The sequence below is a fragment of the Phyllobates terribilis genome, unplaced genomic scaffold (genome assembly GCF_046119375.1).
Source record: "Phyllobates terribilis strain yellow unplaced genomic scaffold, ASM4611937v1 Scaffold_11__3_contigs__length_659146591, whole genome shotgun sequence".
Lineage (NCBI taxonomy): Eukaryota > Metazoa > Chordata > Amphibia > Anura > Dendrobatidae > Phyllobates > Phyllobates terribilis.
The window spans coordinates 423,954,305-424,098,483 of record NW_027362771.1 but is presented as its reverse complement, the minus strand read 5'-3'; the positions used below and the strand labels follow the sequence as shown (position 1 = coordinate 424,098,483).

Here is a 144,179-nt window from a genome sequence, read left to right as displayed (position 1 = left end):
CATTAGCAGGTTATTAGAAACTGAAATCAAGCAGTTTTCAACTCAAAACTTTATTCTAGGTGATGTTACATTTTCACATAGGACCCCTTGTTCGAAAGGAGCTTCTGAACTCTCTCGTCCATTGAATTTGTCAGGTTTTGGATGGTTTCTGCTTCAATTGTTTTGCATGAGGACAGAATACCCTCCCAGAGCTGTTGCTTAGATGTTAACTGCCTCCCGCCATCATAGACACTCCTTTTGATGATGCTCCAGAGGTTCTGAATGGGTTAGAGGTCAGGGGAGCATGGGGGTCACACCATAAGTTTGTCCCCTTTTATGCCCATATCAGCAAGAGATGCACATGTTTTATGTGCAGCATGAGATGGTACATTATCATGCAAAAAAATGATCTTGCTGTGAAATACACGGTTCTTCTTCTTGAACCATGGCAGGAAGTGCTGTTTGAGAAAATCCACATACATTATGGAATTCATCTTTAGCGCCTTCAGGGATCCTAAAGGGGCCGACAATCTCTCTCCCCATGATTCCAGCCCAAAACATTACTCCACCTCCTCCTTGTTGGCGCTGTAGCCGTGTTTGCGTGGGGTGTCCATCAACCAGCCATCCTCCACTCCATCCATCTGGACCATCGAGCGCTGCACGGCACTCATCCGTGAACAAAACTGTTTTGAAATCAGTCTTCATGTAATGTTTGGCCCACTGGAGCCATTTCTGCTTGTGTGAAGTGGATAGAGGAGGTCGACAGGATGGCGTATGCACAGCTGCAAACCTCTGAAGGACCCTGCATCTTGTTGTTCGGGGGACGTTGGAGGCACCAGCAGCTTCAAAAACTTGTCTGCTGCTATGACAAGGCTTTTTTGTCGCTGCTCTTTTAACCTGACGTAATTGCCTGTAGGAAAGAGTCCTCAATTTGCCCTTATCAGCACGCACACGTGTGTACTGTGAATCAGCTACATACTTCTTGATTGCCAAGACACTTCATCCTGATCATCGCACAATGTTGATTGTAGTCATGCCTTGACCTAAACACTCCACAATTTGTTGCTTCTCAGCAGCCGACACATCCTTTTTCTTTCCCATTTTGGCAGAAAATGTAGGCTGCTTAATAATTTGAGACAGCCTTCTTAAGTAGTCTTGCCTTTCATTGGACACACCTGCCAAACTAATTAGCACAGGTGTCTGCAATTGCTTACAGTGATATAAAGAGCCCTGACACACATCACCATCAATGAGTTTAACTGACAAACAAACAAATTCTTCCCTTATCACTCCTAAACACTTTTTGCATAATAATTTGGAACACCGTGTACATGTGCTTTTCCACAAAACACCAGTGGTTCACGTAGTGAATCTTACAGTTCTAACTTGCCAACCGTGGTCTGTATGGAGTTGTTCAATAAAGGGCCCAAAATTAAGATAACATAGATGGGAGAGGTCTCTATGAATAGGAATTCCTAAGTATTTGATACCCTGTGAGGGCCAGGCAAAGGGAAAGTTGGACTGGATGGAATCCTATATGGATTTGGGGAGGGAGACATCGAGGGCCTCAGACTTCGCTGCATTGATTTTAAAATTTGACCATGTAACAAAGTGATCTATTTCAGCCATAACAGCATGGATGGATATATGTGATTGAGTGATATATACTAGGACATCATCAGCAAATAGAGAGCACTTGTACTCGGTGCCTCCCACCTCAATCCACCTAATATTGGGGTTATGGCGAATTGATGAGAGCAGGTGCTCCGTCACTAGGATGTATAAGAGAGGGGACAGAGGACATCCCTGCCTTGTCCCATTGGTGATTGTGAAAGGTGATGAAAATGTTCTGATGCACCCCCTGGGCCTTGGGACACCCGGAGCCGGACCCTTTTTGGTGGATGCTGGTGGTTGTAGTCTTCGTGGCGGCTACCCGGTACCGTGGCTCAGGGTGGTCAAACCAGTGGCGGAACTATTAATGTGGTTTTGATGTTTAAATGTCCGACTACGCCACCCGTGGATTGCGGTCAGAGTGAACCGCCGCTGCAGGGCAGACCGCTGAGGATGGTGTTGTGGGTGCAGCAGAGTGTAGCATAACTCCCCACGGGAGGAGTATAGCCTCAGGGCAGTGTATGCGGAGGATGGGGGTGATGGTGCAGGGCAGCAGCAGTAACGACACGGAGTCAGTGATGCAGTCCAGGGCCTTTACTCACAGTTCTTATTATCCAGACCACGTCGGCAGGTAACGGCTGCCCACGTCGTACTGTGCTCACCAGGTGAGGGGCTCAGACAACTCCCAGATAACTTTGGAGTGCTTCACAGGACCCCCTTTGTGTGTCCTTTGTCTGGCCTTTCTTACCAACCCTTCTGTCCGGCTGCCTCGGGCCTCCTCTTGGTAAACTTGGCGCCAGTTTCCCTGACCCTATGTGGTGCCTTCCTAGCGGGTGTAGCGAGGGGCTGCGCCACATAAAATGTCACAGCCTCCGGTTTCTAGCTGAGGGTCGTTTCCTGCCTCCACTAGTTTCGGGGACCGGTCTCCCCCTTTGGCCTGACCCCTCCACGCAGGTGGATTTGGGCGTGCGGTGGTGACTCGCCCATCCGCACCCCTGGGATCCCTTCATTCCTCATTCCTGGAGCCTTCTCCGCTCCTCTTCCTTCCTTCTCCCTCTTCCAGGCCTGGGCCTCTGTTACTAGGCCCGCCTCCGGAGCAGAGCTCATGCAGAGCCCCTGCTCCCTGCCACTTCTGCTCAGACTTCTCTGCACTGAACTAAGATGGTGCCCACCTTTTATACTCCCTTCTCAATGCACCCAGGAACTGCTTCCTCCCTGCTCCTGCACTACAGGGTTCCCCTTCCTCAGTGTCCCCTCCCCCCACTCCAGCCAGGGACAGGGACTGTCGTGCCCATCTCAGAGGCATATTGGTCGCCCTGCCCCACGGCAATGTGGTGTAATGCATGCAGGTGTCGGGTCCTGATCCACACTCCATCCTTACCTGAGAGTGAGATATCACACCTCTGGGTGAGGTGCAATACCTCTGTAGCAACCGAGCCCTCAGGGTGCTACAGTTCCATTTATCTTCAGCCTAGGTGACGTATTGTGATACGGGGCCGTGATTTTGGCTATAAAAGGGTCCCCTAGACCCCTACCCCAAGCTTTTTAAGGTTATCATATATGGCGTGCCAGGAGACTCTATGGAATGCTTTCTCAGCATCCAACGAGAGTATCTAATTACAAATTTTTAACTGCATCTAGCCCAGGAAATACTTTGTGCCTAGTAGCAGTGTCTGCTAGTCAGCGGATTATCCCGGCTGTTAAGCAAGCTACACCACCTGTAGTTTGGACACTTAATTTTTTCAAAGGAAATGCTTTGGGACCACGGGATACTCAGTGAAGAGCATCAGGAGGCACCCCAAGGCATAGGGGCTGGGACTAGCAGTAGGATGCCTTGCGGTGGACAGCCGAGCTCGATCCTTATAAAAACTTTTTAACTGCAGCAGCTTTAGTGGACGCTACTGGAGCTGGAATTACGCGGCTGCTGGCATGAGACTTGCCCTCCAATAGATCCTTGTAAATGGATTTAAAGTGTATTCATTCAAATTAGAGAGACAATTTAAATTAAAAAGCTTAGAGCTGCCTCCACCACAGGGGGGCTCGCTCGACCCACCAGCGGACAGGCACCAGTATTGGGAGAGGGGGGCTGGCCGTCAGGGTTCACCGCGGCTCTGGCACAAACCCGGCGACACGGAGGTGGCACGGGCAGGAGCGGACTGAACGTGTCGGCTTCTCACTTTTTGGATTTTAGAAGGGCATGACATGCCTATATCTGTGTCTCCCCCTCCTTTTACTCCTCCACCTCTTTTCTTTTCGCATGACTATATGTACTTGTCACTTTTCCATGTGTTAGTTGTGTCTTCTGAGCAGTTTGTCAGCTTTTGGACACCTTTGAAGGTGTTTTCTATGTGTTTCTATGTGTTTTTGTTTGCCTGCCATTGGTTTTAACGGTGTTCGAAGGTGTTCGACGAACAGTTCGACAAACAGTTCGGCGAACACACGGGTGTTCGACGAACCGAACCGAACTCGAACACTACAGGGGTGGCTCAACACTAATGATGACCCTGAAGACGACAACCCTGAAGACCACCTAAAGAAGACCAAGAAGATGACCCTGAAGACGATGACCAAGAGGACAAAGAACAAGAAGACAACCACCAAGATGCAGAAGAACAAGAAGCTGCAGAACAAAAAGCAGAAGAACATTAAGCATAAGACTAAAAATCAGAGCAAAAGATATTATCTAAATTATAAGCAGAAGAAGACTAAGCAGTGTATGGGGGTGAGTCCGTTCCTCCTCGAGGTGCCCCTGGAAAATACCTGCTGCTGCAGGCCAAACTGAAAGCGGACAAATCCTGTTGTAAATCTTTTGTGACAGGCAGAACCGAAGGTGTAATCTTCAAAATTTTATAGATAACAACTACAGGAATGCCTTTCACAAATAAGAATATGATGAAGAAGAAGAATATGAAGAAGATGAAGAAGTATAATATGAAGAGGAATAATAGTTGAATAAGAAGAATATGAAGAATGGAAAAAAAAGAATAATAGGAAGAAGGTGAAGAAGAAGAAGATGAATAAGGTGAAGAAGAAGTTGATGAAAAAGATGCTGCTGCTGAGGATGATGAAGGAGAAAGTGTGTGAGAAGTAAAAAAGAAGGTGAAGAGCATGGAAGTAGTGAAACATAAATATCTGACCAAATATAAAAAAGCTTAACATAGTCAATATCTTTGTAACTCCAAACGTCTTAAAAAATATATTAATTCCTGCTATTCCATTTGATTGGGCTAAACCTCTATGCCTTTAATGTCTCCTCCACCTCCCCCAGTACATTCAACATTATTCTTAGTTGTTTTCCTTCATGTAGAATTAACCTACAAGGAAAGAAAGGGTTTATTTTCATTCCGATATTTGTGTCCCATTGACTTGCATTGGTTTCCGGTATCGGAATCGGCGATATCCGATATTTTTGGGGTATCAGTCTGATCCGATATTTCCCGATATCGGAAGGTATCACTCAATACTATTGATGACATGATCCTCATATGGGGTCTGTCGTCGGGGTCTCCCGCACCACCTGTTACAGAATTCTTAAATTATTTGGAGGATAAAAATTATAATTTGAAATTCACTATGGAGATTCACAAGGAGTCAACTCCGTTTTTGGATGTCGTATTGACCGGTTGTGTGAGTACAGGGAAAATTACCTCTAAACTTTACTGTAAACCCCTCAGCTGTAATTCTCTCTTGAGAGCTGAAAGTAGTCACCCAAAACATGTTATAAAAAATTTACCAGTGGGTGAGTTCATTAGAGCTAGACGCAATTGAAGTGAACAAGAGGGTTTTGAGGAGGAAACGAAAACCATGTCAGCGAGACTAAAATCTAGGGGATATGAAAAATGGATGATCGATAGGGCTGTATCTATAGCTACATCTAAAGATAAAGTTTGTTGACCCAATTAGAAAAACATAGTTCCAATAAGGCGAAATTGTCATTAACTTTCTCCACGCCATATAGTGATCATTTTTACAACATTAAACAAATTTTTCTCATGAATTTTCCCATATTATATCAGGATGACAAACTGTCTAATATGTTGGAAGCAGGTTGTAGGGTGGTTTCAAGGAAAGGTCAGGATCTACGCAATATGTTGTCACCCAGCGTATTTTTGGATAATAAAGTACAAAGTCCTACCTGGCTGAAATATGTCGGTATGTATAAATGTGGTGAAAATAGATGCTGTATGTGCAAATATGTCGCTATGGGTTCAAATTTCTCTGATCTACACACGGGTAGGAAATATAACATAGAGTCTTATATAAATTGTAACACCTCCCATGTAGTGTTGAGCGAACATGCTCGACACTGCTCGGTACTCGCCCGAGCATCACGCTACTCGGGATGTTCGGCGAGCACCGAGCATTTCCGGGTTACTCGGGCGGGAGCTCGGGTCTCCGCCCTGCATGTTTGGCGCTCTTTACAGAGCCAATGAACATGCAGGGATTGCCAGCCAGTCACTGTAATGCTGCAGCCATGTTGGTTGTGGGCATTACAGTGATTGGCTGGCCGCACAGCGTCACCTCGAGTATTTAAAACAGGGCGCCGCCATCTTGGACACAGTGGCTCCGGATTAGACAGTGTAGGGACAGCGCTGCTGATTTAGGGAGAGATATAAACTGCGAAATAGTTAGTGTAGGGTCTGTAAAGGCTGCCAGAACAAACAAACAGTCCTTTTTAGGACTAATATCCATCCCAGATACCAGGCAGGCAGGCTGTATAGGAGACACAGTGGTTATACCAGCAAACGCTGCATTACAGTCCTGTGTGCTCCTGTTGCTGAAATTGCTGGACTTAGCACCAGGTGTCGGGGGCCAGGAAAAATCCTTTTTTTTCATCTAAATCCTCCTTTTTTTTTCCTCCTTCACACTGTACAAATACCCGTCTTATTAACCTTTTGGTGTGCCCCCCCCCCCAAAAAAAAAGCTTGTCTCTGATTTTTCAGACACAAATATAACTGTTGAAAATAGTCTGGTGTAGCTAGAGAAACAGAAGTGTTGTTTGGCACTTCCACGGTTCAAACCTCTGTATTATCCATTTTGGGCCATTTGTATCGAAAAAAAAAAACAGTTTGAGTGTGTCTCTCACTGTTCAGCCGCAAATATCTCTATTTAAAAAAGTGTGGTATACCCCAGTAAACAATAACTGTGGTTTTGCCATCCCACGGTAAAAAATCTCTATTGTTCAGGTTTTGGTAGTTTTTTCCGTAAAGAAAAACAGTAGTGTCTCCTGACTGTTGTGACACAAAAATATATCTGTTGAAAATAGTCTTGTGTACGCACGACATCCCAGTGTGGTTTCGCAGTTCCACGGGTCAAATAGCTGTACTATCCAGTTTTGGGCCTTTGGTATCTAAAAAAAAATGCAGTTTGAGTGTGTCGCTCACTGTTCAGCCGCAAATATCTCTATTTAAAAAAGTGTGGTATACCCCAGTAAACAATAACTGTGGTTTTGCCATCCCACGGTAAAAAATCTCTATTATTCAGCTTTTGGTAGTTTTTTCCGTAAAGAAAAACAGTAGTGTCTCCTGACTGTTGTGACACAAAAATATATCTGTTGAAAATAGTCTTGTGTAGGCCCGACATCCCAGTGTGGTTTCGCAGTTCCACGGGTCAAATCGCTGTACTATCCAGTTTTGGGCCTTTGGTATCTAAAAAAATCAGTTTGAGTGTGTCGCTCACTGTTCAGCCGCAAATATCTCTATTTAAAAAAAGTGTGGTATACCCCAGTAAACAATAACTGTGGTTTTGCCATCCCACGCTAAAAAATCTCTATTATTCAGGTTTTGGTAGTTTTTTCCATAAAGAAAAACAGTAGTGTCTCCTGACTGTTGTGACACAAATATATATCTGTTGAAAATAGTCTTGTGTAGGCCCGACATCCCAGTGTGGTTTCGCAGTTCCACGGGTCAAATCGCTGTACTATCCAGTTTTGGGCCTTTGGTATCTAAAAAAAAAGCAGTTTGAGTGTGTCGCTCACTGTTCAGCCGCAAATATCTCTATTTAAAAAAGTGTGGTATACCCCAGTAAACAATAACTGTGGTTTTGCCATCCCACGGTAAAAAATCTCTATTATTCAGCTTCTGGTAGTTTTTTCCGTAAAGAAAAACTGTAGTGTCTCCTGACTGTTGTGACACAAAAATATATCTGTTGAAAATAGTCTTGTGTAGGCCCGACATCCCAGTGTGGTTTCGCAGTTCCACGGGTCAAATCGCTGTACTATCCAGTTTTGGGCCTTTGGTATCTAAAAAAAAAGCAGTTTGAGTGTGTCGCTCACTGTTCAGCCGCAAATATCTCTATTTAAAAAAGTGTGGTATACCCCAGTAAACAATAACTGTGGTTTTGCCATCCCACGGTAAAAAATCTCTATTATTCAGCTTTTGGTAGTTTTTTCCGTAAAGAAAAACTGTAGTGTCTCCTGACTGTTGTGACACAAAAAAATATATCTGTTGAAAATAGTCTTGTGTAGGCTCGACATCCCAGTGGGGTTTCGCAGTTCCACGGGTCAAATCGCTGTACTATCCAGTTTTGGGCCTTTGGTATCTAAAAAAAAAGCAGTTTGAGTGTGTCACTCACTGTTCAGCCGCAAATATCTCTATTTAAAAAAAGTGTGGTATACCCCAGTAAACAATAACTGTGGTTTTGCCATCCCACGGTAAAAAATCTCTATTATTCAGCTTTTGGTAGTTTTTTCCGTAAAGAAAAACAGTAGTGTCTCCTGACTGTTGTGACACAAAAATATATCTGTTGAAAATAGTCTTGTGTAGGCCCGACATCCCAGTGTGGTTTTGCAGTTCCACAGGTCAAATCGCTGTACTATCCAGTTTTGGGCCTTTGGTATCTAAAAAAAAAAAGCAGTTTGAGTGTGTCGCTCACTGTTCAGCTGCAAATATCTCTATTTAAAAAAGTGTGGTATACCCCAGTAAACAATAACTGTGGTTTTCCTCTTCCACGGTTATAATCTACTCTTTATTACCCTTTTTCCATTGATAATGCAAGTGTAAGCTATTTTACTTCATTTACAATGGGCAAGGAGCGTGGCAAGGGACATGGAAGTGGACGTTCTGGTGATGGTTCGTGCAGAGGACGGGGCCGTGGCCAAGGTGAAAATATGCCACAACCAACAGCCACATCTTCTCGCTCCCACTTCTTGACCGAATTACTAGGGAAGCACAGAACAACACTAGTATTGAGAACTGATCAGTGTGAACAGGTTATTAATTGGATAGCAGATAATACTTCCAGTTACCTGGGCACCACCACTTCCGGTCTGTCTGTCACACGGTCAACTCTTAGTAGCCGTGAGTCTCGACCGCATACTCCTCCTCACCCTGATGCTCCTTCCTCCCACCATGCCGAGTGTCGTCAGACAGCAAGTGATCCCACACTTGGACACTCTGAAGAGCTGTTCACTGGTCCATTTCCATATTTGGGCCCCTCGCCTGATACGCTTGAAGTGGTGGAAGAGGAGATCCCATGCTGCGATGGCCAAATATTTGAACAGCCACGGCCACAGGAAGTCGATGTTGGCAATCTGTCACAAGAGGTGGACGATGACGAGACACAATTGCCAGGAAGTGAGGAGGAGGATCGTGGTGCGCAAGACGAAGAGGAGGAGGTGGTGGATGATCTAGTAACTGACCCAACGTGGAAGGAGGACATGCAGAGTGAGGCCAGCAGCACACAGGAGGAGGGAGGCAGAGTACCCCAACAGGCAGGAAGAAGCAGTGTGGTGGCCGCAGACAGAAGGCAGGCAACCGTTCCCCGTAACACCAACACGAGGGACGTTGCCATTACAAGCGGTAAGTCTTCCAGAGTCTGGAATTTTTTTAAAGACTCTGCAGATAACCCCAAAAAGGCCATATGTTCCACCTGCCATGCCAGCATCAGCAGGGGTGACAAAACTACCAGCCTGACCACCACCAGCATGATCAGGCACATGGCAGCAAAGCACCCGACTTTGTGGGGCAAAACCCAGGGTCCACGACCAGTGTCAGCGGGTGTCACCACTGCTTCTTCCACTGTTGTGCGTGCAATAGAACCCCCTGTTGTGTGTGCAAGGCAATCCCCTTTTCATACTGCATGTAAAGATGCCCCCTCCTCTCAGTCTTCACTTGTTATGGCAGTTTCTCAAGAAACAGCATCAACGTCCACGTCCACGTCCCACCGCAGCGTTCAATTGTCCATATCCCAGACCTTTGAACGAAAGCGGAAATTCGCAGCTAAAGCCCCACAGGCCACAGTCCTAAATTCGCACATTTCACGACTGATTGCATTGGAAATGCTGTCTTTTAGGCTGGTGGAGACGGAATCCTTCCGCAATCTTATGGCGGTGGCCGTCCCTCGGTACTCTGTCCCCAGCCGACACTATTTTGCCCGGTGTGCCATCCCCGCACTACACAAGCACGTGTCCCAAAGCATCTGCCGTGCCCTCAACAACGCAGTTACTGGGAGAGTCCACCTGACAACGGACACGTGGACAAGTGCTTGTGGCCAGGGACGGTACATCTCTCTGACGGCACACTGGGTAAACATAGTGGAAGCCGGGACCCAGTCGGACCTTGGGACGGAACACATCCTCCCCACACCGAGGATTGCGGGCCCTATGTCAGTCAGAGTTGCCCCCACAGTGTACAGCTCCTGCGCATCCTCCTCCTCCTCCTCATGTTCAGCCTCCATCTCAGATATCACCACATCAGTTACAAGCTGGAAGCATTGCAGTACTGCCTCCGCCAAGCGGCAACAGGCTGTGCTGAAACTCATAAGCTTAGGTGATAAACCTCACACTGCTTGTGAGTTGTGGACAGCTGTGAAAGAGCAGGCAGATCTGTGGCTGAGACCGCTGAACCTACATCCCGGCATGGTCGTGTGTGACAATGGCCGTAACCTGGTGGCGGCTCTGAGGCGAGGTGAGATCACACATGTACCATGCCTGGCTCATGTGCTTAACCTCATGGTTCAGCGGTTTCTTAAATTGTACCCCGAGTTGCCAGATCTGCTCGTGAAAGTACGCCGCCTGTCAGCTCATTTTCGCAAGTCGGCTACAGCTTCCGCCGCCCTTGCTGTGTTGCAGCAGCGTTTGCAGCTTCCGGCACACCGACTGGTGTGTGATATCCCCACACGTTGGAACTCTACCCTCCACATGTTGCAAAGGATTTGTGAGCAGAAGAGAGCAGTTGTGGAGTACCAGCTGCAACAAGGCCGTCGATATTCAGGTCAGACTCCACACATAAGACCTCAGGAGTGGACCTGGATGTCTGACATATGTACCATCCTGACAAACTTTGAGGAGGCCACCAAGATGGTGACTGGCGATGACGCCATCATTAGTGTCAGCATCCCACTTGTCTGTCTTTTGCAACGCTCTCTGCAGAGAATTAAAGAGGAGGCATTGCAGCCAGAGTATGATGAGATGGATCAAGAAGCCGTAGCGGGCGATTACACACATCCCAGCCTCATCTCATCCCAACGTGCATTGGGGGACAATGAGGGAGAGGAGGAGGAGGAGGAGGAGGAGGAAGAACAGGAGCTGCTATCATGTGTTGTAGACGGTAGTACCTGTACAAGAGTCATACCGTCGGTTCAGCGTGGGTGGCCTGAGGACAGGGGGGAGGAGGAAGAGGAGGAGGAGGAGAGCATGGTCAGTCGTCATCTAGGTGAGGACACGGAAATCTTGCCCGTTACCAGTCTGGCACGCATGGCTGACTTTATGTTACGCTGCCTTAACCGTGACCCTCGCGTTGTCAAAATGTTGGGTGACAGTCATTACTGGTTGGTGACACTTGTAGACCCCCGCTACAAGGAGAACCTTCACTCTCTTATTCCTGAGGTGGAGAGGTCTACAAAAATGGGGCAATACCAGAAGGCCCTTGCTGCAGAACTCTTAAAAAAATTCCCATCTGAACACGCTAGCGGCAGAGGTCACAGTTCGTTGCCCAACCAAGGCGTACAGGCGAGAGAGATGCAACTCTAATCCAGCAGAGGCAGGGGAACACTGTCAAAGTTCTGGGACAGTTTTCTGACACCCGCCCAGCTTACAGGCCCTGAGGCGCGGGGTACTCTCACAAGGAGTGGCAAGTTTCAAAAGATGGTGAGGGAGTACCTTGCCGATCGTACCAGCGTCCTCCGTGATTCCTCTGTGCCTTTTAATTATTGGGTATCCAAGCTGGACACTTGGAATGAACTCGCTCTGTACGCTTTGGAGGTCCTGGCCTGCCCTGCCGCAAGCGTGTTATCGGAGCGTGTTTATAGTGCCGCTGGGGGAATTATAACTGATAAGCGCACTCGCCTGTCAACTGACAATGCTGACAAGCTGACCCTTATCAAAATGAACAAGGGCTGGATTGGGCCAGACTTCTCATCACCACCAAATGACAGCAGAGTAACATAAAGTCAAATCCACTGTGTTATTTCGGGAGGTGTATTCACATGCACCGCTTCACACCCACACATGGGTATACGCTTCCTCGTTTCGGCTGTTTAATCTTCTTCTCCTTATCCTCAGCCTCCACCACCACTATACCACCAGGGTGCCAGCATTGCAAGTTGCTCCGTCCTTATTTTTGGCAGCTTTTGCTTGCAAGGCATAAGCAAATACTATGGGACACCCACTCCCCAATAATAGGACTTATGTTTGTAATATGCTGTACTGCATGGCTCTTGTAAGGGGCATTGCAAGTTGCTCCATCCTAATTTTTGGCAGCTTTTGCTGGGAAAGCATAAGCAAATACTATGGGACACCCACTCCCCAATAATGGGACTTATGTTTGTAATATGCTGTACTGCATGGCTCTTGTAAGGGGCATTGCAAGTTGCTCCGTCCTAAATTTTGGCAGCTTTTGCTTGGAAAGAATAAGCAAATACTATGGGACACCCACTCCCCAATAATGGGACTTATGTTTGTAATATGCTGTACTGCATGGCTCTTGTAAGGGGCATTGCAAGTTGCTCCATCCTAATTTTTGGCAGCTTTTGCTGGGAAAGCATAAGCAAATACTATGGGACACCCACTCCCCAATAATGGGACTTATGTTTGTAATATGCTGTACTGCATGGCTCTTGTAAGGGGCATAGCAAGTTGTTGTGTGCTAATTTTTGGCAGCTTTTGCTGGGAAAGCATAAGCAAATACTATGGGACACCAACTCCCCAATAATGGGACTTATGTTTGTAATATGCTGTACTGCATGGCTCTTGTAAGGGGCATTGCAAGTTGCTCCATCCTAATTTTTGGCAGCTTTTGCTTGGAAAGCATAAGCAAATACTATGGGACACCCACTCCCCAATAATGGGACTTATGTTTGTAATATGCTGTACTGCATGGCTCTTGTAAGGGGCATTGCAAGTTGCTCCGTCCTAATTTTTGGCAGCTTTTGCTGGGAAAGCATAAGCAAATACTATGGGACACCCACTCCCCAATAATGGGACTTATGTTTGTAATATGATGTACTGCATGGCTCTTGTAAGGGGCATTGCAAGTTGCTCCGTCCTAATTTTTGGCAGCTTTTGCTGGGAAAGCATAAGCAAATACCATGGGACACCCACTCCCCAATAATGGGACAAATGTTTGTAATATGCTGTACTGCATGGCTCTTCTAAGGGGCATTGCAAGTTGCTCCGTCCTAATTTTTGGCAGCTTTTGCTGGGAAAGCATAAGCAAATACTATGGGACACCCACTCCCCAATAGTGGGACTTATGTTTGTAATATGCTGTACTGCATGGCTCTTGTAAGGGGCATTGCAAGTTGCTCCGTCCTAATTTTTGGCAGATTTTGCTTGGAAAGCATAAGCAAATACTATGGGACACCCACTCCCCAATAATGGGACTTATGTTTGTAATATGCTGTACTGCATGGCTCTTGTAAGGGGCATTGCAAGTTGCTCCGTCCTAATTTTTGGCAGCTTTTGCTTGGAAAGCATAAGCAAATTCTATGGGACACCCACTCCCCAATAATGGGACTTATGTTTGTAATATGCTGTACTGCATGGCTCTTGTAAGGGGCATTGCAAGTTGCTCCGTCCTAATTTTTGGCAGCTTTTGCTGGGAAAGCATAAGCAAATACTATGGGACACCCACTCCCCAATAATGGGACTTATGTTTGTAATATGCTGTACTGCATGGCTCTTGTAAGGGGCATTGCAAGTTGCTCCGTCCTAATTTTTGGCAGCTTTTGCTGGGAAAGCATAAGCAAATACTATGGGACACCCACTCCCCAATAATGGGACTTATGTTTGTAATATGCTGTACTGCATGGCTCTTGTAAGGGGCATTGCAAGTTGCTCCGTCCTAATTTTTGGCAGCTTTTGCTGGATAAGCATAAGCAAATACTATGGGACACCCACTCCCCAATAATGGGACTTATGTTTGTAATATGCTGTACTGCATGGCTCTTGTAAGGGGCATTGCAAGTTGCTCCGTCCTAATTTTTGGCAGCTTTTGCTTGGAAAGCATAAGCAAATACTATGGGACACCCACTCCCCAATAATGGGACTTATGTTTGTAATATGCTGTACTGCATGGCTCTTGTAAGGGGCATTGCAAGTTGCTCCGTCCTAATTTTTGGCAGCTTTTGCTGGGAAAGCATAAGCAAATTCTATGGGACACCCACTCCCCAATAATGGGACTTATGTTTGTAATATGCTGTACTGCATGGCTCTTGTAAGAGGCATTGCAAGTTGCTCCGTCCTAATTTTTGGCAGCTTTTGCTGGGAAAGCATAAGCAAATACTATGGGACACCCACTCCCCAATAGTGGGACTATGTTTGTAATATGCTGTACTGCATGGCTCTTGTAAGGGGCATTGCAAGTTGCTCCGTCCTAATTTTTGGCAGCTTTTGCTTGGAAAGCATAAGCAAATACTATGGGACACCCACTCCCCAATAATGGGACTTATGTTTGTAATATGCTGTACTGCATGGCTCTTGTAAGGGGCATTGCAAGTTGCTCCGTCCTAATTTTTGGCAGCTTTTGCTGGGAAAGCATAAGCAAATTCTATGGGACACCCACTCCCCAATAATGGGACTTATGTTTGTAATATGCTGTACTGCATGGCTCTTGTAAGGGGCATTGCAAGTTGCTCCGTCCTAATTTTTGGCAGCTTTTGCTGGGAAAGCATAAGCAAATACTATGGGACACCCTCTCCCCAATAGTGGAACTTATGTTTGTAATATGCTGTACTGCATGGCTCTTGTAAGGGGCATTGCAAGTTGCTCCGTTCAAATTTTTGGCAGCTTTTGCTTGGAAAGCATAAGCAAATACTATGGGACACCCACTCCCCAATAATGGGACTTATGTTTGTAATATGCTGTACTGCATGGCTCTTGTAAGGGGCATTGCAAGTTGCTCCGTCCTAATTTTTGGCAGCTTTTGCTGGGAAAGCATAAGCAAATACTATGGGACACCCACTCCCCAATAATATGACTTATGTTTGTACTATGCTGTACTGCATGGCTCTTGTAAGGGGCATTGCAAGTTGCTCCGTCCTAATTTTTGGCAGCTTTTGCTGGGAAAGCATAAGCAAATACTATGGGACACCCACTCCCCAATAATGGGACTTATGTTTGTAATATGCTGTACTGCATGGCTCTTGTAAGGGGCATTGCAAGTTGCTCCATCCTAATTTTTGGCAGCTTTTGCTGGGAAAGCATAAGCAAATACTATGGGACACCCACTCCCCAATAATGGGACTTATGTTTGTAATATGCTGTACTGCATGGCTCTTGTAAGGGGCATTGCAAGTTGCTCCGTCCTAATTTTTGGCAGCTTTTGCTGGATAAGCATAAGCAAATACTATGGGACACCCACTCCCCAATAATGGGACTTATGTTTGTAATATGCTGTACTGCATGGCTCTTGTAAGGGGCATTGCAAGTTGCTCCGTCCTAATTTTTGGCAGCTTTTGCTTGGAAAGCATAAGCAAATACTATGGGACACCCACTCCCCAATAATGGGACTTATGTTTGTAATATGCTGTACTGCATGGCTCTTGTAAGGGGCATTGCAAGTTGCTCCGTCCTAATTTGTGGCAGCTTTTGCTGGGAAAGCATAAGCAAATTCTATGGGACACCCACTCCCCAATAATGGGACTTATGTTTGTAATATGCTATACTGCATGGCTCTTGTAAGGGGCATTGCAAGTTGCTCCGTCCTAATTTTTGGCAGCTTTTGCTGGGAAAGCATAAGCAAATACTATGGGACACCCACTCCCCAATAGTGGGACTTATGTTTGTAATATGCTGTACTGCATGGCTCTTGTAAGGGGCATTGCAAGTTGCTCCGTCCTAATTTTTGGCAGCTTTTGCTGGATAAGCATAAGCAAATACTATGGGACACCCACTCCCCAATAATGGGACTTATGTTTGTAATATGCTGTACTGCATGGCTCTTGTAAGGGGCATTGCAAGTTGCTCCGTCCTAATTTTTGGCAGCTTTTGCTTGGAAAGCATAAGCAAATACTATGGGACACCCACTCCCCAATAATGGGACTTATGTTTGTAATATGCTGTACTGCATGGCTCTGGTAAGGGGCATTGCAAATTGCTCCGTCCTAATTTTTGGCAGCTTTTGCTGGGAAAGCATAAGCAAATACTATGGGACACCCACTCCCCAATAATGGGACTTATGTTTGTAATATGCTGTACTGCATGGCTCTTGTAAGGGGCATTGCAAGTTGATCCGTCCTAATTTTTGGCAGCTTTTGCTGGGAAAGCATAAGCAAATACTATGGGACACCCACTCCCCAATAATGGGACTTATGTTTGTAATATGCTGTACTGCATGGCTCTTGTAAGGGGCATTGCAAGTTGCTCCGTCCTAATTTTTGGCAGCTTTTGCTGGGAAAGCATAAGCAAATACTATGGGACACCCACTCCCCAATAATGGGACTTATGTTTGTAATATGATGTACTGCATGGCTCTTGTAAGGGGCATTGCAAGTTGCTCCGTCCTAATTTTTGGCAGCTTTTGCTGGGAAAGCATAAGCAAATACCATGGGACACCCACTCCCCAATAATGGGACAAATGTTTGTAATATGCTGTACTGCATGGCTCTTCTAAGGGGCATTGCAAGTTGCTCCGTCCTAATTTTTGGCAGCTTTTGCTGGGAAAGCATAAGCAAATACTATGGGACACCCACTCCCCAATAGTGGGACTTATGTTTGTAATATGCTGTACTGCATGGCTCTTGTAAGGGGCATTGCAAGTTGCTCCGTCCTAATTTTTGGCAGATTTTGCTTGGAAAGCATAAGCAAATACTATGGGACACCCACTCCCCAATAATGGGACTTATGTTTGTAATATGCTGTACTGCATGGCTCTTGTAAGGGGCATTGCAAGTTGCTCCGTCCTAATTTTTGGCAGCTTTTGCTTGGAAAGCATAAGCAAATTCTATGGGACACCCACTCCCCAATAATGGGACTTATGTTTGTAATATGCTGTACTGCATGGCTCTTGTAAGGGGCATTGCAAGTTGCTCCGTCCTAATTTTTGGCAGCTTTTGCTGGGAAAGCATAAGCAAATACTATGGGACACCCACTCCCCAATAGTGGGACTTATGTTTGTAATATGCTGTACTGCATGGCTCTTGTAAGGGGCATTGCAAGTTGCTCCGTTCTAATTTTTGGCAGCTTTTCCTTGGAAAGCATAAGCAAATACTATGGGACACCCACTCCCCAATAGTGGGACTTATGTTTGTAATATGCTGTACTGCATGGCTCTTGTAAGGGGCATTGCAAGTTGCTCCGTCCTAATTTTTGGCAGCTTTTGCTGGGAAAGCATAAGCAAATACTATGGGACACCCACTCCCCAATAATATGACTTATGTTTGTAATATGCTGTACTGCATGGCTCTTGTAAGGGGCATTGCAAGTTGCTCCGTCCTAATTTTTGGCAGCTTTTGCTGGGAAAGCATAAGCAAATACTATGCGACACCCACTCCCCAATAATGGGACTTATGTTTGTAATATGCTGTACTGCATGGCTCTTGTAAGGGGCATTGCAAGTTGCTCCGTCCTAATTTTTGGCAGCTTTTGCTGGGAAAGCATAAGCAAATACTATGGGACACCCACTCCCCAATAATGGGACGTATGTTTGTAATATGCTGTACTGCATGGCTCTTGTAAGGGGCATTGCAAGTTGCTCCGTCCTAATTTTTGGCAGCTTTTGCTGGATAAGCATAAGCAAATACTATGGGACACCCACTCCCCAATAATGGGACTTATGTTTGTAATATGCTGTACTGCATGGCTCTTGTAAGGGGCATTGCAAGTTGCTCCGTCCTAATTTTTGGCAGCTTTTGCTTGGAAAGCATAAGCAAATACTATGGGACACCCACTCCCCAATAATGGGACTTATGTTTGTAATATGCTGTACTGCATGGCTCTTGTAAGGGGCATTGCAAGTTGCTCCGTCCTAATTTTTGGCAGCTTTTGCTGGGAAAGCATAAGCAAATACTATGCGACACCCACTCCCCAATAATGGGACTTATGTTTGTAATATGCTGTACTGCATGGCTCTTGTAAGGGGCATTGCAAGTTGCTCCGTCCTAATTTTTGGCAGCTTTTGCTGGGAAAGCATAAGCAAATACTATGGGACACCCACTCCCCAATAATGGGACGTATGTTTGTAATATGCTGTACTGCATGGCTCTTGTAAGGGGCATTGCAAGTTGCTCCGTCCTAATTTTTGGCAGCTTTTGCTGGATAAGCATAAGCAAATACTATGGGACACCCACTCCCCAATAATGGGACTTATGTTTGTAATATGCTGTACTGCATGGCTCTTGTAAGGGGCATTGCAAGTTGCTCCGTCCTAATTTTTGGCAGCTTTTGCTTGGAAAGCATAAGCAAATACTATGGGACACCCACTCCCCAATAATGGGACTTATGTTTGTAATATGCTGTACTGCATGGCTCTTGTAAGGGGCATTGCAAGTTGCTCCGTCCTAATTTTTGGCAGCTTTTGCTGGGAAAGCATAAGCAAATTCTATGGGACACCCACTCCCCAATAATGGGACTTATGTTTGTAATATGCTGTACTGCATGGCTCTTGTAAGGGGCATTGCAAGTTGCTCCGTCCTAATTTTTGGCAGCTTTTGCTGGGAAAGCATAAGCAAATACTATGGGACACCCACTCCCCAATAGTGGGACTATGTTTGTAATATGCTGTACTGCATGGCTCTTGTAAGGGGCATTGCAAGTTGCTCCGTCCTAATTTTTGGCAGCTTTTGCTTGGAAAGCATAAGCAAATACTATGGGACACCCACTCCCCAATAATGGGACTTATGTTTGTAATATGCTGTACTGCATGGCTCTTGTAAGGGGCATTGCAAGTTGCTCCGTCCTAATTTTTGGCAGCTTTTGCTGGGAAAGCATAAGCAAATTCTATGGGACACCCACTCCCCAATAATGGGACTTATGTTTGTAATATGCTGTACTGCATGGCTCTTGTAAGGGGATTGCAAGTTGCTCCGTCCTAATTTTTGGCAGCTTTTGCTGGGAATGCATAAGCAAATACTATGGGACACCCTCTCCCCAATAGTGGAACTTATGTTTGTAATATGCTGTACTGCATGGCTCTTGTAAGGGGCATTGCAAGTTGCTCCGTTCTAATTTTTGGCAGCTTTTGCTTGGAAAGCATAAGCAAATACTATGGGACACCCACTCCCCAATAATGGGACTTATGTTTGTAATATGCTGTACTGCATGGCTCTTGTAAGGGGCATTGCAAGTTGCTCCGTCCTAATTTTTGGCAGCTTTTGCTGGGAAAGCATAAGCAAATACTATGGGACACCCACTCCCCAATAATATGACTTATGTTTGTAATATGCTGTACTGCATGGCTCTTGTAAGGGGCATTGCAAGTTGCTCCGTCCTAATTTTTGGCAGCTTTTGCTGGGAAAGCATAAGCAAATACTATGGGACACCCACTCCCCAATAATGGGACTTATGTTTGTAATATGCTGTACTGCATGGCTCTTGTAAGGGGCATTGCAAGTTGCTCCATCCTAATTTTTGGCAGCTTTTGCTGGGAAAGCATAAGCAAATACTATGGGACACCCACTCCCCAATAATGGGACTTATGTTTGTAATATGCTGTACTGCATGGCTCTTGTAAGGGGCATTGCAAGTTGCTCCGTCCTAATTTTTGGCAGCTTTTGCTGGATAAGCATAAGCAAATACTATGGGACACCCACTCCCCAATAATGGGACTTATGTTTGTAATATGCTGTACTGCATGGCTCTTGTAAGGGGCATTGCAAGTTGCTCCGTCCTAATTTTTGGCAGCTTTTGCTTGGAAAGCATAAGCAAATACTATGGGACACCCACTCCCCAATAATGGGACTTATGTTTGTAATATGCTGTACTGCATGGCTCTTGTAAGGGGCATTGCAAGTTGCTCCGTCCTAATTTTTGGCAGCTTTTGCTGGGAAAGCATTAGCAAATTCTATGGGACACCCACTCCCCAATAATGGGACTTATATTTGTAATATGCTGTACTGCATGGCTCTTGTAAGGGGCATTGCAAGTTGCTCCGTCCTAATTTTTGGCAGCTTTTGCTGGGAAAGCATAAGCAAATACTATGGGACACCCACTCCCCAATAGTGGGACTTATGTTTGTAATATGCTGTACTGCATGGCTCTTGTAAGGGGCATTGCAAGTTGCTCCGTTCTAATTTTTGGCAGCTTTTGCTTGGAAAGCATAAGCAAATACTATGGGACACCCACTCCCCAATAATGGGACTTATGTTTGTAATATGCTGTACTGCATGGCTCTTGTAAGGGGCATTGCAAGTTGCTCCGTCCTAATATTTGGCAGCTTTTGCTGGGAAAGCATAAGCAAATACTATGGGACACCCACTCCCCAATAATATGACTTATATTTGTAATATGCTGTACTGCATGGCTCTTGTAAGGGGCATTGCAAGTTGCTCCGTCCTAATTTTTGGCAGCTTTTGCTGGGAAAGCATAAGCAAATACTATGGGACACCCACTCCCCAATAATATGACTTATGTTTGTAATATGCTGTACTGCATGGCTCTTGTAAGGGGCATTGCAAGTTGCTCCGTCCTAATTTTTGGCAGCTTTTGCTGGGAAAGCATAAGCAAATACTATGGGACACCCACTCCCCAATAATGGGACGTATGTTTGTAATATGCTGTACTGCATGGCTCTTGTAAGGGGCATTGCAAGTTGCTCCGTCCTAATTTTTGGCAGCTTTTGCTGGATAAGCATAAGCAAATACTATGGGACACCCACTCCCCAATAATGGGACTTATGTTTGTAATATGCTGTACTGCATGGCTCTGGTAAGGGGCATTGCAAATTGCTCCGTCCTAATTTTTGGCAGCTTTTGCTGGGAAAGCATAAGCAAATACTATGGGACACCCACTCCCCAATAATGGGACTTATGTTTGTAATATGCTGTACTGCATGGCTCTTGTAAGGGGCATTGCAAGTTGATCCGTCCTAATTTTTGGCAGCTTTTGCTGGGAAAGCATAAGCAAATACTATGGGACACCCACTCCCCAATAATGGGACTTATGTTTGTAATATGCTGTACTGCATGGCTCTTGTAAGGGGCATTGCAAGTTGCTCCGTCCTAATTTTTGGCAGCTTTTGCTGGGAAAGCATAAGCAAATACTATGGGACACCCACTCCCCAATAATGGGACTTATGTTTGTAATATGCTGTACAGTCATGGCCAAAAGTATTGAGAATGACACCAAAATTGTATTTTCACATGATCTGCTGGCCTCTGGTTTTTATTAGTGTTTGTCTGATGTTTATATCACATACAGAAATATAATTGCAATCATATTATGAGTACCAATAGGTTATATTGACAGTTAGAATGAGTTAATGCAGCAAGTCAATATTTGCAGTGTTGCACCTTCTTCTTCAAGACCTCTGTAATTCTCCCTGGCATGCTCTCAATCAACTTTTGGACCAAATCCTGACTGATAGCAGTCCATTCTTGCATAATCAATGCTTGCATTTTGCCAGAATTTGTTGGATTTTGTTTGTCCACCCGTCTCTTGATGATTGACCACAAGTTCTCAATGGGATTAAGATCTGGGGAGTTTCCAGGCCATGGACCCAAAATCTCTATGTTTTGTTCCATGAGCCATTTAGTTATCACCTTTGCTTTATGGCAAGGTGCTCCATCATGCTGGAAAAGGCATTGTTGGGCGCCAAACTGCTCTTGGACGGTTGGGAGAAGTTGCTCTTGGAGGACATTCTGGTACCATTCTTTATTCATGGCTGTGTTTTTAGTCAAGACTGTGAGTGAGCCGATTCCCTTGGCTGAGAAGCAACCCCACACATGAATGGTTTCAGGATGCTTTACAGTTGGCATGAGACAAGACTGGTGGTAGCGCTCACCTCTTCTTCTCCGAATAAGCTGCTTTCCAGATGTCCCAAACAATCGAAAAGGGGATTCATCAGAGAAAATGACTTTGTCCCAGTCCTCAGTAGTCCACTCCCTGTACCTTTTGCAGAATATCAGTCGGTCCCTGATGTTTTTTCTGGAGAGAAGTGGCTTCTTTGCTGCCCTCCTTGAAACCAGCCCTTGCTCAAAGAGTCTCCGCGTCACAGTGCATGCAGAAGCACTTACACCAGCCTGCTGCCATTCCTGAGCAAGCTCGGCACTGCTGGTAGTCCGATCCTGCAGCTGAAACAGTTTTAAGATACGGTCCTGGCGCTTGCTGGTCTTTCTTGGCCGCCCTGGAGCCTTTTTGACAACAATGGAAGCTCTCTCCTTGAAGTTCTTGATGATGCGATAGATTGTTGACTGAGGTGAAATCTTTGTTGCTGCGATACTCTTCCCTGTTAGGCCATTTTTGTGCAGTGCAATGATGGCTGCACGTGTTTCTTTAGAGATAACCATGGTTAACTAAAGAGAAACAATGATACCAAGAACCAGCCTCCTTTTAAAATGTCCAGTGATGTCATTCTTACTTAATCATGACTGATTGATCGCCAGCTCGGTCCTCATTAACACCCACACCTGTGTTAATGGATCAATCACTAAAACGATGTTAGCTGCTCCTTTTAAGGCAGGACTGCAATGATGTTGAAATGTGTTTTGGGGGTTAAAGTTCATTTTCTGGGCAAATATTGACTTAGCAAGTACAGTAATTGCTGTTAAGCTGATCACTCTTTGACATTCAGGAGTATATGCAAATTGCCATTACAAAAAATGAAGCAGTAAATTTTGGAAAAATTACTATTTGTCTCATTCTCAATACTTTTCGCCATGACTGTACTGCATGGCTCTTGTAAGGGGCATTGCAAGTTGCTCCGTCCTAATTTTTGGCAGCTTTTGCTGGGAAAGCATAAGCAAATACTATGGGACACCCACTCCCCAATAATGGGACTTATGTTTGTAATATGCTGTACTGCATGGCTCTTGTAAGGGGCATTGCAAGTTGCTCCGTCCTAATTTTTGGCAGCTTTTGCTTGGAAAGCATAAGCAAATACCATGGGACACCCACTCCCCAATAATGGGACTTATGTTTGTAATTTGCTGTACTGCATGTGACGCGCCCCCTGGGCCGTGTGTACACGTGTGTGGGATACCCGGTGCCGGGTCTCTGGGGTCTGTAGTCTCCGTGGCAGTGACCCGGTCCCGTGGCTCAGGCTGGTCAAACCAGTGGCAGTCTTTCTTAGGTTTTGAGGTTAATTGTCCGACTGCGCCACCCGTGGATTGCGGTCAGGGAGTACCACCGCTGCGAGGCAGACCGCTGAGGCTGGTGTTGTGTGCGCAACATAGAATGGGATAACTCCCCTCGGGAGGAGTATAGCCTCAGGGCAGTGAGTGTGGATGATGGGGGTGATGGTGCACGAGCGCAGCAGGAATGACTCAGAGTCTTTGCAGTGCAGTTCAGGGTCTTTACTGATGATTATAAGGTAGACCCTCCCGGGAGTACTGGCTAGCATAAGAGGCCTGGTCAGTCTGTGAGCAAGCAGGAGTTCCCCTGGCCAGGTGGAGTTATAGGCCTCCCCGTCTGTCTGCAATCTTCCTGGCTACCTTGCTGTAAGCGGGTAGAAGTAGCCCACGTCCCTGAGTGTACCGTGTAGTGCTCACCCGTATGGCTGGTGACTTGGGGACTTCTGTTAGCCTCCACTCCACGACGGCGGTGCTGGCCCCTTGCTTGTGACTGAGCCTCCGGGCTTCTATGGCCAGAGGACCTGAAATCCCCTGCCGGCTGGTTTCTGCTGCTGGATATATAAGTCCTCACAGCTTCGGACTCCTGTGTCCGGTTCCTATTGTCTTCTGCCAGGGCGAGCTCTGCTCAGCTTCCAGCCCCTGATCTTTAGCTCCTAGCTCCTACAGAGCTCCTTGCTGTTACTTTCCCTTGCTCTCACTCTGACTCTGACTGTTCTCTGACTCACTCAACCCCGCCCCATATCCAGTTTATAAGGGCAGAATTCTCCCCTCCCAGGATTGGGGCAGGAGGATGTTGCATGTTTAAGGGATCCTGACCAGGAAACCTCCCACTTGCTCTCCGACGTAATATCTCTATTACTGTGGTGACCAGACCCCTGGGGTGCCACACATGGCTCTTGTAAGGGGCATTGCAGTTCCTCATAATTTTTGGAAAGCCTTCCATTCACTGCTTAGGCCAACAGTGCACGGGAGACCCAGTTGCTATAAATGGGAAAAAAAGGTTTAGTTAACGCCCTCTGACCTCCATATCATTTCCAAGGGGCATTGGAGTGTCTCGAAATTTTTGGTAGGCATTGCACTCACTGTATGCCCTATAACTGTATAGCCGAACCGCTCCTTTTGTTACAGAAACATATCCTACAAGACATATCTGGTTGACTGGCCTGATATTAATGTGAATGGTCCCTGTTCCTCCTGCTCTTTCTCCTTTGCCACTACCTCATCCATCATTTATCACCTGAAGCTTTGTTTTAACGGGAGTCATAGAACTTGGATAGTAGCAGGAAAACATCCAGCAATCCTCGGAGGAGGTAGGATATACGCCAAAACGCTGACCACCTCAGGCCTAGCCGCTACTACATACATGCGCTTGCATTACAACAAAACAAAGCAGATGCTAACTTCTATCATCCTCATCATGCTCCTCACCTTGGCACTCTCAACTCCCCTGATGGAGAAGCCAGGGCCCACCGGAGGAGTCTGATAGTCCGGTGGGCTCGGCCAATGCTGCCCTAAAGCAGGCCAGGCTAAGAAAAGTGTGGGAAAGGTTACCGGGACAAATAGGGGTGGCTGGGGACCGAGTATGGACACCCAGCCAGCCCCTGGAGGCTGGGGAGCAAGCGGGGACACCCGGCCACCAGGCGGCTGGGGACTGAGTATGGATACCAGGTCACCGACACAGCCATGGCGTGGTGGCCAGACTCCGCCTCCACATGCCTAAAAGGCCCAATTTAAAGTGCAAGCAATCAAGCAGTATGGTATTGCAGCCTGGGGGTGGGTGGGTGGCAGGCTGCATACTTGAGCTTGTATTGCAAGGAATGGGGGAGGTACAATTGAACACTGCCCTGGGACTAGAACTTGCATGGGGATAGTTGCAAGTCTGCATCTTCTGATGCGGTAAGGATCACTTATGATGGGCACACTTTTAGACAGTGACCTGGGAGTCAGAGATGCTTCCAGGGGTCTTCCCCATGCTGTTCCCTTGTCTTTTCAGCACTTTATGCATGTGTCACACAGCATCAGAGATGCTTCCAGGGGTCTTCCCCATGCTGTTCCCTTGTCTTTTCAGCACTTTATGCATGTGTCACACAGCACATGGCCAGATAAGGTTGTAAAATGTTAAAATGACATTTCACGGTGAATGCATTTGTCATAGTTGAAAGCAATACAAAAGTGCAAAAACGCATAAAAAATGCTACTTGTGAACATAGCTGAAGGTGTGGAGGAGTATTTTTGGTCATTTATTTTAACTTATACACAAGTCTTTACCCTGGAAAGGATGTTCCTTAACATATTTCACAGGAAAAAAGTTTCACTTTCGTGAACGTTTTATTGTGAGCCTGTAAAAGTGGCTTAATACCTCTGACCACGTTGTTGACAGCAGTGACCTGGGGGTCAGAAATGCTTCCTGGGGCGATCCCCATGCTGTCCCCATGTCATTTGAGCACTGTCACTATCGTTTTGGGCACTTGTTAGGCTTTTAAAAGACTGCCGGGGGTGCCACCGCAAAAATGCTCGAGTCTCCCATAGACTAACATTGGGCTCGTTGCTCGGGTCGAGCACCCGATTATCACTGCGAGCTCGGCCCGAGCTTCGAGCACCCGAGCATTTTAGTGCTCGCTCAACACTACTCCCATGTTGTCTATATGGCAACTTGTGTCAGCTGTTCAAAATATTATATAGGCTGTACTATCAGAGCCCTTAAAGCAAGAATATCAGAACATATCACAGGAGCAAATCCTGCCTCAAAATCCATCAGGTTATCGGGTCTCTCCAAACATTTCAGGGAGGTACATGCGAGCAATATAAGTACATTAAATATTAGAGGCATAGAGAGAGTACCACGTCCCCATCATGACGGTAATTGGGAAAAAATGCTCCATAATAAAGAAAAATTCTGGATATTGAAATTAAATGCACGGATACCGCAAGGTATGAATTATAGATCAGATTTAATGTTTTTTTATTAAATTATACATATATGCTTGCACTTACAATATTATATGCATGTTCTGTTTCTGTGCATTTATATGGTAAATCTATTACATATATATAAAAAATATATATATATTTTTTTCTCCCAAGTTTATATCTGAATATTCTATGAGAATTCGTTGCATGCAAATCTTGTCTAAGTATGAGTTAATATCCTAATTTGTATACTAATCTATCACACATGTTTAGAGGTGGTCACAGTTTTTATTATAAATGTGTTGTTTTTTAATTCATTTGTATACTGACGAATAAGGGGCTGTGTCCTCGAAACGCGTCCAGTTGTTCCCCTCCTAGGGACATGTTGTGATTTTTAATTTTGGAATAAAAGGATTTATTGCATGTGGCACCGGATTTCACCTTCTTCATATATCCTTGCAAGTGTATGTGTGGCACCCCAGGGGTCTGGTTTCCACAGTAACAGCAATGTTATGTCTGAGAGCAGGTGTGAGGTCTCTTGGTCAGGAATCCTATGCATGCCACACCTCCTGCCCAGTCCTGGGAGGGGAAGGACTTCCCCTATATAAACCTGGGACTGAGGCAGGGTTAGTCTGAAGAGTAGAGAGAAGAAAAGAAGCAGTAATAGGAAAGAAAGATCAGGAGCTCTGTGGGAGTCGTGCTAAGAGGAGGTCAGGGCTGGAAGCTGTAGAGCTCGCCCTGATTGAAGATTTCTTTCCGGACCCGGAGTCCGAGGCTGTGGGGACTAACTCCTACCCAGCAGCAGAAACCGACCGGCAGGGGATTTCAGGTTCTCTGGCCCAGAAACCCGAAGGCTCGGTCACAAGAGTGGGACCAGCACCGCCGTCGTGGAGCGGAAGCTACTAGAAGGCCCCGATTCACCGGCCATACGGGTGAGCACCACACGGTACACTCAGGGACGTGGGCTACCTTTACCCGCCTCTAGCAAGGTAGCCAGAAGAGTACAATTAGTTGGGGAGGCCTACAACTCCGCCTGGCCAAGGGGGATCCCATCAGCTCAAGGACTGACCAGGCCCCGACCGCTAGCCAGTACTCCGGGAGGGTCTATCTTTGTCACCAGTAAAGACCCTGAACTACACCGCATCGTCTCTGAGTGATTCCTGCTACCCCCATCATCCACGTCGGCTGCCCTGAGGCCATACCCCTCCCGTTGGGGGTTATACCATCCACGCTGCACCATCCTTCCACCGGCCTCAGCGGTCTGCCCTGCAGCGGCAGCTCCATAGCTGCATTCAACGGGTGGCGTAGTCGTCCTAAATCTACTGCTAATATACCGCCACTTAGTCTGACTCCCTGGGCATGGACCGGGTCACCGCCACGAGACTACTACCCCTATCAGATCCGGCTCCGGGTAGTCCCTGCGTGCGCAACGCTACATCACATAGGCCCAGGGCGCGTCATATGCTGGACACTAATCCGTGAGCCTGGGATTCCTGTGAGTATCAGGTGATATGAGCTAATTATCCCTTTTTTTAGTCCACAGTTTTATGCCTCCCCAGTGTATCGCCTCCCCAGTGTGTCGCCTCCCCAGTATTATAGCTCCTTAATGTGTCGCTTCCCCAATGTGTCACCTCCCCAATCTTTTGCCTCCCCTATGTGCCGCATCCCCAGTTTTATGCCTCTCCAGTGTGTCGCCTGCCCAGAGTGTTGCCTCTCCCAGATTAGTTTATTGCCTCCCCCAGTTTATTTCCTCCCCAGTTCATTGTTCCCCCACTTTATTGCTCCCCCAGTGTTTTGGCTCCTACAGTTTTTTGCCCCCCCCCCCCAGTTTATTTCCTCCCCCAGTTTATTGCCTCCCCAACATGCATACTCACACATACATACACATACACTCTCACCTCTCTGGTCTGTTCCCCCACCGTAGCATTGCTTCCTTCTTGCCAGGAGCTTTCTGAATGACACAGGCATGCAGAGTGATGAAGCACGTGTGCTCCTATGTCACAGAAAAGGGCCCCCCACCTCCGGGCCCCGATGCACCTGCACCGGCTATATGTCCGCCCCTGTGCACACGTGTACATGTCCCTTGAAATGCAGCATTGAAAGGCTGTGTTAGCCTCCCCAGCATTGAAGGGGTATGTGTGTGTTGTTTGTGAACCCAACAAAAAGGGATGTGCGTATGTGACCCCAGCAATAAAGGGGTGGTTGTGTGATGGATTGTGTGTCCCTGCACTAACAGGGTGTGTTTTTGTGTACCCAGCACTAGAGCACTGAAAGGGTGTGTGTGTTTATGTGTGTGTGTTGCAGTGAGTGTGCATGTATGTGTGTTTCTATGTACGTGTCTGTGTTGAGGTGAGTGTTTATGTGTGTGTGTCTATCTGTGTGTGTGTGTATGTATGTAACCAGTCACTTGAGTTCAGGCCCTAAACCACCACCATTATGGAATATCACTGTGTAATGAGTTTATAAAGATGCCCCTGTATAAATTGCCCATTTCTGTGTTGTGTAGAAAATGAGCTTATAATGAACCAAGAGTTTATACAAGGTCATATTTATGATTCTGTTGGTGCCTTGGTGGTGATTTAAAGAGGTTGTCCGGTCAAAACTGATAAGCGTACAGTCACTCTGTGTGGCTGCAGACTTATGAATCCCCCAAGCATACGCATTGTGCGCTGCAGGGATTCGCTGGTTTCAGACCCGGGACTGGAGGGTATGTATGAGTTATATACATACCCCCAGTTAGTCAGCGTCGCCTCACTCCATACAGTGGTATAGAGCGAGCCCACGTCTTATCAGTTTTGACCGGACAAGCTCTTTAATGCCTAGTCCCCTTCAGGGGATTGTCTGGGACTTAAGAATTGATGACCTATCTTAAAGAGAGATCATCATTATGATATTGGTGGGGTTCAACACCTGGAACCCCACATTTATCTGCGGAATGGAACTGACCTAGAGAATCATATTGTCAGATCAGTTTTATTGTAAAATCAACACTGTAAAAACAATTGGAGAAATGCATTTTTTTGCTATTTGCCATACTTTGCATTTTTTCCTGCTTTCGAGTACATCACATGATAAAATAATGGCATTTAAAAGTACAACTCGTCCCGCAAAAAACAAGCCCTCATATGGCTAGACTGAGGGAAAAATCTTTGAAAAAGTTCTGGCTGTTGGAATAAACAAAAACGCCAAAACTTAAAATCGCCCGGTTCTTAAGGTGTTAAAAGGGTTTTCCAGTAATGTGTGAAAATAACAAGTGGAGCTTTACAACCCTCTGTCCTTCAGTTCCAGCTCTTCACTGCTGCCTCTGATCTTTAGTCACTGGCTTCAGGGATGGAGTCATGACTGCAGATCTGCAGCCAATCACTTGGTCGGTGACCCATGCCTGCAGAGCTTCTAAGCTCAGTGATTGGCTGTAGCAGTGATGTGTGCTGTACTTGAACCATCACTGTTGCAGCCGGTCAAAAAAGACTGTAGCCAGCCGTGAAGATCCAGTGCTGGAGCAGCAGGGAGAAAATAAAACTCTGTGTGTTTTTTTTCAACCAATGCTAACCTCCTATACAGTTAAAAAAAAACATTCCTGTAAAACCCCTTTAACTTGACTATATAGAAAATGTCTATATCTGGGTACTTTTGTCACCCCCTGAATCACAAAATATGCCATGTGTGAACAACTCCTGTCCCCAAATGAGGACTTGCTGACGATCAGTTGACCCTCAGCAATCAGCAGGTTTTTTTTCTGGAGGAAGTAGCAGCCTCCCCAGAACACGTGTGGTATTACATGGTGCAATTTCAGAAGAATTGCTTGCCATATAATACATGTTATCTTGAAGTTTTCCAGGACAAGTTATTGGATGACAGGTAATGCTTTATTACCTACCAGCCATTGTCTCCTTTATCACTCGCTAGTTCTTATACACATTTGGATGATTTCACATCTTTGTTGGTAGCCCTATTAGGAGCCTTCATCGCAGATTTTATCAGCTCAGCCAACAGCTATTTGGCCATTGTTCACATGACGTAAGCCGATGTTATATAAAGCAATATGCAGCAGGACACACGAGATCCAGGGAAATATCCGATCGCCAGAAATGGGGTCAGGAAGGAATCTTTCTCCCCCTGAAGCAGAACTCTCCGGGGGGTTTCTTCACCTTCCTTTGGATCTCTGGGTTGCAGTAGATGTCAGATGGTCCACAATAACCACAGATTGTTCTGTGTTCTCCACTAGGGCCAATTTGAGAGTCATTGTGACCATAGTTTAATTTCTTAAAGGGCCAGTAAAGTTTTCATTACAATGTTCCTTATTGCTATTCCAATAAAAAAAAAAAAAAAATATATATATATATATATATATATATATATATATATATATATATATATATATATATATAATGTATATATTGTGTTTGTGTGGTTTTTGCCTGGATTTCACTTTACACAGTGACAATGGTGGGAGTGATCCCTACTGTCCTGAATATTCCACATCTAGAGATGGAAATATAAAGAGCGCTGATGTCACAATGTCAACTCCTGTTCGAAATTACATTACACTTGTTATGGGGTTCAGTCTGTGATGGGGACACCAACATTGTATACAGTATGTTCTACACAACATAATACAGAAAGAAGACTGAAGACCGGGACACAGAGCCGCAGAATATAAGAGACACAGGATGTTTTGTAAAAGTAAAAAACAAAGTAAAGATGTTCAACAAGTAGCCAGGGGGACCCAACCAGGAGTGGCCTCACTCATCAATGGCCACTATTTGCATAAAATGGCCCACATTTACCAGCCACATTTACCAACCGCTCAGCAGCCACTTGTTTACATTAGTTCAGCACCGCCGTTGGTCCTTGCAATTATTAGGCCACTACTGAAATTCTTTCCTGGCTATAAACACAGACACGTTTGTACAAATCATTCCACCATCACCGTACATACACAACCAGAGTCCTGTTACAGACCAGTGGCCTTTATAATTCAAGTCTTCTAAGTGGGTTTAAACAAGAGTACTGTCTCTTTAAGAGAACCATGTGCTTGCAACTTGGAACATTTGGGCACAGAGATGCACATGCAGCGAACCCTCTCAAAAAGGAGAATGGGACTCTGACATTCCCTAAGCAGTAAGTTCCCACACAATTAGAGGGATAAACTGGTAGCCCTTGCTGCAGCACGGTGTATGTCCAGTGGTGGCCACTCTTAGGCTGGTTTCACAAGTCCGGATATTTCTGGTACCGGAAAAAACGGTACCCGAGATATCCGTGTGTTTTGCTTGTTGCATCCGCGAGCGCATCAAAATCACACGGACTGGCGCCTGGGAATCAGCACTACAGTTAGCACTGTTCCCAAGTGCTGGTGTGGAACACTGCCCTCTTCATGGTTTCCTGCCAGTGCTGCAATAAGCACCAGTAGGGACAATGATGAGGGTAGTGATAGTCTGATCCCGGTGTCCCCACCTGTAAAAATAAGAATGAAATAATAAAATCCATGTACTCACCTCTCCTTGGTGTCCTCCGCTGTAATCCATGTGACCGCTGAAGCCGGGGAGAATGAGAAGCTTAATTTTATTCTCTAGCAGAGGTTAAGCAGACAGCTGGGGCAGATGTTTGCAGCCTGGGAAGGGGATAATACCCATGGAGCTTCCCAGGCTACTAATATCAGCCTCCAGCTGAATACTTAGCCTTTACTGGCTATTAAAATGGGGGACCCACCAAAAAATTACTTGGGGTCCCCGTATTTTAACAGCTAGCAAAGGCTAGGCAGACAGCTGGAAACGGATATTAATAGCCCAGGAAGGGATGAAATATGAATATTGGCCCCCTCCCAGGCTAGAAACACCAGCTCTCAGCCGCCCCAGAAATGGCGCATCCATAGGATGCACCAATCCTGGCACTTAGCCTCGCTCTGCCCATTGCCCTGTGGTGATGGCATGTGGGGTTATAGGACTGGGGTTGATGTCAGCTTATAAAGCCACCTGACATCAAGCCCAGGTTAGTAATGGAGAGGCGTTTATAAGACAACCCCATTACTAAATCCATAGTGGAAGTGAAATGCGAAATAAATACACCCACACTGTGAATAAAATATTTTATTTGAAATAAAGACACTGACTTCTTTAATATTCTAAATTAAACCCTACTTACTATTACTATTATCTATCAGTCTATCTATTATTTATCTATTATCTATCTATCCATATATCTATTATCTATCTATCAATCAGATATATGGATGGCTAATCTATCTATTTATCCATCCATATATCTGTCTATTTATTTATATATATATCTATTCTTATATCTATTTACCCATTATCTATCTACCTACCTAATTATCTATCAGTCTATCTATTATCTATCTATCTATCTATATATCTATTATCTATTTATCTATCCATATATCTATGTATTAATCTATCTGTCTATTATCTATCTATTATCTCTCTATCCATATATCTATCTATTATCTATTTATCTATTACCTATCTATCCATATATCTATTATCTATCTATCTATCTATCTATCTATCTATCTATCATCTATGTTTCTGTGTTTATCTGTCTATTCATATATCTATCTATTATCTATCTATCCATATACAGTATCTATCTATTATCTATCAGTCTATCTGTAGATGGATAGATAGTTATATAGATAGATAATAGATATATAGATGATATATAGACAGACAGACAGACTGCTAGATAGATAATAGATTAATAGATAGATACATAGTTTACAGGGGGGCCCCAGAAAAAAAATTGACGTAAGGGCTTCCTATAAAATCTAACCATTAAAGGCTAAACAGACAGCTGGGGGCTGATATTAATAGCCAGGGAAGGGGCCATAGATACTAGCCCCCTCCAAGGCTAATAATATCAGCTCTCAGCAGCTCCAGAAAAGGCACATCCATAAGATGCGCCAAATCTGGCTCTTAGCCTCCGCTCTTCCCACTGCTGTGTAGCGGTGGCGAGTGGGGTAATAGGGTTGGAGTTCATGTCAGCCTTGTATTGGCGGCTGATATGAAGCCCTAGTTAGTAATGGAGCAGCGTCTATAAGACGCCCCCATTACTAATTCTATAGTAAAATTGGAGAAATAAATACACAGCCAGAAAAAAAGTCCTTTATTTGAAATAAAAAGAACACCCAAATGTATTTGATTCTTAATTAACAAAAATAAAATTAAATAAAAAACATGTCGCTCACCTGTCCAACGCGATGACACTCCAGATTGTCCAATGGTGATCTGGGTCACCTCTAGAACAGTCACTGATGTGACTGTTCTAGAGGACAGCAGGCTATACACTGACACAGGAGTGTAATCACTCCTGTGTCAGTGTCCAGGCTGAGCTGCCGGCAGAGAGGTCACACGAGTTCATCAGCTGATGAACTCGTGTGACCTGATTTACAGCACTACTGCTGAGTTAGAAATTCCCACGCAGCAGTAGTGAGGTAAGTGAGGTCACACGAGTTCATGATGAGCTCAGCCTGAACATTGACTGGAGCGATTGCTCTCCTGTCAGTGTATTGCAGCTGCTGAATAGAGAGGTCACATTTTCGAATGTGGCCGTTCTATCAGTGAGATTGATTGTGGGACCCTCACTATATGGACTACGGCGGACAGGTGAGGATGATGTTGGTTTATTATTTTACCTCTATTACAGGGGATAATGGCTTTAGGGACTAGGTGTGAGGTGTGTATATGGTGTGTTTTTATTTTTTGCAGGGGACGAGAACATCAGTTTGAATATTTTTTTATTAATTTTAACATTTTTTTTTTTTTTTACTTTCAGCACAGGTGCCGCTGACAAGAGACTACTGCTCTCATCCAGTGGCGCCTGTGCTCGCTATTTCCAATGACAGCAGGCGCCAGCTGATGGTGGTAGTAGTCCCATCAGCCGGCGCCTATGACCCGCGGTAAGCTTTTTACCACGGTTCACTCTCACAGCTATGGGATCATGCTGACATCTGTGAGCATGATCCCACAGTGCTCTGAACGCAATAACCATGTACCGCCAATCAGAGCCTGTGTTTCATGCGCTGTCACACAGATGACAGTGCAGGAAACACCGGAAACCAGAGATTAGTTATGATCTGCAACATGTACTAAGGAAAGAAGGGGGAAAGCCGTCGCTACAGTAAGACTAAGCTGAATCCCTGCGATGTAGCGGGCTGCCTGTTCCTTGCGAATGGACCCGCCTCAGTCCTTGGCTAGTCTGAACGAAGACCTATAGAATAAAGGAAGGAGTCCCTAAAAGAACTAAGGACTGGAACAAAAATGGGACACCTCCTGAACAGAGAAAGTTGTTGCAGAACACAAAAAGACAAACTGACAAAAAGGTACTAGAGGTCCCAGAAGGACCAAGCGAACTGACAGAAATAGGCACCGAAGCACCTGGCTAGAAAAACAGTCAAACAACACTGAAGTCCAGCTCAGCCAAAAGGGCGAGCTGGAATATAAAGGCAGGTGGTCACGTGACCGCAAAACACAAGATGGAAAAAACAAACAGGAGGGTTCTAACAGTACCCCCTCTTTTATGAGGATCCTCCGGATCCTCCAGGCCCAGGCCTATCCGGAAACCTCTTGTGGAAAGCTCTAACAAGCCTAGGAGCAGATACATCATCCACCCTTACCCAGGAGTTATCTTCGGGACCGAAACCCTTCCAGGAGACAAGATACTGTCATCTCCCTCTATGCCATCTAGAATTCAAGATACGAGAAATTTCATATTCGCAGTCTTCCACCACAGGAGGAACTGTGACAGTGGCATCCCTATCTGATACATCAGCATTTTTCAACAAGGAAACATGAAACACAGGATTAATCTTCCAGGAAGTAGGGACATTCAACCTAACCGCAGATGGGTTAACAACCTGAAGCACTTTAAATGGACCCACAAACTTAGGACTCTGTTTTTAGAGGGAATCCTCAACCGCAGGTTCTTTGAGGACAACCAAACCATGTCACCCACAGTAAACAAAACCTCCTTACGTTTCCTGTCAAAATATTTCTTGGACTTCTTGTTAGCCTCTTGAAGGTTGCAACGTACATTAGTCCAAACTCTCTCAAAACCACCGGAAAAATTCTCCTCCTCCGGCACCGCCGACCCCAATTTGGAGAACGAACCAAAAGACGGATGTCTCCCAGTACAACAAAAAAAAGGAGAACACCCAGCAGAGAAGGATGTATGATTGTTAAGAGCAAATTCTGTGAGAGGCAGAAACTCAGACCACACCTCTTGATTGTCCGCCACAAAACAACGCTTAAACTGTTCTACATCCTGGTTCTTTCTTTCAGTCTGTCCATTAGACTCAGGATGATACCCAGACGAAAATGACAAATGGACTCCCAACCTGTCACAAAAAGCACACCAAACGCGAGCCACAAACTGAGGTCCTATACCAGAAACAATATCCGTGGGAACGCCATGAAGCTTGACAATCTCCTTAACAAACTCCTTAGCGAGTGTCTTGGCGCAGGGCAACTTAATGAATGGAACCAAATGACACATCTTACTAAAACGGTCCACGACCACCCAGATGACAGTAAAACCCTCGGACACAGGAAGATCAGTAAATAAAATGCATTGTGAGATGCGTCCAAGGCGCACTAGGAACCTCCAGAGGGCAAAGCAACCCCGCAGCAGGAGTATGTGAAGCCTTTGACCTAGCACACACCGTATATTGACGCACCCACTTGATGACTTCTTTCTGCCATCCAGGCCACCAAAAACTGCGACTGATAAGTCTCTTAGTCTCCGAAATTCCTGGGTGACCTGCAAACCGAGACTCATGACACTCCACAAACAAATCTCTCCTAAAGGTTCTAGGCACAAACAACCTCCCATGGGGAGTGTTAGATGGAGCATCATCTTGAGCTTTCAGAATCACATTCTCCAAAACGGAGTCCAATGCAGCCACCACAACTCCTTTCTGTAAAGTGCTCTCCTCCTCCTCGGCACCGACCATAGGAGAGAAGCTGCGAGATTCTTAGTACCAGGGATAAACAGAAAAATGAAACCGTGAAAAAAAAAGTGCCCACCTAGCTTGATGGGCATTCAAGCGCTTGGCAGCATCCAGATAGATCAAATTCTTACGATCTGTGAAAACCTGAATAGGAAATCTAGCGCCTTCCAAAAAATGACGCCAATGTTCAAACGCAAGTTTAATAGACAGCAGCTCCCGATTTCCAACATCATAATTCAGTTTGGTTTCCGAAAATTTTCTCGAAAAGAAGGCATAAGGATGTACTTCCATCCCTGTTCTCCTGAGACAAAACTGCTCCGACCCCCACCGATGAAGCATCAACCTCTACCAAAAAAGGCTTGGTCTCATCAGGCTGCATAAGGATAGGGGCAGAACTGAACCTCTCTTTGAGATGCTTAAACGCTTCAATGGCCTCAGTAGTCCACTGGACCGTATTCGGACCTTTCCTGGTGAGATCGGTAAGAGGCTTAACAATTACTGAAAAATTCTTAATGAATTTCCTGTAATAACTGGCAAAACCCAAAAATCTCTATAGATTTCAAACCAATAGGCCTAGGCCATTCCTGCACAGCCTGAACCTTCACCGGGTCCATCTCAAAGCCCTCGCTGGAGACAATGTAGCCCAAAAAACTAATTTTATGCACAGAGAATTAACATTTCTCCAGCTTAGCGAAGAGTGAATTATCACTCAATAACTGCAAAACTTCACGTACACTCTGCCAATGGGACTCCAGATCTGGTGAATAAATCAAAATGTCGTCCAAATACACAACCGCATTCTTACCAATCAAAGGTCTCAGGATATCATTAATAAGGTTCTGAAAAAATGCAGGTGCATTGGTAAGACCAAAAGGCATCACCAGATTCTCAAAATGACCTACCGTCGTGTTAAAAGCAGTTTTCCATTCATCACCCTCCTTAACTCGTAACAAATTGTATGCCCCCGGGAGATCAATTTTAGAGAACCACTTGGCCCCCACTAACTGGTTAAACAAGTCAGGAATTAACGGCAATTGGTAGGAATTGCGTACGGTAATCTTATTAATTTCCCAAAAATCCAGACATGGACGTAAACCCCCGTCCTTTTTTTTAACAAAGAAAAATCCAACTGCCACAGGCGACTTAGAAGGTCTAATGTGACCAGCAGCCAGGCTAGTCTGTATGTACTCCTCCAAGGCCTTTCTTTCAGGGATAGTGAGATTGAACAAGCGACTCTTGGGAAGAGTAGCTCCCAGAACAAACTCAATGGCGCAATTATAATCCCTATGAGGTAAAACTTGCGACTCCTCCTCCGAAAAAACCCTCCAAAAATCTTGAATAGGTACAGGTAATTCCCCTTTTTCCACAGCCGCAATGCGACCATTACAACATTTATCATAGCACTTCGGACTCCAAGACTTAATCACATTAGTAGACCAGTCCAGTAAAGGATTGTGCAGTTTTAACCAAGGCAAACCTAGAATGACCGGAGAGGGTAAATTATCTAATACAACCAAGTCCAAAATTTCTTGGTGAAGTCCATTGATAGTGAGGGGAAATGCAGCAACCTTGTGAGTAATTCATTTCAAGGGAGTGCTATCAATTGCAATCACAGAAATAGGTGATGACAAAGGTTTGGATTTAAATTTAAGCTTTTCCAAAAACCCTTTATCAATCACATTAAGTGTTGAACCGCAATCCACAAATACCTGAAATTCAATCAAATCTTCCTGCAAAGTAGTACTCCCTGAAAGAAATACTCCTGCAGAGCGTAAACAAGCTGTACGGGTGTACCTGACCTTTTTTTTTTCTTTACTTAAACGAAGCTCGCAATACTTAATCAAATGGTCAGCTTTACCACAATAAAGACACAATCCCTCGGCGAACCTCCTGTCTCTTTCCTGAGAGTGGAGTGACATCGCCCCAACCTCCATCGGTTCTCCGCCATCTGAGCAGATTTTCTGGGGACTAGGACCTGGCATTACAGGAGTATTTACCTCATTCTGTCTAAATCTCAGTCTCCTATCCACACGAACAGCTAATTGCATGGCATGCGGCAGAGTCTCAGGTGCGGGGAATGCAATTAGCAAATCCTTAACCCTTTCACTCAGACCAGCAAGAAATAGACATTTCAGAGCAGGATCATTCCATTTAACTTCTGAAGCCCATCTTCTAAAGTGTGTGCAATAATTTTCAACATCACCTGTCCCCTGATTCAAATGCCTGAGTTCTGCCTCAGCAGATGAGATTCGATCAGGATCGTCATATAATAGCCCCATAGCAGAAAAAAATTCTTCTACCGACCTTAAGCATGAATCATTAGGTTGGAGAGAAAAGGCCCACCCTTGTGGTTCATTGCGCAAAAGTGACATAATAAAACCAATGCGTGATTCATTCCCAGAGGACCTTGGTCTCAAACGAAAATATAACAAACAAGCATTTTTAAAGGAAAAAAAATCTTGCTGTTTATCATAAAAAACATCAGGCAGTCCTACCTTGGGTTCCACAAAATGCGCTCCGGAACAGCTACTCACGTGTTGCTGGAGCTCGGCCACCACCAGAGACAATCTCTGCAAGCATTGAGCCAAATCCTGGATGGAAACCATACTGATCCCCGAATTTCTTTCCTTTTAGTTTTTTGGGCTGGACTTACGGTTATGATCTGCAACATGTACTAAGGAAAGAAGGGAGAAAGCTGTCCCTACAGTAAGACTAAGCCGAATCCCTACGATGTAGCGGGCTGCCTGTTCCTTGCGAACGGACCCGCCTCAGTCCTCGGCAAGCCTGAACGAAGACCTATAGAATAAAGGAAGGAGTCCCTAAAAGAACTAAGGACTGGAACAAAAATGGGACACCTCCTGAACAGAGAAAGTTGTTGCAGAACACAAAAAGACAAACTGACAAAAAGGTACTAGAGGTCCCAGAAGGACCAAGCAAACTGACAGAAATAGGCACTGAAGCACCTGGCTAGAAAAACAGTCAATCAACACTGAAGTCCAGCACAGCCAAAAGGGCGGAGCTGGAATATAAAGGCAGGTGGTCACGGGACCGCAAAACACAAGATGGAAAAAACAAACAGGAGGGTGCTAACAAGATCACCGCACTGAAGCCAGGCATATACATCTGTCTTTCTAATAGATAGGCATAGATGTATATACCTGGCTTCAGTGCGGCGCTCGGCTCAGATGATTCAGAAATTGAATCAAATGAGCTTTTTAAAGGGACCCAAGCACTCGAGCACCACGCAATACTCGGCACTGCTCGATACTCGATCAAGCACCCCAACGCTTGGGTGAGTACCGAGCAGTGCCGAGCATGCTCACCCATCACTAATAATGATCCTAAACACACGTCAACATCCACAATAAACTACCTCAAAAGACGCAAGCTGAAGATTTTACAATGGCCCTCACAGTCCCCTGATCTGAGCATCATTGAACATCTGTGGCTAGACCTCAAAATGGCAGTGCATGCAAGACAACCCAGGAATCTCACAGAACTGGAAGAATTTTCCAAGGAAGAATGGATGAAAATCCCTCAAACAAAAATTGAAAGACTCTTGGCTTGCTACAAAAAGCATTTACAAGCTGTGATGTGTTCAAAAGGGGGTCCTACTAGGTACTAACCATGCAGGGTCCCCAAACTTTTGCATTAACCCATTTTTCGTTTTTGTAATTTTTAAAATGTAAAAGATGAAAATATTTTTTTTTTGCCTAAAATACAAAGGAAGTGTGTCATCTTTAACTTTAGGCCTTTAAGAGATCAATTCATCTTCAACTTGCTTAACTGTTCACAATAACAATAATTTTGACCAGTGGTGCCCAAACGTTTACATCCTTGATACCCTCTGCTTCCTCCTCACTAATAAGCTCACCGGACAGAGACCAATTGAGGCCTGCATTTGGTAATACTACTGCCCAGATGGCTGGTGCTAGTGGTGGTGGTGCTTCTGCTGTTTGCTAGTGGCTCTCACATTCCTAGCCGTAGTATGTTTTTTTTAATTTTGCACTACCCCAACGATTGTCACTTTTTCATTTACTGTACAATACACTTGCGTACAACACTATAATTAACTTTTGTCAATCTTTTAAACCCCAATTATTCAACCCTTGCCAAAAAGGATGTAACGAAAAATGATTGGTAGGTAGATATACGTACAGAAATCAAAATGTGGCAACAAGTCATAGTATACATACATATATATAGTATATGTTTACAGTTATTGAATTGGACTAATAAAAAAACAGATATGCACAGTTAAATGTATTGCATTTTTTCCTATTTTTTCAACAAATTTCAACACCCATCCCAAAAATGACAGAATAAGAAACGCTAAGCGTTTACACGATTAACAAGCCAGCATCTGCAGCACGCCGCTGTATTGGTTTGGTGTTTACGGATATAATATTTGACTAGCAAAACAGATGTGCAAAAAAATGTTGACGGCATGCACACTTTGTGAGGTGAACAGCTGCAGATAAATGTCTGGATTTTAGGGAATTTGTGTTGGAGGGTGGGGGGTTCCACAGGCTATGATAATTCCTCCTCACTTCGCTACCCTATACCATGTGATGTGATAGTTGCAAGTAGGGCCGGCTCCAGGTGTTTGTGGGCCCTGAGTAAAAAAGGCTCAGTGGGCCCCATTAACACATACCACGTTTCATGATGCACAGATACTGCAGAGAAATATAGGTATAGTACAATGCCAAAGATTTCACTTCTTACATTACCTGAGTGATATCTATTGTAAATTCTACAATAGCTCAGAAACCGGCAAATCCTCACAGCGTAGAGTTCAGACCAGACAATATAGTCCTCCATATAGTATTATGGGCACCACTAAGTCCTCCATACAGTATTATGGGCACGACATAGTCCTCCATACAGTATTATGGGCACCACTAAGTCCTCCATACAGTATTATGGGCCCCATATAATGCTTCATACAGAATAATGGACCCCTATAATGCTCCATACAGGATACTGGCCGCCATAAAATGCTCCATGCAGAATACTGGCCCCCATATGACACTCCATACAGAATACTGGCCCCCATATAACGCACCATACAGAATACTGGCCCCCATATAATGCTCCATACAGAATAATGGACCCCTTATAACGCTCCATACAGAATACTGGCCCCCATATAATGCTCCATACAGAATACTGGCCCCCATATAATGCTCCATACAGAATAATGGACCCCTTATAATGCTCCATACAGGATACTGGCCCCCATCTAACGCTCCATACAGAATACTGGTCCCCATATAACGCTCCATACAGAATATTGGCCCCCATATAATGCTCCATACAGAATACTGGCCCCCATATAATGCTCCATGCAGGCTGTGCCTCCATATAATGCCCATGTAGGCTGGGCCCCCATATAATTCCCCATGCCTCCTGGGTCCCCATATAATGCCCCATGCCTCCTGGGCCCCCATATAATGTCCCATGCCTCCTGGGCCCCCATATAATGCCCCATGCAGGTGCCCCATGCCTCCTGGGACTCCATATAATGCCCTATGCAGGTGTCCCATATAATGCCCCATGAAGGTGCCCCATATAATGCCCCATGCAGGTGCCCCATGCCTCCTGGGCCCCCATATAATGCCCCATGCAGGTGCCCCATATAATGCCCCATGCAGGTGCCCAATATAATGCACCATGCCTCCATACATAAAAAAAAAAAATCAAATACTCACCTCACCTCTCCTCACCTGCTGCCACTGGTCCTCGCTGTCTTCCCGCTGTGCGCTGTGGCTTCTCAGCAGAGGGCGCAGTGGAAAGACATCATTGCGCCCTCTGACCTGAGACATCACAGTGTAGCAGGCGCGGAAGATACAGGACCTGCTGCGGAGGCACGGGAAGGGGTAAGTATTGTGTCAGGGCCCAGAGCAAGCGTTGGGGGGGGGGGGCAGGCGCGGGAACCGCTCTCCTCTGCTCGTGGGTCCCATAGCGTGCTGGGGTGCCCGACGGTAAGTGGGCCAAGGCACTTGCAAGGGTGCGACGGGTGCTGACGCCGCGCCTGGTTGCAAGCCCTCCTGATTGCTCCTGATGTCACATCAGCCTTGTATAACTGATGCAATCTTCGACAATGTGTAAAAAGGCAGCAGTAACTTTTTTAAAAAAATTTTTCCTTGTGACGCCATGTTCTGTAACGTTTTCACTTTTTGGTCGATGGTGCTTTGTGTGGACTTGCTGTTGGCTCCCTAATTTTACTTTTTATTGATACCATTTTTGGGGTAGAACTAAAAGTATAAAAACATCTCCCAAAAGTTTAGTTGCTCTTTAAGGTGCATTTACAAAAATCTAACAGGCTGTCATTCACCCGATGCACTAGTAAAACGTTCGTTCTGAGGTTGAAATTATTCATAAACTTGCTTAAATATCATCGTTCCCTGCACAAAAAATGACCCCACATTGTCTGTCTTATGCTACATGGCCTCCACACTCTCCTCTCATAAAATAACTACTTTTCTTATGTAATATGACAACCACACTGCCCCCCTTAAGTATTATGTCCACCACACTGTCCCACTTTATGCAATATGACTTCTACATTGTCCTCTTTATGAACACAGCCCCTCTCCATAGTGTGCCCTTGATTTACACTGTCCCCTCCCATATTGTCCCCTTTCCATACTGTGCCCCCTTTCCACATTCCATGCTGCCTCTTCTTCTTACTGTGCCCCCTCTTCACACTATTCCCACATGCTACCCCTTTCTATACTGTGCTTTCACACTTTTTCTCACTCTGTATACTGAACCCCTCATAGTAAAAGTCCTTTGAATCTTCATCTCTAATGAACACTTAACTTCTCCCTGCTAGGACTTCTTGACAGCCTCGGTGGCACTGCAGAGAAATCCGCAGAGCAATGAGGTAACCTCAAAGTGCTGCAGCAAATTTAGCAGCATGATCACACCACTGATTGGTACCTTTGCAACTTCGGAAAAGCAAGTGTGCAAGGAATCTTCCACCCCTCACCCTCCCTTTGCAAAGACCTTGGTTTTCTAGTAGCCCTAGGCACCGGACTCCAGTGCCTAGTGGCAATTAAAGCCCTGTCTCTTATGCACATGTATGCTGGGCTGTGCATGTTCAGTAGAAGGGATTAAGCTACACCTGGCAGTAATTTATCTCAGGAGAACAGAATGATAGGGCAGATTATACATAATTGCCTAATTTTTATTTTCCTGACAACTACCATTGGGGAATGATAATAAGGTCCACACAGATGGTCACGCAATCTTAGTCCCAGATGTGTATGGCTAACTTAACACTAACAGAAGGGGGGGATCAAACAGTTTTCACAGGCCGGCGCAGTGGCGGATTTGTGTCTGAATTTGGAGAGCATCACTGTAGGTGAAGGACTTACACATACTCTAAGCCTGCAAAATGGAAGGAGATTTTTAATGAAGACTTTTAAGAAACTTGCTTCATTTTGCATTTAGGAGGCAAATAATAAAACAAATCTTTGAAAATTGGTAACAATACATAGTAAAATCCATTTTTATTGTCTGCTATAGGTAAATCAAGTTTACTCTCTCTTTTACAAAAATATTGCAGTTTAAAGTACTATACGTTTTACACATAGCTACACTATAAGAACATACAAAATGAATGACTACTCTGTTGCTAATAGGTCCACAAGCTTTAATTCTGGGATGCAAAAATGTTGGGAGACAATATTGTATTTGATATATTGTATGTTGTCCTTATGACAAAGTCAAAAGTAGACCAATGTTCCCAAATCCCCTCTTCCAACAGACATCTGGGCCAATTCATCAAAGCTTTTGTACCAGGCTGGAGTAGCATTTCTGGTGCGGCTGACTTTAAGGTTAGTTTTGCATATGGTGCTCTGGTTAATTTCTTGTTTGGTAGATTAATATTTACTGAGTATGAAAACATATGTAGGTGGTATGAATAGTATTCTAAACATTTGAGCAAATTAATTCATTAAATGCAGATGGGTTTATGTCTGCACTAGCTTTGGACTTCTTTTTAGTTATCTTTCCGCTCGTTTTGATGTATTTGTCCTTATTATGGATGACCTGGATGTATTGGTCAGTGCTGCTGTTTTGCTGGTCACTGCTAGATGCATTAGATACCGAGTCAGACTCTGTAAGGCAATGTTCACGTTTGTGCTTTGATTTTACTTTCCGGTGGCGTTCCACAAAGTGTTCATCAACATCATAGTTCCTCATAGTGATTTTCTTGCGATGATGTGGTGGTTTATCGGAGTCAAACTGAAATCCTCCTTCCCAGGATTTATACTGCATTCGTGCTAACTCTCTGCCTGATAAAATCTGCCTGTCAGTACGGTCTCCAATGTAAAAGCGGGGAGGATGACGGAGATCTGACAATGAACGAGGTCGGTTGGATCTGCGGATTAGATCTCTCTGAAGTTCATCCTCTTCTTCCTCACTAAGGTGTGGTGAGTATGATTTCCTTGGAGTCTGGACAACATATTTCCTGACATTTCTTGGGTACAGCTCCACTATGTCACCAGACTCATCCATTCGGAAGTGTCTTGGAAGCCTAGATGTTGAACGAAGGAGTTTTTTGCGAGACTCGTGCTCATTAACAAGAAAATACCTTGTGTGTGGACGAAGAGACACTACACTTGGGGCACTAGATCCATGATTCTCAGATGTTACATGTTTAATACCTTTTCTGAACAAAGGCTCTGATAAGACATCTTCACTTTTCTTCTTGGGGACTACTGGATTGTAGTTTTTAGTTCTGCAGGCATCATTCGAACTTCCTAGCTTTACACTTGATGGTCTGTGAATGAAACAGAAATTATTTATGAGCATAGTTAGAGTCTTACAACAGTCAGCCATAGCATTTAAACCACCTGACTAATATTGTGTAACACACGGATAAGCAGCCCCATACACAGCCAGGTGAGTGCTCTCACACCTTTGTATCATATACAGCATTAACATTTTCAGCAATGTTTTTTGCAGTGTTCCTCTTCTGTGGAATCAAACAAGACAGACTAACCTTCAATTCCCACCTACATCAGAGAGCTTAGGTGTCCATGACCCTGTCACCTTTTTGTCAGTCGTTCTTTGTTAAGGTCCATTTAGATAAGCTGATAGTAAGGGAATGAGCATTCATAGGAACCATTGTTCCTTATCGACCCATCTAAGCAGATCATTAAACACTCAACGAAAGAGCAAAAATGCTTATGTGACAGGTGCAATTATTTTCCGATTGCTATCGGCAGCACATTTTTGTAGTATCGGCGTCTCTGCCCCCTGACAGGCAGAGACGCCGTCCCCCTTACCACCGCGCTCCCGGCCTTCCTGCTGCTGCCGGCGCGCGCAGCTTCCCGGGTACTGTGCTTAGGGCACGCGCGCTCCCTCCCTCTTAAAGGGGCCTCGTGCGCTGTCCTAAGGAGTACCCGGCTAATGGCCGGAGGACCTCTCATATAAAAGGCACCTCCTCCAAAATGGAGGTGTCCGTACAAGGTTGTAGCTTTGTGTCCTAAACTCTGCTTCAGCCCTCAGGTTCCGCTGCTAGCCTGACTACCAGTCCAGTCCGCCAGCCTGACTACCAGTCCAGTCCGCCAGCCTGACTACCAGTCCAGTCCGCCAGCCTGACTACCAGTCCAGTCCGCCAGCCAGACTACCAGTCCAGTCCGCCAGCCAGACTACCAGTCCAGTCCGCCAGCCTGACTTCCAGTCCAGTCCGCCAGCCTGACTTCCAGTCCAGTCCGCCAGCCTGACTACCAGTCCAGTCCGCCAGCCAAGTGTACTCTCCAGCCCGACGGTCTGCCTACGATCCAAACCCGCCAGTCTGTCTATGGGCCTGGCTTGCCTGCCTACTCGGAGAACGTACCAGTTACCTGCCGTGCCTATCAGCCAGCCTACCTGGAGGCTCCTACCAGTTACCTGCCATGCCTATCAGTCAGCCTACCTGGAGGCTCCTACCAGTTACCTGCCGTGCCTACCCGGAGGCTCCTGCCAGTTAACCATGGGAGTCACCTGCTCTCATACAAGGACAGGCCCAGAGTAGCACCTGGTCCCTCTGCTCGGTCCTTCCCTGGTTCACGGAGTCGATTGAGCCGCCGTGCGACCTTGGTCAGTCTGAGTTGATACCTAGTTACGCCCCTCTGGTCCCTCCTTGCACTGCAGCACAGAGGTTCCACCACCCGGATCCGTAACAGTTTGCACGGGCCATGGAACCCGGTGGCCCCCAGGCTCCTTTGTTGCTGACCTGTACCAGGAGGTTTCTCGTCAGAGATCCCAACAGGAAACCATCCTGACCTACCTGCGGTCTGTCAACTCCCGCCTGGACACGCTGTCTGTCCCACCTGTGCCCGCCTCGACCCAAGCGACACATGCTCCGGCGGCACCGCTGCCTACCAATACCACGGCATCCAGCCTAGCACCCGGCTTTCTGCGCCTCCTCGTTTTGGGGGTGACCCCGTCTTATTTCGGGGTTTTCTGAACCAGTGCATGCTGCACTTTGAACTTCTGGCACATCAGTTTCCATCCGACCGGGCCAAGGTGGCGTTCATCATGTCTCACCTCACCGGGGAAGCATTGGCATGGCTAAACCCTCTATGGGAGAGAGGGGATTCCCTGTTGTACGATCTTCCGGCTTTCCTCACTGCCTTCCGGAGGATCTTTGATGAGCCCGGACGAAAGACTTCTACTGCCTCCTCATTGCTCCGTCTCCACCAAGGGAGTCTCACTGTGGGCCAGTATGCCATACAGTTCCGTACTCTCGCTTCCGAGCTTGACTGGGACAACGAGGCCCTGGTGTCCACCTTCTGGGAGGGTCTTTCCAGTCAGATTAAGGACGAGCTAGCCGGCCGGGACATGCCTACCACCCTGGATGACCTGGTGTCACTAGCTACCCGGATTGACATCCGTTTCCTAGAACGTGCTAAGGAGACTACCCGGGAGAGAAAATTTCCTCATCTTGCTCCTGTTTTTCAGAAACCTGCCTCCCAACCAGCAACTCCCCGGGCACGCTCGCCCGAACCCATGCAGATCGACCAGACCAAGATAGTCAAGTCTCGCCAAGAAACACACCGAGCCGAGGGGAGCTGTTTCTACTGTGGTAGTAAGGAGCACCTGATCCGTTCCTGACCAGTGAAGCCGGGAAACTCCAGTGTCTAGGACCGCTCGGAGAGGTCATCCTAGGCAAGAGCAAATCCTCTCCGTTCTTGACTTTATCTATGTCCATTTCCTGTGGAGAGAACCGCTTCTTTGAAACCGCCCATCTGGATTCCGGAGCCGCTGGGAATCTCATTTCCCTGTCCCTTGTAGAGAAGTATCAGATTCCTACCAAACTTCTGGCTGAACCACTGGCAGTCGCTTCCGTGGATGGAAGACTCCTTCCAGTGACCATCTTGCTCGTCACTGAGCCTGTAACCCTTCAGGTGGAAATGCTGCACTCAGAGAGGATCTTCTTCCATGTGCTTTCTGGACTCTCTCACTCCCTTTTGCTAGGTCTACCCTGGCTACAGAGACATGAACCCGTTCTGAGTTGGCAATCCGGTGAGGTGCTCCGTTGAGGGCAGGATTGCCATGAGACCTGCCTGGTCCCGGTTCCCCCGGCACGACCTCCGTCTACTCCGGCTAATTTACCTGGTCTACCGGCACCTTACTGGTCCTATGCAGATGTCTTCGACAAGAAGGAAGCAGAGACACTGCCACCTCATAGGCCATATGATTGCCCTATCAACCTGGTACCCGGTGCCACTCCACCCCGTGGGCGTATTTACCCATTGTCGTTGGCCGAAACCCGGGCCATGTCGGACTACATCGAAGAAAATCTGGCTAGGGGATTCATCCAGAAATCTACCTCCCCGGCTGGAGCCAGATTCTTCTTCGTAAAAAAGAAAGACGGTTCACTATGCCCCTGTATCGATTATAGAGGACTTAACCAGATTACTATCAAAAACAAATACCCCCTGCTGCTCATCTCTGAGCTGTTCGACTGCCTTAAAGGCGCGAAGATGTTCACGAAGCTCGATCTTCGTGGGGTGTATAACTTGGTCCGGATCCACCAAGGAGGTGAGTGGAAGACGGCATTCAATACCCGGCCACTATGAATACCACGTGAGGCCCTTCGGCCACTGTAATGCTCCAGCCGTCTTCCAAGAATTAGTTAACGACATCTTCGGTGACCTCTTGTAACATACCTGGCGGCGTCCTTGCATAGTGGTCCATCTCCCACTGTGCAAGAGCGCGCACTTGATCTCCAGTCCAGAATGTCTCTCTGGCTTCCCTCCATGCTGTCTGTTTGTGTCTGTTTCTGCTGCTTAAGGGCGGCGCCCGATCACTTCCTGCTTTTTGTACCTGCTGTGGGTCACACCCCTTGTGCGTCCTCAGCCTATTGCTGTCTGTCACCTGGTATATAACCCAGCTGCTCCAATCAATCCCTGCCTGAGCATTGTGTTTCATTCAGTGTGTGCTTGCACTCTGAAGGTGCCAGGTCCCGTTCTGTGTTCTCTTGTCTGCCTATCCTGGAGGCTGTATTTCCAGGCCTGTCTGAACACGCTCCTAGCCTGTTCCTCCCGCCTCTCTGGGGGCTGTATTCCCAGACCCGCTCCTGTATTCCGCTGCAGTGTCGGTCTCCTCCGTACACTCAGTTCCAGTCTGAACTCTCTCCTATCCTTTACCTGTTTTGCCTCTATGTCCGTTCCCTTCCTTTTTCTGCAGAGTCTGAACTCGTACCTAACTCCTGCTTGTTGTCTCTGTACTCCCGTTTGTGAGTTTGTGGTCCACTCGCTACTTCACTGCAAGTACCATGTGGGTATCTGGCTCTGCCTTTCCCTTCCTGTCTGTTCTGTGTGAACAGAGCCCTGTCCCCCCTGCTCTGCCTTGCTCACCGCTCCGGCGGTTCTAGCCTGCTCTGACTCCTTTGCTCACCGCTCCGGCGGTTCTAGCCTGCTCTGACTCCTTTGCTCACCGCTCCGGCGGTTCTAGCCTGCTCTGACTCCTTTGCTCACCGCTCTGGCGGTTCTAGCCCGCTCTGACCCCTTTGCTCACCGCTCCAGGCGGCCTCGTCCTGCTCTACTCTTGCTCACCGCTCCAGGCGGCCTCGTCCTGCTCTACTCTTGCTCACCGCTTCAGGTGGCCTCGTCCTGCTCTGACTCCTTGCTCACTGCTCCGGCAGTCTCGCTCAGCTCTGACCCTTTGCTCACCGCTCCAGGCGGCCTCGTCCTGCTCTACTCTTGCTCACCGCTCCAGGCGGCCTCGTCCTGCTCTACTCTTGCTCACCGCTCCAGGCGGCCTCGTCCTGCTCTACTCTTGCTCACCACTCCAGGCGGCCTCGTCCTGCTCTGACTCCTTGCTCACTGCTCCGGCAGTCTCGCTCAGCTCTGACCCTTTGCTCACCACTCCAGGTGGCCTTGTCCTGCCCTGCTCTCGCTCACCTCTCTGGGCGGCCTCACTCTGCTGTGTTTGTCCGCCACATCTGTGGTTCTGTTCCTGAGTCCCAGTATGTACTGGGTCCTATCCCCCCTGTGTTCCTACCTGCTAGTGCCTCCCTGTCTACACTCTAGCCGTGCTTGCCTGTACCCCCCTGCCTGCATACCTGCCTGCCTGCATACCAGTCGTGCCTGCCTATTCCCACCAGTCTGTGTGCCAGCCTACCAGTCTGTTCCTGTATTCCCCTGTGTGGGTCAACAGCCGTGTCCGGGGTCTGTCCTGGAGTAGCACCTGGTCCCTCTGCTCGGTTCCTCCTTGGTGCACTGTCGTCGTATGCCGTCGTGCGACCCTGGTCGGATCGGGTGAATACCTAGTTACGCCCCTCCAGGCATTCACTCTCCGGCACGGTCCAGTGGAATCACACGCACACGCCGCTCAGCCCGGGCGTGTGCATTAGAGCATGCTCAGGCCATGGTTCCCGTTGATCCCCACGGCCTTCGCTCTCTGAGACGTTTTCCAGCGAATACGTGCATTAAAAATAAATTAATAATTTTTTTTTTTCCCTTAGCTGAGTTCCAGGCGAATTACGCACCCGTCTAGATGGATCTTTCTGCACTCGTTCCTGCGGATCCGCCACGTTACTATGGGGATCCAAGACAGAGTCGTGCATTTGTGGAGCAGTGCATGCTACACTTCAAGTTCTACCCTCTATGTTTTCCCACAGATCGGGCTAAGGTGGGATTCATGATGTCTTACCTAGCGGGTGATGCCTTGAATTGGATCACCCCCCTATGGGACGCACAGGATCCTATCGTCCTGGACATAATGGCCTTCCTGGTGGCCTTTCTAATGGTCTTCGATGATCCTAACCCGGAGGCTCCTGCTGAAGCTTCACTTCCCAATATCCCGGAGCAGCCTCGATGGGTAATGTGTGTGGGTAGCGCAATAGTCCTCCAGCCCAATGAGACTACTGCCCACCCAGAGTCCTCACAGGGTGACTACGCTCTCCGGAATACTTCTCCCAACCTCAAGAGGCAGTCCAGACGTGCTAGACGTAGAGGCAAGCCGTCACGCCAGGGTCTGTCCTCCCTGAGACCTCCTGACCCCAACCTTGAAGTCCCTACTGAAGCTTCATCTCCCTGTATCCCGGAGAAGCCCCAACGGGTAATGTGCGTGGGTAGTGCACCAGTTTTCCTGCCCGACGAGACTACTGCCCATCCAGACTCCACACAGGAGAACTTCCTGCACCCGGCATCAGATGCTTCACCCACTTTAACCGGTGTGCATGTCCAAGGATGCTCCGAAGCTGTGATAACCTCAGAGTCTGTGCACCTCTACTACCTGGCGGAGGACCCCCTGTTGCCTCCTGAATACTCCGGGATACCACTCGATGACAAATGGAGAGAGACTTCTCTACACCCGGTACTCGATACTTTGTCCGCTCCGTCCTGTGAGCCTGACAATGGGTACCCCAAAGTGTTAGTTACCCCCGAGTCTCTACACCCCTCCGACCAGGCGGAGGACCTCCAGTTGTCTCCAGAACCCTTCGGGGTGCTACCTGGTAGCAAAAGGACAGAGACTCTCCTATACTCTGTACCTGATACCTCGCTCGCTTCGTCCAGTGAGTCCAACCTAGTGTACTCCGAAGCAGAGGTTACTTCCGAGTCTCTACACCCCTCCGACCAGGCGGAGGACCTCCAGTTGTCTCCAGAACCCTTCGGGGTGCCACCTGGTGGTGAATGGACAGAGACTTTCCTATATCCTGGATCTGATACCTCGCTTGCTTCGTCCAGTGAGTCCGACCTAGTGTACTCTGAAGCAGAGGTTACCCATGAGTCTCTACACCCCTCTGACCAGGCGGAGGACCTCCAGTTGTCTCCAGAACCCTTCGGGGTGCCACCTGGTGGTGAATGGACAGAGACTTTCCAATACTCGGTACCCGATACCTCGCCTGCTTCGTCCAGTGAGTCCGACCTAGTGTACTCTGAAGCAGATGTTTTCTCCAAGCCTCTGCACTCTTCTGACCCGGCGGAGGACCTCCAGTTGTTTCCAGAATCCTCCGGGGTACCACCAGATAACAAAGAGACAGCGACTTTTCCTCATCCTGTACCTGATAACCCGTCTATTTCTTCCTGTGAGTTTGACAAGATGTACCTCGAAGCAGAGATTACCCCCAAGTCTCTGCTCCCCTCCAACCCGGTGGAGGACTTCCAGTTGTCTCCTGTACCCTCTGGAGTGCCACGTGAAAATATGTGGAGAGAGACTTCCTTGTGTGCTGTTCCTGGTACTCCACCCGTTTCGTCTGTTGCTGAGGATGGCTGGATAGGAGGTAGCATTCTAGCTAACCAGATGAGATCAGTTTTTCCTGTGGACAGTGGAAGTGATCTCCTTGAAGTGAAGGATTGGCGCTCGAATTCCCTGCGGAAGATTCTGGCAGGCCTGAAGAAGAGGGGGCGTAAGGGGGGGGGGGTACTGTAACATACCTGGCGGTGTCCTTGCATAGTGGTCCATCTCCCACTGTGCAAGAGCGCGCAGTTGATCTCCAGTCCAGAATGTCTCTCTGGCTTCCCTCCATGCTGTCTGTTTGTGTCTGTTTCTGCTGCTTAAGGGCGGCGCCCGATCACTTTCTGCTTTTTGTACCTGCTGTGGGTCACACCCCTTGTGCGTCCTCAGCCTATTGCTGTCTGTCACCTGGTATATAATCCAGCTGCTCCAATCAATCCCTGCCTGAGCATTGTGTTTCATTCAGTGTGTGCTTGCACTCTGAAGGTGCCAGGTCCCGTTCTGTGTTCTCTTGTCTGCCTATCCTGGAGGCTGTATTTCCAGGCCTGTCTGAACACGCTCCTAGCCTGTTCCTCCCGCCTCTCTGGGGGCTGTATTCCCAGACCCGCTCCTGTATTCCGCTGCAGTGTCGGTCTCCTCCGTACACTCAGTTCCAGTCTGAACTCTCTCCTATCCTTTACCTGTTTTGCCTCTATGTCCGTTCCCTTCCTTTTTCTGCAGAGTCTGAACTCGTACCTAACTCCTGCTTGTTGTCTCTGTACTCCCGTTTGTGAGTTTGTGGTCCACTCGCTACTTCACTGCAAGTACCCTGTGGGTATCTGGCTCTGCCTTTCCCTTCCTGTCTGTTCTGTGTGAACAGAGCCCTGTCCCCCCTGCTCTGCCTTGCTCACCGCTCCGGCGGTTCTAGCCTGCTCTGACTCCTTTGCTCACCGCTCCGGCGGTTCTAGCCTGCTCTGACTCCTTTGCTCACCGCTCCGGCGGTTCTAGCCTGCTCTGACTCCTTTGCTCACCGCTCCGGCGGTTCTAGCCTGCTCTGACTCCTTTGCTCACCGCTCTGGTGGTTCTAGCCCGCTCTGACCCCTTTGCTCACCACTCCAGGCGGCCTCGTCCTGCTCTACTCTTGCTCACCGCTCCAGGCGGCCTCGTCCTGCTCTACTCTTGCTCACCGCTCCAGGCGGCCTCGTCCTGCTCTGCTCTTGCTCACCACTCCAGGCGGCCTCGTCCTGCTCTGACTCCTTGCTCACTGCTCCGGCAGTCTCGCTCAGCTCTGACCCTTTGCTCACCGCTCCAGGTGGCCTTGTCCTGCCCTGCTCTTGCTCACCTCTCTGGGCGGCCTCACTCTGCTGTGTTTGTCTGCCACATCTGTGGTTCTGTTCCTGAGTCCCAGTGTGTACTGGGTCCTATCCCCCCTGTGTTCCTACCTGCTAGTGCCTCCCTGTCTGCACTCTAGCCGTGCTTGCCTGTACCCCCCTGCCTGCATACCCGCCTGCCTGCATACCAGTCGTGCCTGCCTATTCCCACCAGTCTGTGTGCCAGCCTACCAGTCTGTTCCTGTATTCCCCTGTGTGGGTCAACAGCCGTGTCCGTGGTCTGTCCTGGAGTAGCACCTGGTCCCTCTGCTCGGTTCCTCCTTGGTGCACTGGCGTCGTATGCCGTCGTGCGACCTTGGTCGGATCGGGTGAATACCTAGTTACGCCCCTCCAGGCATTCACTCTCCGGCACGGTCCAGTGGAATCACACGCACACGCCGCTCATCCCGGGCGTTTGCATTACACCTCTTATATTCTTGCGTGGTGGTGTACCTGGACAACATCTTTGTCTTCTCTCCGGATCTTCCCACACACCGGAGGGATGTTCGTCAGGTCCTGCTTAGGCTCAGGCAGAATCACCTATACGCAAAATTTGAGAAATGCCTCTTCGAGCAGACCTCTCTTCCGTTCCTGGGCTATATTATCTCTAAGACTGGTCTACGGATGGACCCTGAGAAGGTCTCTGCCATCTTAAAGTGGCCCCGCCCAGAGGGGTTGAATGCGATTCAGCGATTCCTGGGCTTCGCCAACTATTACCGTCTCTTCATCCCACATTTCTCTTCCCGGACTGCTCCCATCTCTGCGCTCACCTGTAAGGGAGCACATCTTAAAGAATGGCTGTCCGAAGCGGAGGAGGCTTTCCTCTCCTTAAAATAAGCCTTCTCTTCTGCCCCAGTGCTGCACCGTCCGGATTGCAACAAACAGTTCTTTCTGGAGGTTGATGCTTCCTCTTCCGAAGCCGGAGCGGTGCTCACCCAGAAGTCTCCGTCCGGGAGAATGGTAACCTGCGGCTTCTTCTCCAAGCTCTTCTCCTCGTCCGAGCGCAACTACTCCATAGGAGACCGAGAACAGCTAGCCATCAAATTGGCGCTGGAGGAGTGGCGTTACCTGCTTGAGGAGGCTCTGCACCCGGTGGTCATCTACCCTGACCACAAAAACCTGGCATATATACAGAATGCGTAAAGACTCAATCCGCGTCAGGCCCGGTGGTCTTTGTTCTTCGCCCGCTTCAACTTTACCCTACATTACTGCCCTGCGGACAAGAACGTTAAAGCCGACGCCTTGTCCTGATCCTTCCTGTCTTCCGATCAAGAGGAGGAGCCTATGCATATCATCGATCCCTCCAAAGTGATGAATGTGGCCCCCTTGGACCTGTCTCGTCTCCCACCTGGTAAGACGTTTGTAGTGGTTCTGGATCATAAGAAGGTTCTTCACTGGGGTCATTCATCTAAACTAGCCTGCCATGCTGGCCAGAAGAAGACCTTTCTGCTCATTACCCGGCATTACTGGTGGCCTACCCTGCCCAAGGATGTGGCAGACTTCGTCACGGCCTGTTCGTCCTGTGCCCGCAACAAGGTTCCCAGACATCTTCCAGCCGGCCGTCTCCTGCCTCTTCCCGTACCTGCTGCCCCATGGCAACACATTGCTATGGACTTTATCACTGATCTCCCTGTTTCTGCCGGTTGTACTGTCATTTGGGTGGTGGCTGACCGCTTTTCTAAAATGGCCCACTTCATCCCTTTGCCTGGTCTCCCATCTGCATCTGTGCTGGCTAAGGACTTCATCCATCACATCTTTCGTCTCCACGGCCTACCCCTCCACATTGTGTCTGATCGCGGGGTCCAGTTTACTTTTCGTTTCTGGAGAGCTACGTGTAAGCTGCTGGATGCCACCCTGGATTTCTCCTCTGCTTACCATCCACAGTCCAATGGCCAAGTGGAATGTATCAACCAGATCCTTACCAGCTACCTCCGGCACTTCGTCAACGCTCGCCATACCGATTGGGTAGAGCTCCTACCATTGGCCGAGTTCTCCTATAACAACCATGAGAGCGAATCTTCTTCCAAGTCCCCGTTCTTTGTGGTCTATGGTCAACATCCCCGGATTCCATTTCCCATCTCCGCTTCAGTGTACAACCCTGCCGCAGAGTCTCTGATCAGCGAATTTTCCACCATTTGGGAGGACACTAGATCCGCAGTACTTCAATCCTCCGAGCGGATGAAGAATCATGCTGATAAGAGACGCCTGGACCCACCTCAATTCCATCCGGGAGACAAGGTTTGGCTCTCCTCCAAACATGTTCGTCTCAAAATACCCTCCTATAAGTTGGGTCCATGGTTCATCGGTCCATTTGAAGTCCTCAAGCAAAGCAACCCAGTAGTCTACAAGTTAAAACTACCGGCCACCTTACAGATTCCCAACTCCTTCCACTTATCTCTCCTCAAACCAGTTGTGCTTAATTCTTTTTCCGACAATCCAGGTACCTCCCCAGCTCCGGCCTCCGCTGAGGACGTCTATGAGGTAGACAACATTCTGGCCACCAAGAGGGTAAGAGGAAAAACATTTTTTCTGGTGGATTGGAAGGAGTTTGGCCCAGAGGAGAGAACTTGGGAACCCAGGGAGAACATCCACGCCCCGCTTCTCCTTAAAAAAATTCTTTCCGGCCTAAAAAAGAGGGGGCGTAAAGGGGGGGTACTGTAGTATCGGCGTCTCTGCCCCCTGACACGCAGAGACGCCGTCCCCCTTACCGCCGTGCTCCCGGCGTCTTCCGGCCTCCCAGCTGCTGCTTCCCGGGCGCTGTGCTTAGGGCGCGCGCGCTCCCTCCCTCTTAAAGGGGCCGGCGCCGTCCTAAGGAGTCCCTGGCCAATGGCTGGATGACCTCTCAGCCTGACTACCAGTCCAGTCCGCCAGCCTGACTACCAGTCCAGTCCGCAAGCCTGACTACCAGTCCAGTCTGCCAGCCTGACTACCAGTCCAGTCTGCCAGCCTGACTACCAGTCCAGTCCGCCAGACTGACTACCAGTCCAGTCCGCCAGCCTGACTACCTGTCTCCGCCAGCCAAGTGTACTCTCCAGCCCGACGGTCTGCCTACGATCCAAACCCGCCAGTCTGTCTATGGGCCTGGCTTGTCTGCCTACCAGGAGAATGTACTAGTTACCTGCCATGCCTATCAGCCAGACTACCAGGAGGCTCCTACCAGTTACCTGCCGTGCCTACCCAGAGGCTCCTGCCAGTTACCCATGGGAGTCACCTGCTCTCATACAAGGACAGGCCCAGAGTAGCACCTGGTCCCTCTGCTCGGTCCTTCCCTGGTTCACGGAGTCGATTGAGCCGCCGTGCGACCTTGGTCAGTCCGAGTTGATACCTAGTTACGCCCCTCTGGTCCCTCCTTGCATCGCAGCACAGAGGTTCCACCACCCAGATCCGTAACAATTGTCCTGTGTAAACAGGTGATGTGCTGCCGATAACATAATGTTTTATTCTCAAAGAATGGTTGTTGAATGCACATAGAACTGTGGTTGGCTTGTCTGAACTAGCCATTAAATGAATGCTGATTGACTTGCATGTAGCCGATCGGTGGTTGATTACTGGCTCCGTTCGTGTGATGTAAACTTACGCCTTAGGCTACTTTTGGCAGATATTACCTGTGCATGCCAAGAACACACCATAAGACCTGATTTTTTTTTTCAGTTTTAAGATTAAAAAAAGACACAAGTCCATTGAGTTAAACTTCTAACCCAACATGTTGATCCAGAGGAAGGCAATAACCCCATGAGTCAGATGTTAATTGCCCCATATTAGAGGGAACATTCCTTCCCAACTACATACATGGCATCTGCCTAGTTTCCCTGATCAACATTCTATCTCCAAAATGTAGTACCCATAATCTGTAATATTATACTCATCAATAAAGATAATCAGGCCTTGAATGCACTTATCTATTGGAGATGCTCTAATCTAGTCACTTAGACATCACAACTTGGCTGTTGTCAGAGTCACTCAGATACTTACATTTGCCCATTGTAACTCGATAAACAATGTTATTCATTTCACTTGTCAGTGGTTAATTGTTTTGGCTGATGTATGATTTATGGTGAGCTGGACTATCTTCGTAACAAGAGTCAGAAATGTCAGTAAATCTAAGAATGCAATTATAGTGGGGATGCGAAAATGAATACATTTAGTCTTTAGTGATATTTAACGATATGTACTAGGTTAATAAACTTTTCTATAGAACACATTTACAGATTATCGCATTAATCTATAGTGTACACATACCTGCTTGAGGTGTTCTCTGCTTGCTGTTGTTTTACTCTGGACACAGAAGGGCTCAGGTTTACATTGGGGATTTGGGGGACTAACACGCGGGGAGCAGATTGACTTATAGTCTGTATTCGACTGTGTTTGCTCCCAGGGGATTCAAAGTTCACCACACTTCCATTCTTCCTTGGAGTTGAAGATGACTCTTGGCTGATTATGTCACTGTCTTGTTCTCGCTTTTTATCTACTCCATCTTTCTTCTGAAACCGGGCTGGGAACACAAAACATAGCAATTACATAGTAAGGACATTCCAAAAAAAACTTATTGAATATAAGAATCAAAATACAATTGGACTGGGTTTTGATGAAAGTGGGAAATTATTTAATCTACTTATGACAAATTATGGAACTCGACAGGCAAAAAGGAAAATTGTATCAAATCATGCAACCCCTTTATAAGTTAGTGGTGCCACCCTGGTGCCATTTCCAATCATGAGAATGATCTGAAGCAAAGTCATCTCATTTATTTAGTCCTAAAGCTGAGCAAATCGATTTTCAGGACCGTGGTTTAGTTACCAGATAGGTACTCTGTGGCCACTGGACATAAGCCCTGTGAACCCTTTCCTATGTGCCGCCATCTGCGGCTCCTCTTGATTAGCCAGCCTGGTGCAATGTTGTGTGTGACGGCGCTCCAGACTGACTAATCAAAAGAGGAGCCACAGATGACGGCAGGTAAGAGGCGGATCGCAGTGCTCCTGTCCAGTGGCCACAGAGTACTGACATGGTCTTTGGATCAGGGTCCTGCGGATTTATTTAGTCATTTCTTTTCATTATCAATGTTCCATAGCAGATGCTATTACTAATGCTTTGTCTCTTATTTGAGGTGTTTGGGTGGCCTGTATTGTAGCTCAGCTAGCTCTTTCTTTATGAAAAAAAAAGTTGCAGCAATCCCTGCTATATGGATCTGTGCCTGTTTTCCCCCTAAAATTTTACCCATTTCTAACTTTAAATTTAGGCCCAGTAATATTTTGATATTAAGTCCAGGAAGAGACCAGCACTTGCTTCATTCATAAAAAAGGTTGATTAGCCTGCACATGTGCACGTATAATTTTTTTTTTATATATACATTGTTGTGTGTTATATTTGTAAATTCCATTGTGTGTCTTTTTCATTGTTTTTTTATCCGTACACACGTCCAGGCTAATCAATCAGCCAGACTGAGACGGCATATAGTTGTATGGTCTCGGGTGAACATTTAGGCAGTGACTAAGGACCACAAAGGTCAGAAACGCGTTGCCTTATCTTTTTATGGTTTTCAACTATGTCTCATGGAGTAATGCTGTGTGAATTATTCCTGATTTTAACTTTATTGCAATAAAAGCCTTTTTTGTGGATGAAGCGAGGGCTGGTCTCTTCCTGGACTTTCTGCTTTGAGCTTTTTATGACCGTGCACTAAGCAGGTGAGCTGAACTACGACTTTTTTCTCAATATTTTGATAGGATTTTGATTCAATAATAGTATTAATTCTGAGCAAACTAGTCTGCCATAATTCTACTTTTAATTAAAACTGAAAAATTGCAATTTCTGTGGCCTTCTTGTGTAATTTAAATAGTAAGTGTCCACCTGCCTCATTTTTTAACTTTATTAAATTGCTTAAAACATATTAAAACTATGTGTATATTTAAATAAAGCTGATATGCAGTACCCAAGAGAGGCCAATAAACTGTGTTGTGAAGGCGTGATGATCTACTCTGTCACACTGTTTACATCTGCCCCTGCTGGTGCTGTTAGCAGCTGATCGGTGGGCGTGCCGGGTGTCGGCCCACTACAATCTTATATTGAGGATTTATCATTTCAGGATTTATACTGAATTGTAAAGCGCTGCGGCACTACATAGATAAAGATTATTATCATGACGATATGTCATTAATATTGGGGGTGTTGAAAACCATTTTAATATAAGGCTTCAGAAAAGAGGAGGATGTTGCATATGTAGTGATTGAGGGTGGAGGAATGTGTGCTCAGTATATCTTTATATCTGGTTTCAGAAAACCCCTGTTCAGCGCTAAGTCACTGCCGATACTCTCGGTGTCTGTTACTGTCTGTAGTGCTGACTTCATGTCGCAGCACTGCAGCCAATGACTGAACTCAGCGGTTCTGCCCGAGTTGATGACCCAAGTGGCTCCGACCCTCTGTGCTCAGCAATTGGCTACAGCGCTGTCAATATTTTCCGAATCCAGAAAATCCCTTCAAAATGTATAAACCGATTGTGGTTAAAATCTTTATTGTTTAATGTAATAAGCTAGTGATGTGAACATTTTGCTGTCAATCATATCATGTCAGTGCAGATGTGGAAGAGAAGATCCAGCTTCCGATCCAGGTATATATAAAACAAATTCTATTATTGCAAAATGTTAAAAATATTTGACAAGAAGATGAACAATTGCACATAAACAATCTGAGGTGTGAGGGGAAGACTTGATTCAAACCAAGTTTAAGAGCACATGTAGCACTCGAAACGTGTGATGAGATCCCCAAGTCCACCCCTCACACCTTAGATTGTTGGTGTGCAATTGTTCATCTTCTTGTCAAATATTTTTAACATTTTGCAATAAAGGAATTCGTTTATATATACCTGGATCGGAAGCTGGATCTTTCCTTCTTCTCCTGCATATACTGGGTGTTGAGCAGTGGCGTCAATCATGGGCTTCCGTGCCGATTGTTCCTCAAAGGGGTGAGCTGGTCTTTTTTCTTCTACAGTGTAAATGTGGCACAATTTTTGGAGAAAAAAAATGAATTACATTGGTAATTAGTACTATTAGCAACATCAATATTTTTTAAACCCACCTACAGCCATTTGAAACACTTTTTTCTTGTCTTCAGTCCTTTCCTGTAACAAAAATATGTGGTGACATAGAGGTACAGTACAGTACATGTCATCATGGCTCAGGCTACTCACTGGAATCTACTTACAGTCTGGATCTGTGCTCTTAGCTGATTATTGGTGAATTTTAATGACCTTGCAATACTCTGAAGGTAATAAATCAACATGCTGTGAAAGAAAAAAAATACACAAACAAAAAATACAATTATTCATAATGAATGCACTTAAAGGGGTAAGAAATCATGTATGAGAGGGTGAAACGACAATAGTAGCATGTACCAGGCCAAAGAGATCAAATCAGTGCAATATGTAAGCTAATACCAATAAGATTGAATCTATACTTTAATTCTAACGACTCGTGCAAACAACTGTATTTTCGGTCCAAGTGCTATCCGTTAAAAATACAGATTGCACTAGGACGTGCAATTTTTTTCACTGGCCGAATCGGTGTGTGAAAAAAAACACAGCATGCACTAGTTTCCTTCGTAAGTCGGATGAGACGTACCCATTCAAGTCTATGTGTGTAAGAAAAAAAATAGATGCCACAGTAAAGCATTCGATTTTTATGGATACATTGCAATTTTGTAACAAAGGAAACTGTAAATGGTCTTTAAAATGATTAATAGCTACTGCTGTAAAAAAACAGATTGCACACGAATGACGTGAGAATGAAGTGAGAAAAAAAAATTGTCCTACTTCCCTGGATGAAATTCCAAACAATTTTTTTAAACGGTCCTGTAAACCTACCCAAAGTCTTCAAAACTCACTAATTGTGGGGTTATTTTCGTGACCTTCATTAGGGTAGGGTCACACGACCATTTTCTACACATCCAAGAAAAACGGTCCTATTATTCTGATCAGACTGGCATCAGTTTTTGTTGGACATGAAGAAAAAAATAAAGATTCTCCACCTTCTCCATTCTGTCAGTCCAAGACTTGCATTGTTGATTTTGATCCGACACTCGGATCAAAATCGGACATGTATCTGATTTTTTCCATGGAACACTTGGTCCAAGGAAAAAAATCGGACTTATGCACAGCCCCATATAATATCATACAAAAAAGAAAAAGGTTCTCCAGAGATGGCAAACAATTAAAAATCCGTCTTTATTGTAGAAATATAAAAATATGAATGCACCGGTTCACAGGGAATATCCAAAAACACATAAACGCGTTTCAGTGAGATGTTTTGACCACGATTAATGTAGATCTAAATGTGGGGAACAGAGCGCACAAGAGAGTGATACCCTATGGAGGGAGAGTAGGAGACTGCTGGTTACACTCACCTGATGGAGTTGTGACAGGCACAACTCCTATGAAGGCATGAAGAAAAACAGCTGCTGCAGCCCCGTGGCTGGAAGATAAATCCTCCAGGAGATATTGGATCCAGTTGGATAAACACGTAGGTGGGCTGCGCTGCTGAAGTGAATCAATTCTTCAGAGATGAAGGGGAGGGACGTTCAACTTGCAATTTCAAATAAATTAAAGTTGGGAAAAAAAAAAAAAGGGACCATCCTTAATACTGATAAATTGTAAACAGTTGAATGATTGCAATCATTCAACTGTTTACAATTTATCAGTATTAAGGATGGTCCCTTTTTTTTTTTTTTCCCCAACTTTAATTTATTTGAAATTGAAAGTTGAGCGTCCCTCCCCTTCCTAATTTTGCTATTGGTTTAAGTGTTCTTGTGGGTATTCCCTATGTAACTGGCATCCATTTTGGGCCTTTAAAAAACCCATCCATTCTCATGCTGTACACATTTGTTTTTTTTTCCTTGAAAAAGATGCCGGTACGGTGTTGAAACATGTTGTTAATAAAAAGCCTTTTTCATCATCAATCATCATCTCTGAAGAATTGATTCACTTCAGCAGCGTTGACCACGATTAAGGCATCTCGCTGAAATGCGTTGGTTTCTGTATTTTTGGATATTCCCTGTGAACCGGTGCATTCATATTTTAATATTTCTACAATAAAGACGGAGTTTTGTTTGCCATCACTGGAGAACTTCTTTCTTTTTTTGTATTTATCTTCACGTCCAAGACTAGGATGGCTCCTTGCGACACTTCATACCTGCTGGCGATATCTCCAATGTGCTGAGCTGACATTCCTTCCCTACTCCCCTCTGTTTATAGAATATCATAGGTACTAGTGCTATCTGTGAAAACCATGGCTAGCACTCGTCCAAGAAAATTGGTCGTGTGCACGAGCTCTTGGTGTTTGGGACAGGGTAGTCTGCTTGCTTTCCCAACGAATGCAGAGGAGAAAGGAAAGCGCGCGGTGGATGCTGGGCTGTGACGTGCGGTGAAACCCTGCCCACAGCCCATCAATCAGGGGAGAGTGTGTCACTGGGTCACGCCCGGCTGCAGCCGGAACTTGAGGTGACATCAGCAGATGTCAGCGAAGGCTGCAGCCGGGTCACGTGATGCCTAGTGAGTGGTCAGCGACAGCGCCACTCACAGGCAACAAAAACAATGGAAGGTAATTACAAAAAATCTTCTTTCCACTGTTTAAATAGATGGGGCATTATGTAGAGTAGCGGACAACCTCTTTAATGTCTCAAGGAACTTAAATGGAACCTGTCGTCAGGATAATATATTCCTAACAAAAGACATTTGTACAAATGTGACGCCCAGCTGCGCTTGGTATCACAGATCCTAGAAGGGTGTATTGATGGATTCCTCCACAAGAGGCCCCCATAACCATTCACACATCTCCACCTTCCACCTCAGACCACCAGAGGGAGCCCGTTAGGGATAGATAAATAGGGAAGGTGGAGCCAGGCAGCGGTCAGTCGAGTCTAGACTGGAGTCGACAGAAAGCAAACCTGCTGAGAGAGTTCCTGCAGTAGAAGCCTGAGAGAGGTCAGTCTGCAGTGGAGCACGTTCTAGACTCAGTTGTAGCTCAGAGTAGTGAGTGTAACATACCTGGCGGCGTCCTTGCATAGTGGTCCATCTCCCACTGTGCAAGAGCGCGCACTTGATCTCCAGTCCAGTCTGCTAGCCTGGCTTCCCTTCATGCTGTCTGCTTGCCTCTGTTTCTGCTGCTTAAGGGCGGCGCCCGATCACTTCCTGTTTCTTGTACCTGCTGCGGGCTCACCCCTTGTGCGTCCTCAGCCTATTGCTGTCTGTCACCTGGTATTTAACCCAGCTGCTCCAATGAATCCCTGCCTGAGCATTGTGTTTCATTCAGTGTGCTCTTTCACTCTGAATGTGCCAGGTCCCCTTCTGCGTTTGCTAGCCTGCCCTTCCTGGAGGCTTTATTTCCAGGCCTGTCTGAACACGCTCCTTGCCTGTTCGTTCCGCCTTCTAGGGGTCGTATACCTAGACCCGCTCCTGTATCTTGTCTGTCCTGTCTGAACACGCTCTTAGCCTGTTCCTCCCGCCTTCTAGGGGCTGCATACCTAGACCCGCTCCTGTATCTTGCTACTGTGTCTGTTCTTGTCTGTATACTCTTCTAGCCTGTTTCCTGTGTTTCTCTATGTCCGTACCTTTCCTTTTTCTGCAGAGTCTGAACTCGTACCTAACTCCTGCTCGTTGTCACTGTACTTCCGTTTGTGAGTTAGTGGTCCACTCGCTACTTCACTGTAAGTACCCTGTGGGTATCTGGTTCTGCCTTTCCCTTCCTGCCTGTTCCGTGTGTACAGAGCCCTGTCCCCCCTGCTCTGCCTTGCTCACCGCTCCGGCGGCTCTAGCCTGCTCTGCCTTTGCTCACCGCTCCGGCGGTTCTGGCCTGCTCTGACCCTTTGCTCACTGCTCTGGCAGTCTTGCTCCGCTCTGACCCTTTACTCACTGCACCGGCAGTATTGCTCCGCTCTGACCCTTTGCTCACTTCTCCGGCAGTCTTGCTCTGCTCTGACCCTTTGCTCACTGCTCCGGAGGTTCTGGCCAGCTCTGAGCCTTTGCTCACTGCTCCGGCAGTCTTGCTCCGCTCTGACCCTTTGCTCACTGCTCCGGCAGTTCTGGCCTGCTCTGACCCTTTGCTCACTGCTCTGGCAGTCTTGCTCCGCTCTGAACCTTTGCTCACTGCTCTGGCAGTCTCGCACCGCTCTGACCCTTTGCTCACTGCTCCGGCAGTCTCGCTCCGCTCTGACCCTTTGCTCACTGCTCCGGCAGTCTCGCTCCGCTCTGACCCTTTGCTCACTGCTCCGGCAGTCTCGCTCTGCTCTGACTCCTTTGCTCACTGCTCCGGCAGTCTCGTTCAGCTCTGACCCTTTGCTCACCGCTCCAGGTGGCCTTGTCCTGCTCTGCTCTTGCTCACCGCTCCAGGCGGCCTTGTCCTGCTCTGCTCTTGCTCACCGCTCCAGGCGTTCTCGTCCTGCTCTACTCTTGCTCACCGCTCCAGGCGGCCTCGTCCTGCTCTACTCTCGCTCACCGCTCCAGGTGGCCTCTTCTTGCCCTGCTCTCGCTCACCACTCTGGGCGGCCTTACTCTGCTGTGTTTGTCCGCCACATCTGTGGTTCTGTTCCTGAGTCCCAGTGTGTACTGGGTCCTATCCCGCCTGTGTTCCTACCTGCTAGTGCCTCCCTGTCTGCACTCTAGCCGTGCTTGCCTGTACCCCCCTGCCTGCATACCGGCCTGCCTGCATACCAGTCGTGCCTGCCTATACCCACCAGTCTGTGTGCCAGCCTAACCTGTCTGTTCCTGTATTCCCCTGTGTGGGTCAACAGCCGTGTCCGGGGTCTGTCCTGGAGTAACACCTGGTCCCTCTGCTCGGTTCCTCCTTGGTGCACTGGCGTCGTATGCCGTCGTGCGACCCTGGTCGGATCGGGTGAATACCTAGTTACGCCCCTCCAGGCATTCACTCTCCGGCACGATCCAATGGAATCACACGCACACGCCGCTCAGCCCGGGCATGTGCATTACAGTGAGCTTTAGGTGTGCCGGCGCCATAAGATCGGTGAAGTGCGGCAAGCTGCCGTTAGTGTGAGTAGCCTAGTGAGGGCCCGAGTAGGCCGAAGGCGAGTGGAGAGTTAGTACCAGGGATTGAAGCTTGAAGAGGACAATTTGCATATTCCAGGTGCCTTCTGGGAAAAGCGAAGAGTCTCCTTCAGCTAGAAGATCGTTGGGTACAGCCGGGATGAGCTGCTTGGAAAGCATCGCCAAACCATGGATTGAAGCTTGAAGAGGACAATTTGCATATTCCAGGTGCCTTCTGGGAAAAGCGAAGAGTCTCCTTCAGCTAGAAGATCGTTGGGTACAGCAGGGATCAGCTGCTTGGAAAGCATCGCCAAACCAGGGATTGAAGCTTGAAGAGGACAATTTGCATATTCCAGGTGCCTTCTGGGAAAAGCGAAGAGTCTCCTTCAGCTAGAAGATCGTTGGGTACAACCGGGATCAGCTGCTTGGAAAGCATCGCCAAACCACGCGCCGGGCGGCGCGCAAATTTGTTTTGTTTGTTTAATTTGTTTATCCTAGGGTATCACAAGAAAGAAGACAGACATCAAGTCAGCAGGGACAAGGAGCAGCATGGCAGATGTGACAACCTACATGGTGAGCTGCAACATGTGCTACATGTTCACAGATCGACCAGAAGCTGAAACCAACTTCACCTGCCAGAAGTGTAGACTACTGGCTCTTTTAGAAGAAAAGGTGCGGGGACTGGAAGAAAGAATTGCGACATTAAAACTCATCAAGGAAAATGAAGACTTCCTGGACAGAACAGAAGCGTCACTACTGGTCACAGAAAGTGAAGGAAGCGTCAGAGAACCTCCAGAGGCAGACAAGTGGAGGCAAGTGACCAAAAGAAGCAAGAAGACCATGGAGACACCACCAACCACACAACTGAGAAACAGATTCCAAGGACTTGTGGAGGACGAAGATGGCACACCTAAGGATGAGGAACTACCAGCAAGCAAAAAAGAAAAGAGCACCCAGAAACACCCAGAAGCGACAAGAAAAAGGACAGCCAAGAAGGGAAGAAGAGTGGTGGTGGTGGGAGACTCACTACTGAGAGGAACAGAAGCAGCTATCTGCAGACCGGACATAACCGCAAGAGAAGTATGCTGCCTCCCAGGGGCGAAGATCAAGGATGTTACCGATAGGATACCGAAGCTCATCAGTTCCAAGGATGTCCACCCATTTCTTCTGATACATGTTGGCACCAATGACACGGCAAAGAAGGACCTACCAACAATCTGCAAGGACTTTGAAGCATTGGGGAAGAAAGTAAAAGAACTGGATGCACAGGTAGTTTTTTCTTCTATCCTTCCAGTAGACGGGCATGGCGTCAGGAGATGGAACAGGATCCTTGATGTGAACAACTGGCTGAGACGATGGTGCAGACAACAAGGATTTGGATTCCTGGACCACGGTGTGAATTACCTCTATGACGGACTCCTTGCCAGAGACGGACTACACCTCAACAAACCCGGGAAACACACATTCGCCAGGAGACTCGCAACACTCATCAGGAGGGCGTTAAACTAGAAGAAGAGGGGATGGGAAGAAAAATGCCGGACACGAACATGCAACCAGAGAACATACTAATGAAAGATATGAAGTGCGACAAAGAAGGCCCAAGACAAGATACTTGGAAGGGAGGTAAGAAAATTTCTAATACAATCCACAGGGAGAAGATTGGAACAAAACAAAATCGTGTAAACTGCGTGCTAGCAAATGCCAGGAGCCTGACAAACAAGATGGATGAACTGGAAGCAGAAATATCTACAGGTAACTATGACATAGTGGGAATAACCGAGACATGGTTAGATGAAAGCTATGACTGGGCAGTTAACTTACAGGGTTACAGTCTGTTTAGAAGGGATCGAAGAAGTCGGAAAGGGGGTGGAGTCTGTCTATATGTAAAGAAGTGTCTAAAGCCTACAATACGGGAGGATGTATGGGAGGGAAATGAGGAGGTCGAGTCCTTATGGGTGGAGATACATGGGGCAAAAAACATTAATACAATTATCATAGGAGTCTGTTATAAACCACCAAATATAGCAGAAGCCACGGAAAGTCTATTAATGAGACAAATAGATGAAGTAGCAAAAAATACCGAGGTGATTATTATGGGGGACTTCAACTACCCCGATGTAGACTGGGAAACCGAAAGCTGTAGATCTCAGAAAGGAAACAGGTTTCTGTCAATTATCAAAGACAATTATTTGTCACAACTTGTGCAGGAACCAACTAGAGGGACGGCCCTTTTAGACTTAATATTAACTAACAGGCCAGACAAAATAACTGAGGTGCAGGTCGGGGAGCACCTGGGAAATAGTGACCACAACATTATTCAATTCCACATGTGCTTCAGTAGGGTGCCCAGCAAGGGAGTCACAAAAACACTGAACTTCAGGAGGGCAAAGTTTGATCAGCTAAGAGATGCCCTTCACCTTATAGACTGGGATAGTATCTTCAGTAATAGGAGCACGGATAGAAAATGGGAAATTTTCAAAACAGTCCTACATAGTCACTGTAGAAGGTACATACCTTTATGGGAATAAAAGGGCTAGGAATAGGAGGAAGCCAATGTGGCTAAATAAGGAAGTCAAGAGGGCAATGAAAAACAAAAAAAGGGCTTTCGGTAAACTTAAACAAGAAGGCAGCGAGGAAGCGCTAATATCTTATAGGGAAAAAAACAAAATCTGTAAGAAACAAATAAGAATAGCAAAAGAGGAGACAGAGAGACTAATTGCCAAGGAAAGTAAAACGAATCCCAAACTGATATAAACAGTAAAAGGATTAAAACTGATGTAGTTGGCCCATTGAAAAATAACCTGGGTAAAATCATAGAGGGCGATGAGGGTAAAGCAAACCTACTCAATGGCTTCTTCTCCACTGTTTTCACAAAAGAAAACAATTTATCGGAGGAAATGCAGAGTGATAAAGTAAACTCTCCGCTAAATATCACCCACCTAACCCAGGAAGAAGTTCAGAAACGCCTAAATAATATCAAAATAGACAAGTCACCAGGCCCAGATGACATACACCCCCGGGTACTAAAAGAATTAAGTAATGTGATAGACAGGCCGCTGTATCTTATATTCAAGCACTCTTTATGGACAGGGACTGTCCCACTAGACTGGCGCCAAGCAAATGTGGTACCAATATTCAAAAAGGGGTCTAAAAGTGACCCTGGGAACTATAGACCAGTAAGCTTAACGTCTGTTGTGGGTAAATTGTTTGAAGGATTTCTTAGAGATGCTATTGTAGAATATCTTAATGATAATAACTGTCTAACTCCATATCAACATGGATTCATGAGGGATCGCTCCTGCCAAACAAACCTGATCGCCTTCTACGAGGAGGTGAGCTCACAGCTGGACTGGGGAGAGTCAGTGGATGTTGTATACCTTGACTTCTCCAAAGCGTTTGATACCGTGCTACACAAAAGGTTGGTTTATAAAATGAGAATGCTTGGACTGGGGGATAATGTGTGCAAGTGGGTAAATAGCTGGCTGAGCGATAGAAAGCAGAGGGTGGTTATCAATGGAGTAAGCTCAGGGTGTGTAAGGGTTACTAGCGGGGTGCCTCAAGGGTCTGTCTTGGGCCCTATATTATTTAATATATTTATTAATGATCTAGTGGAAGGGTTGCAGAGTAAAATAACAATATTTGCATATGATACTAAACTTTGTAAAGTAGTTAATACAGATGAGGATAGGGCACAGCTACAGGAGGATTTAGATAAATTGGGGAGTTGGGCCAAAAAATGGCAAATGGGGTTCAATGCTGATAAATGTAAGGTCATGCACATGGGAAAGAAAAACACCAGTCACCCATACATATTAAATGGGAAACCGTTGGGGAAATCTGACATGGAGAAGGACCTGGGCGTCTTGGTAAATAGCAAATTAAATTGGAGTGCCCAGTGTCAGGCAGCAGCTGCGAAGGCAAATAGAGTCATGGCATGCATCAGAAGAGGAATAGGGGCATATGATGAGAACATTGTTCTTCCTCTGTATAAAGCGCTGGTAAGACCGCACTTAGAATATTGTGCACAGTTCTGGGCTCCGGTGCTCAGGAAAGACATATTGGAGCTAGAGAGGGTACAAAGGAGGGCGACTAAGGTAATAAAGGGAATGGAGGGACTAGAATACCCAGAGAGGTTGTCAAAATTAGGCCTATTTACGTTGGAAAAGAGAAGGCTTAGGGGAGACCTCATAAACATGTATAAATACATCAGGGGGCAGTACAGAGATCTCTCCCATGACCTGTTTATACCAAGGATGGTGACAAAGACGAGGGGGCACACTATGCGTCTGGAGGAAAGGAGGTTCCTGCACCAGCATAGAAGGGGATTCTTTACGGTCAGAGCCGTGAGACTCTGGAACTCTCTGGGAGAGGAAGTGGTGATGTCCAACTCACTTAATGAGTTCAAGAGAGGCCTGGACGCCTTTCTTGAGAACAATAAAATTACATCTTATGCTTAGTGATAGTTAATTAATCCAGGGATTTAATCTGACTGCCAGATTGGTGTCGGGAAGTGAATTTTTCCTCAATGATGTAAATTGGCCTATACCGCATGGGGTTTTTTGTAGCCTTCCCCACTGCGGAATAGCTGCAGTGCACAAGAAATAGGCTGAACTGGATGGACGCTTGTCTTTTTTCGGCCTTATAAACTATGTAACTATGTAACTACATAGGGGGCAGAGGAGCTTAACTAGGTCACCCCGAAGCGGTTACCGGACACCGGGTCCGAAGCTTACCGGGATCTCCATGACCCAGTAAGATAAGATAAACCAGAATCCCTGGAGAACTACAAGTCCCAGGATCGCTAAAGTGCTGATACGTAATAGAGCCAGGAGACACATAGGCCCTGTAAGTCGGGAGCGTGTACTTCAAGGAAAGGCCCTACCACAAGGTTAGCCTGCGCAGGACAGAGACAAAGTTAGGCCTAGCTCCAGGCAGGTCAGAAACTTACTACGCAGAGACAAGAGACAGGAGGCCCAAAACCCGCTCATTGGGGAGGATCCTGACATGAACCCTTCACCCTACAGTACTCCGGGACGTGCCTGAATTTCCATCAGTAAAAGGTACTGAAGTGACTAGCGTGTCTGTCCCTGTTCTTGCTCCGACCCGGCTGGGTCTCGCCTGTCCTGCATCCCCCTTCATACTCTGCCCTGAGGCCTAGCTCCACCTGTGGGGAGCTATACCATCAAGCTGCCTTATCACCGGCCTCAGTGGACTGAGCAGCGCTGGTGATCCTCACCAGAAGCCACAGGTGGCGTCACGAACTCTTTTATAAACTTAACCAAATTTTCCACCTTTTTAAAGAGAGACCCCAGGGTACGGGCCCGGGAGCCGACCACCGCGACATCCCCAAGGTAAAGGCCCGGGTACCGAGTCATCCCCATTCCCCTGGGCAAGTCACAAAGACGCTTTAAGGCTTATTAAGCTTACTAAATCTATTCCTTGTGTGCAGTATTTCATTTGGAAATTGTAGAGAAATCCAGCCTTGAAGTTTTAATTGCAAGTTCAGGGGGCAAATACTGCACTTCCAGCTCTCCTGCCTCTCCCGTTATGTCCCAATCTGCCTCTGGCCTCCGGTCTCGGATGGATAAGTCACTTTTCTCTCAGTGACCTGCCTCCCCTGCCCTACATTCTGCGCTGGCTCCGTTATTGTCCCTGGGTGTCTCATCACAGCAGGCGATGCATGTGCAGTAAGTTCCTGATGATGTTGCAAGAGGCGGATTATATTGATCTGTGATTCTGCAGAATCTCAGGCAGGGAATGCAAGCCACTGAGAGAAGAATGACCTGTACATCAGAGACTGGAGGCTGGCAGTGGGTGGGGAATAGGGAGAGAGGCAGGAGAGCTGGAAGTGCAGTATTCACCTCTAAACTTGCAATTACAATTTCAAGGCTGGATTTTTCTCCAACTTTTCCAGATAAAATACTACAAGTTAGGTATGCATTTAATAAGTATTAAAGGATCTTTACACACATGCTTTTAGTTAGGGGTCTAATATCCTGATTATAGGTTCCCTTTAATTCTACAAATCGGTGGAAGTTCGCAGAATCAAACTCTACAGGTCACCATTATATGAATAAAAGCCACACATATTTTTGTCTAGAAAAAAATCTTTCATTGTTGGTTGGTTTAAATCATATTCATATCAATTGCAATGCAGTGAATGGCTTTGATAAAGGGTGCAGTATGTAAAAACGGCTTCTATCAGCTATAAATATGTTCAGAGTGGTTGTAAGTTCCTCTTGCTCGTGGCGGGAATGGAGCGATCCCTGCAGCTCCGCTGCTGACAGGAGAGAGAATGGCAGCGGAGCTGCAGAAATCCATCCTCTGCTTCCTGCCCGCCACTTCCTCCCTCACACAGGCACGCACCTGCGTGAGGGAGGAAGTTGTGATGAAGAGGTAGTTATCCAGCAACTCGTGCAAGTGACTTAAAAAATAGCCTTTAGTTTGAAAAAATTAAAACCATAAGACCATGGTGCAAATAAAAGCGTACAGAGGCTAGGAAGTTGCAGACAACAAGGATGCTGCGGCCTACGGGGGAACGGGCAGAGAGGTAAGTGTTGTGTTTTTTTATTTTTACTGAAACGCTGGGGCGGGGAAGTGGGGGAGAGCAATAGTGGGGATGGTGGGGCTGGGGAGAGCAATGATGGGGCTGGGCAGAGCAATAATGGGGCTGGGAGGATCAATGGTGTGGCGGCTGGGGAGAGCAATAATGGGGCTAATGGGGCTGGGGAGAGCAATGATGGGGATGGGGAGAGCAATAATGGGGCTGATGGGGCTAGGGAGAGCAATGATGGGGCTGGTGAAAGCGATAATGGGGCTGATGGGGCTGGGGAGAGCAATAGTGGGGCTGATGGGGCTGGGGAAAGCAATGGTGGGGCTGGGGAGAGCAATGGTGGGGCTGGGGAGAGCAATGGTGGGGCTGGGGAGAGTAATGATGGGGCTGGGAAGAGCAGTGATGGGGATGGTGGGGCTGGGGAGAGCAATGGTGGGGATGGTGGGGATCGGGAGAGCAATGATGGGTTGCTGGGAGAGGGCAATGATGGGGGTGCTGGGAGAGAGAAATGATGGGGTTGCTGGGAAAAAGAAATGATGGAGGTGCTGGGAGCGAGCAATGATGGGGGTGCTGGGAGAGAGCAATGATGTAGGTGCTGGGACAGAACAATGATGAGGGTGCTGTGAGAGAGCAATGATGGGGGTGCTGGGAGAGAGCAATGATGGGGGTGCTGGGACAGAGCAATGACGGGGGTGCTGGGAGAGAGCAATGATGGAGGGGCTGGGAGAGAGCAATGATGAGGGTGCTGGGAGAGAGCAATGACGGGAGGTGCTGGGACAAAGCAATGATGGGGGTGCTGGGAGAGAGCAATGATGGGGGTGCTAGGAGAGAGTAATGATGGGAAGTGCAGGGACAGAGCAATGACCGGAGGTGCTGGGACAGAGCAATGATGGAAGTTCTGGGACAGAGCGATGATGGAAGTTCTGGGACAGAGCAATGATGGAGGTGCTGAGAGAGAGCAATGATGGGGGTGCTGGGATAGAGCAATGATGGAGGTTCTGGGACAGAGCAATGATGGGGGTGCTGGGAGAGAGCAATGATGGAGGTGCTGGGACAGAGCAATGATGGGGGTGCAGGGAGAGATCAATGATGAAGGTGCTGGGACAGAGCAATGACGGGAGGTGTTGGGACAGAGCAATGATGGAGGTGCTGGGACAGAGCAATGATGGGGGTGCTGGTAGAGAGCAATGATGGGGGTGATGGAAGAGAGCAATAATGGGGGTGCTGGAAGAGAGCAATGATGGGGGTTTCACTTTGCTCGTACTGTAAAGCCTTGTATATTTTCCGTGTGCACATAGCCTTACAGTTAATTGGGGAACGTAACAGAGATTGAATGTTTATTATCGGGCGGCAGGGATTATAATTAATGGGGGGGGGGCTCAGTGCTGCTTATCACTTTATATTTTGATTACTAAGTGGCTAATAATATATTAATGGGGGGGTACATATCTGTAGTCAGGGGCGCAGTGTGGGGGAGACACATGTATATATACAATATATTTGACCTTGTTATTTTCTAGGCTGGAAATCATTGTGACAAGACGAGTCGTGGCTGGGAGATGTCGACATGATGGTCTGACCAGATGGAGAAGAAGCAGCAGAAACCGACTCTGATCAGACGAGACGTCAGCGGTGAGTACCTGGATGTAAATATTATTCTGTATCTGCACTGTGTGACTTGGAGTGATAATGTTGTCTGTAAAATCCCTTAGGTCACATTCTCACATTTGTGTGAAATGTCCGTGTGCTGCCAGATTTGTTTATCGGATGGCCCACGGACTCGTAAAGTTTTATAGATCCATTCACACATCCATGAAAATCACAGATCTGAGAATGAGATCTGTGAGGGTCAGAGATTGTCCTGTTCTGATCCGATTTTGAGGATTAGAATAGGACATGCTCAATGCATCTGTAAAACAGGGCAGAACACCGACGTTAAGAACAGCGCCGTTCTTAGTTATATAGTTTCATCTTTTATTATGTATAACACCCTCTCTTATTACCTACCATCCTCTCTAGCTCTAGGGGGTCACAGTTGGGGGATTATACTGTGCTGGGTCAGCATACTTTGCCCTGGGAGTTGAGTTGGGGTACAGTACTGTCATTATACTGCACATGTGGAGAAATTCACCATGGGGGTATCACACTGTGTTTGGGGGGGGCACTTTTATTGGCATCACACTTATGGAGCAATGAAAGAGGGATCTAGGATGTAAGCAGGAGGAAAATTACTACACTACTCAAAAAAATAAAGGGAACACTCAAATAACACATCCTAGATCTGATTGAATGAAATATTCTCATTGAATACTTTTTTCTGTACAACGTTGAATGTGCTGACAACAAAATCACGCAAAAATCATCAATGGAAATCAAATTTATTAACCAATGAAGGCCTGGATTTGGAGTCACCCCCAAAATCAAAGTGGAAAAACACACTACAGGCTGATCCAACTTTGATGTAATGTCCTTAAAACAAGTCAAAATGAGGCTCCGTACTGTGTATGGCCTCCACGTGCCTGTATGACCTCCCTACAATGCCTGGGCATGCTCCTGATGAGGTTGCCGATGGTCTCCTGTGGGATCTCCTCCCAGACCTGACTAAAGCATCCGCCAACTCCTGGACAGTCTGTGGTGCAACGTAACGTTGGTGGATGGAGCAAGTTATGATGTCCCAGATGTGCTCAATCGGATTCAGGTCTGGGGAATGGACGGGCCAGTCCATAGCTTAAATGCCTTCATCTTGCAGGAACTGCTGACACACTCCAGCCACATGAGGTCTGGCATTGTCCTGCATTAGGAGGAACCTAGGGCCCACCGCACCAGCATATGGTCTCACAAGGGGTCTGAGGATCTCATCTCGGTATCTAATGGCAGTCAGTCTACCTATGGCGAGCACACGGAGGGCTGTGCGGCCCTCCAAAGAAATGCCACAGAACACCAGGATTGGCAAAGTTGCCACTGGCTTCCTGCGCTTTTCACAGATGAAAGCAGGTTCACACTGAGCACATGTGACAGACGTGACAGTCTGCAGACGCCGTGGAGAGCGATTTGCTGCCTGCAACATCCTTCAGCATAACCGGTTTGGCAGTTGGTCAGTAATGGTGTGGGGTGGCATTTCTTTGGAGGGCCACAGAGCCCTCCATGTGCTCACCAGAGGTAGCCTGACTGCCGTTAGGTACCGAGATGAGATCTTCAGACCCCTTGTGAGACCATATGCTGGTGCAGTTGGCCCTGGGTTCCTCCTAATGCAGGACAATGCCAGACCTCATGTGGCTGGAGTGTGTCAGCAGTTCCTGCAAGTTGAAGGCATTGAAACTATGGATTGGCCTGCCCGTTCCCCAGACCTGAATCCGATTGAGCACATCTGGGACATCATGTCTTGCTCCATCCACCAACGTTGTACCACAGACTGTCCAGGAGTTGGCTTTAGTCCAGGTCTGGGAGGAGATCTCACAGGAGACCATCCGCAACCTCATCAAGAGCATGCCCAGGCATAGTAGAGAGGTCATACAGGCATGTGGAGGCCACACACAATAAGGAGCCTCATTTTGACTTGTTTTAAGGACATTACATCAAAGTTGGATCAGCCTGTAGTGTGTTTTTCCACTTTAATTTTGGGGGTGACTCCAAATCCAGGCCTCCATTGGTTAATAAATTTGATTTCCATTGATGATTTTTGTGTGATTTTGTTGTCAGCACATTCAATTTTGTACAGAATGAAGTATTCAATGAGAATATTTGATTCATTCAGATCTAGGATGTTATTTGAGTGTTCCCTTTATTTTTTTGAGCAGTGTATGTAAAGGCTGGAAAGTTGCGAGATCTGCTCTTTTGTGACCCCGACAATTATTTACATTTTTTTTGGGGGGGTGGGGCCCAATTAGAACTTCTGCTATGGGGCTCCATGATTCCTATGTACGCCCCTGCTGCCAGCCCATGTAGATGGCTCAGGAGGGTTAACCAGTTGACAGACTTCCTTTAATGCTAGATAGAAAGTGAGTGAATGTTAGAAAATGAAGACTGTTGTATATGCTGCAGCCATTAATCCTTCCACCACTAGTTCTTATGATGGTAGTACACTAATAGGACTAAATACTAGCTATTTGCTCACCCATGCAGTGACACTTGATCTCTTTAGCTATTTCCAAAATAAATCTTTGGCCAAAATTGGTTTATAGACTACATTGAATAATGTGCATCACCATTTGGACCATGATCCAAAGAATACTTACAAGAGGAGAAGCAGAGCTGGAAGTACTACTACAGGGCTACTGACATAGCTCATAACCTTGTTGAACCAGGCTGGAAAATCTGTTTGAATAGTTTCTGAAATTATGTCATAAATCTTCTCTTGTCCACTGTTGAGATAATTATTGCAGAGCTTTTTATACACAAAATAACAGAAAACAATAAAAGGCATTGGTGCATTTTTACATAAAAAAATATTACTCTGCTCTTTTACTCTCAAGTGAATAATTTTGAAAATGATACACTTTAAAAATATATTAAAGGCCTGAAGATTTATTACAACATTAATAATTACACTAAGGGTCAAAAAAAATTATGTAATTATATTTTTCATTAATATGTTTCATGCACAGGAAATCTGATTATGAGGATAATGCTGGACTAAACGTAAATGCAACAGCACTTTGCAAACATCAATTACACAAAATACACTATTGTTACACACACTAAAATGTGAGATTATTGATGTACATTTTGATCTAAGTGTGTGAGACCATCTACTAGCAACAAGGTGACCTTTTTTAGATGAGACTCCATACTAAACAGACTCACGTCTCCATGTGCCTAGGCGTCAAAAAACTGTGGAATAGGACCTATCAAAAGGGAGATGTCTTGTTGGTATATGGTTTCACACACTTTGATCAATATATGCATTAAGAATATCACATTTTCTGTATAACAGTAATAGAATTCATGTATCTTACAATTTATGTTTGTTCTACAGCTATGGTGCACTTGTACTTGCATATTCATTTGACACTATAGGTACTGCTGGCCTCTCTTGGTTTTCATTATTATTTGGCTAGTTTGTCTATAAGGCTTTTTAGAAATATGCTGATTTTGTCACAGCTAGCCTTTTTGTTCAAGTGGTTACGTCTGCCAGAGGCCACAGGCTCAAAAAGACTACCTCAGACTGACTTGGCGCAAACCACTCCATCTGGCAGACACTAGATGAACCCCAGCCTTCACTCTTTAACTCCTGCACAGGGATCTGGTCTTAAAACAAGGTACATTGGATTGCTTTCACATAAGGGCTGCTGTACAAGGGAGTGAACGAGAGCAAGAAAATGAAAGGGAGCAGGGTCAAAACCAAGAGGGCAGCAAAGGTAAAAAATTGTCAGGCAGGAGAAACGTCAAAGATAAAAACAAGGAACACATACACTAAACAGGAGCAGAGCCACAGAACTCAACCAGAGGAGCACAAAGCTATATCTGGTAGCTTCCAGCAGTAAGCTGGAAGCTTTAGTAGGGCGTGGTGCTTTCCAGTTGGCTGAAGCAAGGAACTGATAACTCCAGCTGGACAGATCACACCCATACTGTCAGACAGGAAAGCACTGCAGCTCCCAGCCACCCTAACCTTAGTAGCTGGATAAAGCCTGTGCCGTCCAGAGCTTTTGGTCCCAATATCTTTTCTCTCACCAGTGACACGTGCAGAATGAACATGGCGGTGTCTGGTGGATATGTGACACATGTAATTTGTAATACATTGTGAACATTATGATAAACTGCTATATGTGGTCTGAAGTTATTTTAATAGAAGGCAAATGCAATTAAGTATAAGGTCCCAAACCCTACACACTGCCTTAACCAACATTATTACTGGGCAGTCAAAATACTTTGTCACTTTGCTTTGTATTTACACCCAACATGAGAGTGCAGTGGTCATCACAGAATTTCTAAAAGAACACAGTGCCACCAACAAAAGAAATTACAGTTCATTGATAAAATATATCTGTCATTTCTAAGGCCAGTTGCAGACATGTATGTTATACAGGCACATTTGTGCTTCTATATTACTAAGAGTCCTGGCATAACCATGGGTCTAAGGACTCAAGCTGACAGCTCCATAGGGATTTGTGAAGCCATCAGATTATTGGAATTCATCATAGGGGTGCACAAAAGCATCCTCAATATGTTAATCTAAAACCGTCCTTAAACTATAAATGTGCCATGATCTCCAAATGAGAAACCATTCAGTATGACAAATATGCAATAATTAACATGAGGATGGCGGAAGAACGTTTCTTAGTGCTTAAGTATATTTTTAGTGGATGGACATACTTTTGCAGATCACATACCTAAAGGGTCCACAGTTAACTGATGGTTTATACCTTACGATAGCAAACACAGTTGGCAGCATGCAGAGAAAAAGCATGAAGAGAAGCATAGCCAGGTAGAAGTTGTTAGACCTGTAAGGAAAGATAGAAAAATATATGTCTGTGAGTAATATCAATCTCATCTCATACAAGTTCGGTTTCATTTAATTATGTTATTAAGGTTCCACTAAGTGTAATTATAGCGGATGCAGTAGAGTTCTATGACCTCTAATAATTACATCTGTAACATTATTTTATATATAGAGTTGATTATAGCTCATTGTAATGCTCAAGATATGAGTTCATTTATTTTATTGTGTTTTACCATAATTTTAAGGTTGATGCTTTTTGTTAAGTACGTTTTATACAAACAGCAGAAAAGAATTGCTATATGGGCAATTACATGAACTTTTCAATTCTGTTAGGATCATGGATAAAATGTATTATTTAAATATTTATACCTGAGAAGAAGAACCATGTTAATTACAGCAGATTTACCAACTATCAGAATGTTCTTAAAGGGTTGTTTAACGAATAAATTACATTTTAAATCAATAGGTCTTGGAACAATAAGTTCCACAATTGGATGTGTTAAAAAAATGTTCCTGTGCTGAGATAATCTTATAAATGTAGCCTTGCTATATACTGGTATTTGCTTTGTCCAACCATGCTGTGCTGCTCCAGATCACAGCTACTGGCGGGGAGGGGAGCATAAGTCAATTATGATAAGTGAGTATACAAACAAAATAGCATGAGCTTTCAGCTGCTGCTTTCTGAGGTAACACAGGAGTGAGTGTTTCTGCCAAGTCTCCAGCCCTCTAAGCTCATCATAAAACACTGCACTTACATGTCATTGGCTTAATTTATGATAAGCTCAGAGGGCTGGAGACACAGCAGAAACACTCACTGCTGTGCGACCTCAGAAAGCAGCAGCAAGTCCCTGCTATTTCATCTGTATAATCACTTATCATAAGTGACTGAAGCTTCCCTCCTAGCCAGGAGCTATGTTATGTGCCAAGCTCAAACTGGAGCAGCTCAACATAGTCTGCAAAAGTCATAACGCAGAACACTGCATGGACGCATTTATAAGATTATCTCAGCACAGGAACATATTTTTTTAACACATCCAGTTGTGGAATTTATTATTCCAAGATCTATTAATTAAAATGTACTTTGTTTGTGGCACAATGCCTTTAAGGCTGAAATCATATCCATATTTCACATTCTATGTATGGACCACATTCCCCAGACTGATCGCAAGTCTCCTGACCCAAACTAAGAGTCTCATATAGCCTAACTAAGCTGCTAGATTGGGTCAAGACAACTACAATCGGTCTTGACATTACGGTCCATACACAGACCATACACAAATTCATCTTCACTTGATATAAAGTCCTCAAAAAACATCATGACCTTCTAGTGTGGCTTCACCTTCAACTGGAGGAAATTAAAGCAATACATTTGTAGTACTGTATAACCTTCCCAGGAAATGAACTTCATTTATCTTTATAATGTAGTTGATAGCTGAGATACTGTATTGCACTTCTGCTTCTCATGAGCTACTTACTACTGACCTTGAAGCTCGGAAAACCTGCTGGTGTGGAACATTGCATGTCAGCACTGCCCAGCTTCTTAAATACATCAGTCCTATCAATTTGAAAACATTGAAAGCAGGAAGACAAGGAGAAAAAAAAGCGCCCATCCTGGAAAATGATAAAAATCGTAAGTTTACCATTAAAAAACTTCTACTATTACAAATAAACACACATAACACACAAAAATACAGTATTACTTGGCTTCGCATGCTTCCCAGTAGACTTTTCTCTAAATCCATATTGTTCATGTATTTGTGCATATATGCAGATATGCTTTGAGACCTGTGCAGTGTTGTTTTCATCAGAAGCCACCTTTCAGGGCATTATTAATTTAAAAACTAAATTGCCATATCAATTGGGTCACCCAGCAAGTAATTAACTCTCAGCAGTCACAGTCAGCAATCACCACAATTCAGAGTTACCCATATAGTTTGTGCTCATGTTGGGTATTTGCAACAGATTTTTCTGCACCCAAATCCAGAGTGTTGGCAGGAAAAACGCTGCATAAAATATGCATGCTTTTGATGCGCTTTTGATGCGTTTTTGATGCATTTTTACATGCGTTTTTCCATGTGTTTTGATGAGTTTTTACATGTGTTTTTGATGCAATTTTGCTTTTTTTTTCCTTTCTCATTCACAAAACAAAACTGCAAAAATTTAAATTCCCTGGTCACTAAAGGATTAAGGCTGTGTGCCCACGATGCGTTTTTTAAGCGTTTCTGCAGTGGCAAAAACGCTGCAGAAACGCTTAAAAAACACATGGTAGAAGGCCTGCCATGGTCCCCAATGATAATCTGCATGTGCTGTGCACATGCTGCGGAAATTTCCGCTGTGGATTATCATTGCGGAAAAAAACACAGCACTACCAATTATTTTGCGGAAGTGCTGCGTTTTCGCCGCCATTGACTTGCATTAAAACGCATAGATTACGCATCACTGCATATGTAGATGCGCATTCCATGTGCTTCAATGTGCGGATGGTACCCGGGTGTGGAGGACAGGAGACTCTCCTCCGGACCCGGGTACCATAGAACCTTTAAAAAAAAGAATAAAATAAAAAATAAATGTTATATTTACCTTCTGACGGCCCCTGCTGTGCTCGTCCTCCCATCCCGGCAGCTCGCGATGGACTGAAGGACCTGCGCTGACATCATAGTCATGTGACGGCAGGTCCTTCAGTGTACCGCGATCTGCCGGCAGCCAGGACAGAGGGAAGCAAGACTCCGGGGGTCATCGGAAGGTAAGTATAGATTTTTTTTTTTTTTTTTTTAACCATTCTTTAAGGTCACACTATATAAATGAAAAAAAAAGGTTGAAGAAACCAGCTTCCAAAAGTGCAAATATTTATTGAAGCAAATCCACGCAGTTTAAAAATTTCCAAATTACATCGGGGAATCTCACATGGAAAAACCGCAACGCGTTTCGAACACAGAGCTGTGTTCTTTGTCAAAGCTAACATGCATATGACACTCTATAGTATTATATCCAATAACAACCAATCAGATCGATATGCTTGGTCAAATGAGAGTGTGAATAGGGTGCATAACTAACATCACATAAATCCAATGTTCTGAATTTGTCAAAACAAGTTTTAACTCAGAAACAAGATGAAGTTCTTTCACTTGGCTTGAATTTTGTACCAGACCGTAATTTCAACCTTTTCTCCACTCTATTGGATCTGAATAGATTCATACGGAATCTTACTATAAAAAAACACTTTACAACAGAGGATAATGAGCAACCTGAACTCCCTCAAATTACTGTCAATGAATACAGAGACTTGAATTTCAAGGAACAGATGTCTTTATTGCATTTGCAGGATCTTCAGAATCCTTTGGAACCGGCTTCCATTCAAACCTCGATGTCTACTTCGTTCAAAACCAGATATCCTTCTTTTTATCCCTTACAAACACGGGTGGACTGTATGGATCGCTTCCAGGACACAATGGAAAGAGAGCTCAAATCGCTGGCACAGGATGTCAAGCATCATGGTTCCCACCATAACTTGACAAAGAACACAGCTCTGTGTTCGAAACGCGTTGCGGTTTTTCCATGTGAGATTCCCCGATGTAATTTGGAAATTTTTAAACTGCGTGGATTTGCTTCAATAAATATTTGCACTTTTGGAAGCTGGTTTCTTCAACCTTTTTTTTTCATGCAAACACGTGAGGCCACACGTACCCGTGCTTCCTTCCAAAGCCTACAGTAATCAGGTGAGCTGAATCTACTTTCCTCTTTTTACACTATATAAATCCATGCCGTTTGCATGGATTTATATAGTGTGACCAAGTTGACAAGCACTTTCCAAGTGATGCTAAAATCGCTAGGAAAGCGCTTGTCAACCCGCATGCGGAAATGCATGTGAAGAACGCTTCACATCCGCATGTCCCTGGCAGGAAAAACGCATGTACAATCCACATGCGTTTTTTCTACCAGGGAGATGCAGAAACACTCAGGAAAAATCCGGATCATTTCTGCATCGTGGGCACATAGCCTTAAAGTAAATTAAAACGATGACTTATTGGCAACCTGTTTAAAGAGCTTGATTATCAGCACATGAACACAGCACAACACAAGTGAATCATGATGATAATTGCCGAGTGTTTTGGGCCTTAAATGGGGCGTATATAGACTTATTGCCTAGGGCAGGAAAAACATTAAATACGGCCCTAGGCATGGGTCATACATTTTATACTGTATATGTAAGCTGAGGTAGGCACATCTATGGAGAGGCACATGGCAGACATTTTGAAGAGTGGGGAATATGAATGCATATGAATGGTATTTTAGGTATTTTAAATAGTGTAGATAGAGAAGGGTAGGAATGCTAAAACTTAACGTTTAATATATTATAAAAGATAAAAAGCTATAGGCTAATAATTAATAGACATATACGAATATATAACCTCATGAAGCATATATCACTCTCTGTGAGTCAGTTAGAATAGTGAAATCTCATATCAGATGAGATACTAAACAAAAGTGACAAGGACAAAATATAATATGGAACAATGTCCCTGGGTATTTTTTTGTAAAATCCCAATGAGTATCCAGGTACTCGATACCTATTATAGGATAGAAGGAGGGGGGGGCAGTCATAAGGAAGCCACAAAATGCCCACAAATTCTTCCAGGGATCAGAAATACACATACCCCACGGTACCAAGTACATGATGTTATATGTTTATATATGTCTATTAATAACTAACCTATGGCTTTTTATCTTTTAGAATATATTAAAAGTTAAGTTTTAGCATTACTACCCTGTTGTATCTATATTTGCATTCTTTGGTAGTTCACAGTATGAAGGGTCATCTTGCTACACTCTATATGGAAGGCATATGGTGGCCCTTAGATAGTTAATTGGCTATACTGGACATGCACCTGATATTCTGTAAAGTTAGGCATGTAACTGCTACTTTATATGGCACAGCAGGTCCTGTATACAGGGCAATGTAGCTGGATAAGGTGATGTGGTAGTCACTTTATTTGCACTTTGCTGCTTGTTGAGGTGGCTTGAAAAACAACTTGCAAGATTGGATCCAAAAATGTGCTGGCAGTTACTCCTTTTCATCTCCCAAGCAATGTAATGTGGCACAAAACCAATAGAGAAAGCCTATAAATACACACAACTTGAAAATATTTCTGAGTGTATCACTGTACATACCATATCATTCCTTGGTTGTAGACCAAATGTAGGACGTTCTCAGCAATTTTGAATTCTCCATATTCTGGCTGAATACATATGAAACACTCATATAAATTCCAAAGGATCATTACATAATGTAGGTCAAAGTTAGTTGACAGGGTTAAATCCAAACCACAAAACAGGCAAATCAAATTACATCTCATTCCCTTGTTAAACATCCAAACATAATTTAGCTAATAACTATCCATACTCAACAGCGAGGACAGACATGGAGAGATGATCCCTCCACACAGCATCCTCCTTGCACGTATTAAACAATTATGGAAAAGACATGTCAGGATGAATAAAAGCTTATTGTCTGTGAGAGATACTGAAACACCTCAGTCGCATAATGTATGAGCTATATACTTGTATATGACGTCAACTACGCAAATCCGATAATGGTCTCTGTGTTGTGTAAGTCCACAATTTTACAATAACCTCCTGCAACCAGCATCCAAGTAATATAAAATGTGACAAAGTGACGTCTAGTAATTCTGAAATCGATCAGATGCTAAAAGTCACAGCAAATATGTATATGTATCTTTTTCTTGAAACACTCATGTCTCTACTAAGTGTTTTTACTAATTAGAAATATTTTGTGCCCATTTTCAAAATGTTTCCTTCTCTCGAGCTGATGATAATTTTATAACTTTACAAGTATTTTATGTTATACTCACAAATTTGCTTTCAAGGTCCCAGCAACAGCAATCACTCAAATACCGTACAAACAGGCCACGGAAGAAGTCAATAAGGAGGATACTGGCCACTGTGAAAATCATATCAATAATGGAAAGCTTCAGCATCTCCTGGAATAGGAAGTTTCCAGTCATTAATGTAAATGATCAAAACAGTTTCACAGGTTCTATAATATATAAAATAATTGAGTGTAGTATAAAGTTATTTTTCCAACTTATAAAGTTTTACAAGAGATAATTGAAGAGAACATTTCACCATAGTGATAAAAAAGGGTTTTTCGAATCCAGCAAAGCAAATTAAAAGCTATTTTTTTTACTGTGACTTGATTACTTTTCAATACAAGTCTATGAGAGCCCTGTTCTGGCTGTCATAGACTTGTATTGAAAGCATGTTACGTAGCTTCTGACTTTCGGACAGTCAGAAGCTGCGCTCACAAGATGGAGCCGCAGGACTGGAGCGATGCCGAAAAACGGTGAGGGTAAGAAAATGACTGGGATCAGGGGACTTACATTTAAAGCACCACTCTGGTGCAAAAAAAAAAAAAAAACGCTGGAGTGGTGCTTTAATTACATTTTGCCTACTGTACCTTAGTCATTTGCCATGTACCACTGTTATTAACTCACCTGTCCTACATAGGTTTCCCAACATTCATTCTTCTGTGGTCGGATGGATGGTATAATAGACAGTGTTGTCTGGTTGTTAATAAGTGCCAACGGCTTTGTCATGTTCTGCTCAAATTCTAGAAGAAGTGTAGAGTTTGTGTCCATTCCAATAACAGGAGTTGCGGTAGAAAACACAGTGACTGCTGTGATAGCATAGAGAGGGGCAGCGTCTCTGAATGTGTCATTAATGCTATTCTGAAACAAACATGTGAAAAAGACAAGAAAACGTAAGCTATTGTACAAATAAGGAGTAATTCTATGATAAAATATACAGTGGGTACGGAAAGTATTTAGACCCCTTTAAATTTTTCACTCTGTTTCATTGCAGCCATTTGGTAAATTCTAAAAAGTTAATTTTTTTTCTCATTAAAGTACACTCTGCACCCCATCTTGACTGAAAAAAAACAGAAATGTAGAAATTTTTGCAAATTTATTTCAAAAGAAAAACTGAAATATCACAAGGTCATAAGTATTCAGACCCTTTACTCAGTAGTTTTTCACACCTGGATTTGGTGATTCTCTGCCATTCTTCCTTGCAGATCCTCTCCAGTTCTGACAGGTTGGATGGTGAACATTGGTGGACAGCCATTTTCAGGTCTCTCCAGAGATGCTCAATTGGGTTTAGGTCAAGGCTCTGGCTGGGCCAGTCAAGAATGGTCACAGAGTTGTTCTGAAGCCACTCCTTTGTTATTTTAGCTGTGTGCTTAGGGTCATTGTCTTGTTGAAAGGTGAACCTTCGGCTAAGTCTGACAAACAGCCCCATAGCATGACGCTGCCACCACCATGTTTCACTGTTGGGATTGTATTGGGCACGTGATGATCAGTGCCTGGTTTTCTCCACACATACCGCTTAGAATTATCACCAAAAAGTTCTATCTTCGTCTCATCAGACCAGAGAATCTTAATTCTCATAATCTGGGAGTCCTTCATGTGTTTTTGAGCAAACTTTATGTGGGCTTTCATATGTCTTGCACTGAGGAGAGGCTTCCATCGGGCCCTCGGCCATAAAGGCCTGACTGGTGGAGGGCTGCAGTGATAGTTGACTTTCTGGAACTTTCTCCCTTCTCCCTACTGCATCTCTGGAGCTCAGCCACAGTGATCTTGGGGTTCTTCTTTACCTCTCTCACCAAGGCTCTTCTCCCATGATTGCTTAGTTTGGCTGGACGACCAGGTCTAGGAAGACTTCTGGTGGTCCCAAACTTCTTCCATTTAAGGATTATGGAGGCCACTGTGCTCTTAGGAACCTTGCGTAATGCAGAAATAATTTTATAACCTTGGCCAGATCTATGACTTGCCACAATTCTGTCTCTGAGCTCCTTGGGCAGTTCCTTTGAGCTCATGATTCTCATTTGGCCTGACATGCACTGTGAGCTGTGATGTCTTATATAGACAGGTGTGTGCTTTTCCAAATCAAGTCCTATCAGTTTAATTAAACACAGCTGGACTCCAATGAAGGAGTAGAACCATCTCAAGGAGGATCACAAGGAAATGGACAGCATGTGACTTAAATATGAGTGTCTGAGGAAAGGGTCTGAATACTTATGACCATGTGATATTTCAGTTTTTCATTTTTAATAAATTTGCAAAAATTTCTACATTTCATTTTTTTTTCAGTCAAGATGGGGTGCAGAGTGTACTTTAATGAGAAAAAAATGAACTTTTTAGAATTGACCAAATGGCTGCAATGAAACAAAGAGTGAAAAATTTAAAGGGTTCTGAATACTTTCCGTACCCACTGTATAACCTCACAATTTAGATACTACATAAAACAATAGATTTTGCCTGCATATTATTCAATGTTTTACACAATAGATAACTTAAAAAATTGCTTGAACTTGTCACTAGATTCATGCTGTCCAAACCTCTGGCAACATGAATCCATGCCTGGCAAACACAAGGGGGAGACCTGTCAATCAACTTGAGCTGAGTTTGGAGAAGGCAGCTTGAGGCTGCACTGGACTGCTAACATCTCTCCCTTAGCTATTCTTCAAGACTATGCTTATCCTGAAATGCCACAACATTTCAGAGAAAAACATACCTGGCTGCAATCACGCAATTGCAGCCAGGCTCTGATTAATGCTGCCCATGGTTTGGGCAGCATGAATCTATTGACAGGTTCCCTTTAATGATGTTATGTTTTCAAAATATATACATACAGTGGGGAAAATAAGTAATTAATACACTGCCGATTGTGCAAGTTTTCGCACCTACAAAGAATGGAGAGGTCGGTAATTTTTATCGTAGGTACACTTCAACTGTGAGAGACAGAATCTTTAAAAAAAATCCAGAAAATCACATTGTATGATTTTTACATAATTAATTTGCATTTTATTGCATGAAATAAGTATTTGATACAATAGAAAAGCAGAACTTAATATTTGGTAAAGAAGCCTTTGCTTGCAATTACAGAAATCAGACATTTCCTGTAGTTCTTGACTATGTTTACACACACTGCAACAGGGATTTTGGCCCACTCCTCCATACAGATCTTCTCCAGACCTTTCAGGTTTCGAAGCTGTCCCTGGGCAACATTGAGTTTCAGCTCTCTCCAAATATTTTCTATAGGGTTCAGGTCTGGAGACTGGCTAGGCCACTCCAGGACCTCAAAATGCTTCTTACAGAGCCACTCCTTAGTTGCCCTGGCTATGTGTTTCCGGTCATTGTCATGCTGGAAGACCCAGCCATGACTCATCTTCAATGCCCTTACTGAGGGAAGGAGGTTGTTGGCCAAAATTTTGCGATACATGACCCCATCCATCCTCTCCTCAATACGGTGCTGTCATTCTGTCCCCTTTGCAAAAAAGCGCCCCCAAAGTATAATGTTTCCCCCACCATGATTCTCAGTTGGGACAGTGTTTTTGGGGTTGTACTCATCCTTCTTCTTTCTCCAAACACGGCGAGTGGAGTTAATATCAAAAAGTTCTATTTTGGTCTCAACTGACCACATGACTTTCTCCCATGCCTACTCTGGATTATCCAGATGGTCATTGGCAAACTTCAAACGGGCCTAGACATGAGCTGGCGTGAGAAGGGGGACCTTGCGTGCCCTGCAGGATTTTAATCCATGACAGCGTAGTGTGTTACTAATGGTAATGTTTGAGACTGTGGACCCAGCTCTCTTCAGGTTATTGACCAGGTCCTCCCATGTAGTTCTGGGCTGACTCCTGACCTTTCTCAGAATCATCCTTACCCTGCGAGGCGAGATGTTGCATGGAGCCCTAGACCGAGGAAGATTGACAGTCATCTTGTGTTTCTTCTATTTTCTAATAATTGTGCCAACAGTTGTTGCCTTCTCACCAAGCTGCTTGCCTATTGTTCTGTAGCCCATCCCAGCCTTGCGCAGGTGCACAATTTTGTCCCTGGTGTCCTTAGACTCTTTGGTCTTAAGTGACTGATTGAGTGTGTGGACAGGTGTCTTTTATACAGGTAACGAGTTCAAACAGGTGCAATTAATACAGATAATGAGTGAAGGAGTAGGGGGGCTACTTAAAGACAAGCTAACAGGTCTATGAGAGACAGAATTCTTGCTGGTTGGTAGTTGATAAGATACTTATTTCAAGCAATAAAATGCAATTTAATTATTTAAAAATCATACAATGTGATTTTCTGGTTTTTATTCTTAGATTCTGTCTCTCACCGTTGAAGTGTACCTACGATAAAGAATACAGACCTCTCCATTGTTTGTAGGTGGGAAAACGTGCAAAATCAGCAGTGTATCAAATACTTAATTTCTCCCCACAGTATACATACAGCCACAATTAAGAAAAAGTTTGGAGTATGTATAAAAGGTAAAACAACAAGGATAAAATTATTTGGAAATCTCTTATAACTATGTTTTACTCATAACTAGTGTTGAGCATTCCGATACTGTAATATCGGGTATCGGCCGATATTCGCGGTATCGGAATTCCGATACTTAATTCCGATACTTTTACAATATCGGATACCGGAATCGGAAGTTCCCATAATGCCTGCGCTCTGCAGTGTCTGTGAAGGATGACAAGTTGGATGGCAGCGCGATCTAGCCTGTCATCAGAATGCCATCCCAGCGTGGGAGAATTCTCCTGATTGTTTAAAAGCCGGCGGGCGGTATAAAGCCGCCGGCTTTTAAACAATCACACAGCCCCATACTGCTTCCCCGCAGCCTCCCACCCCGATCCTCCGCTCCCCTCGCCACCTCCCATCCCGATCGTAAGTTAGGACCGGGCGGGGAGCGCAGCTCCAAGGAGCGGGGAGTGAAGGACCCGGGCGGGGAAGCCGGCAGTGAAAAGACTTCACCGCCGGCTTTCCCGTTCTGTGCTGCGCTTTCCCGCCGGTTATTTCAAATGAACAGCTGAGGTATCAGCTGATGCCGATCAGCTGTTCATTTGAAGTCGCCACGTTGCCCTCAGAGGGTTCATGTGAGTTCATGCTTGACTGCATGAACTCACATGAACTTTCCCACGGCCGCACAGGTCAGCCTCACCTCCCAGACCATCAGCCCGTCATGATTAGTGTGTGTGCGGGGTGTGTGTGCGATGTTTGTGCGGGTGTGCGCGGTGTCTGTGCGATGTGTGCGGGTGTGTGCGGTGTGTGTGCGTGCAGGCAGACATAGGCCGATGTGACACTACTACTCCCATCGGCCTATGTCTGTCCCCCGTCCACTCCTGCCAGCAGGATCAGCTCGATGGGAGCAGTAGTTCCCATCAGACTGATCCTGCTATTTAAATTGCCCTACTGTGTCCCCAATAAATGTTAGATACATGTCATTGGTGGCCAGTGGTTACCTAAAAGAAATTAGTTCATACATTACCTGTCCCCGCCGATCGCCACCTAAAATAAAGTAAAAAATAAAAAACTACACCTATACTCACCAAGACACCTAATTCCCCGAAGCCATCGATCTCCTGTAATAAAATATAAAATAATAAACCACAACCTTATCCTTACCCCTCCGTAGCAGTCCACGAGTGTCCCACGAAGATCTCCAGTTCAGAGCAGCCACATAGAATGTGACCGCTATGAACCGCTGCCGCCGCTAGAATGACGGGGCCGTAAGGGTTCACCGGAGTTCAGGCAGCGCTGCTCCGGTTAGCTCCTTTACGGCCCTGCTGTATAGTGAGAAATTCCCACGGTACAGCAGTGCCGTAAAGGAGGTCTCCGGAGCTGCGCTGCCTGAATGCACTCCGGTGACCTCAGTCAGTGGCTCCCGCTGCCGGGAGCGGACGTGTTCCCGGCAGCGTGAGCTTACAGCAGCCATGCACAGCTGTCACCATCTCCAGATGTGACAGCTGTGCATGGGAGATCAGCGCAGGAACGTGGACAGGTAACTATTATTTTTAGTAAACTAAGAATTAAATAAAATTGTGTGTTTTATTTCAAATAAATTATTTTTTTCTGGGTGTAGTGTGTTTTTTCTTTTTAACACTTTGTAGGTTAGTAATGGGGGTGTCTTATAGACGCCCATCATTACTAACCTGGGCTTCATGGCAGCTGGCGCTGACATGAACCCCACCACTATTACCCCCTGCCACCGCACCAGGGCAGCGTGGAAGAGCGAGGCTAAGTGCCAGAGTTGGCGCATCCTATGGATGCGCCATTTCTGGGGCGGCTGACGACTGGTGTTTCTAGCCTGGGAGGGGGCCAATATTCATGGCACCCTTCCTGGGCTATTAATATCAGCCCCCAGCTGTCTGCCTAGCCTTTGCTAGCTATTAAAATAGGGGGGGACCCCACGTCATTTTTTTTTTCCCACGCTGTCAGTGACGTGCATGAGGTGAGCTGAGTTCATTGGACATGACCTCGGCTCATCTGGATGCCGTCACAGCGAGACACTGAGGAGCGCAAGCATGCCTGCGCTTCTCAGTGTCTGCGGGATGACAGGCTGGATGGCAGCGTTCTGCTGCGGTCCAGCCTGTCATCTCGATGTAGCAGAGCTGAAGCTGTCCTGGGAACCATGGAAAGGTAAGGATGAGGTTGCTTTATTATTTTACTTTTATTGCAGGAGATTGTTGGCTTCAGCTGGAATGGGCGTGACTGTAAGTATGGTTTAATTTAGAACAATAAAGAATTGTGTCTTTATTTCAATTAAAGGACTTTTTTCTGGGTGTTTGTGTTTTTTTAAATACTTTACTAGAAATTCATGGTGGTCATGTCTAATATTGGCGTGACCCCATGAATTTCGGGCTTAGGGCCAGCTGATAATGCCAAGCTGGTCTTAACCCCTTTATTACCCAGTGAGCCACCGCACCAGGGCCCTGGATGAGTTGGGTACAGCGCCAGAAGATGGCGCTTCTATGAACGCGCCATTTTCCGGGGCGGCTGCGGACTGCAATTTGCAGCGGGTGGGGCCCAGAAAGCTTGGGCCTCCCTGGTTGTACCTGGCTGGACACAAAAATAGGGCGAAGCCCCACGTATTTTTTTTTTTAATTATTTCATGAAATTCATGGAATAATTAAGAAAAAAAGGGCTTCCCTATATTGTTGTGTCCGGCTAGGTACAAATAGGCAGCTGGTGGTTGGGGGCAGCCCGTTCCTGCCTGCTGTACCTGACTGGACACAAATATAGGGCGAAGCCCCACATAATTTTTTTTTAATTATTTCATGAATTTCCTGTAATAATTAAAAAAAAATTGACGTGGGGCTTTGCACTATATTTGGGTCCAGCCAGGTACAGCAGGCAGGAACGGGCTGCCCCCAACCACCAGCTGCCTATTTGTACCTGGTTGGACACAACAATATAGGGAAGCCCTTTTTTTCTTAATTATTCCATGAATTTCATGAAATAATTAAAAAAAAAAAATACGTGAAGCTTCTCCCTATTTTTGTGTCCAGCCAGGTACAACTAGGCAGCTGGGGGATGGAGGCCCAAGCTTTCTGCCCCCCCCCCCCCGCTGAAAATTGCAGTCCGCAGCCACCCCGGAAAATGGCGCGTTCATAGAAGCTGGATGCTGTACCTGGCTGGAATACAAAAATATGGCGAAGCCCACGTCAAAAGTTTTGGGAAAAATTAATTAAAAAATAAATAATAATTTAGGGACTGCATCTTTATTAACTCCTCAAATGTCATTTAGTGTTAAAATAAAGGATTTATTTTAAAAAAAATTGACGTGGGGCTTCGCCCTATATTTGTGTCCGGCCAGGTACAGCAGGCAGGAACAGGCTGCCCCCAACCACCAGCTGCCTATTTGTACCTGGCCGGACACAACAATATAGGGAAGCCCTTTTTTAAAAAAATTATTTCATGAAATAATTTAAAAAAAATTGACGTGGGGCTTCGCACTATATTTGTGTCCAGCCAGGTACAGCAGGCAGGAATGGGCTGCCCCCAACCACCAGCTGCCTATTTGTACCTGGTTGGACACAACAATATAGGGAAGCCCTTTTTTTCTTAATTATTCCATGAATTTCATGAAATAATTTAAAAAAAAAATGCGTGGGGCTTCGCCCTATTTTTGTGCCCAGCCAGATACAACTAGGCAACTGGGGGCTGGAATCCGCAGCGCAGGGAGACCCAAGCTTTCTGGGCCACCCCCGCTGCAAATTGCAGTCCGCAGCCGCCCCAGAAAATGGCGCGTTCATAGAAGCGCCATCTTCTGGCGCTGTACCCAACTCATCCAGGGCCCTGGTGCGGTGGCTCACTGGGTAATAAAGGGGTTAAGGCCAGCTTGGCATTATCAGCTGGCCCTAAGCCCGAAATTCATGGGGTCACGCCAATATTAGACATGACCACCATGAATTTCTAGTAAAGTATTTAAAAAAACACAACACCCAGAAAAAAAGTCCTTTAATTTAAATAAACACACAATTCTTTATTGTTCTAAATTAAACCATACTTACCATCACGCCCATTCCAGCTGAAGCCAACGATCTCCTGCAATAAAAGTAAAATAATAAAGCAACATCATCCTTACCTTTCCATGGCTCCCACGACAGCTTCAGCTCTGCTACATCGAGATGACAGGCTGGACCGCAGCAGAACGCTGCCATCCATCCTGTCATCCCGCAGACACTGAGAAGCGCAGGCATACTTCCACTCCTCAGTGTCTGGCTGTGACGGCATCCAGATGAGCCGAGGTCATGTCCAATGAACTCAGCTCACCTCATGTACGTCACTGACAGCGTGGGAAAATTCTCCTGCACTCAGCACTTCAGCGTGAGAATTTTCCCACGCTGTCAGTGACGTGCATGAGGTGAGCTGAGTTCATTGGACATGACCTCACCTCATGTATGTCACTGACAGCGTGGGAGAATTCTCACGCTGAAGCGCTGAGTGCAGGAGAATTTTCCCACGCTGTCAGTGACGTGCATGAGGTGAGCTGAGTTCATTGGACATGAACTCAGCTCATCTGGATGATGTCACAGAGAGACACTGAGGAGCGCAAGCATGCCTGCGCTTCTCAGTGTCTGCGGGATGACAGGCTGGATGGCAGCGTTCTGCTGCGGTCCAGCCTGTCATCTCGATGTAGCAGAGCTGAAGCTGTCGTGGGAACCATGGAAAGGTAAGGATGAGGTTGCTTTATTATTTTACTTTTATTGCAGGAGATCGTTGGCTTCAGCTGGAATGGGCGTGATGGTAAGTATGGTTTAATTTAGAACAATAAAGAATTGTGTCTTTATTTCAATTAAAGGACTTTATTCTGGGTGTTTGTGTTTTCTTTTAACTTTGACTATGGGGTTAGTAATGGGGGTGTCTTATAGACGCCTCTCCATTACTAACCTGGGCTTGATGTCAGCTGGCATTATAAGCTGACATCAACCCCAACCCTATTACCCCCTGCCACCGCACCAAGGCAGCGTGGAAGAGCGAGGCTAAGTGCCAGAATTGGCGCATCCTATGGATGCGCCATTTCTGGGGCGGCTGACGGCTGGTGTTTCTAGCCTGGGAGGGGGCCAATATTCATGGCTCCCTTCCTGGGCTATTAATATCAGCCCCCAGCTGTCTGCCTATCCTTTGCTAGCTATTAAATTAGGGGGGACCCCACGTCATTTTTTTGGGGGGGTTCCCCCATTTTAATAGCTAGTAAAGGCTAGGTGTTCAGCTGGGGGCTGATATTAGTAGCCTGGGAAGCTCCGTGGGTATTACCCCCTTCCCAGGCTTCAAACATTTGCCCCAGCTGTCTGCTTAACCTCCGCTAGAGCCTAAAATTAAGGGGAACCCCACGCCAATTTTTTTTTAAATAAATCCTTTATTTTAACACTAAATGACAAGTACAGTAAGCAACACTGTCACTGTACTTCATATATATGTGACTGACATGTTTCTATCTATCTAATCTATGTGTGAAGCTCTATTCTGTCTGTTATAAATTGTCGGGTACCGCTGCTGAATTGCCGGCCGGCTTTCTTAAAGAGACGGTGCATGAAAACACTATTATTTTTTTAAATAAATCCTTTACACTAAATGACAAGTACAGTAAGCAGCACTGTCACTGTACTTCATATATATGTGACTGACATGTTTCTATCTATCTAATCTATGTGTGAAGCTCTATTCTGTCTGTTATAAATTGTCGGGTACAGATGCTGAATTGCCGGCCGGCTTTTTTAAAGAGACGGTGCACGAAAACACTAATATTTTTTTTAATAAATCCTTTACACTAAATGACAATTACAGTAAGCAACACTGTCACTGTACTTCATATATATGTGACTGACATGTTTCTATCTATCTAATCTATGTGTGAAGCTCTATTCTTTCTGTTGTAAATTGTCGGGTACCGGTGTATGCCGCTGATGAATTGCCGGCTTTTCATGTCATTCTACATTATTCTTAGTTGTTTTACTTCATGTAGAATTAACCTACAAGGAAAGAAAGGGTTTATTTTCATTCCGATATTTGTGTCCCATTGACTTGCATTGGTTTCCGGTATCGGAATCGGCGATATCCGATACTTTTTGGGTATCGGCCCGATCCAATCCGATACGATATTTCCTGATATCGGAAGGTATCGCTCAACACTACTCATAACAGTACATAGAACACAGAATCAGAAGATGAAAGACATTTTTCTAATTCATTTGAAAAAACTAACTAAATTAGAAATTGATGGAAGCAACACATCTCCAAAAAGTTGGGACAGGGTTAACGAAAGGCTGGAAAAGTAAATGCTATTGATAAAAACAGCTGGAGGGTTAATTTTCAATCCAGCCGTTTATTAGCGCACAGTTCGAAATCTGCATTTCTGATGGTATGGGGTTGTATTAGGGCCTATGGTATGAGCATATTGTACATCTTGAAAGGCACTATCAAAATTGAGCATTATATAGAGGTTTTAGAGCAACATATGCTCCCATCCAGACAACGCCTACTTCAGGGATGACCTTGCATATTACAATGCTAACCACATACTGCATCCATCACAACAGCATGGCTTCACAGTAGATGAGTTCGGGAGAAGAAATAGTTGCCTGCAATCCAGACTTTTTACCAATAGAAAACATTTGGTGCATTATGGAATGAAAAATCCATTAAAGAAGCCCCAGAACTATTGATCCGCTAGAATACTAAATCAGACAAGAATGGGACAACATTGCTCGCTCAAAACTCCAGCAATTGGACTCCTCACTTTCCAGATGTTTACAGACAGTTGTAAAAAAAAGAGAGGATGTTATACAATGGTAGACATGGCCCTGACCCAACTTTTTTGAGACCTGCTGCAGCCATCAATTTCTAAAGCAGTTAATTTTTTTTCAGATGAAATAGAAAAATATCTAATGTTCAACTTTTGATACTTTTGATCTGTGTTTTATGTTGTGAATAAAACATGGCTATAAGAAATTTCCAAATCAGGGCATTCTTGTTTTCTTTACACTTTCTACAGCGTCCCAACTTTTTGGGAATTGGGATTGTAAAATATAATGTTGGAGCAGCCACCAACATGGCCGTGAGTAAACTACATTACTAGCTTAGTGCTCCAAGGTGATCTACCTTATTTGTATTATGCAGCCATCCTCATCCACAAAGTGAAAATGCTCATTTGTCATTGATTTAATCTTTTTTATGGCTACAAAAAAATATAATCGTTCAGCAGCACATCTCTTCATAGAAATAAAGGATTCCTGAATTGCAAAGTATATTCCGTCTATGGAGTCTTCAGGGAGTTGTGAAGTTAGTTTCACGGCTTTATTGACAATTCGTGTAAAAGCTTCACTTTTAACTTACTTCACTCATGCTGTTTACTTTGTCCAGTAGGGCAATGATTAAACTGTACAAGTTTCCTAGATATAAAACCAGAACCCTAAAGACAGAACAGATAAAGTGAATATCTGGATACAGATCTCCATGAACTCGGTATTATCTGAATTATGTTCTTCATTCTCACCTCGCCAGCTGGAATCGTAATGTTGTTCTTGGATGATACATTTCCAAGGCAGCTACCAGCTCAAATGCTGAAGGAGCAATCATGGTTATAAGTGAAACCACAACGCTCACCTGTGAAGAAGTATACAGCATCTACATATATAGCAGACACAACATATTTACTTTCACGTGTTATTGATTCTCCATTAAATGTGTTGTCCTGCCTCTATGCCTTATTATATCAGGGCCACCTGATTGGGACCCCCCATCTATGAGCATGAATCCTATTTGCTCATGTATTAAAGGGTCAGCCATTCATTTGCAAAGTAAATGTATGGCTGATCACATCTTCTCTCACAGTTGATAATGAGATTGAAGCCAAATTAATTCTTAGGGCTCGTGCAGATGACCGTACAACTTGGATTAGAGCTATCCATTGTTTTGATAGATAGCACTTGTCCTAATGTTATTTGATGAGGCTGTGTGCATATCCAATTTTTTACCTAGTCGGTCCAAGGAATAAATCGCAGCATGCACAATTTACCTCCGATGGCATTCGCCCATTCATGTCTATTGGTATGTAGAAAACATCGGACCGCACTTGGATAACATCTGAGTGCGGTCCAATTTTCAGGGACTGACTTTATAGAGATGGAAAACCTTTTTTTTTTCTCTCCACCTGCCAGAAAATCAGATCACACTGTGACCAAACTCTGATAAGAGTGTGATTAGCATAATCAGACCAATTTTCTTGGATGTGTAGAAAACAGTCGGTCGTTTTTCTAGATGATCATTCATACACATACATTCAAAACTTAATATGACAACACCAAAAGCAGTATTAAAGCCTTTATCAGTCATTGCCTTCTTTCACCTACCAAATATATAATATTTTCGACCCAAAGGAAATATTTGTTAACCAATAAAATTACCAATATTAGGCAAACAAAAATAGTAAAATCAATGGAAAGGGTTTATTTGAAAAAAAAAGTGGAACCAACATCTTGGAGAAATGCATGCATAAAGTATTGATACTATCATAAAATTAAAAATGCAAGTAGTAAATCATAAACTGATGGGGTTTACTGTCCGTAATGTAAAGAGCTTAGCCACAATATTTAGGGCAATGTGAAACATGTAGACTCTGGTCACAAACCAAATTATTATCACCGAGAAGGAAGAGAATAGAACAAATTTACCTCATTTTTCTCCCAAAGTGATAGCTCTATTTTTGTACGTTCCAGTTTTTGTGATCTGTCTACCACAAAGTAGATAATGTATATACTGCCGGCCAGCGAGAGCAGAACTAAGATGTTGGCAAGAATTCTTAGACTTATTGTAACTGCCCTGGAAGCAGAACATGTGGTAAAGTGAAGATGGTTTCATATTTTCTTGTGTTATATATAGTTAGAGATTCAAAAATACATAAAGAGGTTGTACAGGACTGAGATTTTGATGACCTATTCTTAGGATAAGTCAACAATATCAGATTGCTGTGGGTCTGACACCTGTCACTCCCACCAATAAGGTCCTATGGCGGCTGGAAGTATACAGTTTAGAGAACCGGGACACCAACTCTCTGTATACCGCATAGTGGTCGTTTTTGAGTACTATAGCACCTGAGAATGGTGACTAAACAGTAAAAGGAGCTTTGGTATCCCAGCTCCATAAACTTTTTATTTCAGAGACACCACAGACCTGATACCAGCTGATCAGTTGGGGTGCCTGGCATTGACCCCACCTCTTCCACGGATCCTATACTGATGACCTATTCTACGTATGTCATCAATAGCTAAGTCTTAGGCAGGCCCTTTAATAAAAATCACACTATAGATATCAAACCTATGAAAATACAAAGCTACCAACCAACACAGGTTTATATGTTCATATGTTATATGGATCTGATCAAATATCTGATTACCTTGTATCAGGGCGGGCTCCTGGTTTTGGTGGGCCCTGGGCGAAAGAGTCTCAGTGGGCCCCTTTAACACATACCACGATTCATGATGCATAGATACCGCAGAGAAATATATATATAGTACAATGCCGAAGATTTCACTTCTTACATTACATGAGTGATATCTATTGTAAATTCTACAATAGCTCAGAAACCGATGAATCCTCGCAGCGAACAGGGCAGACCGGATAGTATAGTCCTCCATACAGTATTATGAGCACCACATGGTCCTCTATACAGTATTATGGGCCCCATATATTGCTCCATGCCGAATACTGGTCCCCATATAACGCTTCATGCCAAATACTTGTCCCCATATAACACTCCATGCAGAATACTGGCCCAATATAATGCTCCATGCAGAATACTGGTCCCCATGTAATGCTCCATACAGGATACTGGTCCCCATATAACGCTCCATACAGGATACTGGTAACCATATAACGCTCTATGCAGGATACTTGCCTCCATATAACGCTCCATACAGGATACTGGCCCCCATATACCGCTCCATACAGGATACTGGCCCCCATATAACGCTCCATACAGAATACTGGCGCCCACATAATGCCTCATGCAGGCTGTGCCCCCACAAAATGCCCCATGCAGGATGTCACTTCCCCCCCATATAATGCCCCATGCAGGATGTCACTTCCCCCAATATAATGCTCCATGCATGATGTCACTTCCCCCCATATAATGCCCCATACAGGATGTCACTTCTTTCTCCACTCCCATATAATGCCCCATGCAGGATATCACTTCTCCCCCCATATAATGCCCCATGCAGGATGTCACCTACCCCCCATATAATGACCCATGCAGGATGTCACCTCTCCCCCCCATATAATGACTCATGCAGGATGTTACCTCTCCCCCCCATATAATGCCCCATGCAGGATGTCACCTCTCCTCCCCATATAATGTCCCATTCAGGATGTCACCTCTCCCCCCCATATAATGCCCCATGCAGGATGTCGCTTCCCCCAATATAATGCTCCATGCAGGATGTCACTTCCCCCCATATAATGCCCCATACAGGATGTCACTTCCCCCTCATATAATGCCCCACGCAGGATGTCACCTCTCCACCCCCCATATAATGCCCCATGCAGGATATCACCTCTCCCCCCCATATAATGCCTCTTGCAGGATGTCACCTACCCCCCATATAATGACCCATGCAGGATGTCACCTCTCCCCCCCATATAATGACCCATGCAGGATGTTACCTCTCCCCCCCATATAATGCCCCATGTAGGATGTCACCTCTCCCCCCCATATAATGTCCCATGCAGGATGTCACCTCTCCCCCCCCATATAATGCCCTATGCAGGATGTCACTTGCCCCCCATATAATGCCCCATGCAGAATGTCACCTCTCCCCCCCAATATAATGCCCCATGCAGGATGTCACTTGTCCCCCCCATATAATGCCCCATGCAGGATGTCACTTGTCCCCCATATAATGCCCCATGCAGGATGTCACTTGCCCACCCCATATAATGCCCCATGCAGGATGTCACTTGTCCCCTCTATATAATGCCCCATGCAGGATGTCACTTGTCCCCCCCCCCATATTATGCCCCATCCATGCTTCCTTACATATAAAAAAAAAAATCAAATACTTCTCTCACTTCTCACCTGCTGCCGCTGCTCCGGACTCCTCAGCGTCGCCGGCGTCTTCCCGCTCTGTGCTGCCTGTGACGGCTCAGGAGAGAGGGCGGTGGAAATACGTCACCGCGCCCTCTGACCTGAGACATCACAGTGCAGCACCCGCAGAAGAGACCGGACCTGCTGTGGAGGCTTGGGGAGAGGTAAGTATTGTACTGGGGCCCTGAGCAAGCGGGGGGGAGGGCGCTGGCACCGGCACTGCACCACACCGCTCATGGGTCCCATAGCACGCCGGGGTGCCCGACGGTGAGCGGGCCCCCCGCCTGATCAGGGCCCAGGCACTTGCCCGGGTGCTAACGCTGGGCCTGCCTTGTATATTGGTGAAGTGAAATATAGCATTTTCTCATACAAACAGCTTGTTCCAATAAATTAACTAAAGGTACAAAGGTACAGTACTACATATAATATTATTTTATATAATGTTACATTCTGTTTGTCCTGAGCTATGGCCTGTACTGTATTCCAGAGCTATATTCACAATTGTACATGATTAGACTTTAGTGGTAAACCCTATCATTATCAGTGCACATGGAACAATGTAACAAGAATTTGACTTTTTCTATCGTGCTAACTATTAAACTATATAACAAAACCGTATTTAACAGAATGTGAAACCTAAAAAAGAGGTTTAGTGTTGTACTTACAAATTCTTGCTTTTTCGCTTTTCCTGCTCTTCTAATATTGCTTCCTTTAATAAAAGTAAGAAAAGAAGCAAATGAATAACTTGCCTCCAAAATACAACTCATCAATGTAATAATAACATCGGTGCAAAGTCTCCTATATGAATCTTTACCATGGTAAAGATTGTCTTTCCTTACAGCTAATCTGTCAGCTGTTTCATGCCGCCCGAAACACAGACAATATAAAATACAGGCAGGATGTTTACTTTAAGACATTTCAGAGAAAACTGGAAAAATTAGTCCAGTACATGGAGAGGAGTCTAGAAGTCCAGTCTGCTGGGCGGCTGCTTTGATCTTTCTCCACCCAGCTTACCTTGATGATTTCTTTCTCCCTAATGCATATGACTGCATACTGCCTGTGGTTTGGGCAGCATAAAAATATTAATAAGAACTAAAGAATTTATTGTGTAACTAATGCGTAAGAGGGCCTTAAAAAGTAACTGTCGTTTTATTCATTTTTTTTTTCATAAATCAATGCTACACATGAAAATAAGAAATTTTGTAATATATCTCATTAGAGAAATCTACTTCTTTCCCCTACGGGACTGATCATTCATTCTCAAAATGCTGTATACAGACATTACAGCATGGGATCACAGCGGATTTGTTCTGTGAGGTAAATCATTTGCGGCTTGTTCTTAAACATGTTTTACCTCACACAAATCAGGAGCTGTGATTCCATGCTGTCCTGTCTGTATACTCTTTTGCTTCCTCCCCTGCCCAGGAGCTGTGGTATGATCAGACCATGTTCCTGCACGGTCAGACACAGACATTACACAGTACACAGCAGAGGCACATTTATAAGATTATCTCAGCACAGGAACATTTTATTTAAACACACCCAATTGCGGATCTTATTATTATTCCAAGATCTATTAATTAAAATGTACTTTATTTGTGGGACAGACTCTTTACTGAGAGAGACTTGAACCCACCTACACATATGATGAATATGAGAATATGATTATAATGTCGAAGAAGAGAAGGATGAAACAATTACATTAGTAATGGTGAGATAAGACATTGCTAAAAGTGTTTTGTACCCCCTTACTCTTCTCTCCCCATTGAGAACACACAAGTGTTAATGCGTATAGGAGAGGCAGTAGAGATAGGTGTCTGCCAAATGAGCAAGCTACTGAGTTCGGCTGACAACTTTCGAAGGGCATGGACACCGTTAGACATCATTACATCATATTTATGCCTCTGTTTATTGAATTAGCGATAATAAGATAATTGTTATCAATACATTTACAGGGCAATATAAAGGAAATTGCCAGGTTATGGAAGCAATGTAGCAATATGTAGGAACAGTTGATAAAAATATTGAAAGGGTTTGCACTCTTCACTATAGATAGAATAAAGTATAAATTATTGATCACTAGGGACCTCAATGATTGGACCTCCAGGGTTCTCGAGAATGGGTTGCCGAAAATCCTCATGAATGGAGCAGATGTCAAGCATATGCACCTCTGTCCCATTCGATCTTATAAAGGACCTGTCATCAGGTCCAAAGTGGCTAGTTTTTGTCCTTATTTTATTCCCACCTAATGTTCTAAATTTTATGGTCTTTACTAAGGAGGTGGTGCTCACAGGATTCTTTGGGAGCGAGTCTTTAGGCTGCTCTGAATAATTACCCTGTGAGCCATGCCCCCTTTGTAAAGACCATAAAAAATAGCAAATTGGGTGCACTGGGAAAAAAAAGCTGAAAAAGATGGAACCATATGAAAGCTTTAAAAAAAGAAAAAAAATGAGTACTATGGGCAACAGGAATAAAATAAGAGAAAAAACTGGCCACTTTTTACCAGGTGACAGGTCATCTTTAAGTACAAAACATATTATCGCTATGACATATCCATTGCCTTCCAACTGTACTCTATGTATTATTTATTTTAAATTCTAGATCTAATATTTATGAAATGATTAAAGTATCAGATAAAGCACTCACTCTAATACTATTGACTATTGCAGCCGTTTTGCTTTCAGAAGCTTCTGGATTCCCAATGAGATAATCCCATGCACAGAAGATTCTCCAGCAGAATGTGTAGTTTTCATCGGACGCACTTGCCAAACTCAGCCGTGAATTCTTTGCCATTCTGAGAAATTAATGAAAGATTATCTTCCTGCAACTAGTTAGAAAGAGACTATACCATGTAGCAGTATTTATAGAGTTTACTACATATGACTACAGAATAGAATTTTTTTTGCTCCTTCATTGTTTATTCAATTTGTTTGTAAGGTACATAAAAGTACCTGCTGAAATGTTTTTTTTTCCTTTATCTTACAGCCTCACCCTGTATAAACCAGGACGAATAGCTTACTATTCAATAAGAAAGGTTTTCCTCTGGCTGACGCAGCCAATGTTCCTCCTCAGTTCTGCTGTTCTCCTGCTCTGTTAGATCATTTTCTAGGTACCTAAGAATTATGACATACATAATATCATACTGGCATAATATATAATAGGAAATTACTTTCTTAATAGTGTGATGAAACTATATGCAAAGACTGCCAGTCCAACAAGGAAATATGCCAATGGCAGACGATACCCGGCCCGTCCTATTTTTCTTTCCCGTCCATAGTATCCATAAAATAGCACAGAGTATTGGAGATAACCCTAAAAAAATGGGCAAAGGTTAAATTGAGACAAGTATTTACATGTTAACATCAAATGCTTTAAAGAGGTTTCCGACAAATGTAACTTTTAATGCTATAACTGGGTGTATTCATCATCTTCATACACATAAAAGGGAATCCTGTCCGTAAGATAACCTCCCGCCCCCCGCAAACCGCATTTATACACATGCAGGGCTTTGAAACCCAAATCCATTAACACCTTGATATCATCTATCTGTTGCTGCATTCCACAAAAATCTCATATGTGTTATGTTCTGCTACCAGATCTAAGGAAAGAGAGGAGATCTGTCCCTACGATAGAACTCAGCTTAATCCCTACGATGTAACAGGGAACCTGATCCTGCGATCAGACCTGCTAAAGTCCTAAGCTAGTCTGTACGGAGACCTATAGATGTGAGGAAGGAATCCCTACAAGTACTAAGGACTGGGAGGAATATGGGACACCTCCTAACAGAAATAGTAGCAGACAGATGAACAAACAAAATATATAGAACATAGAGGTCAATAGACCAAGCAAACTAACAGAGCAAGACACAGAGCACAGGCTAGCTAGAAAGTAGATATACAATGAAGTCCAGCAAAGCCAGAAGGGCGGAGCAGGATTAAATAGGCCAACAAGGTCATATGACCAGCAAAGGAAAAAAAACTAAGAGCAAGGTTCTAACAGTACCCCCCCTTCTAAGAGGATCCTCCGGATCCCCTAGGACCAGGCTTATCAGGAAATCTCCTGTGAAACGCTCTGATAAGTCTGGACGCGGAAACATCATCCGACCTCACCCAAGAGTTATCCTCGGGACCGAAACCTTTCCAGGCCACAAGATACTGCAAACTACCTCTATACCGTCTAGAGTTAAGGATGCGAGAAATTTCATATTCCCCGTCCTCCACCACCGGAGGAACAGAGGCAGAGGCGTCACAATCCGATACAACAGCTTTTTTCAACAGAGAGACATGAAATACCGGATTAATTCTCCAGGAGGTAGGAACCTCCAACCTAACAGCAGATTGGTTGACAACCTGAAGCACCTTAAAGGGCCCTACAAACTTGGGACCCAATTTCTTTGAAGGAATCCTCAACCGCAGATTCCTAGAGGACAACCAAACCATGTCACCAACAGCGAACAAAACCTCCTGTCGTTTCCTATCAAAGTAGTCTTTAGATTTTCTGTTGGCCTCCTGAAGATTACCACGCACATCCGTCCAAACTCTCTCCAAATCACCGGAAAAATTCTCCTCCTCAGGCACGGCAGATCCCAACTTGGAGAACGACCCAAACGACGGATGTCTCCCAGAACAACAAAAAAAAGGCGAACAACCAGCAGAAGAAGATGTATGATTGTTCAGAGCAAATTCAGCAAGTGGCAGAAACTCAGACCACCCCTCTTGATTGTCTGCCACAAAACAACGCAAGAACTGCTCAACATCCTGGTTTTTCCTTTCTGTCTGGCCATTAGATTCAGGATGATATCCGGACGAGAACGACAAATGAACTCCCAACCTATCACAAAAGGCACGCCAAAAACGAGCCACGAACTGAGGACCCCTATCAGAAACAATGTCAGTAGGAACGCCATGAAGTCTGACAATTTCCTTGACAAAGGCCTTAGCGAGAGTTTTAGCGCAGGGCAGTTTGACGAAAGGAACCAAGTGACACATCTTGCTAAAACGGTCCACGACCACCCAGATGACAGTAAAACCCTCAGAGGGGGGAAGGTCAGTTATAAAGTCCATAGCCAAATGTGTCCAAGGAGCACTGGGAACCTCCAAAGGACAAAGCAACCCCGCAGCAGGAGTATGTGAGGACTTAGATCTAGCACATATAGTACATTGACGCACCCACTTAATGACTTCCTTCTGCCATCCAGGCCACCAAAAACTGCGACCCACCAGTCTCTTGGTCTCAGAGATTCCGGGATGACCTGCCAACCGAGATTCGTGACACTCAACAAACAAATCTCTCCTAAAGGTCCCAGGCACAAACAACCTCCCATGAGGAGTGTTAGAAGGGGCATTCTCCTGTGCTTTAAGAATCTCATTTTCCAAAACGGAGTCCAAAGCAGCTATCACAACACCTTCTTGTAAAATGTTCTCCTCTTTCTCAGCACCGACTATGGGAGAAAAACTGCGAGACAAGGCATCCGCCTTAACATTCTTAGTACCAGGGATGTAAGTAACGGAGAAATTAAACCGCGAGAAAAACAGTGCCCACCTAGCCTGACGGGCATTCAGGCGCTTGGCAGCATCAAGATATATCAGATTTTTATGATCCGTAAGAACCTGAACGGGAAATTCCGCACCTTCCAAGAAGTGGCGCCAGTGTTCAAATGCGAGTTTAATAGCCAATAATTCCCGATTACCAATATCGTAATTCAGTTCAGTCTCCGAAAATTTTTTTGAAAAAAAGGCACAGGGATGTAATCCATCCCCGTTATCCTGAGACAATACTGCGCCAACCCCCACAGAGGAAGCATCAACCTCAACCAAAAACGGCCTAGTAACATCAGGCTGCATAAGGATGGGAGCAGAGGTGAACCTCTCCTTGAGATACACAAAAGCTTCAATGGCCTCAGAAGACCACTGAACCGCATCAGCACCTTTCCTGGTGAGATCAGTCAGAGGTTTGACAATACTAGAAAAATTTTTTATGAATTTTCTATAGTAATTGGCGAAACCCAAAAACCTCTGTATCGATTTCAAACCAATAGGCCTAGGCCATTCCTGCACAGCCTGAACCTTAACCGGATCCATCTCAAAACCTTTGCTGGAGATAATGTAGCCCAAAAAACTAATTCTCTGTACAGCGAACTCACATTTCTCCAGCTTAGCAAAAAGCGAATTGTCCATTAATAACTGTAATACCTCACGCACGCTCCGCCAATGAGACTCCAGATCCGGCGAATAAATCAAAATGTCATCCAAATACACAACCACATTTTTACCGATCAAAGGTCTAAGGATGTCATTAATCAGATTCTGAAAAAATGCAGGAGCATTAGTAAGACCAAAAGGCATAACCAGATTCTCAAAATGACCCACAGGAGTGTTAAAAGCAGTCTTCCATTCGTCACCCTCCTTCATGCGCAACAGATTGTATGCCCCCTTAAGGTCAATTTTAGAGAACCACTTGGCCCCCATTAACTGGTTAAACAGATCAGGAATCAATGGCAGTGGGTAAGGATTGCGTACAGTAATTTTGTTAATCTCACGAAAATCCAGACAAGGACGTAAACCGCCGTCCTTTTTTTTTACAAAAAAAAATCCAACCGCCACAGGAGTCTTAGAGGGCCTAATGTGACCGGCGGCCAAACTTGTCTGTATGTATTCCTCCAAAGCCTTCCTCTCAGGAATAGTAAGGTTAAATAAACGACTTTTAGGAAGAGTCGCTCCAGGGACAAATTCAATAGAACAATCATAGTCTCTATGGGGAGGCAAAACCTGCGATTCCTTCTCAGAAAAAACTCTCCAAAAATCCTGAATAGGAACAGGCAATTCTCCCCTATCCAAAGCTGCAATACGCCCATTACAACACTTGTCATAACATTTATGGCTCCAGGATTTAATTTCACTGGTAGACCAATCCAGTACAGGATTGTGAAATTTTAACCAGGGCAATCCCAATATTACTGGAGAAGGCAAGTTATTCAACACTACCAAATCCAATTTCTCATGGTGAACACCATTAATAGTGAGAGGAAATTCACAGACCTTGAGAGTAATATTCTTCAAAGGGGAACCATCCACAGAAACCACAGCAATGGGGGATGATAAAGGTTCAGGTTTTAAATTGAGTCTTTCCACGAATCCCCCATCAATAACATTCAGAGTAGACCCACAATCGACAAACACCCGAAATTCCATTAATTTTTCCTGAGCAATCGTGGAAGCAGCTAAAAATACACCCTTGGAATTTAAACAGGCAATACGGGCATGACTGACCATTTTTTTTTCTTTCTTCATACGAAGCTCACAGCCTTTAATCAAATGACCAGATTTTCCGCAATAGAAACACAAGCCTTCAAAAAATCGACGGTCTTTTTCTTGAGAGCGAGGTGCCACCGATCCAATCTCCATCGGTTCACCACTGTTAGTACACACATTCTCATGACCAGAAACTGACATAGCAGAGGATTTGCTCTCATTAACCCTTGCACGCAGTCTTCTATCCACCCGTATAGCTAATTGCATAGCCTGTTGCAAATCTTCAGGTGTAGGATAAGCAATTAGCAGGTCTTTAACCCTTTCACTGAGCCCAGCAAGAAATAGACTTTTCAGAGCAGAATCGTTCCACCCTGTTTGAGTAGACCAACGACGGAAATGAGTACAATATTTTTCCACATTACCTGATCCTTGTTTTAAACGTCTCAACTCAGTCTCAGCTGATGCGACACGGTCAGGATCATCATATAATAGTCCCAAAGCAGAAAAAAAAACTATCCACTGATCTGAAGCATGTATCACTAGGTTGCAAAGAAAAGGCCCACTCCTGAGGCTCTTTGCGAAAAAGTGACATTATGAACCCTACGCGCTGGGATTCATCCCCAGAGGACTTAGGTCTCAAACGAAAATACAATAAGCAAGCATTTTTGAATGAAAAAAATTCTCGGTGTTCACCAAAAAATAAATCCGGCAAACATACCTTAGGCTCCAAGAAATGTGCTCCAGGACAGTTACTCACGTGCTGACGGAGCTCGGCCACCTCCAGAGAGAGTCCCTGCAGGCGATGAACCAAATCCTGAACCGACACCATGATGGAACAGAAAAATCTTTCCTTAGAGAATTTGCTGGCTGGACTTACTGTTATGTTCTGCTACCAGAGCTAAGGAAAGAGAGGAGATCTGTCCCTACGATAGAACTCAGCTTAATCCCTACGATGTAACAGGGAACCTGATCCTGCGATCAGACCTGCTAAAGTCCTAAGCTAGTCTGTACGGAGACCTATAGATGTGAGGAAGGAATCCCTACAAGTACTAAGGACTGGGAGGAATATGGGACACCTCCTAACAGAAATAGTAGCAGACAGACGAACAAACAAAATATATAGAACATAGAGGTCAATAGACCAAGCAAACTAACAGAGCAAGACACAGAGCACAGGCTAGCTAGAAAGTAGATATACAATGAAGTCCAGCAAAGCCAGAAGGGCGGAGCAGGATTAAATAGGCCAACAAGGTCATATGACCAGCAAAGGAAAAAAAACTAAGAGCAAGGTTCTAACAATATGCACAATAAGCGTTAAATGCTTTGGGCGGGGTAACAACCTTGGGAGGCAGAGGCTTAGGCTTAGGAAGTGCTCTGTCAGATCTACTGCACTTAACATTTCATTTGCATATGAATTAAAATGCTGATTTCCCTGGAAGCAGTAACAGATTGAAGATATTGAGATGTCCATGGAATTAGCTTTAAAGACCTGCATGTCCATATATGTAGTTTGGAAGGATTAATCTCTTTGACATAGTCCCTTTAAATGTAGCATATATGCTAGCCACTTCATTCTAATTCTTCTATGCTTGTGTGTTGAGGAGGAATGATAGGGTAGATAGTTGACAAACGTCAGCTGTGGGAATCCATAAGTGGCAAGATGTTCTTATATTTACTTCAAGTCAACACAACACTATTCTATAACATGTGACGTATGTTTGCCATGTCAATGTACACTGTGTGGTCCCATAATTAGATCTATCTACTGTGTCTACAGATAAAATAAATTAACATTGCACATTGTTGATACTGGGATACCATGGTCTTTGGAGATGACCTCATACCCTTTGGAAGTCTTATGTTTGCTAATAATAGCAGTTCTTATGTCCTCAAACAGCTACTTTGTGTTCACCATTGTGACAAAGGAACAGGGCCTACCATGTGGCTTTTTAAAACACTGAAGTCATCTTTCATTGGCTAATTCATGTCACATAGGCACCGACAATTAATCACAGGAGAATCTCTTTTGTGATTTACCACAGGTGAGTCAAAATGTGTTTCCATATTAAATTAATGTAAAGGGTGCCAATACCAGTGACACAGCAAGCTTTAGGTTTTTCTATTTTTTCCTTCCATTGTTTTTTATTTTAAATTATTGTTTATGTTTTTCTCTTTTGTATTTAACACAAGTGCTCTATACAAAAAAACAGTTTCACTTGGTTCATTTTTTTCAGGAGATATAATGTACTTAAACTTCATGGGTGCCAATAACGATGAGCAGGACAGTATCTAAGCCAAAAATTAATTTAATAATGTGATATATAGATATTTATTTGTGCATGTACAATTCTTGCTTAGGATCCATTAACTAATGAAGCTCATATACAATGAAAAGGCAATGTTAACTAATGAACTGGCAAAATGTGCTGTATGCAGTATAGCATGTATGTCTTAAGCGGTGATAAATGACTTTTAAACATATAAATTAGAGCCTTGCCCCAAGTGACCAGATGGTGTTCAGGTCCTGTGCAGAGGAAAATTCGTTATCAGGGATTTTCTTGTTGATAGTGCTTCCAAATGGAGCTCCTGCTAAGATCTGTAAATGAGAAAGAAATATGTGAAGAACAATCAGAGTTGGTGGCAGTTGTTAGGCTGCATTCACAAGAATATACCGATCTAGCAAAGGTATCTCAGAATTCACAGTGCTGAAACATCACCGCAAAAAAAGTTTAATTCGACACCTAATTTGATATCGGTTATGACTTGTGTAATGTTAAGTTATCTTAAGGCTAGGGCGAAACATGACCACAATGGCTGCAACAGCAATTGTATAAACTTTGTGTGCTCGGTGCTGCTGCTACATCACAGCAATATGAAATATCCTGGCAGGAAAAATAAAGAGGGGAGAAAAAAAGAAAGAGAGCGCTACCTAAGCACAGTAATTCTGATATGATGTGGTGGAGAGGTAAAGATAATGTGCTCACCTTAGCCGGTTGTGCTATGTAGGCACAACACTGGATGTGATATTCAGAAACCTGGGATCCCTCCTGCGGCATGCAGCTCATCCGATACCATGGTAATGTGCTTTCCTGGCGCAGAAGACGCGTGGATACAAGGAAAGGTAAAGCTCTGATGGCACTTCTGTTTTTGGAAAAGATTCCCTTTTGCTTGTAACTAAGTTTGTTAGTGGATATACGTGGATAGTTAACTTCAATCTGAGTCATTTAAAAAATTATTCCCATACGGTAATCAATAAAACTCACTATAAATATATTAATTGTGATTACAATCAGAGTAGACTGTTGGATTACATTAAAATATAGGAATAAAAGATATAAAAATAAATACAACTCGTTTCAACTCTTATGAGTCTTCTTGAGGTGTATAAAATATATACACGTGACAGCGTGGCAAATCAGGGATGTTCATGGGCAGAGCCGATTTTTTTTGCGCGAACAAGCCGGAAACCCGAACACGAACCCGAATTTGAAATGCCGAACAAATTCGCTCAACACTAGTCTTGAACACTAAAGAGTCTTACTGGATATTCAGGCTGGGTAGCCTGCATCCGGATGGGCTTTGTGAAGTATTAAAATCTATATAAGAAATTTCCTATTAAATTAACAATACCTCGCATACTTTAGTATTGCAGAGCTGTCGGCTGTTCCTGACCTCCAGTCCCAGGGGGTGGTAATTCCCCCTTTCAAAATACATATAGAGGTCCGCAAACATGGGCGGATAGTCATCACCTGTCTTGTATAGTCTATGTGCATCCCTGGACAGCTAGAGATAGAATAAACACAACGTTCGTCGAATGTAGGGAGAGACACATAGAAGGTAATGAACCGAACGCTGATTACAAATGTTTGTCAGCGTTGAGATCGGTAGCAGATGTAAAGTGAAATGTGCCAACATGCTAATTTTTAAAATAAGCCTGAAAAAGATGGGTAATGATAATGAAATGTCTATGACAATTAATTAAGTCTCATTTTGAAATATTTTATGGTAACACGTGTTATGATCTATTAATTTTCACTTACAGTTAGGACCATATATATTTGGACAGAGACAACATTTTTCACATTTTGGTTCTAGACATTACCACAATGAATTTTAAACAAAACAATTCAGATGCAGTTGAAGTTCAGACTTTCAGCTTTCATTTGAGGGTATCCACATTAAAATTGGATGAAGGGTTTAGGAGTTTCAGCTCCTTAACATATGCCACCCTGTTTTTAAAGGGACCAAAAGTAATTGGACAGATTAAATAATTGTAAATAAAATGTTCATTTCTAGTACTTGGTTGAAAACCCTTTGTTGGCAATGACTGCCTGAAGTCTTGAACTCATGGACATCACCAGACACTGTGTTTCCTCCTTTTTGATGCTCTGCCAGGCCTTCACTGTGGTGGTTTTCAGTTGCTGTTTGTTTGTGGGACTTTCTGTCTGAAGTTTAGTCTTTAACAAGTGAAATGCATGCTCAATTGGGTTGAGATCAGGTGACTGACTTGGCCATTCAAGAATATTCCACTTCTTTGCTTTAATAAACTCCTGGGTTGCTTTGGCTTTATGTTTTGGGTCATTGTCCATCTGTAGTATGAAACGACGACCAATCAGTTTGGCTGCATTTGGCTCGATCTGAGCACACAGTATGGCTCTGAATACATCAGAATTCATTTGGCTGCTTCTGTCCTGTGTCACATCATCAATAAACACTGGTAACCCAGTGCCACTGGCAGCCATGCATGGCCAAGCCATCACACTGCCTCCGCCGTGGTGTACACATGATGTGGTCTGCTTTGGATCATGAGCTGTACCACGCATTCGCCATACTTTTCTCTTTCCATCATTCTGGTAGAGGTTGATCTTGGTTTCAACTGTCCAAAGAATGTTCTTCCAGAACTGTGCTGGCTTTTGTAGATGTTTTTTAGCAAAGTCCAGTCTAGCCTTTTTATTCTTGATGCTTATGAGTGGCTTGCACTGTGCAGTGAACCCTCTGTATTTACTTTCATGCAGTCTTTTCTTTATGGTAGATTTGGATATTGATATGCCTACCTCCTGGAGAGTGTTGTTCACTTGGTTGGCTGTTGTGAAGGGGTTTCTCTTCACCATGGAGATTATTCTGCGATCATCCACCACTGTTGTCTTCCGTGGGCGCCCAGGTCTTTTTGCATTGATGAGTTCACCAGTGCTTTCTTTCTTTCTCAGGATGTACCAAACTGTAGATTTTGCCACTCCTAATATTGTAGCAATTTCTCAGATGGGTTTTTTCTGTTTTTGCAGCTTAAGGATGGCTTGTTTCACCTGCATGGAGAGCTCCTTTGACCGCATGCTTACTTCACAGCAAAACCTTCCAAATGCAAGAACCACACCTCAAATCAACTCCAGGCCTTTTATCTGCTTAATTGAGAATGACATAACGAAGGGATTGCCCACACCTGTCCATGAAATAGCCTTGGAGTCAATTGTCCAATTACTTTTGGTCCCTTTAAAAACAGGGTGGCACATGTTAAGGAGCTGAAACTCCTAAATCCTTCACCCAATTTTAATGTGGATACCCTCAAATGAAAGCTGAAAGTCTGAACTTCAACTGCATCTGAATTGTTTTGTTTAAAATTCATTGCGGTAATGTCTAGAACCAAAATTAGAAAAATGTTGTCTCTGTCCAAATATATATGGACCTAACTGTATTTAATCACCTGACCAACCAGAACATTTAGCATTAATCTCTAGTAAGGTACCTTCTCCGCGATTGGTGTTAGTACTGATCATGGTGATTGGGTCCCAAAAGAGAAATAACCACACTTACAAATAAGGAGGACAAGGTATAAAGACCTTTTACATGATAAATATTTTATACACCTGATGAAGACTCATAAGAGTTGAAATGCATTGTGGTACTTTTTATATCTTTTTTTTCTATATTTTAATGTGATCCAACAGTCTACTCTGATTGTAATCACAATTAGTACAAATTATAGTGATTTTTATAGATTTTTATCAATTATCGATACCATGGGAATCATTTTTTAAATGACTAAGATGGAAATTACCTATCCACTTATATCCACTAACAAACTTACAAGCAAAAGACACTGGGAATCCTTTTCAAAAACAGAAACACCATCAGAGCTTTACCTTTGTTTGCTACATCACAGCGTTAGGGAAGTAAATGAGGTCCCATTGCTACACCTATACTACCACAACACGTAAGTTGCAAATAATCCAACCAAGTCTGATTATTTGCGACTTGCTTGTTGAGATCGCAGTAGTGTAGCTTGTGCAATGCGACTCCCATTCACCAGTCACTTTTTTAACGCTGCGATGTAGCAGCTGCACCAAACAAACTTTGGTTGCACAACAGTATCATGGCGAAAATCGCTGTGTAGTCCTATCCTAAGTAAGATAACCTTCTGTAACAAGTCATCAAGTTGGTGCATTGTGAGTCATAGCAACCTTTGCTGCATCTGTAATTTTGGTTAGTGTGTTGTCCGTGTGCCAAATGGGCTGCACAAGGACAGTACACCACTGACTAAGTTTATTGGCAGTTTATGAGTCACTTTTTGTTATGCACATGCCCGGACTGACTGGCGTGTGCGTGTTTAGTGATCCCACTGGACCATGAACCGGAGAGTGCCTGGAGGGGCGTAACTAAGTATCTACCCGATCCGACCAAGGTCGCACAACGGCTAACGACGCCTGTGCAGCAGGGAGGAACCGAGCAGAGGGACCAGGTGCGACTCCAGGTCAGACCCCGGACACGGCTGTTGACCCACACCGGGGAATACAGGAACAGGCAGGTTAGAGCACAGGCTGGGTAGGGTCCAGTACAGACTAGGAGACGGGTTCAGAGCCGCAGATGCGGTAATCAAGCAGAGTAAAGCGAAACCGCAGGTGCGGTGGACAAGGCTGAGCAGAGTGAAACCGCAGATGCGGTGGACAAGGCTGAGCAGAGTGAAACCGCAGATGCGGTGGACAAGGCAGAGCAGAGCGAAACCGCAGATGCGGTGGACAAGGCAGAGCAGAGCGAAACCGCAGATGCGGTGGACAAGGCAGAGCAGAACGAAACCGCAAGTGCGGTGGACAGGGCTGAGCAGAGTGAAACCGCAAGTGCGGAGGACAGGGCTGAGCAGAGCGAAACCGCAAGTGCGGTGGACAGGGCTGAGCAGAGCGAAACCGCAAGTGTGGTGGACAGGGCTGAGCAGAGCGAAACTGCAAGTGCGGTAGACAGGGCTGAGCAGAGTGAAACCACAGATGCGGTGGACAAGGCTGAGCAGAGCGAAACCGCAAGTGCGGTGGACAAGGCTGAGCAGAGCGAAACCGCAAGTGCGGTGGACAAGGCTGAGCAGAGCGGGCAGAAACTGCCAGAGCGGTAAGTAAGGCAGAGCAGAGATAAACCGCCAAAGCGGTGAGCAAAGACAGAGCAGAGGGGACAGGGCTCTGTTCACACGGAACAGACTGGAAGGGAAAGGCAGAACCAGATACACACAAGGTACTTGCAAAGAAGTAGCGAGTGGACTCCAAACTCACAAACAAAAGTACAGCGACAACGAGTAGGAGTTAGGTGCAGGTTCAGACTCTGCAGAAAAAGAGAGGAAACAGACACAGAGACAAAACAGGTAAGAGGCCAGGAGACAGTTCAGACAAGAACTGTACTGCAACGTAATACAGGAATGAGCCTAGGTAAAGCCAAGTGCTGGTTCAGACACTGCAGCAAAAGGGAGGAAACGGACATAGAGACAAAACAAGTAACAGGTTAGGAGACAGTTCAGACAGGAACTGTTACTGCAACGAAATACAGGAACGAGCCTAGGTAAAGCCAAGTGCTGGTTCAGACACTGCAGCAAAAGGGAGGAAACGGACATAGAGACAAAACAAGTAACAGGTTAGGAGACAGTTCAGACAGGAACTGTTACTGCAACAGAATACAGGAATGAGCCTAGGTATAGCCAAGCGCTGGTTCAGACAATGCAGAAAAAGGGAGGAAACGGACATAGAGACAAAACAAGTAACAGGTTAGGAGACAGTTCAGACAGGAACTGTTACTGCAGCGAAATACAGGAACGAGCCTGGGTATACGGCCCCCAGAGGTAGAAACGAACAGGCAAGGAGCGTGTTCAGACTGGCCTGGAAATACAGCCTCCAGGAAGGCAGACAGACAGGCAAGAAAACACAGATAACAGATCTAGGTATGCGGCCCCTAGAAGGCGGGACGAACAGGCTAGGAGCGTGTTCAGACAGGCCTGGAAATACAGCCTCCAGGAAGGCGGACAGGCAGGGAAAAACAGAACAGGACCTGGCACATTCAGAGTCAAGGAGCACACTGAATGTTAAAGTTGCTCAGGCCTCAGCTTCCAGGTGAAGCTGGTTTAAATATCCAGTGACAGACAGTAATAGGCTGAGGACGCATTAGGGGTGTGCCCACAGCAGCTTCAAGAATCAGGAAGTAACCGGGCCGCCGCCCTAAGCAGTAAGAACAGAGACAAACAGACAGCATGAATAGAAGCCAGGCTAGCAGACTGGACTGAAGATCAAGTTTGCGATCTTGCATAGTGAGAGATGGTGCACTATGCAAGCCCGCCACCAGGTATGTCACACTTTTCACATGCACCGTTGGTCATTGTGGATAAAATCACAGCATGCACAAGTTACGTCCATTTTTCAGATGAGATGCCAGTTTTAACCATGCTGAATGGCACAAAGCTTGTATGACTGTCATCGATGCAGATGACAGCACAGAGCTGTACACAATGACATCCATGTCTGCAATTCATAGTGTCAAACTAGAGTAGAAAGTCAGAAAATTCACCAAATTTATCTCATTGGCTCATGCTTGATGGTAACATTTGGTAAATTTTTAGACAATTTTGTCTAAGTTTACATCACTTCCTGTTTGGCTTATTTTTAGACTAAACCTAGCCCTTTATGACAAAAAAAATATATATACAAAATTCAAGAATTGAAATTCACGTTTATTTATTATTTGGCAGAAAGCATTATATAGTGTTGTAGTGTTGTTATATTATAATTTGATGCAAAATGCTGGATTCTATGCACTTGATGTACTTGTAATGCAAAATTCTTTCTATAGCAACATTTTAATGTTTAGTTGTTCTAATCCTTTTCAATCCTCCAGTACCTTCTACTCCACTATAATACAGACACACTTAACCTTCTTATCTAACTCAAAGTAAAACATTTATATCCACAGTGACAAACTGCACAATCACAAGGACACAATTCAGCCAAAATGGGAGAAGGACTAAATAGAAGGAGCATCATGCCTGTCTTAGTGTAAGGCGATTTGCCTTGTTCTGATGATAAATATCCCTTGTCTTTTATAGAGGTTACAAATAGTGGTCAAGTTAAGCTGTCATAAATCTGCTAGAGGTTTGTATCAGGAACATGGCTGTATATCATCAGTTAACTGATATGTCTAACCAGCAGTAAGCCAGTGTTGACATTGAGGCATAAAGTAATTCTTTTTTTTTCCAATATCTATAAAAAGACATATAACACAACAATCCAATGGCCACATGCCACACAACCGTGTTACTGCTCCTTACAACCTCTGGTTGTACAGACCTATAACACAACCTTTATACCAATAAGGAGGTACATAGAGGTTTTGGCCCCTATTCACCACTGCCTTTGCTCCTGTTTTTTTGGATAGTATTGTGCCTTTTTTTTTTGCACCCAATTCATTATTACATCTGTACCTTTTTTAAGTGTATTTCATATGTGTGCGCCAGGTAGTAAATTTTTTCCGCTTTGTGGACGGAGTTTACCGATTCCAATAATTTCGTTTGATTTGTCAACTGAGACTTTTTGAAGAATCACAAAGTTTGACCCAACTCTACTTTAGTCTACCTCTAGAGTGATCTTCAGCACTTTTTTGCAAAATTTTGGAAAAGTTACGACTTTTTGCTTAAAAAGTCACAAAAATCAGCAAATACAAAAAAAATTACATAGAAAACCCCCACAAATTATGAATCAGAGCCTTTGTGTCTGTTTTGTGTCACATTATAGAGATATAGTATTCCCTCTAGAAGCAAGTTATTATCTCCATACAGTGACATGAGACAGGTCTGTAGTGTGAAGCTATAGGTACACCTGGTACTATGCTTCTTGTCGATGGATCTGTTCTGTTCATGATGACACTGATGAAAATAAAAGTTCAAAAATTAGCCAGTGTTCAAGAGTTTTTCATTCGAAACGCGTATGGCATTTTTTATACACACCACCCCATAATATATGCTTTGTCGTCTGAGATATCCATTTTTTGTCTTTTCTACAAGTTTTTAAAAGGATTTGCCAATAAAGATTGCTGAATTTTAATTAATTGCCCGGTGTGTTGAGCTGGATCCATCTTCACTTCCTCATTGACCCAGGCGCTGTGCAGCAGCGAGGACGCCGTGCTCCATGCCGGACTGGGATTACATCTCAGGGGAGAGCTGAAATTTTCTCTTTATTCATATTAAAAAATTAGCGCAAATTTACTTCAGTCCTCTGATGGAGTGTTTTTTCTGAACACCAGGTAACTTTTGAACATTTTTTTATTCCTCTTTTCGAAACGAGCGACTTTTGCACTACAAAGTCACATGAAAGGTTAAAGACAAAAATAAAGATGATTTTTGACTTTACACAAAATTTATGAACCGTGTACGCTATTTTGAATAATGTGGCAAAAAACCCAGCAAAGAATACCACAAGACAAAAAAGAAAAGTGACTTAAAAAAGTATACGCCCATATGGTACCAGATACAAAAGTCTAATGTGTGCCCTATACTATTTTTCTGTTTGCTACAGTACTTCTTAACCATTTATTATACTTTATTTTTAAAGCTAGCAAAGTTCCAGTATTTTCCATATGTACCAGTGCTAACAGATGGAAGTTTCATAGTTTCATATTAAAACTGTATCACAATTTCTGTATTTCATCACATGTCCATGTTTCTGGTGCGTGTGGCATCTATTTTTTTCACTGATGCCACACATACCCATTATAACCTATGGTGCTGTGCACATGTCTGTGTTTTTACCGGCAGCATGGATGGCAAGGGCCAATGTAAGTCTATGGGTCTGTGTAAAACACATACAGCACATGGATGGTTTAACATTGCAAAGCATAGGAGAAGCTTTGTAATTTTTTTTTTTGCCATACTGGAAAAACACTGATGGTACCCTGATGGCTCACTGATGGCACACTGATGGCCCACTGATGGCACACTGATGGCCCACTGATGGCACACTGATGGCACACTGATGGCACACTGATCCAAAACACTGAAGACACCGGTACTGTTTTCTCCAATCCCAGTTTTATACGGACTTGTGAAGAGGGCCTAAGGGAGGAATGAGCTAATTTTTCTATTATTATTATTATTTATTATTATTATAGCGCCATTTATTCCATTGCGCTTTACATGCGAAAAAGGGGTATACATAACAAGAAACAAGTACAATAATCTTGAACAAAACGTGACAGCGACTGGTTCAGGAGGAGAGAGGACCCTGCCCGTGAGGGCTCATAGTCTACAATCTACTATTAAACAACATTACTGACTTTTATGATGTTCTTTTTTTTGTTTCCATACTAGTAAAACATGAAGCAATTATTATCTGTCAACACAAGCTTTTATCCATGTAGCCGTACCTCTGGTAACACTACAAAGGCTCCAGTCATAATTGTAAGGACAATGTTAATGCCAAATAACCATCGTAAAAAGATAAAATAGGAGGCAACACCTGATCCAAAGTGACCTGAAACATTAAAATAAAGTGTTATATATCTACTGGATTATATTTTCACCTAGATACAATTTTGATCACATATACAGGACCCTGCAGGTAGTATCATAAGGCTTAGTATACTTATATGCCCTAGTGGCTATGTTGTAGAAACTCATCTATTGCAAGCAATTCTAGTGGCTGTGAACAGTCCTTATTGCTAATTTTTATTAATCCTAATGAGAAAAAAGAAAAGTAATTGTTCAACATACTTACTCTCAATCTTCTTTATTCTCATTTCCCAGGGAATAAAGAGGACTACAAAGTTATAAGAGAGACGACTAAATTTTTTCCAAAGCTGCAGTAAAAAATAATGAATATTGAATTACTTGAATCACGGTTATTACATTGTATGAAAGCATTCTGTGTTAGCAATTTCATTTCTACAGATTAAATTAATAGGTATAATTTATAGACATTTTAGTTTTGGTGGTAAAGAAGCAGGGACAATTAATAGTTAAGATCTTTATGCAGTCAGGTTAATTCTCGAGTCTTGTTAACTATCCAATTGAAGCTACAGATGACCAACTATAAGGGTAGGGTACCATGGTATATCTGCCATACGCATCCGAAGACCATCCATTCAACTAGTTCTTCTCTCTCCAAGTGGTCATGGCTTTAAACTGCACAGGGCAACCGCATTATGAGATGGATAACCATAAGTCTCAAGAGCATTTATATGAATATCACATGGATCTTGAAATGTAGACATTTTGGCTTCATTGGATCTATTTTTTTATTGTCAGTTAGGTCTTGTTATCTCATTTTAGCTCCCTGGGGCTTATACACCTCTATTTTCTCTGAAGGAGGTCACCATCTCACTCTTTAAAAGTTCTTGAGTGATGAAATTGCTTGGATTGAAATTCTAAAACTGAAATTCTCAACAAATGCAGGAGAGAAGCTTCTATCACAGAAAATAATGATGACTGCACAGATACTGTCATTCAATTGGAACATAGGAGATCATTGATGCGCCTGACTGTACAGTACATTTGCTTATTAAGGAGAATATAAAAAGAAAAATAATCACAGTGTTAACAAAGATAGGACTGTCAGTAGCTGGTCATGTGATGTTTCATTGATGTATCGTGACATTTATAGCAGAGCTTAGTAGAGAGGGATAAAATGCAGGATGAGAGGAATCAAAATAGAGACTAAATAGAATAAAGAGGAGGTTGAACTACATAGAAGTAAGAACCCCCATACACATTAGGCAAATGTTGGCAGAATCCACCAATATCTATGGGTTGAGCTGACAGTTCAATGTATATGGGGCCCACCCGACAGATAATTGTCAGCGGAGATAAGGAACCATTATGTCCAATTTTGGCCTGCTGTTCCTATTGTTCTCTAGAAATAAGCTGCTGAAAGATTTGTAGCATTTGCTCTCTCATAGAAAACACAGGAGTGCTCAGCAGAACGGGTGCTCTTATGTAAGAGAGAGTCGGCCGAGATAGCTGCTGGTAGAACAATCTACAATAGCAATCTAATTTGTATGGGGGACTTAAAGGGGTTTTCCCACAAGCAAAGTTCATTTTAATCAATAGATCTTAGAATAATAATAATTTCCACAATTGGATGTGTTTAAAAAAAAAAGTTCCTGTGCTGAGATAATCTTATAAATGTGCCTCTGCTGTGTACTGTGTAATGGCTGTGTCTGACTGTGCAGGAACATGGTCTGATCATACCACAGCTCCTGGGCAGGGGAGGAAGTAAAAAACTATAGAGACATGATAGCACGGGATTACAAATACTTCATTTTTTAAAAACAGGCAGGGAAATGATTTACCTCACAAAAAGAATCAGCTGTGACCCCATGCTGTAATGTCTGTATACTCTTTTGTGTCTCCCCTGCCCAGGAGCTGTGATATGATCAGACCATGTCCTGGTACGATCAGACACAGTCATTACACAGTACACAGCAGGGGCACATATATAAGATTATCTCAACACAGGAACATTTTTTTTAAAGACATCCAATTGTGCTTCTTATTATTATTCCAAGACGTATTGATTAAAATCAACTTTAAAATGAACTTTGTTCGGGGTAAAACCCTTCTAAGTATTCTATATATAAAAAAGTACAAGAGTTTGATTGTTAATCAGGTGGGGGTCCAGTTAAAGGAAAAAAACTGGGAGTGCTGTTTTAAGAAGAGAAAAAAAAGAAATCCAGGAAACCGAATAATTAATGTAAAAATTACAGCAGATATTCAACCGGGTAACATAAAAGGGTCTAGAAATTGTATTTTTATAGAATGACTAATACATAATTTTACAAAATTATGTGTGTTTTTGTATCAGTTGTCTTATCTAATTGATCTTTTTAAACCACAAAGAAATCTCGAGTAACTTGATAAATTATTTTATATCATTTTCATCATACTGGACTATTACCTGTTCATTAATACATCACAGCTGTAAGGAACACTCATTTCAATTACAGAGTATAGACCTTGGGCTTTTTAACAAATTAACCTCTGTGCCTACAGCCAATTGTATACATGACTTTTTAATACAAGTACACGATAAGAAAAATGGTCTACTTGTTCTTTCAAGAAGCTTGATGAATTGTCTGCATTATGGCCAAAAGGCCTAACTTCAGCTGATCAATACTTCATTAGCCATAATTGCATAATTGTTGTAATTAACCTCTTATTGTAATAACAAAGCCTTTCTAATATAGGCGTGCAAGAATAGCATTTAATAGTATTCTTAGTATTGATATGTATTGAGATATTTCACATGAATATGTCACCCATCATTAGGGAATACTATTATATGCTATATTTCATGTATTCTGAGAACTGCAGCTGTATCTTTAAAAATAGGTTAATATGAATGCTCAATAAAGGATCCATTCTTAGAATATAGGATTTTACATCCACAGTAATTGACCAGTCATATGATAGCACATATTGTGGGTATATAAGTTGTGCACTGATTGTCAGATAAGGTTCAAAATAAGTGTAGTGGCACAGCAGTATACAGCAAATCTGAGCTTTTGGAATCTGGCTTGTGAGTAAGCAAGTAATACCTTTCACTGCTCCAAACTTAATATAATTATTACCTGTTTGTAGGGAAACTTGCTGAGGACTATATGTAAGACTGCCAGATGGGGAAGGTGACTGACTTTATTTCGAGCTTTCAGAGGAGGAACAGATTGATTGAAAACTTACTGAAGGCGATAATTACAGCTGAAGGAGGATGAAAGAAACAAATGATGGTGAAGTGGAGTATGGTGCTACGGCATTTAGAGCCCAGGCAAAGGTTTTTGGGAGTGGCAGGAAGAAACAGAGTAGTGCGTCATGGGACATTTTGCAGCTACCTGCCCATAAAAGCACAAATTAAGGCACATGAGCGTGGATTTTCTCATGCAAGAGAATCAGATTGATTATGTAAATGACACTCGGATCAAAGTCTGACCAGTCAGAGTTTGATCCGAGCATCAGCATAGAGTGATCCGATGACTGTACAGGTGAGAAGATGGAGAACAAAATTTCTTTATCTCCTCCATTTTGTGAGCGCGCGGAAATCAAACTCCACTCAGATGACATCCGAGTGCAGTCGGATATGTTTCCGACACACCCATAGACTTGAGTGGGTGAGTGCGATCCAATGGATGGGTGAGTGCGATCCAATTTGAGGAGCCACTCGCAGCATGTTGAATTGGCATGAGAAAAAAAAACGGTGATCGGCACTGCCCCACAGAACAATATTGGTCCAAGTGCTATCTGATAAAACATCGGCTAGCACTCTTCCGATAAATACGCTCATGCGGGCGAGCCCTAAAAGTTCTGCGAGCAGGTTTATCTGCAAATGGTATATAGAAATAGAAATGATATTACAGTAGAATTCCGTCTGTCCAGCGTTTACAAGGTATTTAAACTGGTTATTCATCTGTATGTCATTAGGCCTTTGCTCATATGCATATTAACTGCACAAAATGCATTTTCCAGAAGCATTTAGCAAACACACAAATTACAGCATTCTCTCCTCACAAAGCAGACTTGGGAATTTCAAAGAATAACTGCTCCATAAATCAATATGGGAAAGTTAATTAATTTTTACAGAGATATTTCACATTTTATTGCGTGACTGAAGTATTTTAATTAAACAAAGAATTAACGGAGGCCACTAACGGGTTTAGAGTCTGCAGGACCGGCTTCTTTAATTTGAGCGCCGTCGTTTATTTGTACTAAGGAGCAGTCAGTTGGGTAAATTGATGAGATATAAATTACACATTGATGTCAGTGTAAAGTGCCTGGACCAGCACTGATAAAGCTGGGCTAACTATATATTCTGCTATCACTGATAATGGAAAAGCCATGGTGTGGACAGAGGTTAGAATCTGTATAATGTAAGGGGCATGCTTCATAATGTCAAGTGTTAGGCATCCTACATGATCTTCATGTAAAAGATGACTATTATTACACTGTAAATACTGAGACCTATGCTGCACAGAGATAATGAAATCACTGCAGTAAACCCATTGATGAGAGGCACAGAATTAATATTTACATTCTCTCACCAGGAGTCGATCATTATTTATGTTTTTATTACATTTACAAGGCAATGCCATTTGTCGCATGTTGACCTAGAAGGATTCTTCATAGCTTTGTTCACATTATAACAAACATACCTATATATGTGACACATCAGCTATATTGTTAAAAAATAACATTTATTGAAGAAATATAATAAAATACATACCAAGATAAAATAAGGGAAAGGGTAACACAGGAAGGGGGTTACTGGGTAGGACAATACTTGATATATAAGAAATACATTGTGTGTTCAGTTTCTATACATCAGATGAGGCAGTGTGTAAACGATCAATGTATTAGACAAGGTCCACAATAAAGTGCATTGTGCTATAGGTGGACCAAAATAGTAGAAAGGTGCTACATTATAAAAGAATCATCAATAAGGAGTATAGAAATAGAGACAAAAAGTGCATAGGTAATGAAGCATGTACTAACCCAGATAATCAGATCCGACGCGCGTTTTGCCAAGGGGGGGCTTTGACGAGGACATCCTCGTCAAAGCCCCCCCTTGGCGAAACGCGCGTCGGATCTGATTATCTGGGTTAGTACATGCTTCATTACCTATGCACTTTTTGTCTCTATTTCTATACTCCTTATTGATGATTCTTTTATAATGTAGCACCTTTCTACTATTTTGGTCCACCTATAGCACAATGCACTTTATTGTGGACCTTGTCTAATACATTGATCGTTTACACACTGCCTCATCTGATGTATAGAAACTGAACACACAATGTATTTCTTATATATCAAGTATTGTCCTACCCAGTAACCCCCTTCCTGTGTTACCCTTTCCCTTATTTTATCTTGGTATGTATTTTATTATATTTCTTCAATAAATGTTATTTTTTAACAATATAGCTGATGTGTCACATATATAGGTATGTTTTAATATAGACACATTTGCGCTTCAATATATATGCATTTAGTCCTTACACATTATAACAAAGCCATACTTGCTGTGATCCTTACGGACACCATTAACTTGAACCGGGCCCATTATGTTTTGGTATCATTGCTTTCAAAAATGCCAAAATGCGCCCGCCCTGAGGTCCCCGCTGCCGGGAGGAAATGAACATTATTCCTTGTGGAAGGGTTCTGCGTTCAGTCATAGGGGTGGTGCTGGTGCTGCTTCAGTCACCCCTCAGTATATACGGAGCGGCGGCTGTAACCCCTGGCACTAACTGACAGCCGGCTCATCATTAGGGCAGGCTGTCAGTCTCTCTATACACTGAGCAGCTCTCTATACACTGAGTGGTGACTAAACCCGCACCGGGACCACCCCTATGACTGAACGCCGAACGCTGCCAGGAGGAATAAAGTTAGTTTGATGGAACTCATAAAATACATTATAGAAAATTATCTAATTATCCATTTTTAAGGGCATTGGGATATTCTATAGCCCAGTACAAAAAAGGCACTTAGATTAGCTTTTAAATATAAGGCTTTGTGAGGCTCAAAATGTAATTTACTGTATTTTTCAAACAATAAGACACATTTTTTTCTTCCAAAATTTTGGAGGAAAGTGGGGGGTGCGTGTTATAGTCTGAACATATGTTCTGTGGCTGTGGGTGGTGGGGGCTGGAGGGGAGCGGTAGCGGAGGAGCGGGGCACAGGAGGCAGCAGCCGCCTGCTGCAGCCTACGCTGTGCCCGCTGCTAAAGAAAATTAATATTCCCTTTTTCTTAATAGTGCGCATACTGTAGCCGCAGTACGGCTCCTGCAGCGGCCGGCGGTCAGTGTGCCAGCTATTAAAGCTCATGAATATTCGTTACAACCCATTCCCATGGGTTGTAGTGAATAGTCATGGTCTTTAATAGCAGGCACACTGACCTCTGAGCACAGCAGGAGCCGCGCTGCGGCTACAGTGTGTGCGCTATTGAAGAGAGTGAATGGTCACTGCTCCCCATGCACAGAGTCCCGGCGTGGGGAGCAGTGACTATTCCAGCACAGTACTTCACTGTTTGAGGGCGCATGTCAGGGATGCCATGCCGCGCCCTGCCATGCGCGGCTCACACATTGAGAGTGCTGGCAGCAGAGCGGGATGCGGGAGGAGAGAGAAGGTGAGTATGATTTTTTTTTTTTTTTATGGGCAGCGTGATGGGGATCAGGGGGTGTCAAGCATACCAGGATTGAGGGGTGCCATACATACCAGGATCAAGGAGTGCCATACATACCAGGAAGAGGGGTGCCATGCATACCAGGATCAAAGGGTGCCATGCATACCAGGATGGGGGAATCAAGGGGTGCCATGCATACGAGGATGGGGGAATCAAGGGATGCCATGCATACCAGGATGGGGGAATCAAGGGGTGCCATACATACCAGGATTGTGGATCAAGGGGTGCCATGCATACCAGGATGGGGAATCAAGGGGTTCCATGCATAACAGGATGGGGGATCAAGGTGTGACATGCCTACCAGTATCAAAGGGTGCCAAGCATAACAAGATCAAGGGGTGCCAAGCATAACAGGATCAAGGGGTGCCAAGCATACTAGGATCAAGGGATGCCATGCATACCAGGATCAAGGGGTGTCATGCATGCCAGGATCAAGGGGTGCCATAGATACCAGGATGGGGGATCAAGGGGTGCTATGTGTGAAGCCCAGCTGTGCTTGGTATCACAGATCCTAGAAGGGTGTATTGAAGGATTCCTCCACAAGAGGCCCCCATAACCATTCACACATCTCCACCTTCCACCTCAGACCATCAGAGGGAGCCCGTTAGGGAGATATAAAAGGGAAGGTGGAGCCAGGCAGCAGTTAGTCAGTTGGAGTTAGTTGGAGTCAGAGTCTAAGTGAGAGTCTGGTTTAACAGTGAGTCCAGTCCAGCCTGAGAAGAGCTACCTCAGCGGACAAAAGTCTGTTCCAGCTCCTGCAATTGCTATCCTGCAGTGGAGCTTCCAGATCAAGACTCCATGTAGCTCAGAGAGGTGAGCTTTAGGTGTGCCGGCGCCATAAGATCGGTGAAGAGCGGCACGCTGCCGTTAGTGTGAGTGGCCTAATGAGGGTCCGAGTTGGCCGAAGGCGAAAGAGTAGAGAGAGTTAGTTCATAGGGGGCAGAGGAGCTTAACTAGCTCACCCCGAAGAAGCAGTTACCGGACACCGGGTCCGAAGCTTGCCGGGATCTCCACGACCCAGTAAGATAAACCGGAATCCCTGGAGAACTACAAGTCCCAGGATCACTAAAGTGCTGATACGTACCAGAGCCAGGAGACACATAGGCCCCGTAGGTCGGGAGCATGCACTCCAAGAGAAGGCCCTACCACAAGGTCAGCCAGCGCAGGACAGAGACAAAGTTAGGCCTAGCTCCAGGCAGGCCAGAAACTTATTACGCAGCAGCAAGAACCAGGAGGCCCAAAACCTGCTCATTGGGGAGGATCCGGACATACACCCTTCACCCTACAGTGCTCCGGGGAGTGCCTGAATTTCCATCAGTAAAAGGTACTGAAGTGACTTTTGTGTCCGTCCCTGTTCTTGCTCCGACTCGGCTGAGTCTCCCTGTCCTGCATCCCCGTTCTTATACTGCCCTGAGGCCCAGCTCCACCTGTGGGGAGCTATACCATCAAGCTGCCTTATCATCAGCCTCAGTGGACTGCGCAGCCCTGGTGATCCTCACCAGAATCCACAGGTGGCATCACGAACTCTTTTATAAACTTAACATCTATCAACGCCTTTTTAAAGAGAGACCCCAGAGTACGGGCCCGGGAGCCGACCACCGCGACCTCCTTAAGGTTAAAGGCCCGGGTAACCGAGTCATCCCCATCTCCTGGGGATCAAGGGGTGCCATGCATACCAGGATCAAGGGGTGCCATGCATACCAGGATGGGGATGAGGGCCATGTATACCAGGATGGAGGATATTAACAGAATTGGGAGACATTACCCCTATACCAGTGTGAGCAGCAGACCCCCTCCCCCATAACAGTGCATCATGACCACATTTTTTGCTTACATTTTTTTTCTATTTTCCTCCTCTAAAACCTAGGTGCGTCTTATGGTCCAGTGCGTCTTATAGTCTGAAAAATGGGGGCAATACCAGAATACCCAGAGTAAATCCAATAAAAAAGAGACAGCATGCAAACTCCATGGATATGTTACCTTGGTCATCAAACATTGCCAAGGCCGGAGGGCTAATCACTAAGCCTCTGTGTCGCTGCCTACAATCTACATATGTCATCATACTCTGTTTTTACGCTTGTAAGTCCTGTTCTGAGTGCTTTGCTGCCTTTATTTAAACGGTTTGTTTAAAAAATGTAACCCCTTTCCACAATGTGTGGCTCTTGTAGACCTGGTACAACGGTTGAATCCATGATCTCCTTTAATTTCAAATGTCCAGCTACAGCTTTCTTTAAGGGGTTTCCCACAAATAATGTTCACTCTCATCAATAGATCTTGGAATAAAAATAACATGGTTAGCACATACCACATCTCTGGGCAGAGGAGGACACAAAGAAAAGTATACAGACAGGAGAGCAAGGGATCACAGCTGCCGCTTTTGGTGAAGTAAAACATGTTTAGGAACAGGCAGGAATTGTTTTACTTAACAAGAAGAATCAGCTGTGATCCCATGCTGTAATGTCTGTATACTCTATTTTCCTTCCTCCCTTGCCCAGGAGATGTGGTATGATCAGACCGGGTTCCCACACAGTCAGACACAGCCATTACACAGGACATAGCAGGGGCACATTTATAAGATTATCTCAGCACAGGGACATTTTTTTTTATAACACATCCAATTGTGGAACTTACTATTATTCAAAGATCTAATGATTAAGATACACTTTATTCATATAATCCCTTTAATCATTAACCTTTGTCCTAGGGGTACCAGATGGTTCACTGAGATGGATCTGGGATGACAGGAGATACTGATAACAAGGTTCAAAAGACATTTTGAACAATTGTAAACCTCCAAATTTGTGAGAACAGCTTCTGAAGGCTCTTTTCTATTTCAGCATGACTGTGCACCAGTGCATGAAAGCACATTTAAGTTCGTTTGGTGTGGAAGAACATGACCGGCCACGCAGAGCCATGACCTCATCCCCATTATGCAACTTTCCGATGAACTAGAACAGTGACCTCACAAATGCTCCTCTGGATGAATGGCCAAAAAGTTCCCACAGATATGTTTCAAAATTCTTGTAGAAAGTTTCCCTAGATGAGTATAAGCAGTTATAGCTGCTAATTGGGGACCGGCTCTATATTAATAACTGTGGATTTAGAATTGGATATCAAAAGCTCCTGTAGGTGTATTGTGAAGGTGTCCCGATATTTTTAATTATGATGCACAGGCTTAGATCTAATTAAACTTATAAAAGATCATGAAATTGTATTTTTAACTGTGAAATAGCAAAAGTATTTCATATTTGTTCTGCTTTGCCCTATAAAATTTGAAGGTGCTATAAATTGAATATGTCACATGATCTGCATGAAACACTAGTCAAAAGGCACTCCAAATCTGATAGAAGGTGGTGTATTAAAACCTTGTGTGCACTGTGTAAATGTGGACTAATTCTATTATGATTAATGTACAAGTCTTCGCCTTTGTGTGGCAGCATATTGGAAAAAATACCCCTCTAACAAGCCGTGTCTTTGTATAAAATTAAAGGCATATAGAAGAGCACTGTATACTTTTATATGTGACAATTTTTGGGTTCCACTGAACGTGATGCTTGCTCAATAACATGAAGTGCCATATATCATGAGCCAATGGAAATATTTATAATATAGTGTCCAACGATTAACTTGAAGAGTTTGTAACCAAATTAACAAAACAAGCCTGCTTCTTTATAAAGATGGGAATATCATTAGAGCCTTTAGATTGGAGACTGAATACACCAATTTAGAGGAACAAATAAAAAACAATATATTCATGAGAATGGTTTACTAAAACATACAGTATATCAAGACAAATGTCTGATGTACAAACAGAAAACGTAATTGCCAACACGTACAGTTAATTCATCCATGTGTTTAGTTTTCCATCTGATCATTAATTATGTATAAGCATGATGCCTATATAATCCAGTATAATATACATGGGGGTATTAGCTTTTGTGTATCAATTTTTATAGTAAACCATAGAACTCATTTGCATGAACTATTGTAACACTGTGAGAATTTGTTTTACTCTATAATCAAACTATCAAATGCAATGTTAAAGGATTATTTTAACAATCGCACTATTTTTTAAAAAGCACAAAATGCATAATTATTGTTAATATACAGACTAAGCCCAACATAACATTTCTTTCTTGTACCTTTGTGTCTTCTTTCATATCTATCTGCCCCTTTGTGCATCCAGCTTCACATAATTGAATGGGTGGACCTATTCTTATCTACTAAAACTAAGGGCGAAGGGAAGGGGCAAAGAGACAGTGAGTGACCAAAATCTCATCTAGCAGCTTCAAGCCAAGGAGCTACACCCCCACCAGCTGAGGTACTACAGGAAGACCCCCTGTGGACCCAAGCCATGCAGCCTCCCTTTGTGTCAGACAACTATAATTCAATACCGAGTTATGGCAATACTATATGTCCTCGTTATTCATAAAATAGATTTTTAAGATCCCAAGAGAATGGGGAATGTCAGCCTGGCTCCCAGCCCAGTCTAGCATGTAGGGATGGGGAGATACCCAACAAAGCCTTTCGGAAACCCCTGGGGCCACTGTGTTTGGTCTCCATGCGTAGCAGGTGCCCGGCTGGATCCAATGACACCAGAACCGGCTCCTTAGGAGCGTCCATTAAAATGGGAATTAGTTTCTAGAGTTTATAGCTGATGGAGGCCATGTGTGGGGACTTAGGTTCAGCCCAGGGAGCAGGAGGGGGGTGACCCAGAGGAGTTAAATGCTCTTGCAGCTCTGGCCTAGTGCTTTTTCTCTGGGAAGTCACAAAGACACATCGCATGGGAGAAGTCACCCAGCAAGTGGGAACCACAAGCCTCCCATGTGATAGCCCTCCCCCCGCAAGCCAGGCCTTCCATCTGATTGGTAACTGAGTCTTAATAACTGCTTATATCTCTTGTACCCGTACTATTGTGTTTGCATCTCTGACCATTATGTATGTATAACCCTTATGTATATAGTGTATTGTCTACTTTGCCCTTAAGATAATTAAATATATAATTTAACATTGGCCTGCTCTTTTACCTTGATCTACGAATCCACACATCCATTGTTTGGCTTAATCCTCACGCTACTTCACGCTGGTTTCTGACCCGATATAATTCCCGTTATATCTAATAGAAACTGGTGCCAGCTCTACCAGGCTGACAAGGTTCTGTTTCATTGGGGTCAGTGAGAGGGGTCTCTCAGCCTGTCAGGGGTGTGAGCGAGTGTGGTGCCACCTCAGTGACTGAGTGGGCCACCTCTTCTCACTCCCGGTACCTTCCTGTACCTGTGTGGACAGGGGGTGTTTGTGTACAACTGTACCAATTTGACCTTATGCGTTCCCGAGGGGGTACGGAACGTCACGTTGGTGCAAAGGGAAGATCCGTATCACGTGATCCGTCTGACGTAATTGTGACGTCAGGAGGGTGGCAAGGTGTGGATCCTTCATAATATGTACACATTACTGTAAGACCACATTGAGATTTTGGGAATCCTTTGAAAAAAATTCAACTCTGATATAGGAAAATAACAACATTAAGAGAGCAGTTGATTAAAAAATCTTGAATGTATTTCTGTATCTTTAATTCAATTTATATTCTAACCAGAATTACAAATGGATCAGCTGATCATCATTTAATAAGAACCGTTTTTCTGTTGTATTTCTGTGAATCGCAACAGATGCACCAGGAAATGGGTCCTTCCAAATGAAACTTTTCATTAACAAAAATTAGCATGCTGCAGGGAAACAGACTCATGTGACTATAATTAAGAGCTGTGCCAACTGCATTAGTAATTAACAAAAAAAGTTGCTTAATTAAATGATTCTAATAGATGACAATCTCACTTAACTATATTCTGCCATTTTACTCAGGTGCAGTGACAATGATAACTTTTCTAATAAATCAATACTGCATCAATTTCAAAGGGCCTCCTGTTGTTGAGAACTTTCATTCATGTGTAGAGCATTAATGGAGCATTAATCATGGAATATTCTCTATATATCATGTATAGCTCTAAAGCAAATGATGGTCACTTGTCAGAAAACAAGACTGTAGCCTCTGGCTATCAGCACAGATGTTGGAGTTGAATACTACACTGTATATGAAGGTCCCCAGAGGGTGACTTACAATATATAATTGCGTTACCTCTGCTCCAGCTGCTTGATAACCCCGCGTTCTGGTAAGTCGTCCTTCATACTTCAACACAATCTCTTTAGCCTGCCTGTTAGACAATCCACAATCACAATTCATTATTAGTTCCTATGAAAGGGAACCTGTCACATTGGATAATTCTATTAACATACATATATAGGGTTAATCAGATTAAAAACGGTAGGAAAGTGCCGGCCTCGGTACTGAAAGCGCAGCTCCTGGGAGAAAATTATCTTTATTCCTCCTGGGAGCTGCCAGCTTTTAGTCATATAGCTGTGGTGGCATGGATACAGTCACTGCTCATAGCACTGTGAGCGGCAGCCATAAGCACACCCTGGCACTCAGTACAGAGATAGCTGTCAGTCAAAATGATGGGGCGTACTTGTAGCCACTAGTGATGATCGAGCACTAAATGCTCAAGTGCTCGGTACTCAAATCGAGCAGGTCAGATGCAGGGACGGGCTCGACTTGATTACCGAGTATAATGGAAGTCAATTGGAAACTCGAGCATTTTTCCGGAAGACCCTAACTGAAGGGCTGGGGAGGCAGGAAAATTGCTGAAATGGATGGAAACAGTGCTAACCTGAAATGGGAACAGCATTGGGAAGGTGTCTGGATGCATCTCTGACTCCCAGGTCGCGGCTGGGAACAATGTTGTCACTTGGCAAGGACCTTACTCCCCACTGTGGGAACCATCACAAGTACATTCCCAGGCTTCAATTGTCTCACTTGGACCAACCAACTTTACATACTCCTTTACTTTCACATACTCCTCATGCCTTGAGGGGGCACTCTTTTACCTGGCCCCTCACTTTGATCCCTCTACACAACTGACTATTCTGCCTAGCTGAATGCGGAACACGATTATATGCTCCCAGTTCTGGGGGAACAACATTTAGTACCTTTACTTTTTCCTGAGTACTTTTTAGACCTAAGTCCCTGAGTTGGGTTGTTCCAAACTTTTCCCTGGACACCTCCAACTCAGGGAAATTGACTTTAGGGGATGATTTAAACTCCTTCTTGCCTACCTGTACAGAAAATAGAAACTTGTCGGCCTCGGCATGTGACAAGGTTTTTTCACCTGTGACCTGGTTGTCAGCCGAGCTACCAGCCTGTACCGCTTTCCCTACAAATCCCAAAACAGGGGAAAATCACGACGGACAATTATAGAATGTGACAAGTTTTTGACCACTCCCACTTTGTGGGACACGGAACCACACTCTGTGCCAATGTTGACCCATTGTGACGCCAGGTGTGGGAAAGACTTAGTGCTACACAGAGGGAAGAGGGAAAGGGAGCCCAGACACTAGGGAAAGGCAGAAGTGGAGACCTCCTAGTCTGGTCTAGTGTCACCCTGTCTCAACTACCGTCCCTATATTGCCTCTTCGGCAATCACCGTCCGCGTGCCTCGCCCTGTCTTTCCCTGGGGTATGGCTAAGGCAAGGGATGGGAAGAGATGAGCACTAGTTGATCTCCACTATAGTCTAAAAAAAAGAGTTAGGACTGTCCCATAAGGGTTGCCGTGACGTGGCGGGATGGCTTTTACATTATCTTGATCAAAGTTTATGTTATCTAAATACCCTTTATTATTTATCATTATTTTTATGTACTGTGCGATTTATCCATTTACTTTTAGGTATTTGTGTGTTTTGCTTTTGTCTTTGTTTTTTTTTTCTTCACTAAAGTCTGTAGACAACAAGGGTAGACAAACAGGGGAAGAATGTTTAGCTTTAGACGACTCAATACAAATGCGAACTCGGCCTCAAGCTCCAGAGAGGACGAAGTACTGCTCTTGCTAAGCCTTCACAAGTAGAAATTAATATAGCTGTCACCTCCCTCTCAGACACACCAGGTATATATACACCCAGGCCAGAAAGCTAATTACCAGAGCGAGGTAGCCGCTAGGTCATAGAAACAGCCTCAACCAACTGCAGGATGACTGTCTGTCACCTCTGATACACCCGTGACACCCAGGCCACAGGGAAGCTATTGGCATCTCCATGAACAAACTCGGCTTTAAACTTCGCCACAACAGTATCCCGGACCTGCCTGGTGTGTTCCTTGGTCTTCATGACGCTCTCTGCACTTGAAACAGAACCCTGAGACTGCTCAAAAAAATAAAGGGAACACTTAAACAACAGAATATGACTCCAAGTAAATCAAACTTCTGTGAAATCAAACTGTCCACTTAGGAAGCAACCCTGATTGACAATCAATTTCACATGCTGTTGTGCAAATGGAATAGACAATAGATGGAAATTATTGGCAATTATCAAGACACCCTCAATAAAGGAGTTTTTCTGCAGGTGGGGACCACAGACCAATGCTTTCTGGCTGATGTTTTGGTCACTTTTGAATGTTGGTTGTGCTTTCACACTCGTGGTAGCATGAGACGGACTCTACAATCCACAGAAGTTGCTCAGGTAGTGCAGCTCATGCAGGATGGCACATCAATGCCAGCTGTGGCAAGAAGGTTTTCTGTGTCTGTCAGAGTAGTGTCCAGAGGCTGGAGGCGCTACCAGGAGACAGGCCAGTACACCAGGAGACGTGGAGGGGGCAGTAGGAGGGCAACAACCCAGCAGCAGGACCGCTACCTCCGCCTTTGTGCAAGGAGGAACAGGAGGAGCACTGCCAGAGCCCTGCAAAATGACCTCCAGCAGGCCACAAATGTGCATGTGTCTGCACAAACGGTTAGAAACCGACTCCATGAGGGTGGTATGAGGGCCCAATGTCCACAGATGGGGATTGTGCTCACAGCCCAACACCGTGCAGGACGCTTGTCATTGGTCACAGAACACCAGGATTGCAAAGTCGCCACTGGCGCCCTGTGCTCTTCACAGATGAAAGCAGGTTCACACTGAGCACATGTGACAGACGTCATGGAGAGCGATCTGCTGCCTGCAACATCCTTCAGCATGACTGGTTTGGCAGTGGGTCAGTAATGGTGTGGGGTGGCATTTCTTTGGAGGGCTGCACAGCCCTCCATGTGCTCGCCAGAGGTAGCCTGACTGCCATTAGGTACCGAGATGAGATCCTCAGACCCCTTGTGAGACCATATGCTGGTGCGGTTGGCCCTGGGTTCCTCCTAATGCAGGACAGTGCCAGACCTCATGTGGCTGGAGTGTGTCAGGAGTTTCTGCAAGATGAAGGCATTGAAAGTATGGACTGGCCCGCCCATTCCTCAGACCTGAATCCGATTGAGCACATCTGGGACATCATGTCTAGCTCCATCCAATTTTGGGGGTGACTCCAAATCCAGGCCTCCATTGGTTAATAAATTTGATTTCCATTGATTTCCATTGATGATTTTTGTGTGATTTTGTTGTCAGTGCATTCAACTTTGTACAGAACAAAGTATTCAATGAGAATATTTCATTCATTCAGATCTAGGATGTGATATTTGAGTGTTCCTTTTTTTTTGGGCAGTATATATATATATATATATATATATATATATATATATATATATATCACCGAGTCATATCTTCCAACATGAAGAAACTAGGAGGAGGACATGTATGGTGGCACACACACAGTAAAGATATCCCTATTGAAGCCCTTTTATGTTCTCTCCAGCGATATCTATTTTATGGCCATTGTAGAGTGTGATGCTACCAAAAATGCCCCTACACATACACATACTAAGTATGGTATCTCCACAGTGATTCCTCCCACAGTTTCACCCCAGATGTACAGTATGATGACTCCACAGTGCCTCCAGAAAAGTATGATATTCCCACAATGCCACTAACACAGTATAATTCCCCCATAGCAGGATGCCCCTAAAGTGCCCCCCATAGTATGGTATCCCCATAGGGCCCCCACACACACATAGTGTCATGGCCCCAACACAGCATCATGACCTGTTAGTTTGATTTCCCCACTCAGTATGATGGCCCCCACAGCCACCTAAGTATGAGGGCCTTCACACAGTATGAGGGTCGCTACACAGAATGAGGGCCCCAACAGCTCCCCACTTATTATGTGAGCCCCATAGCTCCCCACAACCTACCACTCAGTGCAGGAGCCTCCACAGCCTCCCCCACAGTATGATGGCCCCCACAGCTCCTCACACAGTATAATGGCCTTCACAGCCCTTCACACAGTATAATGGTCCCTAGAACTCCCCAAGCAGTTTGATGGCCCACACAGCCCACTGCTCAGAACAAGGGCCCCCACAGCCCCTCACTCAGTATGAGAGTCACCACAGCCCCTTAGACAGAATGAGAGCCACCACAGCACACTACTTAGTATGAAGGAACCACTCAGTATGGTGGGGCCCCTCATAGTCCCCCACTCAGTATAATGGCTCAATCAGTATGAGGACCCCTACCAGCTCCACACTTAATATGATGCCCCTACAATAGCTGACATAAAAAACCCACACTACTCACCTTAGCCTGTTCCCTCAGTGCGCTGCTTGAGTCTGTGCAGTGTGAGTATTGTTGGCTCCACACTACAGGTGTGATGAAATGTCATCATCACACCTGCAGTGCAAGAAGTCTCAGACTCACAAGCACATGCTGAATGGTGGATTATGCAGCCTTCTGTTTCATTATCTACCATCTTATTCAACATTATCTGTGACCTGGAGATGTGGATGACACTGAAATTCTGATGGCAGGGGGGTGACGGGTAGGCTATCCAATGCCAAGCCGCACTAGACCCTCTCGACTCACGGGCCCCATAGCGACTGCATGAGATGCCACTATGGAAGGTACACCCCTGAGCTAGAGCTACAAGCAATGATTATATCCTGAAGACTAGAACTGAAGTCAATTACTATAATTAGAACTGAATTACTAAAACCAGAATTCATTCCTAGAACTGAATGACTAAAACAAAATTTAATTACTAGAATTGACTAGAGATAGACAAATACTAGTGCTCTAGAACTAAGTTAGAATCAAATACTTGATCTAAAACTAGATAACTAGAGTTAAGTCAGAACTTGAAATTAATGATTGACATCGTATAACTATAACTGTAGTAAATTACTTGAACTTGAACTAAATGACCAGAACAAATTATTTTACTAGTATTAGAACTGATTGACTAGAACTAGACAATTAATAGAACTTCAAAATAAGTGATTGTTACAAGAGTCAGATACTAAAACGAGAACGACATCATCATAGAGTCAATAATTAGCCCAAAAACTGAAAAACTGAATGATTAGAAATAAAATCAGTTACTAAAGCAAGAGCTAAATGACTAGAACTAGAGCCAATTACTATTACTAGACCTAGAACAGAATGACTAGAATTAGAATTAGAGTCAGTTACAAAAAGTAGAACTAATTCAGCATCAATCACCCCATATAAACGGCCTGGGACAGCTCATAGAGTCCACTGGCTTTCAGTATCATCTCTATGCTGATGACACACAGATCTACCTCTCTGGACCCAATATCACCACCTTACTAACCAAAATCCCACAATGTCTGTAAGCTATTTCATCCTTCTTCTCTGCTAGATTTCTAAAACTTAACATGGACAAAACAGAATCCATCATTTTTCCCCCATCTCACTCAACCCACCCAACAGACCTATCTATCAAAGTCATTGACTGCTCACTCTCTCCATTCCGCAAGCTTGCTGCCTCGGGGTTACCCTGGACTCTAATCTCTCCTTCAAACCACATATCAAAGCTCTTTCCACTTCCTGCCTACTACAACTCAAAAATATTTTCCGCATCCGTACATTCCTCAACCATGAATCTGCAAAAACACTAGTGCATGCCCTCATCATCTCCTGCCTCGACTACTGCAACCTCCTGCTCTGTGGACTCCCTTCTAACACTCTGTAGCACTCCTCCAATCTATCCTAAACTCTGCTGCCCCACTAATCCACCTGTCCTTCCGCTATTCCTCGGCCTCTCCTGTCTGACAATACCCTTCATTGCCTCCCCGTTGCCCAGAGACTTCAGTTCAAAACCCTAACCATGGCATATAAAGCCATCTTCTCCATGCATCTGTGCCCTAGTCTCCTGGTACTTTCCTGCATGCAACCTCCGATCCTCACAAGATCTCCTTCTCTACTCCCCTGTAATCTCCTCTTCCCACAATCGCATACAAGATTTCTCCCGTGCATTCCCCCTACTCTGGAACTCTCTATCCCAACATATCAGACTCTCGCCTGCCATGGAAACCTTCAAAAGGAACCTGACGACCTACATCTTCCAACAAGCCTACAACCTTCAGTAACCCTTGTTCCACCATACCGCTGCATGACCAGCTCTACACTCACCTACTGTAACCTCACCCTCCCCTTGTAGACTGTGAGCCCTTGCGGGCAGGGTCTTCCCTCCTCCTGGACCAGTCGGTGACTTGTATTGTTTAAGAATACTGTACTTGTTTTTCATTATGCATACTCCTTCTCACATGTAAAGTGCCTTGGAATAAATAGTGCTATAATAATAATAAATAATAATAATAAACATACTTAAGTGAGCGCAGCTTCTGTCTCATTGGCCAAGGTCTGCATCGGATATTCGCAACAATTTCCTTCTGGAGTTGTATGTTTTGGAATATAGTTTCTGGATCATTATTCTCCTCCTTTCCCTCAGCGTTTTCATCTTCATCTGAAATACTGACAAAACAAACCATGAAATATAGTCTAAAAATTATAGTATGTAACAATGTATCAATTCATGTCTTAACATTTTTTTCCTCATTGTATTCCAGGAGTCAAGCCTTTTGATTTTCTCAATTATGCAACAGTATGAGGAACTTTTTAATGACACCACTTTTGGGGTACATATATATATGAAATAACATTTATTCATTTTTTGAAGGGGTGGAATAGAAAAAAATACTCATAATCTTGGGGGTTTACTTTTAAGAGTGTTCACTGTGTGGTCTAAAAGAAATAACTTTATTTCAGGGTTGTTATAATTCTAAATATGGAAAACCAAATTTTTATACCATAATATGTTTTACTACTTTTGCATAAAACACTTTTTAAAACGTAATAATTTGTTATTGAGTCAACCCATTCTGAGAGACGTAACTTTTTTCGTTTTTACATACAATACAGACAGTTTTTTTGCAGGATGAGTTGTATTTGTCATTGCCAAAAAAAGAAACCAATCCCATCTTTGTGAGTTTTTTTTTACACTATTCAGCATGAGGAATAAATAATGTGGTAACTTTATTGCCATAATGGTTGTGACACTGATCTGTGCTAACTAGTTAGTGTCACTTCCATAAATGTACAGCGCACAATGTCAATGGGTTAAATAAATTTAGTCATTGGTGATTTCAGTATACTAATGTAGCAGATCTATGTGGCACATCTCATGTTGAACACTGTTATCAATGGTCTTCCATGGGACAATTGGTAACTTTACTGAGTAATGATAACTTGGAGTACCATCATGATGGTCAAATAACAAATTCAGCTCTGCTACATCTGTGCATGTACTTATTACATTCTATTGTACTATTATTATTTACTCATAGGATTTCTACGACATAGTGTAACCAACGATTATGGACATAGAAAACAAATCAATGCAATTTCTATTTTATGTTATGGCAATACCCATTAAATGAACTATGTATTTCAGCCGCTGTCCATGGTGCTGAATCCATCTATTCAAAAAATGTAATACTTTAGCTGGTAACATTCAGTTGAATTGAAATGAGATTGACTGCTGAAAATATATTACATTTCTTATTTTCTATCTCAATAGTGTATGTAATAGATCAAATAATAATGTTATAAAAAAAAACATCAAAGTTCATTTCACATATAATAATAGGTTGCACATATGCTGTAAAGCAGCTTACCTCTGCGGGGGGACCCTGTAGATATTGGTGTTCCTCCTGACACCTTTATATCTCTTAGTGGACTTTGTGGGCTTCAGTGCTGAAGATGCACTCGATGTTGTCATTGCAGTATAATCCTTCCTCTGTCAGGAGGAGCTGATCTCTGTGCTTAGTAAAGAATTCTCCTCCTGTTTTATTGCCTGGAACGCCCACCAAGTTGGGGGCTACAAGTTTCTAATACACGGTGTCATGCTTGAGAAAACACTCAATGAACTTCCTATTCTATTCTACAGTATAATATTATTATACAGTATACCAATCTGTATTCCAAAAGGAATATCTACCTCTGTATTACTGCCACTGATTTTACAAATAACATTACTTAAGACCTTAATCAAACCCTAATGTTTCTTAAAAAAATTGGTGCATCTCAGGCAACCCGAAATCTACTCCAATTATGATCATTTTTTTCCAAATTAAAGCTTTCACATAAATATGTAACTTTTTATCAGCAGATAAGTGGTTTAGAGCTGTTCATAAATGTCCATCTAAATGTCAAAGTGGTCCTGATGCAATGATTGCTGTGTTAGCTGTATGTTGGGCATGGGACAACCTCAATTAGGGATATCAAATATCTAGTATATTTCATTTACTGAGAACAATTGGTAAGCCCAGTTACACATCAAATTACATAACAAAAACTAAATCTTTTTTATGTATCAAACGTCATTGACTTTTTAAGGGAATGTGTCATCAGAAAACGACCTATTGTTAAATCAGGTTTTAGTCTTATATGTATTTTTTTGGAAGTTTTTTGACACTTTTTTTCTTCCTTATCATGATCTTTATTAAAGGAAAGTAATCTTGCCATGTTCACTTCGACTTCTGGAGCTATATTAGATCTATACTTCTTGTCCATTCAGGAAGAGCTTTCACCTGGTTCCTTATGAGCTGGGGCAAGATTAGAATAACACATATACCAAATTGTAGAAAGAAGACATGAGCCGCAAATCCAAATATTATACATTGATCTACTTTAGCTAAGCAACATGTTCAAAACTGAATATGAGGTTCTTCGTTAACATTTTGATCAGAATGTATAAGCCCACTGCCACATCACGGCGAACCTCTTAGTGTGTCCCAAACTTGTTAGGTGTAGCACTGTGCTGAGAGCACCACTGCAGTGATGCCATGCCAGAAGGTGGAATGACCCATGCTGCCAGAGAAAGCCCCCATGGCTCTGGGCCAGACAACCTAAAAGACACAGCATCAGAACAACAATGGCCACCACACAGCACCAACACCAATATATAATCTAAAAGAACTCACACATGGTCACATTCAAGAAAAAGAGAGCAAAATAGGCAGAACCCTTTTTGTAGTTTTCTGCTGATTTAAACATACCTTGATGAAATGGATGAAGATACCAAGGAAAAATATCGCCCCCGGAAGAATCAAGGCGAAACGCGCATCAGGGTGGAGGGATGCAGCATCTCTGTCTAGTGGATCTGATCAGTATTCCTGCTATTTAGGTAACAAATACCTGTATACCATACTCAATTGGTCTGATCCACTATAGACACTTTCAACACTAGGCACTTTGTACCGTATGTTAGGCTGATATGTGGGATTATCTATGAGCATACCTGTCACAATACTCAACCAGTAATTACTTGTCGGTTATCCGTTATGAGAACCCCATATATTAGGCTGAAGTATACTGCATATAAGTATTCTAATTCATGTTGGCCAGTAATGACTTGTTCATTACTTAGTGCTGTGCCCATAATGGCTTTACTGCTGCATCCCCTCTTGGTTTGAGGTTCTTTTTAATATTTCCTGTATTTATTGTATTATTTGTATTTGTTAATAAAGAATAAATTTTTATATACCTAATATTCTTAAAATACTTCTTGATCCTAAGAGACTTACTATCTCAAGGATCATTATGTTCTTCTCAAGGAAAAATAATTGTAACTATAGATAAAAGTCATGGTCGGCCCATCCAAATATTATACATGGATCTACTGCAGCTAAGCAAAATTTTCAAAATTGAACACAAGATTCTGAATTCTGAATTAACATTTTGATCAGAATATATAAGCCCACTACTACGTCAGAGCAAAACTCTTTTATGTGTGGGTCATGTCTTTTTCTACAGTTACGGTATATTACAATTGTTACTTTAATTGTTACTTAGTTTTAGCCCTTTTTTTATATTGAGTTGAATTTTCTGTAAACGTATTATAAAATAGAAACGAAATTCCACAATTAAACAAAAATTTTTTATTATACTGGTTATGTATTAAAATTCTACTATATGATCGGCACATTGTATATTACCATTCGATTCTCTTACTTTGTACACATGGCCTATACAAGATTTCTGCACATGGCAGAATGAAGTTAGCATGATGTATGAACCTCAGAGGAGATGAATGTCATGACCCTGATAATCGCAGGCAAAGTGAATTAAGTGGAAATCTCTCAAACATGATTAAAGTCTTTGTTATCAATCTAGGATTTAAGTATCATAAATAGCCTAATACACTGACAGAGAGAAATTCTGTAAGACTGATCTGATATTCAAATACGATAGCTGTAAAGAGGATGCTGCAAATTTTAAACATTTATACATTTACATATCAAATTTGTGCAAACTAGGAGCAAGTATGATTATGGTTTTAGTTTAAAAGGGAATTTCTCCAGAGACTTGCTTGCATTATGCTGCAATTTAAAGGGGTTGCTGCTCACTTCTGCATCAACACCTTGTAAGACGTGTGAATGATCGGCAGGTACTGTGTGCGTGTCCTCCGAACTGCCATCAGGACAGTATTAGCAGTAGTGCCATCAGAGGCCCGAACAGAGATGCCACCAATACGGCTACTGCAATTGGTATCACATGATTTCACTTTGGTGAAAGGAATAAGCCTCTTCTTGGGGTCGGGCCTATTTGTTGCCCTTTTTAGCTGCCTTGCTCCCTCTTCTATTAACCTCCTTCTGCCCCAAAGGGGGGGTGATGTGTGGGCATACGTGGGAAAAGGCGGGAGAAGAGACTGAGGCATCAAGCACCCATTGTGTAATGAACCGGTCACTTGTAATCTGAATCAGAAGCCAGCAGCAGCATCAATCTTTTGGGTGAGTGTCACGTCTGTGTCCGGATGCTTCTGCAACTGCTATGCTGTAGGCTGTGAAAGGGAATGTGTACTTGGGAGGCCAAGTAGAGCTCCAGAAGCTGCAGCTTGAGTGCAGCTATCTTTAATCTTCTTCCCTGACACTTATTTACTCTGCAGAGAGCAATTGACATGGTGTGTCCTGCCCCTGCCCACCTCAGAGCTCCTTTGCCTTTGTGTGCCTCCATTGTACAAATTAATTTTCTAACTAGGCAGCTATTTATTACATTTGATTTCCATTATGCATCAGTCCAAGGGTGTACATAGAAATCATGAGGCCCTATAGCAGAAGTCCTTATCGCTCCCCTCACAGAAAAAAAAAAAATATATTTGGTGGGGTCACAGAAGAGCATATCTCACAACTTTGCAGCCCTTACAAAGTAACTTTTCTTCCTATTGAAGCCGCTTAGTGTCTCAACACATTAAGATACCCCTTTCATGGACCCAATAAAGTATAAAGTATGATGTCAACAAATGTGCCCCCCAAACACAATATGATATCCCCACAATGAATTCCTACACAATGAAATCCACATGCACAGTTTGATGACCCTATATCACTCCCACCCGCAAAGTATGATACCCCCACAGTGACCTCAACACAGTATGATGACCCTCCACACAGTATAACAGCCCTCCATACAGAATGATGGCTCCCTACTCAACCCTCCACACAGTATGATGGGCTTAACACAGCCCTCCTGTGATGCTAGTCACTACTCACAGAAAATCCGTGAGGCTGGGTAGTCAAGAGGTCCCGGGTCAGAAACCAAGAGAGCTCGTCATAAACAAAGGGATAAGACAAAGGTTAAAGCCCCCATCTCACATAGCAAGATCGCTAGCGAGATCGCTGCTGTGTCACGGTTTTGGTGACGCAACAGCGACCTCACCAGCAATGTCGCTATGTGTGACACTTTGCAGTGATCAGGCCCCTGCTGTGAGGTCGCTGATCGCTGCAAAGTGTCCTGGACCATTTTTTGGTCGTTGCCCTCCCGCTGGTCAGCACACATCGCTGTGTGTGACCAGCGGGAGCAGCGATCAGGCTGGTAAACATGGTAAACATCGGGTTACTAGGGGCACACGCGCACCTAGTAACCCGTTGTTTATCATGGTTACCACTGTGCTACAGCGAGCGGGAGGTTACCGCTCACTTTAGCAGGCTCGTAACCATGATAAACAACGGGTTACTAGGTGCGCGTGTGCCCCTAGTAACCCGATGTTTACCATGGTTACCAGCCTGCTCCTGCTTCAGCAGCAGGCTGGTAACCAGGAGCAGGACATCGTGGAAAGATTCTTTCCACGATGTCGCTTCTCCCCTGATCGTTGGTGAGCCTGCCTGTTTGACAGCTCACCAGCGACCACATAGTGACGCAGCAACGATCCCTGACAGGTCGTATCGTTGTCGGGATCGTTGCAGCGTCGCTAAGTGTGACGGGGCCTTTAGTCAGGTCACGGTCCGAGGTCAGAATTCCAAGAAGGTAGTGGATCAAGATAAATGGGATAGCCAAACAGATGGCGAGAAGCAAGGTCAAAGGTCGGGTATCAATAGATCTGAGACTAAAATCAGGAATACAAGGCATGCAGACACCGCCAAGCATAAAACTACAACTGGCACTAATTGGAGGCAGAGAGCCAGTTAAATAGCCAGATAATCACTCAAATTGTAGACACATGGAGGATGTACCAGCCCAGATTGGATGGCTGAACTGTCACTCAACACACTGACAGCTCAGCATGCCCCAGCCTCTGATTGGATGGTAGAGCTGTACATCACCATAC

The 144,179-nt window shown here is 44.4% G+C and overlaps 1 protein-coding gene across 1 annotated transcript; it reads right to left on the bottom strand.

Annotated features, from left to right (window-relative positions):
- Positions 1 to 43,655: 43,655 nt before the first annotated feature.
- Positions 43,656 to 139,391, bottom strand: TMC3 (transmembrane channel like 3). The gene is made up of 22 exons (XM_073650842.1): positions 139,249 to 139,391; positions 137,900 to 138,046; positions 131,451 to 131,526; positions 118,871 to 118,952; positions 118,521 to 118,627; positions 109,363 to 109,461; positions 102,785 to 102,927; positions 102,262 to 102,409; positions 100,281 to 100,324; positions 97,205 to 97,352; positions 96,028 to 96,137; positions 95,868 to 95,943; positions 84,687 to 84,920; positions 84,045 to 84,173; positions 83,344 to 83,411; positions 79,657 to 79,785; positions 78,065 to 78,175; positions 75,971 to 76,096; positions 60,355 to 60,433; positions 60,229 to 60,271; positions 57,400 to 57,652; positions 43,656 to 44,918 (listed from the first exon to the last, which is right to left on the bottom strand). Exons 1-22 carry the CDS (start codon positions 139,350 to 139,352, stop codon positions 44,066 to 44,068), a joined length of 3,309 nt encoding a protein of 1,102 aa, XP_073506943.1. The 5' UTR covers positions 139,353 to 139,391; the 3' UTR covers positions 43,656 to 44,065.
- Between the last annotated feature and the right edge of the window lie 4,788 nt (positions 139,392 to 144,179).

Bases quoted from the DNA above. Each gene is read 5' to 3' on its own strand.
- TMC3 (XM_073650842.1), bottom strand. From the start codon at position 139,352: ATGACAACATCGAGTGCATCTTCAGCACTGAAGCCCACAAAGTCCACT. The intron at 109,462-118,520 runs GTACGGCTACAT...TCTCATTTACAG, and splicing joins CCTTTGTAGTGTTACCAGAG to ATCTTAGCAGGAGCTCCATT. The intron at 84,174-84,686 runs GTGAGTTAATAA...TTCCTATTCCAG, and splicing joins GGGAAACCTATGTAGGACAG to GAGATGCTGAAGCTTTCCAT.